Source organism: Heteronotia binoei, chromosome 2 (genome assembly GCF_032191835.1).
Source record: "Heteronotia binoei isolate CCM8104 ecotype False Entrance Well chromosome 2, APGP_CSIRO_Hbin_v1, whole genome shotgun sequence".
Taxonomy (NCBI): domain Eukaryota; kingdom Metazoa; phylum Chordata; class Lepidosauria; order Squamata; family Gekkonidae; genus Heteronotia; species Heteronotia binoei.
In genome coordinates, this window is record NC_083224.1 from 134,939,071 (window position 1) to 135,083,249 (window position 144,179).

Genomic DNA, 144,179 nt, shown 5'->3' on the forward strand with positions numbered 1-144,179 from the left:
CATTGCAATTTTTTTGTGGTAAACTATTTGTAGAGAATTGAAGATTTTATCCTTCAGAAATGCATTCATCCTCCCCTAAATTTCATGATGGATTTTACATGATTTACAAGAACAGCAATATGAATCTTAGCATCCATAAATGGATTTAGAATTCCCATTTTTGTATAGCTAGGTTTGGCTCAAAATACATGTTTTATGTGGATCACGAGATAAATGAAAACATTCTGAACTCTAAGATAACCCTGAAATAGTACATCTGTATTACAATAAACTTTCATGTTTTATCTCATTCTGCTCGGCCCTCTGAAAGACTGCAGAAGTGAAAAGCCTCTAGAAAGAGTGGGAGGAAATGGTTTTCATAGACTATATAAAACCACAGCAGTCAATTATCCCACGCATAAAACTAGAGAGAGACAGATGGAAGCCTTCTGACACCCAGTCTATGGAGCAAATTAAGATGCAATGAAATATAATATTTATTCCTGCACCTGCATCCTTAAAAGAAAAAAAACATACGCTTCTTTGGGAGAGGTGGGCATAAACCAAGGAAACACATGTTCTCTGTAAACAAATATCTTTATATTTTAAACCCAGTACATAAATCCTGCACAGGGAATAGAATAAAGGATTACATCATCCCAGACTTCAGAGGACAAGGGAACATCTTTTGTAGATGCTTAATACAACACATGAGATCATCTTCCTAATGTTTGACATGTGGCATTCTGAGTAGGCGTTACTACATATAGATACTTGCCCCCCCCACACACATTCTGAGGCTTAAAGCAGACTGTATGTGTATGTGATTTTCAGTCTGTAAATTCTCCAGCACCATAACACAATCCATATCACTTCCCACAATAGTTTTAGGGGCCAAGTAATACATCTGAAGTTCCAGTCATGATGTGGGATTACTTGAATTTTGAAAGTATCCTTGACCTGATATGGAGAGGAAAATCCAATGATGCTTGATTGCTTCCTTCTCTGAAAATGTATATTCTGGCATCCAAAAGTTTATTTTTTTACAGCACAATCCTAAGGGGAGGAGGAATGGGCTCAGGGGGCAGAGATTGGTCATCTGACTGTGCGGGTGGGTGGTGGTGCCAAAGTGTGTGGAATGCATTGCCACATGGCAATCTGCCCTCTGTCCTCCCACCCCACCCCAGGAACCTTTCCTCTGTCATTTGCAGCCAATGTGGTGGGCCACCTTTGTGAGCTGAGGCAAACTGCATTCAAGAATCAACTTCAAGATAACAATCCATGATGCAAAAATCCATAAAGTCTTAGTAAGACACTGGATCAGTTGCTTGTAATTCAAGCTCTGACTTTAGATGAAAAGAGCATGATGGCATGTGCCCTAGATATTAAAGTTGCATGTTTCAATAGCTCATTTTCTTCTGGTCACAATTATTTCATGTAGAGCCACTGCTCACACTATCAAATGCAGCACACAGGTTGTCTCAACACTAATGCCTATACTGAGAACTATGCTGCCGGCATTAGTGACAGTATCATCAAGGCTGGATTCTGATGTATATCCCAAATTTTAACCTGGGCAAAATAGTATTAGCTAAAACTATGGTTGGAGGAATGTCCCCTTAATAGAGGCTCAGTGGGATATTTACCAGATGATATTTATATCCAGTCCATTAAAAGTTTCAGCTTCCCATTTTTACACATTAAAATTCAGATTGTTGGTAACCTTGGCCAAATCATAGAATCACAGAAGAATAATAGAATCATAGCGTTGGAAAGGACCTCCAGGGTCATCAATCCCCTGTACAATGCAGGAAATTCACAAGTACCTCCCCCACCCCCAGTGACCTCTGTTCTATGCCCAGAAGATGGCAATAAACCGCCAGGATCCCTGACCAAACTGGCCTGAAGAAAAATTGCTTTCTGACTCCAAAACGGTAATCAGCATTTCCCTGAGTCTGTAAGAAAGGGCCATGAGAACTAAGGACTGATGCAACCTATCCTGCCCTCCTTCTCATGATCAGCCCAAGTCCACAAAATCAGCATTGCTGTTAGATAGCCTTCTAGCCTCTGTTTGAAAACCTCCAAAGGAGAGCCCATCACCTCCTGAGGAAGCCTGTTCCACTGAGGAACCACTCTATCAGGAAGTTCTTCCTAATGTTTAGCAGAAAACTCTTTTGATTTAATTTCAACCTGTTGGTTCCAATCTTCCCTTCTGCGGCCATAGAAAACAACTCTGCACCATCCTCTGTATGACAGCCCTTCAAGAACTTGAAGATGGTTATCGTATCACTTCTCAGACATGGGGGAATGGGTGGAATATTATTATTATTATATAATAGCAGGGATAATTACCTGTACTTCCCAGAAAGGTGAAGGTCATAGTAAGATTGTCAGCCAACTGGAAAAAGATGGTTTTGGGACTTAATGGAAGAGTTAACCCTTAGTCTGGTTTAAAAGAAAGTCCTGGGAATGCTCAGAAGTAAGAAAAGGGGGGAAAAGGCCATTCTGGCCATGCCCACCCTTAGAGATGGTGACCCCACTGGTGGATATCCAGATGGCACCTGTGTTTTGGCCACTGTGTGACACAGAATGTTGGACTGGCCTGATCCAACATGGCTTCTCTTATGTTCTTATGAGAAGGGGAGAGGGCTTACCGCAGTAAGGGAAGGGAGAGCCTGCTCTCTTTCTTTTCATGCAGCTTTTCATGCAGCTTTCTTTTCATGCAGCATCAGTGGCTGTAGGAGTAAAGGTATTTAGTGTTGGTGTCTGCACTGCCACTCACAGAGCAGGAAGATTAAGTGGTCCTTCCAATTTTTTGAGTTGAGACTGTTTGCTGCTTTATAGGTCAATTTGAATTACATCCAATAGCATTCTGAATAACAATGGAAATCTTCCAACTCAACAGCGACATGTTCATTGTGGTGTGTCCCTCTCAAAAAACTTGCCATACTATTTTGAATCAATGGAAGTTTCCAAGAGATCTTAAAGGCATCCCCACATAGAGTGTACTACAGGGAAAAAATTAGTGTGACCAGAACATGAATAATTTTGAAATTTTCATTGCTTTGCATGAAGAGGCATAGGTAGGGAATTAACTGAAAGCAATTTCACAGAAGGCACTTAGGCAATCCAAAATAAGGCTGGATCTAAAAGCATCCCCAAGCTGTGGACCTCAATTCCCCTCCCACACGCTGCTACAATGTTGTTAATACATAGCATTCATTGCACTTCACTGTCAAAGGAAGGTTCGCTTTTTAAATCTAAGCTGTTGCACAACATTTACAGTCTCTTCTAATTAGGTTATACATCTTAAATTATCCAGATGATCTCAAGAAAAAAAAATCTCATCTTATTTACTGCATCAGACTTCTTTTTTCAGTTGAAACAAGCCGTAAACAGTCATTTGGAGGAAAAGGTTCATCTCCCTGTATTTGCCAATAGAACCATATGTTTGATTTGGCAATAAATTTTCACGTAAGGCAAAAACAACAGTGCGACAGGGATGTAAAGAACAGTTTCAAAAAAGTTCCACTGTCAATGACTGGATAGCACTTTTTAAAGGTTTTTATTGCTGAACTCAGGACCTTATATGATCATAAGACATTCCTTTGATCAGGCTTTCTTCAAAGAGATTAAACATTTAAGATAAAGCATAAATATAACTCACATTTATTCAGATTACTGAGGAACCATATAACCTCTACATTCTACTGAGAGTATTACTTAGAACAGATCTGAGTGGAGCCTATATTTATTACTTTTTGGTGCCAAGCTAAAAATCTTTTTTTCCCCCTGCCCTTTTGTGGATAGATATGTACTTCTGCTTTTTATCACAGTTTGGCTGATTTCATCTGGTTTTATTTGCTGTTTCATTTTTTTTTTTGTTTATTGTTTTTAGTCCAATCTGGACTTTCCAGTAAACCACTTTTACACTTTGAAATAAAAAATAATTAATAAACCAGAACTGTCCATCATAAAATGTTATATATGTTTAAAATGATGTATTGACTTTCAAAGGGTGAATATCTGTACATTTTTATGGATGTGGAACTTCCATTAACATTGATAGAGAGCCTGTGATTATATTCTTTGTCTGAATGGCTGAAAATGAAATCTATTCTAATCAATGACATAAAGTCATTTATCAGTTTTTCTTATTTTCTTAATAAAATGTCCTTAAATAACATGAGGTGTAATAAAATATATCTGAGGGTACAAAAGCATTCCACTCTTGCATTCTGTTGCATTAAAAAGCAAATTAAATTTTCCTTTTATTCTTCAGCCATGTTATTATTGATGAAGATTATAATGAAAGGAACTTGTGAGAATTTTAAATGAGAGGGTTATGCACTCCAAAAATCCCATGTAGTGGTTTTTGTGTTTCTCTTAATCTTAAATATTAGTACTTTAACAGGTTTAATTTTTGTGTGTGTGACTCTGTCAATGGGGAAAAACAGGGAGAAGGCAATCTCCGAGATACCATCATCCCAGGCTGTTTAAGATTATAAAACCAGATTTGAAGTGGTCCTGTAAATGGACTGATAACCAGTGAAGATGAAACAAAATACAAATAATCTTTCAGTAGCAGCTTGCCTTTACAACAATCTGGCTGCAGTACTCCAGACTAGCTGTAATTCCAAAACACTTCCAGAATGTTACTATGGTGGTCTAATCTGATGCCAGTGAGGTATGAGTAACCACCACCAGGTGGATGGCTAATGGATCAAACAGAGCCCTCTCTAATTTTCAATGTGCATAGCAGTTTTTCATTCTACTTAATTACCATAAGATCTTTTATGGTAAATCATTAACTATAATGAGGTATATCTGTTAGACAATACACTGAGCTGAGCTAATTTGAAATCATTACAAATAAGATTGATTCCTGACATATGTCCCTAGTTTTTCACACCAGACCTGACATATTCCATGTAATGAACACAAATGTTTATGCCCTTTACTGATATACTATTCTACAGGTACAATTTGGAAATGTTTGTGACATTTTTAGTAGCCTGTAAAAACATGGGAAATTGCCAGAAATTCCATCTATCCATTATAGTGAACTAATTACAACACTTAAATTTATTGTTAATTTTTCATCCACTGGCATGGACTTTTATAAATTTCCAAAAATATACTAATAGCTCATTTGTATTGATTATAGATTCACTTTCAGATAACAGAAAGTTTGGTGTAACCTTGCCATGTTCTGGATTCTGCAATGTCAGATTTTGTAGCAATATACTGGCAGTGCAAGTAGTTTATGCATTAGATGCAAGTGCAGGATCACTGCTTAGGACACCTGCATTGATCAAAGCCCTTATGACTTTCTGGTATCTCAGCGCCATACAGAGATTCTTGTAAATTACTGATTGGCAGGACAGGACAATGTATGGTTCCACTATGACCCTGCATGAAACATGTGTGTCTACCAATAGCCAACTGGCCTATACCTGACAGGGGCTCAGCCACATGCATCTGAAGGGTTTAATAGAATCTGTGGCACTGCCAAAGCTGTTATCTGTACATTTAGGATCTGTCAATCCTTTGTGTTGCATTTAGGAAAGGTGATATCCAGAAAGACGTACTTTTCTCCCTTTCTCACAATACAAGAACTTGTGGGCATTCGATGAAATTGCTGAGCAGACAGGTTAAAACGGATAAAAGGAAATACTTCTTCACCCAAAGGGTGATTAACATGTGGAATTCACTGCCACAGGAGGTGGTGGCGGCCACAAGCATGGCCACCTTCAAGAGGGGGTTAGATAAAAATATGGAGCAGAGGTCCATCAGTGGCTATTAGCCACAGTGTGTGTGTGTGTGTGTGTGTGTGTGTGTGTATATTTTGGCCGCTGTGTGACACAGAATGTTGGACTGGATGGGCCATTGGCCTGATCTAACATGGCTTCTCTTATGTTCTTATGTTATGTTCTTAAAGACACCCCTGTATTGATTCCCAAGCCATGCACCCCTGGAATGTGATATTGCAATGTAACCCTAGAATATTAATATGACACAGCAATGCCCATTTGAATTGGAATGGTCTTTCTTGCACATAAGGGAGAAAAATACAATTTCTTCTTGGCCCCAGGCAGGCTGGAATGATGTCAAGTCTGATTCACAGGCTGGACATGGTGGCCAAGTGCTGAACGGTTGAGAAGCATCCATCTTTCTGCTCCTGGAAATGAAGAATTCCAGGCCCAGAGAGGGACAAATGGTGGGCAGAGCTGTAAAAATTCTTTCACTCTTTTGGCAACCTTTTAAATCCTGTTATCAAAGCATAAAGAAATAAGGGTGACCAGGAACCCTGCAACACAAATAAATGGCTTGTATATATATATACATACATACATACATACATACATACGTTCTGTTATTCTTCAGGGCAAGACAGCAGAAACACAAAGGTTAAAGGTTAAGTGCTCATCTTGTTGTGAATGTGTGGTATAACTGCAAACTGATCTCACATTTCTGACTTTTAACAAAGTTTTTATTTTTCTTTAATCACTGCTAAGGCTATCAAAGTCAACCAGTCTCCTGAACACTTGATGGATGCCTATCCATGTTTGACACTAAGAGAGAAATCTATCACTTTTGGGGAGCTTCAAAGGAATCAGTTTGGGAAAACAGGGCCATAAAAAGTCATTTGGCCAGTGTAATTAAAATTCCTATGTTGGGGTATGGATCTATGACACAATGATCTCTGATTGGATATTCAACATATGACACTCTGATTTTCCATTGGTGTGACACTCTGCCTCCTCATTGGGTAATTGAATCGCTTGATGTGACATAATTTACCCTAGAAAACAGGCAATCCCACTTGTCAGGTTTGGGGTCAAGAGAGAGAAAAGGAGGAGTCGGAAAAGAAAAGGGAATTCTTCCATCCTCTCCTCCCTCCATCCCTTCCTACCCTCACCTCCCCTTCTTCTCAAGATAAATCTCCCTCCAGAGGCCTTGCATTTCCTCTGACTGAGCCTACCCTGCAAGATCTAGGTATTGTATAACCTCCCCCCCCATCCATACCTATTCAGCTAATCTCTGTATTCCTCTTGTATGCTTGAAATTGTTTGATTGGGATGTAACTATTTGAAACCCTATACCTATAATAAAATCCATTATTAACCAAAGGATTTTCAGTGGTCTATCTCCGTAGACATTGGCAAAGATCCCTGCTCACCTCACCTCTCGTAGACTCACCATTTTGAGCTAAGAAATATTAATATTCCCCAATAAAAAGTTAGTTAAGGTGTAACAAAGGCAGCTGATGTTTTATAAATCTTTGGGTGCATTCACACACATGCTTTGCAACTGGGTACTTACTGTGTAAGAAAAGCAAAATCCATCTTCAAACGGTTGCCATGTGAAAGCACCCATAGCATTGCTGCAAATGAATTATTCTACATTAGCCAAACATTTCCATTAAAATGCAACCAACCCCCCCCCCCCCCCCCGCCATGACAATGATTTTCTCAAGGTGAAAACTACAATACTACTTAATATATGTGCCTTCCTTATTTTAACAAATATCTTTTATACCTTGCATTGTAATTCCCAATAAGCACATGTTGGAAATATTGTATATCCTGTTCCTGGTACATACATTTCCTGTTTCATATCTGTGTAGATTAATACACAAAAATTCATTTGATCCTGCCTAACTCTACAGTAAATCAATTCATCAGAATTGTTATTTGGGGCATTGGTTTCTACATTATTTATTCATCCTGATAGTTTTTTTTTTGTCCTGTCCTGTTCTAGTCATAGTACATGCCACTATGAAGAAAGAGATGCTTAGTAAATTGAATAAATCTATTCACTGTTACTTGTAATCAGTTCTTTCTACCTGGTTTTTGGAAAGGGCAGAGGGTAATGGCAATGGAAGGCCGAGTGGAAGTGGCAATGTTCTTGCTTGCCACTTCACACAGCTGTTCTTTCCTGTTAGAATTACAGAACAGAAAGCAGCATACAAATACAACAGATTCACAATGCACTGGGACCCAGTGTGAAATATATAATTTTCAGAGGAAGAATTCAAGTGGTCATTTACAGTTCCTGCTGGTAAAAGAGCATTCATTGTACCACTAATTACAGGTACTTCAATATCAATTACAATTTATTGAACAACAGAAGAATTCATATTAACAGCTTCCGTTCATATTGATAAAAGAGCTTCTATTGAGCAAAAGATTTCACTTTTTAACAATGGGCTTAGTAAAGGGTTTTTTTTTTATTATGATGACTGTATGCATCTAAGAATTCATGCCATATGCACAGAACTTTGTAATTTATTACATATTTCTAGTCCATCTAGGGATACCTCTGAGGTAGGGCTATGCTCTCATCTTAAACATAATTAATCCTCTTTAGAACAAACAGTTATCATAAACAAAGGGAAAGTTAAATCAAACTTGATTGTTTCTTCAAATGCTCTTGATCTCTGCATGATTGTAGATAAAGGTTCACTGAATGGAGACAGCAGTATTTCAAAACAACTCCAGGATATAACATCTATAGCTTGACAGTTTTTAGATCAGCATAAGTCAGATATTTTAAAGCCTCTATATTGTATAATGGAATTATCACAGGATGGGTCTGCTGTAGAAGCCAGGATAACTCCTTTTTCCATTGGAACTATGTGTAATTTTGATACAAGAGACAGGCAATGCAATTATGCTTCATGGCTGTCATTCGTATAATATTGAGGTTACACCCAGCTTGGGCCCTTGTGTAAGCCAAAATGCCCTCAAAATGAGGTTGGGGAATTGTCAGGTGGGCACTTGGCTTAGTCAGGATCTTTTACCTGTGTATACAGGATTCCACGTCCAGAAAGTAATGCTTAAAAATATTAGGGACTCTAATTAAGCAAAACAATTAAAATTTATTAAGAAAAATATAGGCTTCCATACAAGATGAAATACTCATAAAATCATACACACAGTCCTAAGAAAAATAGATAGAGAGATAGGGGAACACAAGGGTAGACGAACAGGGTGATATTTACCGATCGTAGTCTTCAAGGAAGGCTCCAATGGCAATGAGCGAGGAAGTGGGAGAGGGGACCCGAAACTTGGCCTTAGAATCGGGGATGGATCTAGGCAGCGGAAATTGGGATATTGCTAGACGCACACCTGTGGGTAGCTAGTCCACAGGTTATAAGGACTCTCTTGAGCCCTTAGGTGATGGGAGGTACAAGGGAGGAGGAAGGTGGTCAGATGATACATGACCTCCCAAAAAGGGGAGGTTTCGCAGTGACCATAAGGGCTGGACTACTACGACAACCAATAGAAAGTTCATTGGTGGCACCTAATTGGGTGCCCATTCCTGACAAATGGACTTGCTTGGATCCTGGATACCTGAGTGAACTTTCAGGTTGAAATGGACCAGGGGGAGGCTCCAAAATGACAGTTGGAGAGAAGAATAGGAGAGATAACTGGGTGGAGAGATGCTTAAACTTATCTAAAAGGGTGACAATAGAGAGTCAAATAATGGCCTAGGTAACACCCGGTTTACACAAAGGAACTTGGCTCTGGCTGAAGATGGTCTTCCTCTTCTTCTCCTTGGCACCAGTCTTTATCTTGAGTTCTGTTAGACAAAGGCAGTGGCGGTTGAACAATTAGCCGCTCCTGGGGTGGGTAGATTGCTTGCAGGCACAAGTCACATCTGGTGTGTATGTGAGCCATCCACTTCGCTGAAATGGAGTCAGGCCTGGTAGGAAGATGGCTGTGTGTGGTGTTAGCCCTCCACGGTGGATTCCATGGTCAGTGCTTCATAACCGTTCGCCTGGATAGCTCTTGGCGGCGCAGTTTCCTCCACTTTATGGCCGGGGTGGACATCATACAGAATGATGGGAAGCCATCCGTTCTCCTGTTGTACCGGTCTTGAGTGTCTTTGTAGCGTTATGGCTGCTAGTACTGCATGGGTCCCTTTTGCCCCTGGATAGGTTTACTCACACTCTCTGGCCAGACGTGTGTGAGTCACTTCTCCAGGTGCTCTGGCAACCAAGTTTGTGATCACAATGTTCTGTTGGGGGCTTTTCCTCACACTGGGCAGTTAAAAGGAGGCCTGGCCATTTTGGTATCTACCTCTTTAAGAGCAAGATGCACAGTAATGCCTCCATTGAAACAATTGGCAATGGCTGTTCTCCTGCAGCTTGATTGACATGTGGTATTAGCGATCAACATATACCTCCCTCCTCAACAAAGAAAGGTGAACATCAACACAATTTGGACAGACCTGGAAAGTTGTATTGAAGACTTTTTATTGGAATATTTAGCTGACGGTCCTTTGGGGCAGTGATTTTAATGCGAGAATGGGCCCAAATGATCATTTATTTTAAGTCAGATATATAAAGTTCCTGTATTTTTCCAGGAGGAAGAATGGACACACACTATCTGTGTTCCTCTAAGGACCACAGGTCAAATTATGCCAGTTTCTGCCTTGCAAGAATGGCAAATAGGGTAAGCCTCTATATTCTGAATGGCTCTATACTCGAAGACTATCCAGGAGAATTTACATATATGGCGGGGTTAAGGTCTAATACCTTATATGTTAGTCAGTGAGAATTTATTACCCCCTAGTTAAGAACATTCACATATTACTCTATTAGGATAGAGACCATCTACTTCTCTTATTGTAAATGCTTCCACTGGTCCAGAAGATTTATTTTAAGTCTAAACCTGGTATAGATGTTACATCAATGGAGCAAATGGGTTGTCATGCCAAATGGACAGTTTGACTTGAACAAAGGAAAAAGACAATTTTGGTGGATGAGAATTTGCTAACATGTTGATCAGCTATTATGGAAGACACCTGGGGAAGTGATCCCTTGGTCTTCTATGACAACCTAGTTCAGGGACTCTATTCTCTGCATATTACACATATAAAAAATGCTACCAGTAATGCCAGTCTGACAACCCACAATGTTTTCTTGTACAAAAGAAATTTTTACAAACAATTAGTTGTTCATAAAAAGAAAGCTGACATAAAGGCAACATAGGAGTGCCTAATACAGGCAGCCAAAGGGGGCACATTATTCTGGAAGACTTCAAGACACTCATTTAGGGACTTTTCACCTTTGGATTCCCTTATTATGAAGATTTACCTGAATCATCACCTGTATCTGTAAAAGAATTTGTGTCACTGATTAACCAATTAAGAAGAGTGAAAACTCCTGGCATAGACTGCAACCCTCCAAAGCTTCTAAAAAACTATATTGAATGGTGGGCTCCAGTTCTAGCTTTGCTTTTCTCTTACATCAATTCCTCACTGTATTCCAGAGGACTGGGGACAGGTGAATATAGTACCATTCTTCAAGAAAGGGAGGAGGGATGATCCCACAAATTATCGACCAATCAGCTTGCTCAGCATCATCAGTAAACTTTATGCCAAACACCTTTTAGATAAATTCAAATGCTGGATTGAGCAAGAAGATTTAATTGCAGAAGAACGTGCAAAATTTAAGTGGGGGGGAGAGAGCAACTCTAGACCATTGCTTGATCATACAGCACTTAATTGAAAAATTTGCATCCAATAACTCATTCATACTGTGTGCTGCTTTTATAGGCCTGAAAACTGACTTTGATTTCATCAACAGGATGAAATTATGGGAGAAACTAGAAGTGATGTCTATACATCATAGGCTTCTATTTCTAATACGAACTTTATATACTAACACATCCATTAAAGTTGGATGCAATAGGAAAGGGCACCTTGCAAACTCAATCATACCCTCAAAAGAAGTAAAACAAGGATGCATACTGGCCTCATATTAACAACATGGTCAGCTGCTGAAGTAATTCAGATTTTCACCCCCTAAAGTAGCAGATTAAAAGATTTCTGTGTTATTATATGCAAATGACACATTAATCTTTTGAAGAACCTCACTGGACTTAGAAGAGCTTTAAAGGTATTCAGTCATTTTTGTAATGATAAATCAGCTAGGGATAAATTATCAAAAAACTAAAGTCATGACATTTGGCAAGAGGCATAAAATTAGATCATGGAGTATAAACGGCCACAAGATAGAACAGGCAGCAAGTTTTAAGTACTTGGGGGTTGTACTACAAGCTTCTAGGATGAAAAAAGCTCATTATGAGTTTGTGGCTGATGTAGGCCAAAAATCTGCTCATGGAGAAGTTAAATGCCAACATTCTAAGGGAGGACAATACGTACTAGCTGCTCTTCTAGGCCAAAATATTGTCTCAGCTTTTATACGGGACAACACTAAGACCACCATCTCCCTCCTTTGTACCTTTGGAGTGAGTCCAGTTGAAATTTCTAAGACCAGTACTTCAATTGCCTCACTGTGTCTCCAATGCAAGCTTGCAATTGGAGAGTGGTCTGATTAAAGTAGTGGCTAAGGTGTTCTTTGCCTCCACTAACCATTGCCTTAAACTAAACTACAATCCCAAGGCTTAACTTCTTTGATTCTACACAATAGTTACCAGTCTTCCTGGCTAAAGGCAGTGAATAGTAAGCTGATGAGTTTGGGCTTTTCCACATATACTATTTTAAAAATGGTGTTTGATCAGGCAAAGTTAGTTGTAAAGCAAAGGATATTGAATGGCAGCGTGATATTGAAAGAACACCAACTTCCTGACCTCAGAGAATTCCAGGCACATCATTGCCCCAGCCACCTATCTCTTCCAGCTGTGCCAGCTGAGGACATTTTCTCTTGCTAGATGATGAGCAATTCCCTCTACAGTCCTGGAGACATGATATAGAAAGGTGCCTACAGTAAAGAGGCACAGGAGAGGTTGACAACATTAAAACATATTTTACTCTACCGCCCTTTAGATCAAGAAATTCATTTTAAGTTTATTCTTCCCTCACTTAGAACAGGGGTGGCCAACGGTAGCTCTCCAGATGTTTTTTGCCTACAACTCTCATCAGCCCCAGCCATTGGTCATGCTGGCTGGGGCTGATGGGAGTTGTAGGCAAAAAACATCTGGAGAGCTACCGTTGGCCTCCCCTGACTTAGAAGATATCCTGTTTGCTTGGATTTGGAGTCTGTTAAAATGTTACTTATAGGCAAAACCCCACAGGTTACAGCCTTAGTGTGAAATTTCTTGCAACTGCTTGTAAAATTCTGCCATGTAAAATTCATAACATTTTATGTAGTTCAGATGAATCTTAATTTTAACATTTTGCAATAATGTAGTAATTTTGTATTACCTAACTGTATAGCTTGATTAGCTAATTGTCTGGGTTTGGAGTCTGTTAAAATGTTACTTATAGGAGAAAACCTACAGGTTACAATCCTTAGAGTGAAATTTCTTATAGCTGTTTGTAAAACTTGCCAGAAAGTTTTATGTATTTCAGATTAATCTTAACAATTTTAACATTTTAAAATAATTTAGTAATTTTGCATTACCTGACTGTATAATTTGATTGGGAGAGAAGTCACTACAGGAACAACAATATATACACAACACAATCGTTATAGTGACAAATTACTATGTAATAAAGTGCATATACAAAATACAAAAACAATTCATGAACATTCTTCCAAAGAGGAGTCCCGATGTGCAGGCTGCCGACTTTAAAAGTCCTGCTTTGATTGTCACTTGAGTTGCCATTGGGCTTGAGCTGCCATTGAGCATGATGCCGAATTGAAAACTTGTCTGGAGAATTCATATTCCCGTATCATTATATATGTAAAAAATACTTAGCAGTGAGGAACGCATTGGGAAGAGCATCAGTAAGCCTCATTGAACGGGGATGTCTTTGTTGAGATTTAATGGAGCACCCTTTGCGGGAAGAGTGACAATCGAAGCAGGACTTTTAAAGTCGGCAGCCTGGACACCAGGACTCCTCTTTGGAAGAATTTTCATTAATTGTTTTTGTATTTTGTATATGCACTTTTTTACATAGTAATTTGTCACTATAACGATTGCATTGTGTATATATTGTATAATTTGATTAGCTGTTTATTTATTGCATTATTCTTATGATTATGTGATTCAGGTGTTTATTCAGGGACCACTTTGACACATTTACCTACTTATATACAATTGCAGCTACTCAAATGCAAAACTGGCAGATCGCCTGACCACCATGATTAACTTCAAAGCATGTGGGCAAAGACATGTAAAAGCCTCTTACCATTTCAGGCAAATTTAGGAAGGCTATTATAAGCCTTTTCCCTTCCTTTCTAAGGGGGCTGCAGCAATATATTTAAGGTTTTATTTTGATGTTTGTAGACTAGTGGGTCCCTTATTGTGAAGTAAATTTTATTTTTCTTTCAGGACCAGGCCTTTTTTTGTTAGAAAAAGTTAAGCAAGAACTCATTTGCATATTAGGCCATACTCCCTGATTCCAAGTCAGCTGGAATTGCATTCCTGTGCATTCCTCCTCAAAAAAAGCACTATTCAGGACACTGAGATTCTTGAGGCAGAGTTAAAAAATGAACTACAATATATATATATTAAAATTTTTATTTCTCAAATGTCCAAATTGTTACAGGCATGGTAAGCAAGTTACAAAACAAAGTAATGTTACAACCAATGGTTCCTCTGAGCTGCATTAGTGTGAGCTAGCTCACAGGTTTTTTAGCCTCAGGCTCACACATTTTTGTCTTAGCTCAGGAAAATTGGCTCCAAAGCAAACTAATTTATGTAGTAGCTCCCAACTTTAATGCCAGTAACTTGCAAAGTAGAAGTTTTGCTCACAAGACTCCACAGTTTAGAGGGAGCACTGGTTACCTGGACTAGGATAAACATTTTCTTTTATAAATTACAGCATCAGAAAACTTTGTATACATTTAACTCAATAGCTCACAGAATCCTTAAATGATTTTTTTTCACCATTGTATAATATTTATTCAGTCAGGAAATGTTCAGGGATTTCTCCTTAAAACAGTTAACTTCTACCAAATTCCCACAGCCTTGCTAAAAGTTTCCAGTAGTCTCAGTTTTTCTGAAGGATAAACTTGAACCATGTTAGAGTATTTACATGCAGGGTTCTAATCTACCTAGTCTGATCTAAATTTGAGACAGCCTCATCTGCTTTCATAAAGAGTCAGATCCTATGGCCCCTCCTGGGATAGGGAAACAACTTTAATTGTTACACACTAAGTACAGCAGCCTGCAGTCTCCCTCACTCAGGGTCTACCCCAGCCCTTCTGGACTTCTTTCTTCACTACTTTCACTTCTACATCTTCCTGTTTCCTCCATGTTCTGGCCCTCTTTCCCTTTTCTACTACTCCACCACCTAATTGTCTCCTTCCATCTGTCCTTACTAGCCTGGTGCTACTCTGGCATGCAGCCCTGTTCATCCCAGGCTGCTTTTTCATGACCCTTAAAGCCTCTCCAGCATCCCCCTGCCACTACCCCCCAGGATTGTCTTGAGCTGTGGCTTGAGCATGGCAGGAATTTCCCTATCCTGGGATATGATCTGCTTCCTGTGTGCTCCCACTGCTATCAACTGCCTTTCAGCTATACTCTCTGCCAGCAAACTGGCAGGCTGGAGCACAGCTGAATGCTTTCCCTGGCCAGTCTGGTGTATTCTGGGCCCCAGCCCCCAGGTAAGCAGGCCTGTAGCCAGAAAATTTTAGACAGGGGGGTCCAGGGGATAAAATGCTAGGTGGGGGTCTGCGGGGCACAAAATGACATCACAAACTTAAAAAAAACCTGGGCCCTGCCTTGACTGGACACATGCCTCCCACAGACCCACGCTGAACTCGTCCTCCCACCCCCACCTCGGCTGCTAAGGAAAAAGCTTTTCCAAGATCCTTCTCTACTGCACAAAGCCGCATTGTGCCGCTTCAGCCTCACACAAAGGGAAGACCCATCAGAATGCTCCCGTGCATCTGCCTCTGCCCCAACCCAGTCCACTGGCGGGGCTCACCATCTCCCCAGCTGCACAGATAGATCCTAAGCTGGAGGCGGAGTGGGAGGGGGCCACAAAGGAGGTGGCCATTGCTTGGAGGAGCATTGCAGGACCATGCTGCAGGCCAACCAGCAGAGTGAACGGGTGGAAAAAGGTGGCTAGCAGACAAAGAACTGGCGGGTGGGCAAGGAAGGCAGGCAAGAAAGGTGGTTGGTGGGCAAGGAAGTCAGCGGGCAGCCGAAGAAGGCAGGTGAGAAAGGCGGTAGGTAGACGAGGAAGGCAGTGGGTGAGCAGTGGAGGGGCCAAAAAGTAAAGCAGGGAGAAGATTAGTTGGGTCTGGCCCCTCCCGGCCCCCCTAGCTATGGGCCCGCAGGTAAGACTAGTCATTTGTTACTGCCTGGTAGGGCTGCCATAGAAACCAAACTAACATGCCTGCTTACTCCCAGAGACACACCTCCACTACAGTCCCTCTGCTCTACAAGTTGCTCTCTCCAAACCGATAATTGTCAACTTTCCCCACTTCCTTCAAGCTGTTTGAATGTTGCTGTGGTCTTCATATCAGCTCAGCCATTCACACTGTATTGGTTGTTTGATAGCTAGGGGACAGAAAGTCTCATATGCAGCACCTCCATGATTAACTTTTCAAATCATGTGGACAGACAAACTGAAAAGCTTGGAAGCAACCTTATAGTTCTTTGGATGCTGACATGTATTTATATCCTGATCTTTCTACAATGACACAGTAGTGACTTGTGACATTGCTGTGAGATTTATAAAATTAGGTAACAGTGGTTTGGTTCAAACATAACAGCAAACTGTGATTTCCCTCAAGCTAGTAGAGTACTTCCACTTTCTTTGCTTTAATCCTGATTTGGAATCCTGGTTAGCTAGGCTTGTACATATTAGCAAATTATGATGTGCACAAAAAGTGAAAATAACTCATTAGACTGCTATCTGTGAGGGAATGAGAAAGGGAAAAGTGAAGATGGGAATGCATGAATCTGAAATTTCCAAAGTTCATTCATAATGCATTCAAAGCATTCATAATGGGTGTTTTCGCACTCACCTTCAGCCGGCGCCGCGACCCTCTTGACGACGGAGGATCTGTGCTGATTTCCCACACGAAGCGCTGGAGCAACCAGAAGAGCCGCCAATTTCCGGCGCGAAGCCCGCTCAAGCGTTTTCCTGCTTCTTGGCGATTTACGTTTGAGCGGGCTTCGCGCCGGAAATTGGCGGCTCTTCTGGTTGCTCCAGCGCTTCGTGTGGGAAATCAGCACAGATCCTCCGTCGTCAAGAGGGTCGCGGCGCCGGCTGAAGGTGAGTGCGAAAACACCCAATGCAAGTTTGTTGCTTTGTCTGGATTGAGCCAGCTACGTTGCCCAAGATCAGCTAGTGCAGTGCTTTGGGGTACCACTGAATTGCAAGCTGATGATATCAGAGTCATGTGACAAGAAGAGTGACAGCCCACGTTATGGCTTCATTAGTGCCAGGACCATGGGCAGCAGTCCAAAATAACAGTGAATACAAAACATAACTCAGGTACCAGGCAATTAGAAGTATTAGATAAAAGAGAGAACAGCAAGCAACTTAGACAATAAATGACTTTGCTTTTGATTTATTAAGGATGTGTGTTGTTTAGAATGCTCTTTAAATGAACTCCGAAGCTCATTTCTATGATGTATTATTTATTATGCAATACCTCAGCTAATGGCCTAATCCTCTGTTTCAGTGTACTGCTCAGAGAATATATAGTGTTGGATGGAAGCACTTATTTGATAGCTGCTATCAATGGAACTGGTCAATGCTTTTTTCCCCTGTTGTGTAGTGTGCCTGTTCTTCTATAGTACTTGGTTGGGTCTAAAACTGGTTCTAAAGTAGATCAATTACGGTAATTGGGGCACAAAATCTCAAGAATATACATAAATTAAACACAACTATGGGTGGAACTGCAAGAGAAACTGTGTTTGAGGAAAACCCAAATGATTAGGATTTATACTGCAAATAGAAGAGAAACCTGTATCTGTGAGATTCCCTGAGACAACTACAGAGGTTAATACAAACTATTCAAAGTGTAGTTAATATAATAACACAAACATCCAAGTAAAATTGAGCTGGAGACCAGTTATTTCACCCTTTTACAGCCACTTCATCAACTATACTGAATTTTGATGTTGAATCCAAACTGAATGTAACAGTTGCATAATTGGGATTTATTGGTCACCAAATCCAAATAAAGCACATTCTGTTAACAGAATGTCCCTCCCAGGCTGGGTCGGGACTCGGGCGGGCGACTTCCTCCATGGCCGGCAAGCCCCACAGCTCCCCAACCCCGTGCCCAGCCAGCCTGAGGGGAATGGCATCTGGCATGGCAGCAGGGGAGCCCCAGTTCAGGCTGGGGAGCAAAGTGCTGCCACCGCAAGAGCCCACCAGCCCAGATGCCCGTTGAGCAAGGCCCCAGGCCCAAGGGGAATGGTGTGGCCCCACCTCAACAGGAAGGAAGCCCGGCAGAGGAATGGCCCAGAGAAAGGGGCTGTGTTCAGAGCTGTGGTGGCTCATGCCACTGTGCCCAGATCCATCCAGACAGCCAGTGCCACCCCAGAAGCCCCAGGGAGAGGAATGCCCAGGAGATGCCTCTCCACATCTAGGCTTAAGAGGAGGGGCAGAGCTGAAGGGGGTGGGCTCTGCAAGGGAGGGGGAGCAGCCAACACACAATAAAAGGATGTCACACAGGGAGGTCGGGGAGGAATGCAGCTGCTGCTGAGGAGGGGCTGTGAACAGAGAGAGAAAGAGAGAGCCCAAAGCACAGTTGGGAAGAAGAGCCTGTAGGTGGTGTAACCCAGCCTCCTTCCAGTTCTGAGACCTCTGGCCTGAGGGGAGAGGGCAAAAGGCAGCCAGGACCCAGCAGGGGCGACGGCAGTGTCAGGAACCTCAAGGGGGTGCCTAGGAGAATTAACACCTGAATGGAGAAAAAATGGTTTGTGGGGTTTGGGAGAGAAAGGCATGGCTTGGGCTGGGTGGTGATTCCCCCTTCTGCCTTCTATTCTGTATTAATGCAGAAAACAACATAACTGAATTGGGTCCTGCTGTCATCACGACTACCTGTGACCTTACAATCCAATCATATAAAGCAATCCAAACCCAGAATGAACCAAGCTGAGTCATAATATTACAACCCATTTATTTTGACATGCTCATAGTTCATTCAAAAATACAAGGCTGAAGACAACTATAAAATTTATTGAACTGTTGGGGTAGTTTGGAAACTGACTTGATATTCATGTATATCTTTAAGATTTATTCTTTTGCAGATAGAAAATATTGGGGAGGAGAGAGAGCTTCTTGTCCAATTTATTATACTTCCAACCCCCAAACCATGGCCTTACCAGTAATGGTGGAAGAAATTCAGTGCAGGAGAGGAGAACTATGTGAGGAAGGACAAGAGGAAGCAATGTGACTTGACCAGAACTGTAGTTTTTCTCCTCACACATATGATTCAAGTCTCTGCTGCAAAGAGAATGGCAAATTTACCATTTATCTTGAAATGGGGTTGGGGGATATGGGAAGAAAGAAGAAACCCTGGGGGCTTCAGGGAATGAGAAATGTGCTCCAAAAGATTAGGGCTATGTTGTGCCATAATTATATTGCTGATGCCTTATAACTATAATTTATATGTACAGGATAGGGAAGGACTGCTTTTCAGCTATTGCCAGCATCAAGGGATCTCAGTTCCGACCTGTAGGTCAGCGATGCCATTTTAATGAAGAATTTGACCTTTTAAAAATGCCATGAGGACTCCATCCTGACTGGGCAAGGGCACAGCAGGACTAGGCATTCTGCTCTCCCCCTTGTAGCATTTTTAAATCGTCATATTCTTCTTAAAAATGGCATCAGTGGCCATGGGTCTAACTATAAATAGACCATAACATCTAGTTCGGCCCTTTGTGTGATGCCATCATGTGATGTACTACCACTGAAAACTGTTTGTGGCCCTTTAAAATGTTTTGTCTGCCACTCAAATTATGAAGCTTGAAGGAATCTAGTATCAAAATGGTTTTAAGAAATACACTGAGGTTTTTTTTTAAAGACTACCCTTAATTTACTCACAAACATATAGGTGCCTGAAAGCAGATGAGCTGGCAGTCAGAAAATATAGTAGGAGACTGATAAATCATTATGCAGATTTTCTTATTGACACACTTCAAGCAACAATTCATTCCATTCCATTACAAAAAGAGCATTACTGCCTAATCCTCTGGATTTGTTTAAACTGCATTTATGGAAGCAGGAATGTGTGCAACTGTATTTGAAGAACAGAGTTATGTGTGATATCCTAGTTATATAATGCTTAATAGAACTCCTGTACCCCTACCTAGCTGTTAATTAAAAGCAACACAATCTCACATCAGTCTCCATAATTTCTATTGACAAACAAAATGCATGTATTTAGGTGCGTATCTGATTAAGTTCCTGACTTTACTCTGTTCCTGTGGACAACAGTCTTTGCATGTTGCAGATATAGTGAAGATAACTAGAGGCATCAGACAAGGTCTGTAAACATGAGCAGTAAACCTCTTTGCCTACTGCACATAGAGACCAGGGGCAGAATCCACCACATTTGTTTGTGTCTAATGAAGGGAGCTTTATCTTGCAAAAGCTTACACTCGGAACATGTTATTAGTCTCTCAGGTGCTACTGGGCTCAAATCTAACTGCATTCACCAGAGGTACTATACAGCCTTTATTCCAAGTCAGTGGTTTTAATCACTGAAACAAACTGATACTGCTCAGTAGTTGTGCTTGATGATTTGCATGTAAGTAAACCAAGAATTGCTATTGGGGATGTGCAAAAAGAAGAAGTATAATTTAAATTTGGGGGCAAAAATATCCAAGGGGGCTGAATATCCCTGAATATCAGGTTTGGTACCCAGAACTGATTTAGGAGATATTTGACTATTCCTGAATATATGGCTCCATTATTCTATGGGCCATTGAAGTCAATAACAAAATGTAGGGTATAATGTCTGGGGGCTGGAGGAGCTGGGGTTTGAGGCAGAGGCACCCAATTTGCAGTGTAGCTTCAGGAGCATCTTCCCCAAAGAACCCCCAAGTTTCAAAAAGATTGGACCAGGGGGTTTGTTCCCCAGGGCTATTTTTGTAGAAAAAGCCCAGCAGGCACTCATTTGCATATTAGGCCACATACCCCTGATGCAAAGCCAGCTGGAACTGTGTTTCTGTGCGTTTCTGCTCCCAAAAAGCCTGGTTGTTTCCTATGATGGGGGAAAAGAAAATGTCAATTTTTCCACTTAAAAAACCCCCAACTTTAAGAAATCACACAACTGTGCAACCACAACAACACTAGCAACTAGCAAGGAAAGCAAGCAGATCCACAACATAATCCATACTCCAACAGCCACCACCCCCCCCAGCCAACAAGAGGACCAAACACCAAAGGAAACAACAGTCAACTCGTAAGAAATATAAAAAAACAAAAAATCAAAACACTGAACTTTGAAATCACCATCACAGGCTATGAACAAAACTCTTTACACAAAAAAAAAATAATGTGAACAACAACACCCCCATCCCCCAGCAACTAAAAGGAATAACACCAATCCAACAGAAATATTTACAATGCTAGAAAGAAAAACAATCTTTAAAAACTTTTAGAACAACTTTGAGAGAGTAAGCCAATCCCCGCACCCCAACAGAACCCTACCTAGCCCACCCCAAGCAAGCCACTCATCCACCCTAACCAAGATAACTAAAGGGACACTGTTTTAAAAAGTCCTTCTACTCAATCCTGTTTTGAAAAAAACACATCTTCCCTCAAACTTACCTAATGATGTCTTACCTAACCCCCCAAACTTACCTAATGAGTCCAGGAGTACAATCCACTATGGTCCACACAGCCAAGGAGGCCAAGGTACAAAGCAGCAGCAGCTGAAGCCAGGGGCCAGCAGCTACAGAATCCCTCAGCCAAGCAGCCAGTCAGCACTGGAGTCTAGCCACTAGGCAGCAGCACTCCATATGCTGTCTGCCCATGCACAGAATGTTTTCAAAAAAGAATACTATCCTGTAATTGGACAGAGAGCATTGCAACTTGCAATTCTATAGGCAGAATTGCAAGTTTACCCTCCCCCCTCCCAAACAAGGTAGGCATAGCCCAGCAGCAACACAAGCCTTACAAAGCTGCATATGCCTCTTGCAATTTGCAAATACATGGCAGTGATTGGCTGTCAGGGCCTGTGTCTACCTCCACCTCCCACCCTGATTCCAGGGATGCCTAGGAATGGGTGGAAAAAGCCCAAAGAGTGGGAAAGATACTAGTCTGACACTCTAACCCCACGCTATGCTGGGTTTTCTAAATAACGTATGATGATTGCAAAGCACTCAGTTCACTGTAAAGGACACAATCCAGCCAAAACTAAATGCTTTTATTTCAGTATGGTGATTTAAGCATGTGTTAATTGTTCCTTTGAAGTGAAAAGCACAGTGAAGTTCTAAGCAGAATTACATCCTTTTAAGCTTACTGACCTTAGAATAATTTAATTTTGCTCAAGATAGCACCTGTTATACAACTTTAACTGACTTTGTATTTTAGTCAACCTTTGCAAAAGAAATGCACTATCATGCTTTTGAGCATTAGTTTACTTAGTGAAATTGACAAAATTTGGGGTCTAATTTTTTGTATGGTTAATGGATTTGTTGACTCTAGGCCTAAATAAATTAATCAAATTATGAATGTTAGAATTTATGGGCTCATCAAAATAGTCCTGCCAAGTTTACTCCAACTGAATTTTCTCTTTTTTAATGTGATTATCTTGTTAGTTTTTTTCATAGAGCAGGAGTATGCAGTCACCATATGATAGAATAGAGAGGAGTCCCTTTAAACTCTTGCTTTCTGCTCTATCCATGTATGATGTTTCCATATCCTTTCCAACCTCAAACGCAAGATTTATGCTCCATTTCTATTTGCCTTTTTGATTGAGCAGCCCCAGTGGTCAGTTTTTTTCTTTCCTGAAGAACTCTGATTGTTCTATCCTTTCTCAGTATATTTTACTGATGGCTCAGCCCAGGAACCTGAGGGAAGGATCGGAATTGCCCTTTAACATAAACTGCTTGAGACATTTTGAAATTCAAAATTAGCAAAATATTTTATTCAATATGGAGGGGAAAGATCAGGTGAAATCAGAGGTTGAAATTTCTGAGGTAACTCAATATAGATAATTCTGAGTAAAACCAGTACTTGCACATACTTTAGTTCTTATGTTTCAGGCTAATGAGATTTTCTTAAGCTATTCACAGTTATTTAAATCTTTTATGTTGTGAGGCTTTTGTTTCAGTGCTTTACCAAACGCTTCATTACATTTTCTTTGAATATTCTCTAACTCTTTTGGTTTCCAGAAGGCTGGTACACTCTTTCTAGTACCCAACCTCTTTTCTTGAAACACCAGCACTGGTCTTGAGTTTTTAACTGATTCTTAAGGTTTTGACAGGCAGTTTCTAACCAGACCAGAGATCTCTGCACTTTTTGGAGCTACCTTTCTGTTTGACTTTCTAGAACAGCGTTTCCCATTTACAGGGTCATGACCCGGTACCAGGCCATGCAAGCCTCAATACCGGAACACCAGGGGCGGTCCGACAGCCCCTGCCCTCTCCACTCTCTTCGGTGCTGCATGCCGCACTGCACTCCAACCCCTGCCCCCCTACATGGGGCTGCCTTTGTGCTGAACCCGGAAACTGCAGCTGGTGCAGAATGTGGCGGCTAGGCTGTTATTAGGGCTCCTGAAGGGGGAGCACATATGGCCAGGGCTGCGTGAGCTGCGCTGGCTGCCAGTTGTATACCGGGTTCGTTACAAAGTGCTGGCAATTACCTCTAACGCCCTATATGGTTGAGGGCCTGCCTACGTTAGGGACCGTCTCTCCCCATATGTGCCCCAGAGAGTACTGAGATCAGGGGGAAAGAACTGGTTGACAATCCCTGGGCTGAAGGAGGCCAAATTGAAAAGCACACGTGAACGGGCCTTTTCGATCATAGCTCCACACTGGTGGAACCAACTACCGGATGAAGTGCGGGCCCTGCGGAGTCTGGACCAATTCCGTAGGGCCTGCAAGACTACTCTTTTTCAAATGGCCTTTGCTTAAATGTAGACTTAATGTAGACCTGCTGTAGACATAATCTATTATATCCAGCCACCAAACCTACTGAGGAAAATATCTGATAGGTAGCACCGAAAATGTTAATTTTAATTGTAAATGATGGTTTTAATTATGATGGTTTTATTTAACAAATTATGTGCTGTATTGTACTGAGGTTTTTATATTGCAAATTGTAATTTTTATATGTTTTAAGCCGCCCTGAGCCTGCTTCGGCGGGGAGGGCGGGATATAAATAAAATATATTATTATTATCATGGAAGCTTGCTGAGTGACCTTGGGCCAGTCATACACTCTCAACTTAACCTACCTCACAGGATGGTTGTGCGGATAAAAGGGAGGAGAGGAGAACTATGTAAGCTGCTTTGGGTCCCCATTGGGGAGAGAGGTGGGGTGTAAATAAATATTTTGATGGCATATAACTCCATGCAGACTTAAGCATGTTCTTCAAAATAAGTTAGATTCTGGATAAGTTGCAGTCAGATTTATATTTTTGGTGGAGCTGTGAAAAAGTGCAAAGCTCCTCATATCTAGTTTCAGAAGGAATTAACAGTGTGTGGATTAGGATGCCCCAGAAGTCACAGTGACTGGGTACAGACAGGCAGCTTGGGGCGGCAGCTTCCTGGCTCAGAAAAAAGGTGACACAGTCCAAGTTGCCTTGGGGTGGTCAGAGAGCATGCGCCCTGCTGCCAGAAGAGGGATGGGCTGCGTGTGCTGCAGAGGAGCGGTCAGACTGCTCAAGTGCATGGGAGGAGGTTCCCCGGCATTCCCCGGCTATTCAGACAGCTGGGAAAGGTGACAGGGAAGCGCTTTGGAGATTTTCTACCATTTAGTAAGTGGTAGCTTTTTAAGGCAGAAGAGGCATAAGAGGATGACATAAGGATGGGAGTGAGGTGGGACCCATATGCGCATGTTTGAATGCACTGGCTGTGGGGAGTTCCTGTGTTGGTCCAAATAGTCTGTCTATATTCAGCCAGTGTCACTTTTTGTTAGATAAGTTTGACAGAGTTCAATTTCCTATGGGTTTAAGGAATCTTACTATTTGTTAATTGCAGCAGACTATTGTGGCCAGCAATTTGTATAGAGAAACTCATCCGACATAGATTAGTTTAGATTATGTAAATACAAACCAGATGTAATTGTCAGATTTTGGTCAGTTTGTTTTGTAGATCAATGATATTCTCAGTTATAAAGTTCTTAGGTTGATCATAATTCTTTTATTTTTTTCTGTATAAAACCTATTATGATTGTTATTTAATTGACTTTTTGGTGGATTATTTAAGGTAATTTTTTTTATTGGTACATTTTTGTTGTGTGTTTTGTTCTGATTGGTTACTTTAAAATGATGATAACTGGGGGTGGGGTAGTCAGTCAAGGAGAGGAAAGCTAATTAATTCAGGGTTGCAGTGCTAAAAAGAGTGGTTGACTCTGTCTTTTCTGCCTGTCCCCTTAGAAATAGTCACCTCAAACTATTAGCCATCACAGGGGAAAATACAGTTTTCCACACTATTTGAATTTTTCCTCCTTCCATAGCCCTAACCCTAAAACAGACAGCTGTAGCTCTGGGCACAATTTCTATAGGCAGAATTAACCACCTTTCCAGGTGATCCAAATTAGTCCAGGAAGTACAATCTCCAACATAACATGACTTTTTAAACCTGTACTTTGTTCTATGGAGAGATTACTTTGTCATTTCAGAAAGTTTTCAGACTTGAGTCAGACTGGAAATAGAATGCAGATGAATATATTATTTTGTGTATATTATGAAGATCCACAGGATGCAACCTAGGGACTTGTAAATCTAATAACCACCAACACTTACTAAGACTTTGCGAAAATCAGTTATGTTAACTGTAGTTCTAGGCTCTTTATTAAGGGTTGATAAAGTAGCTGTAATTAAGAGTAGACTGGATTTCCAGATTATATCACATGAAACATTACATTACATGAAGCATTTAAATTCCTTGTACTTGGTAATTCCTGGATGGCATTGCTTTATTGTGTTACTATTAGTGGTAGATAAACATAACAGTAGAATGAAAGAAAGTATTAGGGTAGGGATCCCCAACTTTTGGAGTCTGCAGGCACATTTGGAATTCTGACACAGTGGTGGGTACAGCCACAAACTAGCTGCTTCAGGAGGTGGCACCAGCCACAAATGGCTGCTGTATTAGCTTACATTACACACATGGCAACAGCTGCTGCCAAAGCAATTTAAAATATGCACAGCCAATCAAATCTGCAGTGGCCAATCAGAAGTTCAGCAGGGCAAAAGTTCCTTCTGGCTCCTCCCACTTTCTAAAAACATTTAGTGGGTGCCAGGAAAGGTGTAAACAGGTGCCATAGCAGGCACCATCACAGGGATTGTGTTGGGGACTCATATATAAGGATATGGAGGAAAATGCAGGTATTTTGCATGTTGTGAGTCTATAGAAAGATGGCTGATGGTTGAACTTGTTCAGTTGTTCCTGAAAAGATGTCTGGCTAGTAAAAGATACTTTCTCATCCTTGCAGAAATCAAAGATGCACTTGATTTTATAATGTTACTTTGTTATCATATAATACCTATAATTTCTAGAAAATCAATTGTGCTACAGCAAAAACAACTATAGTGTTGTAGTAACACTATATTGGATAATCTTAAAAATATAAATGAAAAATGGTTGTACTTGCCCTCAATCTTTGGTGTCAGGTTGGATTACCAATCTAAAGAACTGTGGTCTTGGTGACAGTTTGTGAGATTTCTCCACCTGATCTAACTAGGCCATTATGGCAATCAAATGAGAGTTCCAACTTATGAAAAATAAGCAAAGGCATTGGGATTATAGTCTAACATACTCCTAAAGGAAGAAATAGGATGTACTGTGTTAGGACTTTGGGTATCTATAAATAATTTGAGGCAGATAAATATGTTTTATAAGATGGTTTGGTCCAATGATGTAAAAAAATGCAGAATCCATCTCATACCATTGACGTATTAGGACCTTTCCAGTTCACAAAAAAAGTTGTATGATCCTTACAAGGCAAATCAACATAGCTAGTTTTAAATTCCCAATTTCTCTTCAAATAACTAAGCTTGTAAATTGATATCTCCACAATTGTTATCTAGTTTAAAATGCATACAATGTTCAAAGGATCATAAATAATCTAGTTCCACTTAATTAAATGCTAATGGAAATCTGAGAATCTGAGCCTAAAGACTTCTAAAGGCTATGTAAATTCTTTCTGCATTCAACATTACTTCTTTCTCCCCTAGAAAATTAACTACCTGTTCTTCTTTCCTTCTAGGAACAATCTAGGTCCACAAGTTCACTTCTACTAGTCTGGTAGTCCTTTATTCTGTGACTCCTTTCAGATAATTGATTACTGATAATTTGTTTCCACTTTCTTGTAATTTTCTTCTTTAGGAGATGAAAAGTTACCTTTGCCTTTGGCTGAATATATTACTTTTTTTTTGTCTGAACTTTATTTTCACCAGCATTCATGAAAAAAAAAAATATCTTGTGTATTGTTAAAAGATTTCCATAGTGCTATTAAAATTATTGACTCTGTCTGATGTTGTCCTCTGTCTGTCTCTGGGTGTCCTTTGTTACCACCTGGCAGGCTTTTGGGCTCCAGGACTCTTGTTCAGTCACCCAGCACCAGATTGTTCCCAATCCCTCAGGTCATCGGGAGGGGAGACAGTTGAGCCACCATTGATCCTTTCCTTTCCTCTTCTATTATTCTATTATTATTATTCTGATCCTCCTCCTCTGTATACACAGTCACTCTTTCGACTAGCAGAAATCTCCTTCACTGTCTCTCTGTGGCAGCACCCTCGTTACTTGCCTACCTGTGATCTTGTGTATCGGCTCCTCCTTGGCCTGTGTTCATAAGCTAAATTTAAACAGTATGCCCCTCTCTGCTCCCACCAGGTGGTCCCTTTCTCCAGTTCACTCAGCTGTAGGGCCTGCCGGTGTACCCAGGTCAAGCTGAGGGCAATGCAGGTGGTTCCTGGCAGCTGCGGTCAGATCTTCAGGAGAGTAGGTGCTCACCTCCCTTTCCCCCATTTTGGGCCAGATCACTTGCAGGGCATTGAGTTTGCTGAGAGATGCCTACATCCCTTTGGGCCCTGGACCAAAGGGGGAGTCTGGGCTGAGGGTCCTGGGATTGTCCTGAAGGTCACTGACATCTGGACAACCTCGAGGTCTGGACCCCCCCTCTCCCACCATTCATGGACTGTGTGTACTCTGGCCTTGATGCCAGATCTACAGGGACTTTTAGTTATTATGGACTTGTGTTACTGAACTCCCAGGCATCCTGCCTTATTGGACATTCAGTCTTGTTGGACTCATAAGTATTGGGCATATGTGCCAGCCCAATATAGACATTTATCCTGTGTGGACCATGCAGCAGTGCTTTCAAGCCAGTCTCCAGACAGTTCCATTGCCTGCCCCTGCTATTGGTGTGACTGTTCGAGCTTTTCATACCAAGAAGGACTCCAGATCATGCTTTCCCAGAGAGCTGCCCAGCCCTGCAGACTGCAACTGTATTCCTGTCATTCGAAGACAGCATCAAACAGCAGTGATGTTCTAAAACAATAACCCTCAGTCCTGCCAAATGCCATGATGGCAAGATGAGAGCCTCACATATGCCAGCCATACTATGGAGATGTAAATGAAGAAGCCAACAGTCAACCAGGGCTGGCTCTATGGGGCATAGCGCCTCAGGCAGCCTTGCTGCCCACTGACCCGCAATGGCACTGCACCACATCTGCTGACCTGCCCCCCGGCAGCATGTCCTCCTCCCTCCCTTTCTCTCTATTTTAATGCCTGGAACCACGGTAAAGCGCCGCGTTCCGGGTCTCTTGAAAGACCTCTCCCCACCCCGCACGATCAACTGATCAGTGAGTAAAACTGTGACAGAGGCTGGCAGCTCCTATGCTGCCCCTCCGGCGCATTCACGATCAGCGTGGGGGCAGCAGCAGCAGGAAGGACGGGCGAGGCTGGGGACAAGCAAGCGAGGCTGTGGAGGCTGAATTTGGCGCACCACCCTGCCAGTGCCCTAGGCAATTGCCTAGTGGGCAAGCCAGTCCTGCAGTCAACAATAGGCTCAATGTCACATCTTCACACCCAACAAAAGACTGTTCCGGCTGACCATCAAGGCAAATGTCCGGCACAATGAAAACACCCAGAAAGGTGATTACCGTCAAGGACTTAATCCAGTCACATAGACCTTTCCCATTGTGTTCGCTCTGGTGTCACAATAGATAGCAATTTGGTGCTAAATTCACCAATAGGTAAAACCATCAACACCCATTAATCCTTTTGTCAATTTCCTTGGGAGCCATCTCCGGGACTGATGTCAGGAGACACCTGATAGCACCCCAGGACACAAATTTGAGTATAAGAAGGCTGGTTTTTGGCCAGTCAGGTATGTCTCTTGTGGTACCCCTACCTTGCTGCTTGAGCCACACCCAAGTACCTGATCAGTTTCGGGCCCTTGTATTTGCAAGATATGCTGGTCATTTCTTGTCCCTCCCCCCCCTCCCTGATCGTCATCGCTATTGATCCGTGCTTCTGGGTTCTTCAAGACTGGTAAAGTATTTGCCCTGTCTTTGTTTCATCCTATGTGTTTCTCTATCCAATTTTCCTGCTATTTTTCTTAGGACTGTGTGTTTGTTAATGATTTATTTTCCTGTATGCTTACCAGCCTACCTCACATGTCTCCTGAGAAACCTATATAAGGGGCAAGAATCAACTGTCAGAACGGGATATGGAGCAACTGATTGGTTTAGAATAGGAAAGGGGGTTCGACAAGGATGTATATTGTCACCCTGCTTATTTAATTTATATTCAGAGTACATCATGCGGAATGGTGGCCTGGATGAAGCACAAGCCAGAATTAAGATTGCTGGGGAAAACATCAACAACCTCAGATATGCAGATGACACCGCTCTAACGGCAGAAAGTGAGAAGGACCTAAAGAACCTCTTGTTGAGGGTGAAAGAGGAGAGCACAAAAGTAGGCTTGAAACTCAATATCAAAAAAACTAAGATCATGGCATCTGGCCCCATCACACCTTGGCAAATAGAAGGGGTAAACATGGAAGTAGTGACAGACTTCACATTCCTGGGATCCAAGGTTACTGCAGATGGTGGTTATTAAAAGACATTTGCTCCTTGGGATGACAGCTATGGCGAATTTTGGCAGTATAATAAAAAGTAGAGACATCACCCTGCCAACAAAAGTCCGTATAGTCAAAGTGATGGCATTCCCAGTAGTAAGGTATGGCTGTGAGAGCTGGACCATAAGGAAGGCCGAGTGCAGAAGAATAGATGCTTTTGAGCTGTGGTGCTGGAGAAGAACCTTGAGAGTCCCTTGCACTGCAAGAAGATCAAATCAGTCAGTCCTAAGGGAAATCAACCCAGACTGTTCCCTGGAAGGTCAGATGCTGAAGCTGAAACTCAAATACTTTGGCCACCAAATGAAAAGGGAGCGCTCCCTGGAGAAGATCCTGATGCTGGGAAAGACAGAAGGCAAAAGAAGAAGGGGACGGCAAAAGATGAGGTGGCTGGACAGCATTACTGATGTAACTAACACGAATCTGAGCAGACTTCAGAGGATGGTAGAAGACAGGAGGGCCTGGTGTGTCCATGGGGTCACAAAGAGTCAGACTTGTCTGTATGAATGAACAACAAAAATGCTTGATCTGTTTTTCTAATAAAAATTATTTTAGTTTACCATCTATCTCCTCATTATTTAAAGGGTGTCCTGGGTAGATTCCTTCCTGTATACATACGTTATTGACCCCACACATTTGCCATCTTTGCCCACCTTATAAATTCCCCCATACTTAATCAGAGGGCAATTTAGTTAACAGTGCTTTTTTTTTTTTTACAGGACAAGAAGAATGAATGTAGATAAAGGAAGCTAAACCACTTCCACTTTCTCTGTCTTTCCTTACTGCTTTCCACTGCTGGAAGGAAAAGGCACTTGAAGCAACTGAGTTCAGCAGGATATAGTGGAGTAGAGAAAAAAAGGAAGATTTTGTTCTCCTCACCAATGCACTCCTTTTAGTGTAGCACAATGGACTATCCCCCACACAATTTATTCATGAGTGAACTTGGCACGTGAACATGGCCTATGGCCATACCACACTGAACACGCCTGATCTCATTTGATCTTGGAAGCTAAGCAGGGTTGGGCCTGGTTAGTACTTGGATGGGAGACTGCCTGAGAACACCGGGTGCTGTAGGCATGTGAGCATGCAGTTGCGCCGTTTGCTGGTGTTAGGGGTCGAACAGTCACAGCTTCAGAGCTTCCTCTGGTCACATGCTTTTGGTGACTCCAGAGGGAATAACAGTTATGATTCTGGTCCTCTCTGCCTAGTAGAAAGCAAATCAAAGGCCTTGGTTTTCCTAGAGTGAGATAACTTGATTTTTTAAAAATTTAACAGGCAAATGCCTCATAGACAGGAGCTCCACTCCCTGTCTCAGTTCTGAGTGTTGAGCAACAAAATGTTCAGAGCTTGCTGAAGTACACTTCCCTTCACTCTGGCTAGTGACAAAGTGATCACAGATAACAGTCTCATAGAAGTGTGCTCCCCTCCCTGATTCAGATGGCTGAGTGTAGTGACAAAGTACTCATATATGAAGACCTTGTGGTGATGCACTCTACCCTCTACTCTAGCCTGGAGGTTATGGCAACAAAGTTCTGATGGATGAAGGCCTTAGGACAGTGTACTTCCCATCCCTGCTTCACTCAGAAATCTAAGCTATGCTTACAAATGAAGCAATGCCACAGGTATTTGCAAAAGTAAACCCTCCTCCCTCTTTGGGCCACGTGGGTTCTGTGAATAAAAACTGTGGGAATGGCTTTGCAGAGGCACACAGGAGCATACTGAGAGGTCAGACTAGCCCTGGGAAGGGCCACTCCCCTGCCACACACACCAGTGTGCCAGTCTAGTCTGAGGGTGCCCTAACCTGGTTGGCCCAGGCTAGCCAGATCTCATCAAATGTTGGCTTCTAAGCAGGGTCAGCACTGCTTAGTACTTGGATGGGAGACCATCAAAGAAGTCCAGGGTTGCCATGCAAAGGGAGGCACAGACAAAGCACATCTGCTCATCTCTTGGTTTTAAAATCCTATGGGGTCACCATAAGTCAGCTATGATTTGACAGTCCCTTTCACCACCAGTCTGCGTACAGACACTAGAGCAGAGTCTTCCACCTAGGCAGCAGGATGCTCTTTCTTATTCTTGACTTTTCCCCATTTCAAGAAGGGTAAAAGACAGCATAAGCTGTTCCAAGTCTTTCACATCTTTTCAGGAATTGTAGGGTTCCATAATCCTCTCCTAGATCATGACTTAGTAGTGTTTGATTGCTTAGAGTCCTTCTCTTGATCAGAAGAAAATGGATGTTCAAAGCGATAGTACTCAAAGGTTCATAGTTCTAAAAGATCAAGATCAGAAAGGGCAGAAGAGCTGGATACTCTACAACCAATAAACTCATGTAGAGTTTTTTTTTTCCTCTTGAAGATTTAACTCTTTGCCTCTCCTTGAGAGCCAGTTTGGTGTAGTGGTTAAGTGTGCGGACTCTTATCTGGGAGAACCGGGTTTGATTCACCACTCTTCCACTTGCACCTGCTGGAATGGCCTTGGATCAGCCATAGCTTTCATAGGAGTTGTCCTTGAAAGTGCAGCTGCTTATGAAGTCCTCTCCAAACTCCATGATCTTAAGCTGTTGCAATAAAAAAGTCCAATCTAAATTATCAAAGGCTTTTTCCGCATCAAGTAGGATTAATGCCAGATGTTTATTACTGTTTACCTCATAGTACTCCAGAGTATCTAAAATAATTCTGATATTCGTTCTCAAATGTCCAAGCCATATATAGTGAACAGAATGTTAAAGTAATTATTAATGGGGATACTACTGGGGAAATAAAGGTTTGCAAGGGAACCAGACAAGGCTGTCCACTTTCCCCATTACTTTTCATTTTATCATTGGAGGTTCTTAATGAATCCATCAGGCGTAATAGCAATATAAGTGGTCTGAAGGTAAAGGGGGAGACATATAAGCTTCTGGCATACGCCGATGATATTGCCCTAATCTTACAAAATCCATTAGAATCAATAGAAGAGGTCTTGAAAGAAATAGATGACTATGGACAAGTAGCCGGTTTGAAGATAAACAAACAGAAATCTAAAATCTTAACTAAGAATATGACAATTCAGGAGATTAACCGTTTGGAAATAAGAGCTGGTTTTAAAAGTGCAAAGAAAGTGAAATACTTAGGAATAAATTTGACAAACAAGTGTAGCAGTATATATGAAAACAATTTTGTGACTGCGCTAAAAGAAATCAAGAATCTACTGAAGAAGTGGGAAGGTCTGCAACTGTCTTTTATGGGAAGAATTGCCCTTATTAAGATGACAATTCTTCCGAAAGTGATGTTTTTATTCCAAACAATTAATTTTGCAATTAAGAAGGATTTTTTCACTAAACTGAATAGACTCGTCAGGACATTTATATGGCAAGGGAAAAAGCCAAGAATTAGATGGAAGATACTAAGTGACCAGAAAGAAAACGGAGGATTAGGCTTACCAGATTGGGAATCCTACTATATTGCAAATGTAACAGTCTGGTTGAAAGACTGGATAAGCCTGGAAAATAAGAGAATTCTTGCTTTAGAAGGTCATGACCTCTTGACAGGTTGGCATGCGAATCTCTCTCTCTCGGCTTGGCTTCGCGAACGAAGATTTAAGAAGGGTGCAATAGTCCACGTTTGCTGCAGGCTCGCTGGTGGCTGACAAGACCAATGTGGGACAGGCAGGTCCGGCCACAGCGGCTGCAGGGAAAAGTCTGATTTAGGGTTGGTCCTGTAGCAGTGCGATTCTTCCTCAATCTCCTTTTGTCCTCAAGACCAGCTATGCGTGCGTTCTCAAAGGAAGAGACAGCCTGGTGGATGATGTGCCTCCATGCTTTGCGATCTGAGGCTAGGTCAGACCACTGGTGATGGTTGATGTGACAGGTGCTAAGGGATTTCTTCAAGGAGTCCTTGTACCTCTTCTTTGGTGCCCCTCTATTTCGATGGCCGGTGGAGAGTTCGCCATACAGGGCAATCTTGGGAAGGCGGTGGTTTTCCATCCTAGAAATATGCCCTGCCCAGCGCAGCTGCGTCTTCAACAGCAGTGCCTCGATGCTGGTAACCTCCGCCCTCTTGAGGACTTCAGTGTTGGTCACAAAGTCACTCCAGTGGATGTTGAGGATGGTGCGAAGGCAGCGCTGATGAAAGCGCTCAAGGAGTCGCAGGTGATGACGGTATAAAACCCATGATTCGGAGCCGTAGATGAGGGTTGTCATCACAACCGCTTTGTAAACATTGATCTTTGTGCCTTTTTTCAGATGCTTGTTGCTCCACACTCTTTTGTGCAGTTGGCCAAAGGCACGGTTTGCCTTTGCCAGCCTGTTGTCAATCTCCTTGTCGATCTTGGCATCTGAGGAGATGATGCACCCCAGGTAGCTGAACTGCTGGACTGTCTTCAGAACTGATTCACCCACAGTGATGCAGGGAGGGTGATAATCTTCCTGGGGTGCAGGCTGGTGGAGAACTTCTGTCTTCTTCAGACTAACTTCTAGGCCGAATAGCTTGGCAGCCTCTGCAAAGCAGGACGTCATATGCTGCAGAGCTGATGCCGAGTGGGAGACAAGTGCAGCATCATCAGCAAACAGTAGCTCTCGGATGAGTTTTTCCATTGTCTTGGAGTGTGCCTTTAGTCGCCTCAGGTTGAACAGGCTGCCATCGGTGCGATAGCGGATGTATACACCATCGTCATCATCTAGATCTACTGCGGCTCTTTGAAGCATCATGCTAAAGAAGATCGTAAAGAGAGTTGGCGCGAGAACGCAGCCTTGCTTTACACCTGTGCCTATTGGGAAGGGCTCCGAGAGGTCGTTGCAGTGTCTGACTTGGCCTCGCTGGTCTTCGTGTAGCTGGATGATCAAGCTGAGGAACCTTGGGGGACATCCTAAACGTTCCAAGATTTGCCACAGGCCTTTCCTGCTAACGGTATCGAAAGCTTTGGTAAGGTCGACAAAAGTCACATACAGAGCCTTGTTCTGTTCCCTGCATTTCTCTTGGAGCTGCCTGAGAACAAATACCATGTCAGTGGTGCTCCTGTTAGCTCTGAAGCCGCACTGGCTCTCTGGGAGGAGTTCTTCTGCAATGGTGGGCACCAGTCTGTTCAGGAGTATTCTGGCAAGGATTTTGCCTGCGATGGAGAGCAGGGTTATCCCCCGGTAGTTGGAGCAGTCTGACTTTTCCCCTTTGTTCTTGTATAGGGTGATGATGATTGCATCGCGAAAGTCCTGTGGTAATTTGCCTTGTTCCCAGCAGGTGACAAGTACTTTGTGGAGTGAGCTATGTAGTACTGTGCCCCCATGCTTCCAGATCTCTGGTGGAATTCCATCAACTCCCGCTGCCTTGCCACTTTTCAGTTGCTTGATGGCTTTAACAGTCTCTTCTAGGGTGGGGATCTCATCCAACTCTGTTTTCACCGGTTGAAGTGGGGTGAGGTGGATTGCTGAATCTTGAACTACGCGGTTGGCACTGAAGAGAACCTGAAAATACTCCGACCACCGGTTCAGTATGGATGCCTTGTCTGTGAGGAGCACTTGGCCGTCTGCACTATGCAAGGGACTCTGAGCCTGATATGATGGACCATATACTGCCTTCAGGGCTTCGTAGAACCCTCTTAAATCACCAGTGTCTGCACACAGCTGGGTTCTCTCTGCAAGCTTGGTCCACCACTCGTTCTGAATGTCTCGAAGCTTGCGCTGGAGGTTGCTACATGCAGCACGAAAGGTTGCTTTTTTCCCAGGACAGGAGGGCTGAGCAAGATGTGCTTGGTAGGCAGATCTCTTTTTTGCCAGTAATTCTTGGATCTCTTGATTGTTCTCATCAAACCAGTCCTTGTTCTTCCTTGTGGAGAACCCGAGGACTTCTTCAGAGATCTGCAGGACGGTAGTTTTTAGGTGTTCCCAGAGTGCTTCTGGAGAAGGGTCTGTGGGGCAACTGGGGTCCTCAATTCTTGACTGGAGTTTTGCCTGGAAGGCAGCTTTAACTTCGGCTGACTGGAGGCTGCCAACCTGAAACTTCCTCCGAGGGATACCTCCTCTCCTGGGTGTGGGTTTAAAGTGAAGACGGAGATTGCAGCGTACAAGACGATGATCCGTATGACATTCTGCGCTGGGCATTACTCGGGTGTGTAAGACATCTCGAAGGTCTCTCTGGCGCACCAGAATGTAGTCGATAAGGTTCCAATGCTTGGACCGTGGGTGCATCCAGGTTGTCTTCAGACTGTTCTTCTGCTGGAAGATAGTGTTGGTGATGGTGAGCTGGTGCTCCGTGCAGAATTCTCTGGTATACAGATAAAGGTAGTAAGCATTTTACTAATCACTTGATCCGGAAGGCAATATTTGATGTTTGATTAAAGATAAAAAACAAGATATATAGTAAGATGCCCAGATGGGTTTCCCCAATAGAAGCATCTACAAAACCTCAACTATGGGAATTCATGAATATTGTAACATATCAGGAGTTGTTGGATGAGGATGATAAATTAAGAAAGAGGGATGATTTAGAACAGAGAGGAATAAAAATAGATTGGTGGCTAAATTTGCAGATTATGGCTAAATTTAATAAAGATAAAGTATGTGGGTTTACTAAAGGGAATTTTGATTTCGATAAAATATTGCTGGCAAAGGAGGATAAAACGATCAGAAAAGTATACAATTATTTAATGCAAATAAAATTAGAAGACGAAAAGGTAAAAGAAGTGATGATTAAATGGTCACAGAATTTGGGGAAGACCATTAACTTAGAACAATGGCTGCAATTGTGGAAAAATAATTATAATATCATCAAGCCAGTTAACTACAGGGAAAACTTTTTCAAAATGTTCCATAGATGGTATATTACGCCAGTCCAGTTATCTAAGATGTCTAATAACTTGTCACCTAACTGTTGGAAATGTGGCACTGAAATAGGTACGTTTTATCATCTATGGTGGACCTGTGCTATTGAGAGAAAATATTGGGTGAAAATATTTTTATTTTTAAAGGAGGTATTATGTTTAGATTTTCAGTTTAAACCAGAGATTATGTTACTATCCATGGTAAACAAAGTTATACCGAAAGAAGATGAACATTTGGTGATCTATATTCTTACAGCTGCTAGAATTTTATTAGCCAAGTATTGGAGGAAAGAGAGATGTCCAAATTTAGAGGAAGTAACTGAAAAAGTACTCCAAGCTGCTGAAGCGGATATACTTTCAACTCTTTTGAAGGGGGAGACAAAATCAGTAGCAAGCAATAAATGGAAGAAGTTATATATATGGTTTGATAGGATGACAAAAGGAAAGGATAACAAGAATTCGGTGTGATGAATAAATGACATAGTACTATGTTTAGTTTTATAAACTAGGTGGTTAAATGTAGATGTTTAAATCCATTTCCACTCTCTGTTTTAGGTATAAGACAATGTAAATTTAGAGGTTTTGGTGCCCGGATGAAATTATAAGAAGAAATCTATGTTCTGTATTTATATACCAAGACTGATATGGCAGAACGATATAGTATTTTGTAAGAGGTTGATGTTTGTGTCAAGAAAACAATAAACTTTGAATTTTTTTTTTTAAAAAAGTGCAGCTGCTGTAAGAGCTCTCTTAGCCCCACCTACCTCACAGGGTGTCTGATGTGTGTGTGTGTGGGGGGGAAGATAAAGGAGATTGTGACCGCTCTGAGACTCTGAGATTCAGAATATAGGGCAGGATATAAATCCAATATCTTCTTTTTCTTGCCTTCTCTGTGCTCTGATGGTGGTTCCCAGCTGCTTGTTAGGTTGAGTCAGATAGTTCTCCAGAGATTCAAAGCTCCCACAGTTGTCTGACTGTTCTCTAGAGTCAACTGCTTTGGGCTACTATTCTCTCTTCTTTAAAATTTAGGTGGTTGTAGCTTCAGAATCTTGTCTAGCTGGCATCCACTGTAAAGACATAAAGCAGAGGAATTGGAAGGAATTCTCTTGTTCCTCTCCCTATGGATTCCTACAATGAACAGTCTATTGTGCCCAAGTCACAAGTGATTCTGTAGTATTCCTAGAAGCTCTAGGAACATTAGAGGCAATATTATTACACTACTTGTATTTCCTTATCCAACAAGAGGGGTTAGAACAAAGTAGGAGTCAAGCTGAACCTTTAAGACTAACAACGTTTTATTCAGAATGTAAGTTTTCATGTGCTAGAAGCACACTTCATCAAACAACAGGATGGAATGGCAAATAGTCCTAAATAAAGAGAAAGTGGGCAGTGAATTAGTATGCAAAATCATGGAAATGTTTGTTAGCAGATGAAAAGAATCACAATTTGGGGTCTGGTGATTGTTAGTTTATGTTAACTGGGCTGCATCAACAAAGGAACAATATATGTAAGAATAGCAGATTGATGTCTATGCCATTAGGTGTGAAGTGCAATAAATAAGAGTCTGTTGTAATGTTAGCTCTGGGTTTAAAACGAGGGCATTAGTTTCTCATAGATTTAATTTAAGCATGTAACACACATATAAACATCATTCTAGTTTGCCATTAGAAAAAAAGAATACATTAAAATATAGTGGAAGATGGGTTAGTATATGTATTGAGATAAACAGCCAATATCCCTTATTTGAGTATGCCAATAAAAAAAACCACGTTATTCTGAAACTATTCTAAAAGAGAAATATATTGGAATACTGTGGATATATAGCTATACTCAGTGAGAGTGGTTTTAGCATACGTAATGAGATTACCACCCCCCTCCCCAACATCCCCGTTCAGCCCTGGGAAGGTGTTTGTTCCAAGTTTCATAATAATTTGCTATTCAGCAATTTCTCTCTCCATTCTGTTCTTGAAGTTCCTTTGCAGTAAAATTTATTTATTTATTTCTTCCCATTTATATCCCGCCCTCTCCGCAAGTGGACTCAGGGCAGCTTACAACATTATAAAAACAATCAATCCAATAAAACATATAAAACCATAATTTACATATATTAACTTTAAAACCATTCTATAGCACTATTTCAGTCCAGTATAGGCGGTATTGACTTCTCGACCAAGATCGCCAGCATTCTGTAGGATGTCCGGTGGCAGCCTTTTTTCAATCAAACCGCAAAAGCCTGTTTGAACAATTCGGTCTTACAGGCCCTATGGAACGCAGACAAATCCCACAGGGCCCTTATAGCTTCTGGGAGGGTGTTCCAAAGTTCTGGTGCCGCCACCGAAAAAGCCCTGGATCTCGTTATACATAGCCTGGCTTCTTTTGGGCCAGGGGCAGACAACAGATTTTTTGTTCCTGATCGCAGTGCTCTCTGGGGGATATATGGGGAAAGGCGGTCCCGTAGATAGGCAGGTCCCTGACCATAGAGGGCTTTAAAGGTTAATACCAACACCTTGAAGCGAACTCAGAACACAACAGGCAACCAGTGCAGCTCTCTCAGCACTGGCTGAATGTGCTCCCGTCACGGCAGCCCCATTAGCAGCTGTGCCGCAGCGTTCTGCACTAGTTGTAGTCTCCGGGTTAGCATCAAGGGTAGCTCCATGTAGAGAGCATTACAGTGATCTATTCTTGAGGTGACCGTAGCATGGATTACCGTAGCATGAGGTAATCCCATAGAAAATTGTCCATGTAGTGTTAGTCTGTGATGATCTATCTGAACTACGGTTGCCAAACCTCAGGTGGGGGCAGGGGATCTCCCAGTTTGGAGGCCATCCCCCCACTTCAGGGTCATCAGAAAGCGGGGGGGGGGGAAGTATCTGCTGGGCACTCCATTATTCCCTATGGAGACCAATTCCCATTGATTATAATGGAGAATTGACCTGCGAGTATCTGGGGCTCTGTGGTGGAGCTGTTTTTTGAGCTACATATAGCAAATTTTCAGCATAGCATCCAATGACTCTTCTCAAAATACCCCCCAAGTTTCAAAAAGATTGGACCAGGGGGTCTAATTCTATGAGCCCAAAAGAAGATGCCCCTATTCTTTATTATTTCCAATGGAGGGGAGGCGTTTAAAAGGTGTGTGATCCCTTTAAATGTGATGGCCAGAACTTCCTTTGGAGTTCAATTATGCATATCATAACCTTGCTCCTGGCTCTACCCCCAAAGTCCCCAGATATTTCTTGAATTGGACTTGGCAACTCTAATCTGGACCTATAAAGAAGGTCCTTCAGTTCCTGAGTCTAGTCATTGCTGAAATACTAACAGCAGAAGTAGGTAATTCATCTGACTCCAGTCTCTTTAACTTTATACAGGGCTTTTTTTTAATAGCACGAACTCCTTTGCATATTAGGCCGCACCCTCCAATGTAGTCAATTTTCCTGGAGCTTACAGTAGGCCATGTAAGAAGAACCCTGTAAGCTCTTGGAGGATTGGCTACATCAGGGGTGTGTGGCCTAATACGCAAAGGAGTTCCTGTTACAAAAAAACCCTGACTTTATATAAGAGGCAAGCCTATTACTTTGCAGAATTATTTAGTCAGACTAATTTATTACAATAAAACAGGCCCATTGATTAGCCTCACCAGGTCCAGGGGGGAGGGGAATGAGGGAACAAAATTTGGGGAGATCCAAGTCAGCTGGAGGCCCCTGAAGCCAGCATCGTGCTGCATCCAACTGAATGCCTTTCCAACTATTTTCCTTTAAATGCAGTTCTACCTGCATCCACTAGGGGTGCAGGGAGGCCTGAGCACAGTAAAAGGCACTCTAACTATTGGCTAGATGCCTGAAGCAAGCTTTACTAACAGATCATGCCGAGTATCAACCAAGCCAACACTGAGAGCAGTGCTCGTAAGGGAGGAGGGGGGAGGGGGTATCTCACCTTGGCACTGGAATTCCCCCAATCATCCTGAAGCAGATGGCCAATTTTGAGCCTCCTAGTGTTATTCTCTGATGAGTTATTCTTGCCATAAATGGACAGATGGACAAACAGGCTAATTCTTTTTTACTATCCAATCGAATCCAATCTAAATACCTTTACTGGCATAGATTCATAGTAATAGCAACTCATTCTTTGTTATGATATTTTCTTTGAATCAGGGTCATACGGGGGGAGATGGAATATTTGTCCAGCATCCATGGTGGCTCTTGGCAGTCCTCACCCTACCAAAACATATGTTAAAAAAACTGTGTGGGAGGGAAGAAAGAAGGATGCTTATCTGTACATATATGTCAAGACAGTGGCCAAGTGGAAAATTGAGGTGGCAGCCTCTTAGATCATAGTTTATTCTCTCAGTCACCATGACATACCAGATGTAGTGTATCCCATGATTCCAGTTACTTCCAAAAGGTAGCCTTTAACAATTGACTCTGGAACACCTGCCAGAAATCTCTGCACAAGGCAAAAAGCCAACCTAAAACTCAGAGTGGAGGCCAAGTCCTCTTTTGTATAATGAAAGATAACTATTTTCCTCCACTGTAGACTGAAGTGAAAACATCAAGCTGTGTCAAACTATAGGTCCATCAGAGGTCTAGCATTATACACCATGACTGACAGCAACTCTCAAAGGCTTAGGTAGAATTCTTTATGTATTCTGTGCACATCTTTCTATTTAAAATAAGACCTGATCTGTATAGCCCAGATTAGCCTAATCTTGTCAAATCTTGGAAGCTAAGAAGGGTCAGTCCTGGCTAGTATTTGGATAGAAGACTCCCAAGGAATACCAGGGTTGTGATTAGGAGGCAGGGCATTCAATAGAGGCATCAGACAAAGTCTGTAAATGTGAACAATAAACAGAAAGGGTGGGGGGAGTGAAGCCTTGTTCTGCTCTCTATTAAGAGAGAGCGCTCTACTGATGCCTGCCAAAGCGGGTAAGCAGAAGGCTGGTGTCGCTCTCCTCTGAGCACGCGGGGGGGGGGGAGGTGGCCTGCCCGCTGCTGCTGCTGAATTAGTCATTTGTCTTGGGTTCCAAGAGGGGAGAAGAGAACCCAATTCAGCGCCCCCAACATCTTAGGAAAATGCCTAATTTGCCTAGAGGGTGAGCTGGCCCTACCTATGCCCCCCCACCTGCACTTGCCCCACACCTGCTCATGGGGAGGGCAGGCATGGCAGTGCAGCAGGGAAGGGCTGGGCAGACTCTGGGCGAGCTGTCTTTAAGGCAAGAGCAGCCAGGCGGGGTGTGTTCTCCTTCAAACCCGGCTTCCCTTGCAAAGGAAGCCAGGCTCAAAAGAGAGCACATGCTGACGCGTTGTCTGCAACCCAGGAAGCTGAGAGCGGGGGGGCGGAGGGGGGTGCCTAGTGGTGCCTCTGCACCCTAAGTGACCCTTCTCCCCCTACTCCCACACACAAACCATGTCTGTAGCACTTCATACAAATAACTTTACTACACACACCAGTTATAGTGCACATGTGGAGTATATCACAAACTGTTAACAAGAGCAAACATTTTAGTTAGAAAATTTGGGACTTTCTTCAGACCCACACCATTGACTCTAGGGATCATGCTAGACTAGATATATTGCAGATTCTTTTCTGTAGTCAAAGCAGGCCTCGGATTCAGTGGGAGCTCACAGGAGCACAGCTCCTGAACCTTTCTGAGAGTTCCGCCTCCTCTTTCTGAGAGTTCCACCTCCTTGTCCATTGAATAGTAGGTGCAGCTGCATAACAATCCTTGGATGAGCTCCACTACCTATCTTTCTACAAAATGACCACTGAGTCAAAGCAATGAAGACAATAATCTTTTAGTGTATCAGCTTCTGGAGAAAAGGAGAAAGTATGTTTTCACTAACAGACATCAGCCTTCTTGTAGAAAGTAGAGAAAGAAGTACTTTTCTCCCTTTCTCACAATACAAGAACTCGTTGGCATTCAATGAAATTGCTGAGCAGTCAGGTTAAAACAGATAAAAGGAAGTACTTCTTCACCCAAAGGGTGATTAACATGTGGAATTCACTGCCACAGGAGGTGGCGGCGGCTACAAGCATAGTCATCTTCAAGAGGGGATTGGATAAAAATATGGAGCTGAGTTCCATCAGTGGCTATTAGCCACAGTATGTGTGTGTGTGTGTACACACACACACACTGTGTGACACAGAGTGTTGGACTGGATGGGCCATTGGCCTGATCCAACATGGCTTCTCTTATGTTCTTATGTCTTCATAAAGGGCTGCTTTTATCAGCCACATCCTCTGAAAGCCCAACAGAGACTTTTGGAGTAATTCAGGTCTCCTGCTTTTTTGTGACCTTTAGGGGAAACCATAATGAAGGAAAAAACTTCTGATAAGGAAAAAAAAACGCAGCGCTTTTTTCTCAGTGGCTTTGACTGCTGTAGCGCAGCCTTGTTTGTACAGTATTTTGAAGCTGTCAGGGGCTAAGTATTTTTATATGAAATCCTCAGGGCAACTGCCAAACCAAAGGAACAATTGGGGTTTAGAGTTTAAGACTGTTTTATAAAGAGTAATCGATGTTATCCAACCGAGAAGCCCCTTCCTTGTTGACTGGGGTGTTCACGGGTATGTTTAATTTCATTTTACTATGATAATCGCACCCCCCCCCTCCCCGCTTTCAGGTGTTCCTTCTGGCCCTTGGCTGAGCTCGAGGGCGGATGCCTGACTGGAAAAGCACCATTAAAAGAATTCTTTCCTCACAGGAGGAGGGCTGTGCAAAGGCGGGGGGGGGGGAGGACAGAGGAGGCAGACAACAAGCGTGACGTTCGCGCCTGCTGAAAGGGGCGGGAATGTGGGCGAGCTTTGGGGTCGGGGCAAGAGAAACAGCAAGCTCTCTCCGCCTAGTGAAATGGGCGGAAGCAACGTGCTGCAGCCTGCCGGTCAGCCCGCCTGCACTGCGGAGCCGGTGGCTGCGATGGACGTGGAGCGGGGTAGAAGAGCGCCCGCTGCCTGGTCTAGAGCAACTGAGGTAAGTTGTCTTCCCGCGCTTTGCGGCTAACTGCGATGCAAACTTTTGTGGAGAAAGAAGCTGCTGGTCGGCTCTGGGGAAGGAAAGGCAGCGACTGTTGAGCTGCTCGGGCGGGAAGGCGCTGGTTGCTACTTTCCCTTATAGGTCTTGTGACAGCGCCTGATTGATTCCTTGCAATGAAGAAGAAGAAAAATTGCAGATTTATACCCCACCCTTCTCTCTGAATCAGAGACTCAGAGCGGCTTACAATCTCCTATATCTTCTCCTCCCCCACAACAGACACCCTGTGAGGTGGGTGGGGCTGAGAGGGCTCTCACAGCAGCTGCCCTTTCAAGGACAACCTTTGCGATAGCTATGGCCAACCCAAGGCCATTCCAGCAGGTGCAAGTGGAGGAGTGGGGAATCAAACCCGGCAGTGAGAAAGAAAGGATGTGTGGATTGGGATGGAAAGGTGGCTGATGCAGACATGGCTCAGGAAACTGGCGCTACTGCTGTTCAGTCTCATATTCCCCTAAACCTGCTCTCCCTTCATTTACTGCCTCCCGGTCTTTATTCACGTCCCGCCTTTTCTTCGCACGTTAGATCCTCATTCTCCCTGCCCTTTCGTCCACTTCTCTTCCTACAAAAACCAGCGGGCTCCATCGCTTTGTTTTCTTCAGCCCTTCTTCACTCTTACCTCATAACTTCCCCGTATTTCTTCCGCATGCAAGAACCGTAGGACATTCTTCAGCAAACTACCCGACCGATCGTCAGTGCATCTCTAAGTCATGCCTCTTTCCCTTTTCTGTATTTAGAGCTTCCTCCTGCTCCTCATATCACAACAACTGCTTTCGGGTACCCAACTCCTGTCTAATAATTAACCCTGTCAACACGTCGCCCTCCATTCCTTCACATTGCCAACACACCCACTGCTGTCTTTCCTTTCGTCTTCCTTTCCTTTCTGCCTCTTTGTCCTATCAGTATTGGTATCCTCACACCTGCTTTTGCTTGTCTCCTCCATCTGTACCTGCTCTTTCCTTTGTGCCTCCAGCCACACTTCTAGTTCCTGCTGTATACAAAAGAACATGAACAGAAATTGTACTGGAGCATGCCACTAAGCAGCATAAGATTTCCTGCTTTAGTTCCTGATCTCACAGCTTTTGGCTAATATTGGAACATATTGGATGGTGAAATACCAGCTTTCGTACTGGGTCTAACTACTTTGCTAGTGTATACTGTTCTAAGCAATTCACTGGAGCCTTTTAAAAAATCCTGTTCCTGCATAAGTCTACATGGCATATGAAACCAAACAAAGGTTGCAAGAGACGTGTAAGGACAGCTGCTAAAATTTGTGAATCTGTAAATCAAATGAAAAATTTCTGTTGACCACAGTTTAGCTTGGATATAAAAATGGATCCATATAGCATTCATGATTTTGAAAGTTTATATACTCTAGAGAACCAAATTTAACCATACTTTTACTATTTCCTTGAAATTACTTTTTTCAGTGGAAGTCTTTAATGCTCTTAAAGCTAATTAAACATTTAGGAGTGAGTTGCTATTGAAGTCAGTGACTTTAAACTGACTTTAAAGCACAGTTTAAGAGATGTTAGGAGACTTCAATTACAGCCATTATTTCTCAAAAGTCCTTAATTTGCTTCTGTGCTCTTCAAATGACCAGTAGTTGCCAGGTTGTCTACTGCTAGAACTTTATAAAGATGTACAAAGATTACATCACATTAAGCAATGCTAGCTTAAAGTTCAAAAAGTTGGAAAATGTTTTTCAAGAGATGAGGCAAAAGCTTTAGTATGTGGGCTGAGGAACAAGGAATGGATGAATGTGCCAATTTAGTACTCCCTGGTGCTTTCTGGATCATTGATTCCCATTTGGGACAATTAGTAGCAATACTGCAGATTCAGTTTATTTTACTAAAGAAAAAATGCATTGCATATAAAAATAAGAGAGAAAAAAAGAATTACAGCTAATGTAAAGTTTAAAATTTTTATTTATTACAAATGTAACAGATTATAGTGCCTCTCGGAAAGAACATTTATAAATAAGTTTAATAAATAATATGAATTTAGCAGCACTCTCTTTGCTGATAGAAATCCAGAGTATAATAGTATATGTATGCACCCTGAAAAAGAGTACATTTTGAAGCACCTGCTCAGTTTCCTGAAGAAATTAAAACAATGCAATCCTATGAAGAGTTATTCCAGTCTAAATCCATTAATCCCAGTGATCTTTGAGTTGAGTATTCTGTTTAGGATTGCATTGCATAACTGTTCAAGTTTGATATATGGTCCTTGCTACCACTATGTTTTCCTAAAATGTTCTTGATTTGTAAGGAGCAGGGATCATAGACATGCTACGCTGGATGGTTGTTGTTCTTGTACAAGCCCTTCTGCTTCTAGAGTTTACTGATCAACTTCTCCCATATCACAGTGTAGAAAGGCACATCCTGCTCTTATCTGTATGAATACTCTTGTAACACTTTGATTTCAATCAACTACAGATGGGAGACTGTCTGATTAAACAAATCCTTTAATATAACTACTGTGTATTATTCATGGCTTTTTGTCATGGAAAAGTGCTGTAACAAATTTCAAGGAATTTGAAGAATTTAAGTTTAGCAAAATGTCTGTTAAAATGTGTGAACCTTTAACTCAGTCTGTTGTGAGCTGTCAATATATAGTTTTCTCATTACTTTTTGTCTCTCTTATGGGCTGAGTTCAGTTATGCACGTTTACTGCGTGTATTAATAATATAATAATAATAATAACTTTATATTTCTATCCCGCCCTCCCCGCCAAGGCAGGCTCAGGGCGGCTCACAGCATAAAATACATTATACATCAAGTTATACTTATAAAATCATGGTTAAAACAATTTACAGATTATATTAAAATTAACATTAACAATATGGTGCTATAAACATTAGATCTTCAATAGAATTCAGTAACTAAAAGCATTTTCAGCGGCACTTCTTAGCTTGTCGTTAGTTGAAAGGCTATTTTGAAGAGGTGGGTCTTACAGGCCCTACGGAATTGATCTAAGCATCGTAGGGCCCGTACCTCCTCTGGGAGTTGATTCCACAGCAGTGGAGCTGCAATAGAGAAGGCCCGATCCCGGGTGGCCTTCAATCTGGCCTCCCTTGGCCCAGGGATATTCAGTTGGTTTTTTCCAGCTGACCTCAGCGCTCTCTGGGGCTCATATGGGGAGAGACGGTCCCTCAGGTAGGTAATACCATATATGATATAATTTGCCCTTCACAGCTGCTGTTTGGTAGATTTCCTTAGCAGCTGGTTTGTATTTACAATATTTCTATACCATCTTTCCTCATTGCTCAAAACAAACATTTAAAAAACCAGAAACCTGACATAGTAAGATACTAATTGCTAAATAGTAAAGCCAAGTCAGGAAAAAGCCTACAAATAAGAGAAGAGGCCCTTATTTCAACTCACAGTCCATTTTATAAAATCTCATCCCTGAGATGACTGAACATACAGCAATACTTGTATGTATCAAAAAACAGAGCACACAGGGCACAATCCTGTGCAAAGTTACTCCAGTCAGTGGGCTTCGATTGGAGTAACTTTGTATTGGAATGCACTGATAAACACTTTAAGCAAATCAGGAACCCTAAACTGATTATAATTTCTGTGAATGCAGCATTTTGCCTCTTTTGATCCTTCTATTAGATCAAAAGCACCCCTGAACCAACCATTCAACTTTGGAGCAACTGAAACGGTTCCGTTACCATTACTTAATCGGCATTTCTATTTTTGAGGCTTGCTTGAGCCAGGATAGTGAACAAGTCCAATTCTACAAACTCTCTATTAAAATCTATACTTTCATATACTGTGCGAAAACTGCAAAATCACCTCCAGGTAGAGAGAAAACAATGTTTATCTGATTCTAGTGTAAGAAGAAGAGTTTGAGTTCCTGGGCAAAATTACGAAGGAAAACTATTTTTAATACTAATTTGGGTTTTTTTTTTAAGTTTCAGATTAATGTACTTTATTTCAGGGCTTTTTTTGTAGCTAGAACTCCTTTACATATTAGGCCAAACACCCCTGATGTAGCCAATCCTCCTGGAGCTTACAGTAGGCCCTGTACTAAGAGCCCTGTAAGCACTTGGAGGATTGGCTACATCAGGGATGTGTGGTCTAATATGCAAAAGAGTTCCTGCTACAAAAAAAGCCCCGCTTTATTTCATAGAAAAATAATGTAAGAGCTCAAAGTCTTCAAACATGATAATATTATTAATCTTTCCTCAGTGTGGTGTACTGGACAGAGTGGTGGGTAAGGACCCTTGGGCAACCCAGGCTTGAATCCCTACTTTTTTGACCTTGGGTTTGTGTTGAACTCAGCCTGGCCTATCTCTCAGGGCTGTCATGAGAAAATGGAGGAGGGGAGAAAAAAGGAAAGGAAAAGTTCCCTGTGCAAGCACCAGTCGTTTCTGACTCTGGGGTGACGTTGCTTTCACAACGTTTTCATGACAGACTTTTAACTTTTTTTACGGGGTGGTTTGCCATTGCCTTCCCCAGTCTTTTACACTTCCGCCCCCAGCAAGCTGGGAACTCATTGTCCTAAAAGCTGCTTTCCATACAAACTGAGAAGTGAAGAAGGATATAATTGAATAAATACATTGTCTAAAAGCACCTCTCTTGTGTAGCATGTTCAGAGGCAACAATGGGTTTAATTTCCTTTGGCTCAGAGTGCTGGAGACTTATGTTCTTTGTAATACTGCTTTTACATATCTACAAACATGGCCTAGTAAAATTAAACAAAGGCAGGCAGCAAAACTACTGATCTTGCATTAAGTTTTCACAACACCAAATTTTTTCAGCAAAATTCACAGCTATGAAATATTCTGCCTGCCTCAGTATGTGCAGGGATGGCTGAAGGAGTTTTGGTGCCTTAGGCAAACTATGAATTTGGTGTTCCCCAACCACACTTAATATGTGAAGAAATGAGTGTGAAGTCTTACCTTTATTTACATGGCATTCAAAACAGACAATATAAAAATAAATGTTGAAATTCACTTCTGTCTAATTTTGCACCCCTGAAAGCTTGGTGCCCTACACAGCTAGTTCACCTATATGGTTAGGCTATTCCAGAGTGTATGTCCAAATTCACATTATTTTAAAAAAATTCTGAAGGATACCTCATGTCATTGTCTGGAGAGCTTCTAGACCATTAAGACCTATACAAACTTTTTGATATACTTTTATGCAAATTTATTAGGCAAGAGCATAAGTCTATTCATTCTAACTGAAATAGCCAAACTCATAACACTGTCTAAGACGTCCATTTTTATTCTTCTGAATCATCCTGGTGTTACTGTTGTTACCTGACTGTTCATGCTAATAGCATTGTGAGCATTTCAGACTTGTTTAGGGTTAATATTTTAAGTGGTAGAAAAAGACTGTACCTGCATAATCAAATTCCATTAGGAAACTGTAAACATTCTGGAAGAATGAGATTATATATTAGGCAGAATATAGCAAAGACAGAATAAAGAAGACAGAAATCAGGCAATTCAATTCAAAAGCATTCAGATGTCACTGCAAAAGAATGGTGCAGAATAGATTTACTGCGTAGGTTTAATTATTTAGCTGAAAGATGACAGCAGTTTCAGATATAGCAGAACATTATTTATGGTGATAAAACAATTTATTATATTTGTATTTCTTGGGTTTGTTTTAAGCATTTCAAATCTTGACATGTATTTAGTCCTAGCAGATACATTATAAAATGGAATTACATGATCTAAAAAGCTTGCTAAATGTGTGCTGGAGTGTGGTATTAACTTTTTACTGTTATACAGAGATGCTTACTGCTGTAAATATTGTGCTACATTGCACTCCAAAATAGCTGTGCAGATTTGATGTCATAAAAACTTTGGTGCTTCAATTACATGTGTTCTAAACAACATTTTTTAAAAAATGTGTTGCAGATGCCTGATAATTTCCTGACTACTGAAGTATTTTGACTGCTGAATTTACCTTTCTGACAATGAACAGTTCAAAATCACCGGTGTTGGCTGGAAATGGTATATTTGCCAACACAACTTGTCGCACAGAAAAGAAGATTTCTGTGTTTTTTTCTGTAATTTTTATGACAGTGGGAATTTTATCCAACACGCTTGCAATAGCAATTCTTATGAAGGCTTATCAGAGGTTTAGACAGAAATCAAAAGCCTCTTTTTTGCTTTTTGCTAGTGGCTTGGTTATCACAGACTTGCTGGGCCATCTCATCACTGGAACCATTGCAGTATTTGTATATATATCGGACAAAGACTGGATCCGATTTAATCAATCAAATGTTCTCTGTAGCATTTTTGGCATCTGTATGGTGTTCTTCGGACTATGTCCCCTTTTTCTGGGCAGTGTAATGGCTGTTGAACGCTGCATAGGAGTCACAAAGCCAATATTTCATTCAACAAAAATGACTTCTAAACATGTAAAAATGATGTTAACTATGGTATGCCTTTTTGCTATTTTCATAGCCTTGCTGCCTATATTTAGGTTGAAAGCCTATCAAATTCAGGCATCAAGGACCTGGTGTTTCTATAAAACAGAACATGTTGAAGACTGGGAAGACAGATTTTACCTCCTGCTTTTTTCATGCTTGGGTTTACTGGCCCTTGGTATTTCATTCTTGTGCAATGCTGTGACGGGAATTACACTTTTGAGGGTCAAATTTAAGAGTCAACATAGACAAGGCAGATCTCATCATTTTGAAATGATCATTCAGCTCTTGGCTATAATGTGTGTCTCTTGCATTTGCTGGAGTCCATTCCTGGTAAGACTTTAATATCTTTGTCAGTTTTAATGCCTTTGTATGCTGTTTTATTTTTCTTTTTTAAAAATTAAAGACATGATGCTTTCTCTATGGCAAATCATTCTTTCAAGAGCACATAGTTCAAATGCACATAGAGCTATAAGGCTATTTTCACTATGGATGTGATCCAGTCAAAGGTGAGCACAGTTGGTTCTACTGAGTTCAATGGGAGAGAACTAGTGGGATGTAAAAATGCTTAATATTGGCTGTATTTGCTTCTTGTGTATAATGCTTTTAAAACTTGGTATTGTATGATGTCTTAAACTCTGAATCTCTCAGTGATGGGATTATTAAGACCTAAGTTTTATTTATTTACATTATTTATAGTCTTCCTTTCTCACAGAGACTCAAGGTGGAGACATAGTGAGTCAGTATAATTAACAGAATTGGGACATACAATAAACAGTGCATTAGGATTGTAGAAGTCTGGAATCAACTAGAAATAACTGAAGATTAGCATAAGTATTAATAGGCATAAGTATTAACAGGCTGCTTATTATTATATCTTACTTATGTCTGGCTGTTGTGATTTACTGGCTAAAAGTGAACAGGTTGAAACTAAGCCCCGAAAAGACAGAGGTAATGCTGGGTAGGATAGGAAGGTGGAAGCTTCGAAGAACATTGTTCTCCCTACTTTTGATGGAATACAACTGGTCCTTGTTGACTCAGTTAAAAGTATTTGGATTATTCTGGATCCAACTTGAAATATAATGGATTTTGGATAATTGAGATGGATGTGAACTAACTGATGCTATGATAGTAGATAAGTAGCCTTTTGGTGCTGCCATCCCCCCTGCTTCATAGGTCTTACAATGAGTTCTATAGCATGATCTGTCAGATTTAGCACAGTTTCTGCACAAACACCATTCTAGATGTTTCTCAGCCCTCTTCAGATTACCCAGCTCTGTGGTAAACCAGGGGGCAGGGTTTCATCTGAAGGATGGGAGAGGTTGATGAGGGGCATCCTTGTCAATAGCTTCAGGGAATTTCACGTTCCTTGCTTTTACTGCGGTCTCAACAGAATACATGTTTGGAATCCTAAAGTCCCCCAGAACTTTCTGGAGTCTAGTAGGATTCATGAGTTTTAATGGGTGGATCATTTTAACTGCATCCTCATGTGGGGTGTTGGAGTCACATTCACCTTGGGTTTAAGTAGGTAGTGGTCAGACCATGTTCCAAGGCGAATCTCCAGCTCCGAATGCAAACCTTCCCTCAAAGGCTCAGTGAAAAATATTAAGCCCAGGATATGACAGCTTTCATTCGTTGGGCTAGTCATGACTTGGGAGAGACCCAAGGTACTCAAAGAAGTTATAAAATCCTGGGCCAGGTCTGACAAGGAGTTCTAGTCATGAATGTTGAAGTCCCCCAGAAAGATCAGTCTAGGAGTCTCCAGCACCATATCTGACAGTACTTCTGCCAGTTCAGACAGAGTGCCCACTAGGGAATTAGGTGGCTGGTAGAAAAGAAGAATGCATAATCTATCCTCAGTCTCTAATGTAAGTACACAGCTCCATAATTCTGTGTATTTCATTCCTTTATTTGTACTTCTGAACCAAAGATATGGTTTCAACTAAGGATTCTAGTTATAGACAATCACCTCATGATTTTTTTGGACCGTGCTGAATGCATTAGGGTTGCTAAGATTTTTCTGATGGTTTGAAAAACCATAGCACCATGTGTAAACTTGAAACTTGAAGATATATTTGCAATTTTGTACTTAAAAGTTACACATTAAAATCTAATTTGAAATCCATGAAATACAGAATTAATCTTTTTCACATTATAATTTGGTTTAAAGAATTATTAAAGAAGACCTACAGTGCAATTCTAAGAATACCTTCCTGGGAGTAAGCCCCAATGTATAGACCAGAGTAGGATTCAGAGTAAACCTCTTTAGGATTATTCTATAAGTCTGTTAATTGAGTAGCATTTAGATTAAGTATATGGTATCAGTGAACTGGTGTAGTCAGGTGTAACTCTAAAACTACAGTTACAAAGAAAGAGGTTTCTATTTTGCTTATTCATCATAGTTCAACACAGAAACTTTTGTTGACTGCAATGCAGTGCACTGATATTGAACAAGAGAATGAATCAGTTTGGGGTAAAAACAATTTTAATTGAATTGTCCACATTTGTTTTTGAGTATTGCAGTTTGAATTAATTGGATTTGCTAAGAATCCTCTCTGTGTTTTTCTTGCCTTTCATGTGAAAACTGTTATTAGAAGGTTCTCTGTATTTTCTCTTAGTTGGGCAAATAGTTGCTTCATGGATATGGATCTGTTTTAGTTTTGGAAAAGCATGGGGAGGCATGGGTTATAGACCCTTCCATGTGCCATAGCCCCAATCCCAAAGGCTACTTCCTTAGGTGGTGGAGATGGCCTTGCTGACTGGTAGCTGCTGCTTCAGAACACCAGTGGTTTCTGGGATTTCCTTGGCCAGATGAGACAGCAGGCTCTGTAACAGCTCTATTATTCTCCCATACGAGGCAGAGTCAGGTAGGGTGGATTAGGGTAGGGATGGGCATAACCATCTGATGAACATAGACTGCAACTCTTCTGGAAGAAGTAGTCAATGTGGGCCGTGTAAATACAACCATTCTGTAATAAAAGCTTATCACACATTCTGAAGTAAGGCAACAATGCTGAATCAATTCCCTTTATGTTATTAGACTATTTAATCATCAAAAATGTCCTTAATTTCTGCTGGATTGGGCATGCTAAACATGCAGCTTGGAATTTCTCCTGCGTAACTGCAACTGGGCTATCAGAGAAGAGCAGGACAACTTCTACAGTCTCTTCTGACAAAATGTCTAATGAGGGTTGTTCAGTCAGTCAGTCAGCTGTCACATTTTCTGTTCCTGTCTTATACTGCATCTCATAAGTAAAAGAAAGGAACTGTTCTGATTATCTAGCAATTTGACCAAATCCTTTTGATGTCAACATTGTCTGGGGACTGTGATCAGTATGTAATTTAAATGCATGGCCCCACAAATAAGTTCTTCACTTTTCTGTGGTCCAAACACACTGTGGTCCAAAAGTGCTTCCTTTTCAACAATAGAATACTTCCTCTCAGCTTGAATAAGTGTTTTGCATACAAATGCAACCATCTTTTTCACCTTACCCTCATGGAGCTGAGTCAACACAGCTCCCAATCCATGTTCAGAAGCATCAGTTGTCACAGTCATAAGCAATTTGGATCGAGCAAAGCCATTGGCATAAAATCTTTTAAAATATCAAAGCTATGTAATAACTCTTTAAGTGGTTCAATTGAAGCATAATTAGGGATAAACTTCATATAACCACAAAGCCAAATCCCAAAAAGAATGTAAATCTTGTAAGTCAATTGGAGCTGGTACCAGTAAAATTGTTTCAGTATAGGAATGCCAGCCTCAAGGTGCTTTCTGGGGATCCTCTGGAATTACAGGTCAGATTACAGAGATCCATTCCCCTGGAGAAAACAAATGCTTTGGAAAGTGGACTGTATGGCAGCATATCCAACTGAGGTTTCTGTCCTTCCCAAGCTTTCCCAACCTTGATCTGGCAATCTTGCCCCCCCCCCCCCCAATTCTCTGCTGGTGGCCAAGGGGGACATTGCAACCCTATTTCAATATGATCTAAATCAGGTTTTAACCGAGCTGAACAGACAGTGGCTGAATTTAGACAACCAATTTGGGCTGACACAGGAATGACTCACATCTGGATATAAATGGCACATTCAAATGTACATATCTGGATCCTGCCTCACTCCTGCCCTTACCTCGTCCTCTGCTGTTGCTCTGCCATTCTGATAAATCATCCTCTCTGACAATATCATTTTGCAGCAGTTTCTTAAGCTTCTCCAGCACAACATCTCTCACTGCAAATGGCAACTGTTGTAACTTCTGATGCACAGGGACTACATTAGACCTCACTTTTACCTTATGGATAAATCTCCTTAGCACAAGCAACTCCTGAATAAAATTATTCCTGCTCACAGCTGAAACTACCCTCTGTGATGATTTGACATCTAATAGGGAAGCCACAGTATGTCCATTCAGCCCCGTCAGTTTTAATGCAGCAAACAATCTTTGCCAAGGATAGAAGTACCATTATGCGGAATATAAAATTCTGTTGGTATATAACATGCACCAAACCTCAGTTCAGCACATAACACAACCAAATCAAGGTGTTTGGTTCATTAAATAACATATCAACTGCAGTTTTGGTTCCACCAATGGCACATTCTTAAAATAATGCAAATAAAGTGCCTCAGATAATACAAAGACTGCTGAACTAATATCTAGCATCAACTCAATATCCTGACCCTTCCCAAATGGGGTAGCGCACGCGCACACACACATACAATTCTTTTCGCAATAGACACAGATCCAATCCCATCCACACTCAAAACATTTACACTGGGGTCTTGAATTGCATGTACTCAGTGCTTACTCTGTTAGTTATGACAAGCCTTAGCAAAATGTTCCATCTTGCAATAGTTACGGTACATTGTGCTCTTTTTGCAGGACACTTAGGATAACTTGCAAGATGCTCTATAGAACCACAACAAAAAACCCTTTTTTGTTTATGTTCTACTTTACTGTCTCCATAACTTTTCAGTATGTTCCTTCAGTTCTTTTGTAGCATCTTGACTCTGTATTGGAGCTTTCTGCAACGTCCACATTTTGTATTCTATCTCTGGTGCCCAAACTTATCATCTTAGTTTCATTCAAACCTGCCTCTGTTTGAATTGTTTTAGTTTTCTCCAAAGAGTGTCCTAGTTATAAAAGCAACCATTCTCTTATGTGAGGAATATTTGTCTTTCCAACCAGCTGGTCTCTATTCATCTCAGGGGCCAATTAAATCTCTCAAAACAGCAATATATTGCAAAGTTGACTCCCCCAGCTTCTGTTCATCCCAATGAAAGTTATGACCATTACCTCATTAACTCTGGGCACAAGTCCTTCAGTGCAATAAGAGCAGTCTCATATATTCATCATCATCCAGAGGAAATGTGTAACATCAACCACAGGAAATATGTAAAAAATATATTGTCCTTCCAAGGAGTGAATAAGTAGCACACGTTTTCTTTCTTCAAACACATCAATCCCACTACAAGCAGTTAATTATAAATACAAAACCATGAAGTAAAAGCAATTGGAGGCTCCCCTGGACTTTGCAAAAAAGGTGCCAGTGGATTTAAAGGCAAAAAAGTTATCCCACTTTTGTTACCAATTTGTTATGTCTGTTCAAAAATACCTCCAAGTCAGATTACAAAATCTGTTTATTACGTAGCCAAATAGCAGTTAAAACACATTTCTACAGCTGCATTCACTCCCACTCCCTATATCCAATTTATATACACCTCTTCCCATAACAGTAGTATGCTTAAAGAAACATGCACCTACACCATAGATGATTGAACAACAAAATATTAAGTGAATTATTTATAATCAAAAGATATGCCTGCAGAATGTTAGAATTACTAGATAGGGAGAGTTTATTATTAAAGTACAAACAAGGTGCATGTGCTCTGCAAGTGAATTCAAGAAATTAGATGTTTCTTTTAGCCCTCTCATTTTAATAAACAGGGCAGACTGAGAATGAATGGAAATAATTGCTTATCCTGTTAAAAAAATAATTGTAACAGCAGCGTCTAACATATTTGTCTACCTAAAACATGTGCTGCAAGAAATAATTTTGATGTTATTAATACATTTAACCTAGCCTTTTATTGTTTGAAGAATCAGACAGCTTTGCAACCATGCTGCTTATTTTCACTTTTACTTTATTTGTCGTAATGGCCTTTGTGCTTACTTCTTTTCTTCAAAAGAAATGTAGCTTTTTCTTGAGTATATGGAAATACTTATATATAACAGCTAATGATGGCCCAGTAGTAATGTATGGTTGTGAGAGCTGGACCATAAGGAAGGCTGAGCGCAGAATAGATGCTTTTGAGATGTGGTGCTGGAGAAGACTCTTGAGAGTCCCTTGGACTGCAAGATCAAATCAGTCAGTCCTAAGGGAAATCAATCCAGACTGTTCCCTGGAAGGTCAGATGCTGAAGCTGAAGCTCAAATACTTTGGCCACCAAATGAGAAGGGAGCACTCCTTGGAGATGCTAGGAAAGACAGAAGGCAAAAGAAGAAGGGGACGCAGGAGATGAGATGACTGGACAGTGTTACTGATGTAACAAACATGAATTTGAGCAGACTTCGGAGGATGGTAGAAGACAGGAGGGCCTGGCGTGACTTTGTCCATGGGGTCGCAAAGAGTCAGACTCGACTGCGACTGAACAACAAAAATGATGGTCCATATTTAAAACAACAACAACACAAAATGAGGCAGCTGTGACTATAGTTTGGGGATCTACAAACACAGGAACAAAATGGAGGGGACCCTTGTCCACCCCAAAAACAGTTCCAGTGATGTCAATGTGTGCACAGATATTACGAGAGAGAGAGAGAGGAGTTTAGAGTCAATACTGGATTGCCGTAGCAACATAAAATAAAAGACAACAATTAAGAGCAGGGTAAGATGGGGAGAGAGCTAGAACTTACTGCACCTTGCTTTTCCCACCCACCTGCTTATGTCTGATCTTCACAGCACTTCTGAGAGTGGAAAGAAGATCAGATCAGCAGCAGGGAAGAGGGAGGACTGGGGTAGTGGACAAAGTGGTGCAAAGGCAGGAATATGGGTCAGATGGGTGGGCAGTTGCCTGCTCTAGCTTAGGAAATACCTGGGAGTGAAGCCTGAAGAGGTCAGGGTTTGCGGAGAAGGGGAGGAACTTCAGTGGGCTATAATGCCATAGAGTCCACTTTCCACAGCAGCCATTTTTTCCCATATGAACTGATTTCTGTCACCTGGAAATCAGTTGTAATAGTAGGAGATCGGCAGCCACCACCTGGAGATTAGCAACCAAGAAAAGAATACACAGATGAAATGACAAAATTATGTAACCAAATGGTTCTGTGATAATCCAGCCTCAAAACAACTCAAAACACAATTTAACAACAACAACTGATTCTTAATTAAGGATGTTTAAAACAGCTTATAAAAAGTTAGGAATAAATATTGTAAATAAGCAGGTATATAAATGATGAGTCAAAACCCATTTCATAGGAAGAAGTCCAAAATGCGTCTTCTATTTTCACAGTGCCAATAATCAAAACAAGTCCTCAAGTTGTGGAGCAAGCACAAATTCTTAGTGTGCAGCTGTGCACAAATAAATCCTTAGTGCGACGAGGCAGTACTCCAGTTTCCTCGTTTCACAAGAGCTTTTTCTAGCTGCATAAGAGAATTACAAAATATTTACAAACACACCTACAGATATGAGTCTACCCATAAACCAAATAACATATTAAGATATCCTACCTTCAAATTCACACAATTAAGACATGACAAGAATGCTTCAAAGCAGAAACATTTGTTATTCTTATTAATTGTGTTTGAGTTGTTATGAGGTTGGATTATCACAGAACCGTTAGGTTATATAACTTTACCACCTGGAGATTGGCAACCACAGAAAAAGCTGGGGACAGGCAGGCAAAGAGAAATGAAAGACAGAGCAAGAATAAGTGAAATTAGGGTTGCCAAGTCTAATTCAAGAAATATCTGGGGACTTTGGGGGCGGAGTCAGGAGACTTTGGGGGTGGAGCCAGGAGACATTGGGGGCAGAGCCAGGAGCAAGGGTGTGACAAGCATAATTGAACTACAAGGGAGTTCTGGCCATCACATAAGAACATAAGAGAAGCCATGTTGGATCAGGCCAATGGCCCATCCAGTCCAACACTCTGTGTCACACAGTGGCAAAAAAATTTATATATACACACACACTGTGGCTAATAGCCACTGATGGACCTCTGTTCCATATTTTTATCTAAATCCCTCTTGAAGGTGGCTATGCTTGTGGCCGCCACCACCTCCTGTGGCAGTGAATTCCACATGTTAATCACCCTTTGGGTGAAGAAGTACTTCCTTTTATCCGTTTTAACCTGTCTGCTCAGCAATTTCATCGAATGCCCACGAGTTCTTGTATTGTGAGAAAGGGAGAAAAGTACTTCTTTCTCTACTTTTTCCATTCCATGCATTATCTTGTAAACCTCTATCATGTCACCCCGCAGTCGACGTTTCTCCAAGCTAAAGAGTCCCAAGCGTTTCAACCTTTCTTCACAGGGAAAGTGTTCCAGCCCTTTAATCATTCTAGTTGCCCTTTTATGGACTTTCTCCAATGCTATAATATCCTTTTTGAGGTGCAGCAACCAAAACTGCACACAGTACTCCAAATGAGACCGCACCATCGATTATACAGGGGCATTATGATACTGGCTTTTCAATTCCCTTCCTAATAATTCCCAGCATGGCGTTGGCCTTTTTTATTGCAAACGCACACTGTCTTGACATTTTCAGTGAGTTATCTACCACGACTCCAAGATCTCTTTCTTGGTCAGTCTCTGCCAGTTCACACCCCATCAACTTGTATTTGTAGCTGGGATTCTTGGCCCCAATGTGCATTACTTTGCACTTGGCCACATTGAACTGCATTTGTCACGTTGGCGCCCACTCACCCAGCCTCAACAGATCCCTTTGGAGTGCCTCACAATCCTCTCTGGTTCTCACCACCCTGAACAATTTAGTGTCATCCGCAAACTTGGCCACTTCACTGCTCACTCCCAACTCTAAATCATTTATGAACAAGTTAAAGAGTATGGGACCCAGTACCGAGCCCTGCGGCACCCCACTGCTTACCGTCCTCCACTGCGAAGACTGCCCATTTATACTCACTCTCTGCTTCGTATTACTCAGCCAGTTTTTGATCCACAAGAGGACCTGTCCTTTTACTCCATGACTCTCAAGCTTTCTAAGGAGCCTTTGATGAGGAACTTTATCAAAAGCTTTCTGGAAGTCAAGGTAAACAACATCTATCGGGTCTCCTTTGTCCACATGTTTGTTCACCCCCTCAAAGAAATTGCTCTGAAACAAAAGCAAAACAAACCGAGGGATTTTGTTACTGACCCTTCCCATGAAGTACTTCCTGTTCAGCTTTAAAGGCACACACACACATACATTTTGAAATGGACCTGTTTGCAAGTTTCTGGACCTGCTCAAGATCTAGAGCTGCATGGTGGCTGTGGGGGTGGGCTTCCCCCGCGGCCAGCTGGCTGGGAGTGGGGGGAAGCCTGTAAAACCGGGGGATCCCCCATTGGGACCTTGGGATTGGGAAGCCTAAGTGAAATAGAGTGAAGCTACTAATCAAGAAGGGGGAAATGAACCTAGAGTCAGAGCTGCATCCCTAACCTCATAAAGGTAATAAACAGTGCTGCTATTGAGACAGAGAAAAACATTTTGCTTAGACCAAAGGCATCTCTGCAGAAGGGATACACTGTAATCAGTAACATGCAGTCAGACAAATTTAGGGATAAACCAGATGAGACTAGAGAGATCCATGATGAGGATGTGAGTCTTCTCAGTGCCTTTAATTTTCATAAAACTGCCTGAGGGAGGCTTGATTTGGATGACGGCTGCAGTGCTGGGTTGGGTGCATTATTCAAACTATTTCCTAGCTCAGCTATTACTCGCCCTCATAAAAAAGGCAGGAAACAATTTTTAGTCACTTAAATGAAGTGCTAGATTAGAAGTGGCTTGGGGGTTCTCATGCATGAGTCCTCTTTTTCAGGTCTTTATTGTAAAATCATAGGGGTCTACTTTTAAACAAAAAATGACCATTTCCTAAATACATCCCTATGCTTGAAGTATTTTTCTTCCACCCTGGCTCCAATTCCAAAAGTGACACTGATTGGTAGAAAAGTGCTGAAAGTGCACAATGAGTTGTCGCACAGGAGTAGAGTTTCCATTTTTGTAACTAGGAAGAATGTATAAAGATAAGTTGTAAAATGGCGCATTTACTTTTCACATGTCTTCTAACAATATTAATGAAAAGAGAATCTATGGAAGAAACAGCTATATACAGCTATTGTTGATATGTATATTGATTAAGGAGTTAATTTCAGAAAGCAGTACCTTACCAAGTTGTAACCCTTTGCATTATTTCTTTTCTGGAAGTAAACCCTATTGAATAAAGTGAGACTTATTTATGAGTAAACATACCTAGGATTCCAGTGCAAGTAACTCAACATCTTATAACCTCCCTTTGGCTGAGCTATGTGTTGTTCAAAGAACAACCCCACTCTCTAGCCCCAGGACAGATGAGGATTGGGCTACTTTGAAAGCTGCTAGGCCATGACTGCTGCTAGGCACCCAAGCTTGGTTCTGTCAGTAAAAGGCAACCAGCCTTAGTTCTGTCAGTAAAAGGTGTGGGGGAGGAGATCCTTTCCAGGGATATTTTGGCCTTTGAGGGAGAACTCATGGGACCAGTCCTGGCTAGGGTTGCCAGCTCCAGGTTGATGGGAAATTCCTGCAGATTTTGTGGTAGAGTTTTAAGGAAGCCAAAGTTTGGGGAAGGGAGAGGCCTCTGCTGAATATAATTCCATAGAGTCCACCCTCCAAAGCAGACATTTTCTTCAGGGGGAAAATACTGAAAGCACAATCACAGATGATTCCTATGAGAAGAAAAAATGGAAAAAGCCTAAAGAAGCTGACGTGGCTCCATAAACAGCTCTCTAAAGACTTGAGAAATAAAAAAGACTCCTTTAGGAATTGGAAGGAGGGCCTTATAACCAAGGATGAATATAAACAAATCACCATGCTTGTAGAGAAAAAGGAAAGCTAAAGCTCAGTATTAGCTTAGGCTGGCCAAAGAAGCTAAAAACAACAAAAAGGGTTCTTATATTCAGAGTAAGAAAAAGAGCAAGGACATGGTAGGCCCATTGCGAGGGCAAGAAAGTGAAATTGTAACAGGTAATGAAGAGAGGGCGGAACTGCTCAATTTCTACTTTTCCTCAGTCTTCTCTTCTGAGGGGAACGGTGCTCAACATGGCAAAAACAGAACATGTGCCGCCCTGAGTCCGCTTGCGGAGAGGGCGGGATATAAATGTAAAGTAATAAATAAATAAATAAATAAATAAATAAATAAATAAATAAACAAACATATAAGGAGGGTATGAAGTTCCAAACTAGGATCAGCATAGGGGTAGTACATAAACACCTAATTTCTTTAAATGAAACTAAGTCCTCAGGGCCAGATGAATTGCATCCAAGGGTTCTAAAAGAGCTTGTGGATGTAATTTCTGAGCCTCTGGCTATTATTTTTGAAAATTCTTGGAGAACAGGAGAGGTGCTGGAAGATTGGAGGTGGGTGAATGTTGTCCCCATCTTCAAGAAGGGGAAAAAAGAGGATCCGGATAACTACCGACCCATCAGCTTGACGTCTATACCTGGAAAAGTTTTAGAACAAATCATCAAACAGTCGGTCCGGGAACATTTAGAAAGAATGGATGTGATTACTAAGAGCCAGCATGGTTTTCGCAAGAACAAGTCATTTCAGACTAACCTGATCTCTTTTTTTGAGAAAGTGACTACCTTGCTGGATTTGGATCCTGTTACCGTTAGGTGGATCTGTAACTGGTTGACAGATTGCACCCAAAGAGTGCTTGTGAATGGTTCCTCGTCTTGGAGAGGAGTGACAAGAGAAGTGCCTCAGGGATCTGTCCTTGGACCTGTTTTGTTCAACATCTTTATCAATGATTTCGATGAAGGAATAGAGGGAATGCTTATTAAATTTGCAGATGATACTAAATTGGGAGGGATTGCAAACACAGAAGAAGACACAAACAGGATACAGGATGACCTTGACAGGCTGGAAAACTGGGCTAAAACCAATAAAATGAATTTTAACAGGGATAAATGTAAAGTTCTGTATTTTCCATATGAACATATGAAGCTGCCTTATACTGAATCTCAGACTGGCAGCGGCTCTTCAGGGTCTCAAGCTGAGGTTTTTGACACCTATTTGCCTGGACCCTTTTTTTGGAGATGCCGGGGATTGAACCTGGGACCTTCTGCTTCCCAAGCAGATGCTCTACCACTGAGCCACCGTCCCTCCACAAGGTAGGAAAAATCCAATGCATGGTTATAGAATGGGGGAGACTTGTCTTAGCAGTCGTATGTGCGAAAAGGATCTAGGGGTCTTAGTAGATCATATGCTGAACATGAGTCAATCGTGTGATGTGGTGGCTAAAAAGGCAAAGGCAATTTTGGGCTGTATCAAAAGAAGTATAGTGTCCAGATCACGTGATGTGATGGTATTGCTTTACTCTGCTCTGGTAAGTCCTCACCTAGAGTATTGTGTTCAGTTTTGGGCACCACATTTTAAGAAGGATATAGACAAGCTGGAACGGGTCCAGAGGAGGGCGACGAAGATGGTGAGGGGTCTGGAGACCAAGTCCTATGAGGAAAGGTTGAAGGAGCTGGGGATGTTTAGCCTGGAGAGGAGGTGGCTAAGAGGTGATATGATCATCTTCAAGTACTTGAAGGGCTGTCATATAGAGGATGGTGTGGAATTGTTTTCTGTGGCCCTGGAAGGTAGGACCAGAACCAATGGGTTGAAATTAAATCAAAAGAGTTTCCGGCTAAATGTTAGGAAGAACTTCCTGACCGTTAGAACGATTCCTCAGTGGAACAGGATTTCTTGGGAGGTGGTGGGTTCTCCTTCCTTGGAGGTTTTTACACAAAGGCTAGATAGCCATCTGACAGCACTGAAGATCCTGTCAATTAAGGGGGAGGTGTTTGTGAGTTTCCTGCATTGTGCAGGGGGTTGGACTAGATGACCCTAGAGGTCCCTTCCAACTCTATGATTCTATGAAATATGTTGTCTGGAGTTCAGTTGTGATACCAGGTGATCTTCAGGCTTCACCTGAAGGTTGGCTACCCTAAGCCTGTCAGCACCCTCTGGGTGACTTGACGCCACCTGACTGGCATGACTTAACTAGGCCTGGCTGCTAAGGGGGGATTATAGGCTGCGAGGGGAGAGGAGATGGAAAGCTGAAGTCATAGTGGCAGATAACAGTAGGTTGAAGGTTGGCTGGGAAGGAGATAGGGTTGCCAACTCCAGGTTGGAAAATTCCTGGATATTTGAGGGGTGGAACCTTGAGAGGGTGGGGTTTGCGGAAAGGTGGGACCTCAGACAGGTACAGTGCCATAGACTCCACCCTTCAAATCAGCCATTTCTTCCTGGGAAACCATTGCTATCAATCTCCAGGTGAGGGCTGAAGATCACTCAGAATTACAACTGCTCTCCAGATGGCAGAGATCACTTCCCTTGGAGAAAATGGTTGCTTTGCAGGGTGGACTCTGTGTCATTATATCCTGCTGAGGTCACTTCCTTCCTGCTTTGGTCCCCACTGCAGAGAAAGACTACTTTTCTTAGGTAGAGGCTTCAGGGAGGGGCCAGGAGATGGAAAGCTGAAGTCAGTTCAGTTCCTCTGCAGAAAACTGCCACCTTGTGATGTATTTTCTATATGGTATAGCATAACATGGCCATGCTAGGCAAAAAAACCCTCTAAACAGTTCACGCCACAAGCACACATTGATGCTAAATGCTGCAAGGTTGAATATGACAGGAAAAGGTGACAATAATGCACTGCAGACAAAAGGAATGCTGAACTTCAGTATCTGTATGATGGCACCACAGCCAATTGATGTTGAATTCCCAAGGCCAGGGCACTGACCCAGAGCCTCTTTCTAGAGCCCATTGTATTTATACTCACAATGGGCCTTATTCCTAGATGTAACTCCAACTAATGTGTTATTTATAAGCCCTTGATTTAAGATAGTTGAGTACATGAGCAAAATGTAATTTTATAATTAAAGTGCCCATATTGTAGCTCAGGGTCCCCCAACTGGTAACCATGGGCACCATGACGCCCTTCAATACCACAAACACCAAATGTTTTTAGAAAGTGGACAGGGCCAGGTGGGCCATTGGCAAGCTGATTGACTGTGCAGATTTTTTAAAAAAATGTTGCCTTGGGAGTATCTGCCACTGCAGCACAATTGTGTAACTGAAGTAAACTATGTGTATGTAAGAAAATATTTTAAAACAGTCTGTTCATTTTAAAAGTCATCCTGTTAAACAGTGTTAAAGTTATTGTTAGAATTATGAATCATCTCACTTCCTGACATTGTGTGGATGGCTCTGCCTGCTGTAGTGGCCATTTTGGAATTATACAAACTTATTGCCCTTTGTCAGTATTCTAATGGTGCCTACACACCTGTTATAGCTCTAATTCGAAACAGAACATGTATATTATTGCTATGATTGCCGGGTGCTGCTTGGCAACTAGTGGGGGGCATGGGGGGACTTACCAGGAACAACAGGGGGTGACGCGCTTGTATATGAGGAAAAGCTCTTTGGTAAATTTGACTTCTATCATTTTGCCCTAATGGTAGAATCCAAATTTATTATAGAGTTTTTGCCCTAATATGTTGCCCTAATGCGTTGCCCTGATGCCCTGGACCAGATGCTGTCACTTCTGGGTCATGTGGGCAGTGTTATAGACATGTTGCTGTACACCAGATTTATTTCATTTAGTTAATTTATATTCCGCCCTTTCCGGGGAGCAGGTTCAGGACGGATAACAACATGGATAAAACAACAGTTAAAACTTACAATTAAAATCAAACAAATATGAAGCAATACAATAAAGCTATAAGCAAATTACATAGATGGCGGTTTCAATTGGGCACATTCTACAATTAAGTGTTCTGATGGTCTAAAGATACAATGAGTGATAGTATAGCAGTAAAGATGGTATCACATCAAAGAAGACCAGCCGATGGATCTCCCTCTTTTTCAGAATAAGTTCCTCCCTGACAGCCAGCGTTCTGGTAGCAGAGTGGTCAGATCTGGCAGCAGGGGACTCCTGCCTCTACTGGGCAGTCTGGTAACCCTAATTATTGCTGTGCTAGACCATGGATTTGTTTCAGTTTGTCCTTTTAACCTTTTATTCTAACATACGGATTCTTATTTCATAAACACAGCCTTTTTTTCTGCCCTTGAAGATATGTAGCATGGCATCAAGGGATATGTAGCATGGCACTAAGCCTTAAGCACTGTGAGGAAAAGCCTCCTTATTGAACATTGTAGTTACCAGCTTGGTTGCCAGAGCACCTGGAGAAGTGACGCGCACACATCTGGCCAGAGAGTGTGGGTAAACCTATCCAGGGGCAAAAGGGACTTATGCAGTACATGCAGCCATAACGCTACAAAGGCACTCTAGACCGGTACAAGAGTGCCCACCAGGAGAACGGAAGGCTTCCCATCGTTCCATATGACATCCATCCCAGCATTGGCGTGAAGGAAACTGCGCCGCCAGGAGCTATCCAGGCGAACGGTTATGAAGTTCTGACCATGGAATCCACCGTGGAGGGCTAACACCACGCAGCCATCTTCCTACCAGGCTCGACTCCATTCCAGCGAAGCAGACGGCTCACGTACACACCAGATGTCACCTTTGGCCTACAAGCAACCTACCCACCCCAGGAATGGTTAATCGTCCAACCGCCACTTTCTTTGTTTAACGAAACTCTAGACAAAGACTGGTGCCCAGGAGAAGACAGAAGAAGAGGAAGACCCTCTTCAGCCAGAGCCAAGTTCCTTTGTACGAACTGGGTGTTACCTAGGCCATGATTTGACTCTCTATTGTCACCCTTTTAGATAAGTCTATTTAGTCTTAAGTATTCCCCACCCAGTAATCACTTCTATTATTCTCCCCAACTGTCACTTTGGAACCTCCCCCTGGTCCATTTCAACCTGAAAGCTCTCTCAGGTATCCAGGATCCAGGCAAGTCCATTGGTGAAGAGTGGTCACTCAATTAGGTGCCACCAATGACCTTTCTATTGGTTGTCGCAGTAGTCCAGCCTTTATGGTCACTGCGAAACTTCCCCTTTTCGTTAGGTCACGCATCAGCTGATCACCTTTCTCCTCCCTCGTACCTCCCATCCCCTAAGGGCTCAAGAGAGTCCTTATAACCTGTGAACTAGCTACCCACAGGTGTGCTTCTAGCAGTATCCCAACTTCCGCTGCATAGATCCATCCCCGATTCCTGATCAGTTTCGGGTCCTTCTCCCACTTCCTTGCTTGTCGTCATTGGAGCCTTCCTTGAAGACTACGATAGGTCAATATCACCCTGTTTGTCTACCCATGTGTTCCTCTATCTATATTTTCCTCTATCTATATTATCTAGGACTGAATGTGTGATTTTATGAGTATTTTATCTTGTATGGAAGCCTATATTTTTCTTAATAAATTTTAACTGATTTTACTTAATTAGAGTCCCAATATTCTTACACATTACTTTTCTGGAGGTTAATCTTGTATACACAGGTAAAAGATCCTGAGTGAGCCAGGTGTCCACCTGACTAATTCCCCAACCTCGTTTTGAGGGCATTTTGGCTTACAGCGACTTGCTTGGTCATATTGTTATGAAAGCAGACAGTGGATCAAATCACTCTGTTATATAATAAATTACTGTGAAGAGCTGACTTGCTAAAACCTTAAAGAAATTATGTAAACCTGGTTTAACAACATTAGACAAGCAAGGTGGGACAGTGTAGTTCATTTTGTTCTCTTAATGTAGATAGAACTGTTAATCAACTTTTGAGCTTTCAGTGTAAATTCAGTGTAAAACCAGTTACTCTGTGGGTTCAACACAAGTTGGATAATTAATATTGTGTATCTAGCAGGAGTTTCGGAGTCTACAGGTTGCTTAGGATTTATGCCGCAGTGATGTTTTCAGTACCTTCTGCTAACCACAGGGTGCTGGACATTCACTATGATTTTCAAATGAATGCTGAGGTTCCAACAACTGCAAACAGATGTCTTCTGGCTAAGTGAAAAAATGTCCTGTGAACCACTTATGGTCTGCTTCCCTCAAATCTTTCTTCCTGGTTTTAAACAAAGCAGAAATAATTTACAAATGGTGTACCACTTATGACCTGGCATCTGTGTGTTCTTATTTAAACATATAAAATATGTTAATATTACTTTTGTTATGATTAAATACTATATTCTATATACTCAGTTTGATAAGTGGAATAACTGGAGAAGAGATTACTTCTTAATACACATGCGTGTAGGATTTAAGAAAATGAGGCTCTAGATTTAGAATTCATTTAAGGCTATCATAGGCTTATTTGGATGCAAGCTCTATCGGAATGTGTGCAACTTTTGGCTAAATGTATTTCAGATTGAGATGTAAGTACTGAGTCATGATACATATTCTAATTTTGGGTTCATGACATTTGTGTAAGATTCTGTGCCCTGATACTATATAATTTCAATGTCAAAATGTTTTGATCTTCTTCGTGGTCTCTGTGCTTCACAATCATGGGATAGAGTGCCTGCGCCGATCCCCCAATCAGTATCTGAAAAGCCCGGGATTTTTCCGCGCTCGGCGCCAATGGGCATGCGCAGGCGTCCCAGTACGCATGCTCACCGGCGCCAGCGCGGGGATCCCACCAGTTCCTTTCTGACCGCTGCGCGGAGAGGTTTGCCTTTCGTGTCCCCAGTCGGTGAGATATCGGGTTTTTTTGCCTTTATCGTTATATATAGCCCGTTTGTTGTTTTCTTAGAGTAGATAGTTAGGTAGTTAGTAAAAAATAAAAAAAAGTTTGTGTGTGTATTTGTTGGACTGCCCTTCGGGGCCCTTCCCCCCATTTGTTTTCCCCAAAAAAACTTTTTTTCCCCTCAGAGGACTCTGAGTGGGTTTTTTGGCGACTGGCATCTATGGAAAGACGTTGGGGTTTTTTCAAACGCTGCCGCTCTTGTGGGAAGAAGATTGCCCCCCCAGACGGCCATTCTCTGTGTCTTCTCTGCTTGGGTGAAGCGCACCGCGTGGAGTCCTGCCCACACTGTCTCCGCTTCTCCAAGCAAACGAGGAAGAACCAGGCGGCGCGGCTTTCGGCTGCCTTAACCAAGTCGGCACTCTGCCCTCAGAAATCGGCATAGGGCCCTTTGGCATCGACCATGCAGACACTCTGGCCCCAACAGTCACATCAGCCGATGTGACCCCGATCGTGACCGAAATGCCGATCGAGCGAGGCTCCTCCACAAAACGATCCCATGAAGGATCAGTGGACACGCCCGCCAAGAAGCGTCGGGATGACTCAGGGACCCGAGCATCCACTCCGAAGAAGGCCAAGTCCAAAGAGAAGCGGAAGAGGTCCCGCACTCCATCGCCTTCTTTCGACGTTTCGGCACCGATGACTTCTGCCCCGCCGAGGAAGATCCTGGCGTCCCCGTGCAACAGCCCATTGGCATCGAGAGGCAGTACTCAGCAGCCCCGTCTCTCGATGTCTGAGGAGGAGATCGACCTCACTCTGATCCTCATTATCTGGGTCACGGCGAGGTAGTGGGAGTGGTTTGATCTCAAAAATCGAGGCATCGGCGCCGATGGACCTGTCTACCCCGATGGAACCTAGAGGCAGACAGGAGCTAGAACCCTCCATGGCACCACGCCGTTTCCCACCGCTACCACCGTGGGAGCAGCGTCAGTGGCCGCCCACTTATCCGTATGCTTACCCTCCATATCAGTGGTTTCCACCGAGGGAGTTTGTGGAGTGGGATCAACAGTCGGAGGCATCCTGCATGTCGAGGCTTTCACACCATTCTCGAAGACCAGCGGCATTGGTATCGATCCCTCCGGAGAGGTGCACCGCCCCAGCGGCTGAGACTCGTTGGCGGCCATCGACATCGACCCGTTCGCCATCCGGAAATCGACGCTGATCCTCTCCGAACACTCTGTACACCGGGAGTCTTCCTCGTCGGACTCTGAGAGCGGTACCGACACCCAGGAAAGTGCTTTGGAGCCTTCGCCAGGGTCCCATACGGCCGAGGATCTTCCTATCTCGCCATTGGAGGATCTGAAGTCCTATGGCGACCTGGTGAAGAGGATGGCAACCTCCCTCTCCCTGCCTGTGACGCAACTACAACCCGTCGCCATAGGACTTCAGATCCTCCAGCACGTCGTGTAGGGGAGCTCTCGGCGATGCGTTGTGATTATCCCTACCTTGTTTTTCGCGAGGCTGGTGTTTCTTTAACTCTGGACATTACTTTTCTTCCTAAGGTGGTCTCCCAGTTCCACCTCAACTTAGAGGTTTGGTTGCCCACCTTTTTCCCTACACCTTCCTCAGATGAGGAACGTAGGTTGCATGCTTTGGATGTAAAGCGTGCTCTGCTGTTTTATTTGAATCGTTCAGAGTTTTCATAAGGACAAGCAGCCTTTTGTTTCACATGCTGCTCCTAAGTTAGGTTCCAGGATTTCGTCTCAGAGACTCTCAAAATGGCTTACTGAGACTATTAAACTTTGTTATTTGTTGGCAAAGAAGCCATTACCTGGGCCTATTCGTGGACACTCCACAAGAGTGATGGCTACGTCAGTGGCGTTCCTGAAAGGCATGTCCCTGGCTGATGTCTGCGAGGCTGCCACCTGGTCTTCTCAGCATGCCTTCATGAAGCACTACGCGCTGGACGTGCATGCTCAGCAGAGGACTCAGTTGGGAACTGCGGCGCTACAAGCTGTTTCTTCCGGTTGACCGTCTTCCTGCCTCCAGGTATGTCTTGCTAAGTGTGAAGCACAGAGACCACGAAGAAGATAGACAGGTTGCTTACCTGTAACTATGGATCTTCGAGTGGTCATCTGTGCATTCACACTACCCGCCCTCCTTCCCCACTGCTGACGGTCTCCCTCCAGTAGGAGCTTCCAGCGGTCAGGAAGGAACTGGCGGGATCCCCACGCTGGCGCCGGTGAGCATGCGTACTGGGACGCCTGCGCATGCCCATTAGCGCCGAGCGCGGAAAAATCCCGGGCTTTTCAGATACCGATTCGGGGATCGGCGCAGGCGCTCTATCCCATGAATGTGAATGCACAGATGACCACTCGAAGATCTACAGTTACAGGTAAGCAACCTGTCTTTTTTAGCACTTGCTTATGAACTTCACTTTCCATATTGCCAGTGAACATTGGTGTAGTTATCTGTTTGTCTCTTTTTGATAACTGATAACTGAACAGTCAGACCCAATCTACATGTTAGGCCAGGGGTGTTAAAACATGTGGCCCGTGGGCTGGATCAGGCCCCCAAAGGGCTACTATCAGGCCTGCGAGCAACTCACTGTCATCTGCTTCCTTCTTCTTCCCCTGCTTCCTTCTGTGTCATAGCTTGCTTTGCCAGGCTGGCTCAGTCTCATGAAGCAACTTGTGTACAAAAGTTCGCAATGCCCAGCCATTTCATGTTTTTCTCTGGGTCTTAGGCTCACAGCATTGACCATGATATTTCTCTAATGAATGTTAATAAATCAAAAAGTAGGTTTGCAATTTAAAGATACATCTCTGAACAACACCTGAACAGCATACCTGAGATTGTTACAGCTCAGACATTGTCTCCAGATTTTGATGCAATAATTCCAAGCAAGAGGCATCAGTTATCAGAGACTGTTAAACAAACAAAATATTGGAAAAGTGCTAATAATTATTCTTTAATTGTGCTTGTCTGTGTCCTTTATAAAGTTTTTATCTCCACTACCTGGCATTACATTTTATGACACACATGGCCAAGCCCAACAAAGTCACATTTACATCAGATCTGGCCCTCATAACAAATGAGTTTGACACCCCTTATTTATTTATTTATTTATTTGGGATTTATATCCCGCCCTTCCCACGGATGGCTCAGGGCGGCTTCCAACAGTTAATCAAACTTAAAAGTAAACAATTTCAAATGTAAAACAATTAAATAATTTAAGCAGTTAAAACATTAAAACAAAGTAATGTAAAGTAAAGTAACCCCTGTGTTAGACCAACCAATTGGAAGCAAACTGAAACAGCTTCCATATAAATGGTACCTTGATATCACCTGGCTTACAAAAATAACATTATTAATGGAGTTTGTTATTGTGTCTTTATTTGGATTTTAGAGACTTTCTACAGAATAGTGAAATCTGTGTAACAAACTGTTCCATACATTATGTATAAAGTAGTAATTGGCTGCCATTGGGGAAAAAATTGCTTGAGACTACAATGGGTTTTGAGTTGAGAATTTCAGCTTTACCGAGATAAAAGCAATTGGGACTATCACATATGGCAACTAGACAAATCCTGTCCCCCCTCTGTTTATGTAGCTAGCCACTGTGAACAGTGAAAGTGCCAAATGTTATTAAGATTGGATGGCTTTATTTATTTACTTATTATATTTTATCCCACTTTTCAGCCAAATATTGGCCCTGAAAAAGCTCTCACTAATTAGAAGTAATGCTAGAAAAATATATTTTGAAGAAGGGATTATCATTTGGCTGCTGCTTCTGCTTCATATGATTGTTTGGATAATGATAACTGAAAACCTGTAAGGGTAGACCTTTGCTAGAGTTCAGACCAGGAATGATGATAAAATTAAGAACCCACAAGTTGGCTCCAAGTTCCTTTACTTGCCGCCTTCTCAGCCATTCAGCAACCTATCTTTTATTTTCCTCCCAACTTCAGCTATAGTTATTATGTATTTACTTCATTTATAACTCACCTTTCTCCACAGAGGGGACTAAACCTATATACATTATTATCTTCTCCTTTATATCCACACAACAACCCAATGGGGTGGGTTAGTCTAAAAGTATGTGACTGGTCCAAATTCACTGAGTGAGCTTCCACAGAAAGATGGTGTTTTGAACCTGGGTCTCCCAAACCCTACTCTGAAGTTCTTAACTTCTATACCATGCTGATTTTCCTAGAGTAAACAATACAAACAAGCTTTGGTGTAAATACAGAAACAGACCATGCACCAAAAGATAGACTTTCATAGAGTGGCTGCTGTTGAACAGTAGCAAATAGCCAAGCTTAGTTGAGCAATGCAGGTTGGGTGGTATGAAGTCAGTCAGTGGTTGCAGTGGCTGCCAATCTCCAGGTGGGACCTGGATTCTCCCAGAATTACAGCTGAACTCCTGATGGCAGAGATTTGTCCCCCTGTTTCATTGACTAGTTGGCTTGCCACAATTTGTGGTTATAATAAGAACACAATAATAACATACCTTATATGTTGGTTTGATAATGAAATGACAGACTGTAACTGTAACAGCAGGTTTTTTGGGTTGTCTGCAAAATAACAGAGTTTAAACCTGAAAAAGTGGGAGAACGGCTGGTTTGAAAAATGGACTCTATATCATTCTTCCCTTCCCAGACCATGCCCTCCTCAGACTCCCACAAATCTCCAGGAATTTCCCAATTTGGAGCTGGCAACTCTAGGCCTGGTCCTAATTGATCCTCCTTCAAAGGGCAAATAGGCCTGGAAAGGCCCCATTTCCCTGGGTTTTGCTCAGAGAAACTCAGCTTGGATAATGTGGTTGCCTGTCAACAGCCACTGAGGGAATATGTTGCTAAAAGGTACAGGTACTCCTTTTAATGTTTTTGGCATTTTTAAAGTCCTCAGTTTGTTTTTGGTTTGTTTGTTTTTTAAGATTTCACATTTTTCTGCAAATCTGGAGCCCTTTTCAGGTTTGTCGGAAGATTTGTCTTGCCCATTCACAGCTTCAGTTGCTGGATTTAAGTAGCCAAAGATTGGCCAACTTTGCTGTTAGAATATAAAATATTTTAATTAGTTTTAAATAATCCATATATAATCCCATCATTTTTGCAATCACACAGATTATTTTACAGACACATGTCTTCTTTTACTTCTCTTACTGGCTTATTAAAGTATTTATTTCACAGTCTGTTTCACCTCACCACCTACTTGTTATTTGGCAAGTGAGACGTCCATTTGATAAGATCAGAAACCTTTTGAATATGTTAAGATTTTATTTAAAGTTGATCTAGTTGGCTTTCTGTGAGGCATTCTCATCACAGAATTAAGAAAAAAGAAATGTCCTAATATCACAAAATCTTGTTAATTTTTGAAGAATCTTGAGTAGAAAATATAATCAGTAGAAAAAATAACTGCTTTATTGCAGCCTTTTGTTAGTTTCAAGATCTCTTGCACTGGCAGTTTTTTAGTCTGGATTTTAGGGAAAACGGCAGAAAAATGGAATAATAAAAATAATTCATTTGAAGAAAGCTCTTAATGTAAAATGATTTTTTAAAAAATTAATTCAGCATTAAAGATCCCCTTCCAAGTAATTACAATTCTTTTTCTACTATATGAATTTTTGTTTCATTTCTATATGCAACACAGTATTGTAAGGAATATTCCTTACAAATAATGTGTTACACATAGAAAGGAAACAATTTTTTTAAAGAAGGGGACCAGTATGCTGTAGAATCTGAAAGTATTTGCTATTTTGGAAGATCACTGACACCTGTATATCCTTTCCATTTGTTCACATCCTTTTGCTTCCTAAATTAACGGAAAGAAAAAGTGGAAGGAAGAACAAAAAAAACAAATAATATGTTTTCAACATTATAATGTTGGACAGGTTGGAAAATATATTGTTGAGAAAATTCCTTTACAGTTCTTGCTAGTGATTATGTTTATATTCCCTTTAGAACACTGATAGGTTTTTTGAATGGTCTAGGTATGTTAGTAGCTATTCATTGGATGAAGTGTGTATGCGCCTGCAGCCTTTACCTAGGAAAATAACAGTCTTTCTCCACAGTGGGGACCAAAGAAGGAAGCAACATCAGCAGGGTATAATGACACAGAGTCCACACTGCAAAGCAGCCATTTTCTCCAGGGGAGCTGATTTCTGCCAAGTGGAGAACAGTTGTAATTCAGAGTAATCTCCAGCCCTTATCTGGAGACTGGCAACAATGGTTTCCCAGGAGGAAATGGCTGGTCTGGAGGGTGGAATCTGTGGCGTTGTACCTGTCTAAGGTTCCACCTCTCCTCAAACCCATCCTCTCTAGGCTCCACCACTCAAATCCCCAGGAATTTCCCAACCAGGAGTTGGCAACTGTCAAGAGCCAACTGAACAGATGCCTATTTGAAAGTAACATGGAGACATTTTGTCCCATGGGAATCTTGTAAAAATCTTTTTTGTCTTCATTGATTTATGAGATTTCTGTTAATCCCATGCCTGACGAAACAACTGAAATAGGAAGTAAAAGTTAATGGTCCTGTTGCAGCTATTTATGGAATAAAAAAGAGAATGGACTTTGTACTCTGAATTTTGGAATGGACTACCTACCATGAATTTGTGAAAATGGACTATGCATTTCTACAGAATTATTTTATCAATTAGAGTGGTTGAGTACTATTGGAATGATTCAATGTATATTGCTTTTCATATATCTTATGTATAATTATAATTCCATTGTATGCCTGTTTCTAACAGTTTACAAATATTTTTATTCACAGTAATTTTGGGTCACAGTAGCCTTTTTAGGGTTGATTTGGTTGCAAACTTCAGTGACCTCTATCTGAGTGTTTGCTGAACAGTAACAGTCAGCCAGGCCTGGCTAAATCATGCCAGTCAAGTGGCATCAAGTCACCCAGAGGGTCCTTCCAGGCCTAAGGCAACCAACCTCCAGGTGGAGCCTGAAGATCTCTTGGTATCACAACTGAGCTCCAGACAACAGATCTCCCCCCCACACACTTTGTAGTGTGGACTCTATGGCACTGTATTCAGCTGAGGGCTCTCCCTTTACCGCCTAGCAACAGCCTCTGGCTAGCAGCTTCCCCAGTGGCCCAATCCTTGTTTGTCCTGGGGTGAGACTGAGGGGAGGAGGGAGAGAGGGAGTGACAGGAAAGAGGTGGCCGCCATTGTGAGGCTGCAATAGCTCTTTCTGAGTCCAGTTGATAAAGAGGACATAGGGAAGCATCAGAGAAGTGACTTTCTCTGGGGTAAGACTGTTTTGGTGGTTTATTCAGTGTTCCTGGACCTGTAGTAGGTTGGGGGACAGGGGAGTCAACCAATGGGAATCCAGAGGTGGGCCAATGGTTGAGCAAAGGCATCAACCTATGGGAGAGCTCCATTTGGCCAAAACAACTACAGTTTTATTATAGTGGATAAGTATCTTATCTTTATTAGACACTTAAAAAAACAGATGAATACATATGTTCATTATATTATTTTAAGCTGGGAGCTCATATTCTTAAACTTTTTAATACAGCTATGTGGAAGGTTATTGGATAAAGCATACAATGAAAGAAAAATGAACAAAATACATGGTGGTCCCTTGGAAGGAAGATTATAAAGTAAAATAAAATAACTGACATGATTGTTACATAATTACTGCCATATGTAAATTATTCCAGATAAATGATTACTTTAGAATACCAGACTCTGTTGTTAAAGAGATTAGATTTATTGTTAGTTCTTTTACCACACCTTTCTCTTACAAGGCAGGATCCAAGGTGACTTACAATAAATGTGTCACTGAACAAATATAAATTTAATAAAAGGGCACCAAAAATCCCTTAGGCCATGACTCAAGTGAAACAGGTCACAATCCTTTCCCCCAAGCCTTGGAGACTGCCTCAGGGAGGGGAGGGCAGTTTGTCTCCCTTAGCCTTGGCTGGAACTCTCTCCTCTGACAACAACAAATAGGTATGCTGGTTGGATAGTGTCTATTCTGGTTGGATAGTGTCTTGTTATCACGGTGTAGTGAATGCATATCCAGATCACAGTCAACCTGTGGTTCAATGTTTAGACTTCCAAAAACAAAAGTTTGATTCTACCTGTTCTTTCACTTGCCTATATTGCTTTTTCATTTTTGAAGGAGGGGATATCTACTGATTCCTCTTCCCATTCTAAAATGCCTATGTTGGATCCTACAGTCTCCAAGGGTTTGTTGATCCCTAGCAACTGCACTTTGAAGATGGGGAAAAAGAACTCAGCAGAAAGTGGAAAGTTCTATTCCAGTCATCCCGCTGTGTTTCTGCTACCTAGGACCAAACACTTTTCTCTGAATATATTTATTGGACTGTTTTAAGTGATGGAATAATGCAGTCAACACAGCTTGAAAAAGTCAGTTTGAAAGATGTTTGCTTCTTAATTAAGAAGGTGGGGTTTTTTTTGGGGGGGGGGGTAAGTGAGCAAAGCAAGTTTCACTGCAGGCCACACTGGGTTGGTTGGATTCTATGAACTACAACCATAAGATGCTTGTGATAATGAACATTCCCTGCGTTCCACTTCTCATAGCAGCACCTGTTATCCCAGGGAGAATATTGAGGAGTCCCTCATGGACAACAAAGAAAATTTGATGTGAGGCCGCAATGAGGAGGGTAAAAGGGCTAACTCAGTCACAGGTTTTTCACATGGATTGTACATATGTTTTTCAAAGACTTGTAAACTAGGTGAGAGGGAGATTTTCTGGCTGTTGCTTCTACTGCCATTTTTGAGAATTTTGCCGCTCTCAGGAATAACAAAGGGTGTACAGAGAACTGTAGTAGAGCTGGGGAGCTGGCAAATGCTTCATCTATGAAGTTGCTCCATTTGTGGTTCTGTAGGATCCAAAGCAATGTATGTTTTCCTAAATTGGTTTCCTCTTTAATATGTTTCATACTATATCTTTACATGCTTCCATGAAAGATTACCATGCATAAAGGTAGTCTTCATAAATCCTTCCGTCTAGCCACATTTATTTGCATAGTATTTTATATTCTAATAGTAAAGTGTGGCCTAATCTGTGGATACATGTGGATGGCAGCAGTGGAGGAGCACAGCAGAAACTGCTCTGGCCTGGCCATGGAGGACGCAGGGTTCAATAGCAGGTAGTGGGGCCTGGGTTCATCTTATGAGTTTCCTAGCCCCCCTGAGGCAGAAGAGGAGAATTGGCAGCAACGGTGGGAGGGATTGTCCCCCTTGAGTATCATGGATCCCCCGAAGACAGCCAGATCTGAGGATACTGAAATCCAGTTAGTGGAGCTGTGAACAGATGACAGATCTTTCTGAGAAAGGTCTCAAGTCTGCAGAAAAATGTGAAACCTAAAGAAGGAGGTCTGAAAAATGCCAATATTATAAAAGGAATACCTGTGGCTTTGAGAAACAGATTCCTTCATTGACAGTTGCTAGACAACCAGAGCATTCTAGGCATAGTGTCTGTGATTAGAAGGGAGGGGGCAGGGTCCTTTCCAAGCCTGTTGTGGCCTTTCAGGGAGGACTCATTGATGCCAAGTCTGTCAACAACCACTGGATGACTTAATATCATCTGACTTGCATGACTCACCTAGTACTGTTCAACAGCTGCCACCCTATGAAAGCCAATGAAGTTCAGCAGCTAGCCGTTCAAGAGTAGGGTCTGGAGGAGCCATGCTGAAATCCCCATCTTGCTGTGGAAGCTCACTGAGTGATTTTGGACCCGTCACATATTTATAGCCTAACCTACCTCACAGGATTGTTGTGAGGACGAAAAGGGGGAAAGTGGAATAATGTAAGATGCTTTGGTCCTCAGTTTGGAGAAAAGCCAGGTATAAATGAAGTCAATAAATAATAAATATAGCTGCAGATGAAAGGCAGAAAAAAGGTAGGTTAGTGAATGGCTAAGTAAAATAGAGAAGGAGGCAGGGAAAAGAGAGATGATATGGGAGTTTTCCAGAACAAGGAAAAAGGAAATAATGCAGGCAGAGGGATTCAGGTGAAAGTGATGTGTCCCCCACAAGTAATTGAGGGTTCTTTTGCCATACAAGTAGGCCTGGCCCAGTGGCTGGCACCACACAATTGGGTCATAGTTTTCCTCAGCAGGCACTGCTAGTGGGGGAGAGGGAATGCTGAAGGGGCAGATAAAGGTAGGTTGGCTGTTAGATGGAAGAGAGAGAAGGAAGGAAGGAAAGAAAGAAAGAAAGAAAGAAAGAAAGAAAGAAAGAAAGAAAGAAAGAAAGGGGAAAGGCGCTTTGTGAGCTTTCAGAGAAGAGAAAGAAATATTGTGTCTGTTGGGGGGGGGGATATTCCTCCTACAAGTCCTTGTGGGTTCCTACTTGTCTATTCTAATAACCAAGTTGGTCATATCTGAGGATACGTACATCCAGTGACTGGAGTTGTGAACAGGCAAAGTAGAACTTTCTACAAACCTAAAAAACACCCCAGGTTTGCGGGAATCCTCTGCAAAATCTAACCCCCCCCATCCCCCTCCCCCATTTTTTTTGGGAGGGTAAAAAACCAAAATAATTAGAGTAGCATCTGTAGCTTTAAAGAAACAGAAACCCACAGCTTTCCAGGCTTCCTTTCTTTGAGTAAAAGGCAAGGGGAGGGGCAAGCTTATTTTGGCCTTTGAGGGAGGATGTATCAGAGCCAGGCTTGGTAGCAACCACTGGGTGCTTTGAAACTGTCTGACTTACATGACTCAGTGAGGCCCAGCTACTTGTTACTGTACATGGAGCCTTCCTATGAAAGCCAGTATGGTGTAGTGGTTAAAGTTTATTAACTGATGTTGGGCCAGTCATGTATTTTCAGAATAATCAATCTCACAGGGTTATCGTGAAGATGAAAAGGAGGAGAGGAGAATAATGTAAGCTGCTATAGTCTCCATTGTGAAGAATGGTAGGGTATAAATGAACTAAATAATTAATAGAGATTTTCTGATGACCAAGTGTAGAAGTGACAAACTTGGGATCTGACAACCTGTATACTGTATCATTTAAGTACAGGTTGAAAAGGAGGGGGGCAAGGACACATCCCTGCTTTTGTTGTTGTTCAGTCGCACGGTCGAGTCCGACTCTTTGCAACCCCCTGGACAAAGTCACGGCAGGCCCTCCTGTCTTCCACCATCCTCCGAAGTCTGCTCAAATTCGTGTTTGTTGCATCAGTAACGCTGTCCAGCCATCTCATCTTTTGCCGTCCCCTTCTTTTGCCTTCTGTCTTTCCCAGCATCAGGATCTTCTCCAGTGAGCGCTCCCTTTTCATTTGGTGGCCAAAGTATTTGAGCTTCAGTTTCAGCATCTGACCTTCCAGGGAACAGTCTGGGTTGATTTCCCTTAGGACTGACTGATTTGATCTTCTTGCAGTCCAAGGGACTCTCAAGATTCTTCTCCAGCACCACAGCTCAAAAACATCCATTCTTCTTCGCTCAGCCTTCCTTATGGTCCAGCTCTCACAGCCATACCTTACTACTGTGAATACCATCGCTTCGACTATATGGACTTTTGTTGGCAGAGTGATGTCTCTACTTTTTATTATTCTGCCCAGGTCCTCCCAAGGATTTCATGGCTACAGTCACCATCTGCAGTGATCTTGGATCCCAGAAATGTGAAGTCTGTCACTACTTCCATGTCTTCCCCTGCTTTACACCCCCTAAGTATTGGAATTTCATTTGTTAGGGAACCTGAAGTGCCCACCCTAATTTTAGCAAAGATGGCTACATGTAGTTCTTGAAGAAGGAACAACAAACTTTTATCTATGTTTGTGCTAAATAAGTTCTGCCAAAGACAGTTTCTATCTATAGAATCAAATGCAGAAGCAAGATCTACAAATGCTACAAAAAGGGCTTTAGTTGGGCTGTTAATGCCCGAGAGGACTAGTTGATAAAGATTTTTACATTGATCTACTGTGCTTTGGCACTTTCTAAAGCCAGCTTGGTTAGGGAGTATCACATGATTAGAGGTTTCCCAATCCTCCAATTTATGCAAGAGATATTTACTGTAAGGTTTTGCAGTGATGTTCAACAGACTTACTGGGCGATAATTTTTTGGGTCTGTTATGTCACTCTTCTTGTGAATAGGCACAACAATACTCAATTTCCACCCAGAGGGAAATCCGCCGGTTTCATTAATCTGGGTAAAAACCTTAGCAACTATTGGTGACCAGTCAGGAAAAGATTTAAATAATTCTGGATAATAAATATAGCTAAAGATGGAAGGCAGATAAAAGTTAGTTTGGTGAATGGCTTATAAGGAAAGAATGAGATGGGGAAAGGGGAGAGGGCACAGAGGTTGCCACAAGGAGGGAAACAATGTGGGGAGGGGGATGCATGGGAAAGTGATTCCCCCCCACCAAGTCCTTGAGGATTCCCTACAAGGACAGTAGGCCTGGCCAGCGGTTGACTCTGCACTACTGGGCCATAGTTTTTCTAAGCAGAGGCTGCTGGGGTAAGCTGAAGATAGAGGGACAGATAAAGGTGGGTTAATGAATGGCTGAGAAAGACAGAGTGAGGCAAGACATGGGGAGAAGCTATGGGGGAGTTCAGGGAAGGGAAGAGGAAATTGTTAGGGAGGGAGTAATGAGATGCTCTCCATGTCCTTGTGGGCTCCCACTTCTCACCTCCCTAAAATCAAAAGCCATGTTGGTGCATGTTTAAACAATACTTCTTCCTCTTTCATCAATGGTGGGTGGTGGGGGCTGGGAGCTGCAGTGGGTCCAACAATGATGTTGGTGGATGGCTGCAGCTGGCTTCATAGTATAGCTGTTGGTGGAGGGGGGGAGCTGTAGAAGGCCTGACACATCACTGATGATGAGTTGTGGCTGGGAGCTGCAGCAAGCCTGGCAGCATCACCAATTGAGGCGGGGGAGAAAGTCACAACAGGCTCAGCAGCAGCAGCAAAGGGATGGGAAGAAAACTAAGAAGGGGAAGCTTTTTACCCATAATTCTAAAACAGGCTTATTAATTAGTACTTTCATTCTGTAAGAATTGGTCCAAGCATTCTGGCAGAAAGGCTTTTGTAAACTAGAACAGATTTTGTTTATTTTTTTTCTTTAATGTTGGCAGTGTGCCATGGATACTAACTCAGATATGTGTGAGCAGCTAACTAGCAACATTTTTGGACTTATTTGCTTGGTTGCCTTACCGGATAAAAGGGGGTAAAATTCAGAGTAAGGTGTTATACAAATCATGTTTCAAGCTGCTATATGGAAGGACAGCATAAACAATTTATTTAGCAATTCCAGTTGATTAGCAGTTGTTTAAACACAAGATGGAAGGCAAGGAAGTTTCAGTGCATCACCTGTTACATTCATAAAAAAGTTTATGAAGTTGCAGAATGAAAGAAAATTCAAATCACATTTAATGAAAATAGATTTTTCCATCTTACTTTCAGAACATATGATGGAATATTTTCATAGCTAAGTAGTTCAGGATTTATGGTCAGATTAATTTACTTTTTAGCAATTAAAATGGAAATGATTTATATACTCCAACTGGGTTCTGTAATAGTGATTCACTAACCCGCTGGTTCATTTATTGCACAGCTCACTTCAAACATTAGTTTAAAATGTTAGTGGTTTTATGAATCAGCAATTTAAGCATTTTTAATACAACACTAAAATAGCAATTTTCTTTGAGCCAAGAATTAATTTGCAGACAATGCAGGCCTAAAGAAACAACATCATTGTGTTAGATTATGTGAAAATGTTGCGTTCAGCAAGAGTTTTCTCTTTTATAACAAAACAAGGTAAAGGCTTGAAGATCTCTGCTTGTCAAATGGGAGATCTTTTTATCTGTTCCAGAACTTTCTCATCAATGATGGACAGTACCAAGCAGTTATAATACACAAACACCTTGACAAAATGTTTATTTCCATAAAAGTATTGGTAGAAGATGTGAGTGTAATTGAGCTATAGAAAGACCACATATATGCTGGGAAATGAGAACTGAAAGGAAATTAACAGTTCATTCTTGTACTGAGTTCCTCCAGTCTAAGTCCTTTGATTTCTTTGGGCTTAGGTTCAGGTAACTATTTAGGGTTGTACAGCAAATATCACTGTTTGGTGAAAATTCAATTAGGATAAAACTGGAGGAATTTCCACTTATAATTCTTTTTGTAGTTTGATATAGCATAACTGAAGTACTTAATTTCTGGCATGATGTGAAAAGTTGAATGATCTGTGTGCTTATGGCATTGTAAAAAGGACAAAAAAAAAAGTGAAAGAGAAAACCAAGAAGTATGAGTTAAGAACATAGAAGGTTCAATGAATCCAAATTTGAAAGGGCCTAGTATTAAAATAGCTGAATATAGGCTAGAAATATATATAAAATATACAATAATACATTTATTTATTACAAAATAGTTTTAGAAAACAATTATAGCTCCAAATATATTCTCAGTTCAGATTAAAATCATACAGTAATCTCAAACATAGACTTTATATAATCCTGACCAAATGCATTTCAGCCTTATGGCCTTCTTCAGTGGTCAAACATTTATTGCACATTAGCTCTAGACAATGCAATAATATTACTATAATTAGTCAATATAGGACCAAGTTGGGATTATGCTAAAAAAAAGACAAGGAAAAAGAAAAAAATGTACAATACTTATAATATTATAATTATGACATGAAAATATGTTTTTTTATTTTAAAAAATATTCAAGATGACTTAGTTCTAATAAAGGTCTATGACTCAAGGCAGAGATGTACTTCAGAGATCTTATTTGAAATCATCTTCTGCCTTAGTCAGGTACATGTATCCTGAGTGGTGATTTAATTATGTACCTGAAAAAAAATCCTAATAACATTTTTATTTAAAAAATTGAAAAAAAGAACCAAAACCACATAAATTGAATGATATATAGTAATATTGAATTAACATAAATCACCTTCCTGTACTGATCCAAAGAAAATCAATTCTAAGTGTAGTATGGAGCCAGTGTAATGCAGTAGTGTATACTAGGATGTGTGCAAAAAATATTTTTTCTTTTTTTTTTTTACAGATTCAGGTCAATTGGAAATATCAATATTCCCAAATACCAGTTTTGGTATTGTATTCATATTTGGATAAATATTCGGAAAACCCAAATTTATTTGATTTCGTTATACCCTATTGGGACCTTCCCCAGAGGTATAATAGAGAGTTTCACTTGCTGTGTTGTGCCTGTGGAGATGCAACTTGGTGAGTGAACTGGAAGTATTTAGAGTTTAAATGCTTTCAGTTCACTGGCCAAGTCATGCTACCTTGGCGGTCCAACTCGGCAAGCGAACTAAGGTGGTTAGACTTTAAATGCCTTCAGTTCTCTTGCTGAGTAACGCTGCTGCCATGGCCTGATTCAGCAAGTGAACTAAAGGCATTTAAACTTTAAATTCAGTTAACATTCTGAGTTGTGCCACCACGGCAGTATGACTCAGCAAGCAAACTTGAAAACATTTAGCTGTGCTCAATAAAAGCCAAATTATACCAGTTTTTATTTTGGGCATAGCTATTTTGGTAGCCGAATATAAATCTCTGATCTGTATTCTGCTGAATAAATACTTGAAAAATAGTGATAAGGTGTACTGGTTCGGTATATACCGAGTTTACACCCCTAGTGTATAGTGCAAAGTGTCAAGTATTACATTCCTTATATGTCAGGCTGGAGAATGATGCAGTCAGAATAGGGCAGAAAGCACATACATTGCAAATATACTAATCCACAGTTATAGGAGAAATAGGGGGAAGGGAGAGAATTCCAATGTGTTAATGAATATCAATGATACCTAATAAAATAAGTACATACTAAAAGGACAACATAATAACAAACACATAACAAACCCACTTCCTCATTCAGGCTGTATGCATATAGAGCAGGGGTCATTTTGTAGAAAAATAGGTGGTGGAGCTTATCCAGGGATTGTTATGCAGCTGCACATACTATTCAATTTACAAGGAGGTGGAACTCTCAGAAAGGTTCAGAAGCTGAGCTCCTGTGAGCTCCCACTGAATTGAAGGCCTGATATAGAGTGTTCAAAGTGTAACTCCGATAGGTCTCTCTTGCTCTCAGATGTTGCAGAAGTTGTACTCTAGGAGCTTGGATCTTTTCCAGCACTCATAAATGCAGCTGTTTATCTGTGTATCCCAAGGTCTTGAATTGCTGGACAAAAGGAGCATTTTTTTTTCTTTGTAATCTCATGCAGCTTTTGTGCTCACAGATTCGTTTCTTTAAAGCTTTGGTAGTAAAGCCTTTCATACATTAGATCACAAGGACATTGGATTACATAAATCACAAACTTGGAGTTATAATTGACAAATGATTTTATAGAATGTCAACTCTGGATGAATTATTTAAAAAAGTGGTATGAAGGCAAAGACAACAGACAGCAGTTTCCTAAAGAATAATTGCCAACTGGCTTAGCTTTGCCATCAATTCCTGTCTTATCCCTGGAGGAAAATTTCAGTCTGTGTCTGACCAACATGTCCAGGTTTTTAGATCTCCTGTAAGTGAAGAATGGGGTAGAATGGCATCTCAGAATATTGGACAAAAGGAGCCAATGTTGTATATCTGTCATCAAAACAATGAAATAATCATTCTGTCTGTATTGCCCTGCCTAATTCTAGGTGTTAATAGTGAAGATCTAGTAGTATTTGGGACACATAGTTAAACAGCTGCACTTCTGGGTGTTGGTACCATAAAACCAACCATAAAACAAACTTAGCAAATGAAATAAACAACACTGTCAAAGATAACCAGCCGTCTCACCAACTCTTTTATGTCTTCTTGTACACAGCAGTTATAATCCTGTGTCCACTTTATTCTTGTGCCATTTCCTCCCATTAGTCTTGTTCAGGGCTTTTTTTTGGTAGCAACTCCTTTGCATATTAGGCCACACCCTCCTGATGTAGCCAGTCCTCCAAGAGCTTACAGGGCTCTTAGTACAGGGTCTACTGTAAGCTCCAGGAGGATTGGCTACATCGAGGTGTGTGGCCTAATATGCAAAGGAGTTCCTGCTACAAAAAACCAAACAAACCTGGTTTTGTTACTAGGTGTAAGATCAGGAAAGTACTTATACATCTGGCCTGGGTTTCTGCCTTACGTATTCTATATATTCCATGGGGGGGGGGGCGGGGGTTGGTAGAAAAGTTTTCAGTACATTCTCAAGCACTTCCTGTTCAAGTACCAATGAAATGTGGATCAGTAACTTTATAAAACAGCCACTATTCCACTTTCTTCATTGTCTTTCAAATTAAACAAGCAAGTAAATGAACAACTTATTAAGTGCTTATTAAATTTTATTAAATGCTTATTAAATTTGCAGAGGATACTGAATTGGGAGGGGTAGCAAATACAGCAGAAGACGTCAGGATATAGAATGCTCTTGACAGGCTGGAAAACTGGGTTAAAACACAATTAAATTTAACAGGGATAAATATGAAGTTCTGCATTTAGGTAGGAAAAATCAAATGCATAATTGTGGGATGGGGGAGACTTGTCTCTGTAGTAGTATATGCAGAAAAGATCTAGGGGTCTTAGTAGACCATTCACTGAACATGAGTCAGCGGTGTGCTGTGGTAGCTAAAAAGGCCAATGTGATTTTGGCCTGTATCAACATAAGTATCACAAGAAATAATATCACTTTACTCTGCTCTGGTTAGACCTCACCTACAGTATTGTGTTCAATTTTGGGCACCACAATTTAAGATGGATATAGACAAGCTGGAACATGTCCAAAGGAGGGCAATGAAGATGGAGACCAAGTCCTATGAGGAAAGGTTGAAGGAGCTTGGTATGTTTAGTCTGAAGAGGAGACAACTGAGAGGTGACATGTAAGCCAAAATGCCCTCAAAACGAGGATGGGGAATTGTCAGGTGGGCACCTGGCTCACTCAGGATCTTTTTACCTGTGTATACAGAATTCCACGTCCAGAAAAGTAATGCTTAAAATATTAGGGACTCTAATTAAGTAAAACAATTATAATTTATTAAGAAAAATATAGGCTTCCATTAGGGTGGCCAGATCGTCCCGGTTGCCCGGGAAAGTCCCGATTCTGGCCGCAAATTCCCGCCTCCCGGGCTGGCTATAACGGGACCATTAGAGATCCCGGTTTAGCCAGCCAGAGAGCCGGCGGGCCGTGCGCGCGGGTGGGGAAAGCGGCGAGTGAGGGAGGGAGCGTCTCTGCGCGTGCGCACGGCGATTGGCGGCGGTGTGGCGGGCTCTGCGCATGCGCGGGGACGCTCCCTCCCTCACTCGCCGCCTTCCCCGCCCGCGCGCGCGGCCCAGCAGGTAGGTAGGTAGGTAATTTTATTTATATCCCGCCCTCCCCGCCGGAGCAGGCTCAGGGCGACTAACAACATCATTCAGTTTCCCTTATACAAAAGACAAGGTTACATTAACATTAAACATTAAAAATTCTGATAAGCGGTGGCGGAGGCCGGGGAGGCGGCGGAGAGGCCGGCGCTGGTCGCTGGAGGCCCGTGCACGCGGCCCGGCAGCGGTGGCGGAGGCCGGGGAGGTGGCGGAGAGGCCGGCGCTGGTCGCTGGAGGCCCGCGGGGGGAGGCGGCGGCCGGAGCGGGAGGCGGGCCAGTGGCGCCTGCGGTGGCGGCGGCAGCGTGGCAGGAGGCCCCGGGTTGGTGGGCTCGGCCGCCTCCTCCTCAGCCGCTGCCAGCCCCACCAGCAGCGCCGCCAGCAGCATCAGCCGCCGCTGCGCCTCCTGGCCAGCCCGCCCGCCCGGAGGGGAGGCCGCCACCCGCCCTGGAAGAAGGTAAGCAGGCAGGCAGGGAGGGAGGGGGTCGAAAGCGGGTGGGGGCGGCTGGCGGGAGGGGGTGGCCGGCCTTCCTTCCCTCCCTCCCTCCTTCCTTCCTTCCTCCCTTCCTTCCTTCCCTCCCTCCCTCCTTCCTCCCTCCCTCCTTCCTTCCTTCCTTCCCTCCCTCCTCCCTTCCTTCCCTCCCTCCCTCTTCCCTCCTTCCTCCCTCCTTCCTTCCTTCCTTCCTTCCTTCCTTCCTTCCTTCCTTCCTTCCTTCCCTCCTTCCTTCCCTCCCTCCCTCCCTCCTCCCTCCCTTCCTTCCTCCTTCCTTCCTTCCTTCCTTCCCTCCCTCCCTCCTCCCTTCCTTCCCTCCCTCCCTCCTTCCTCCCTCCTTCCTTTTTCCTTCCTTCCTTCCTTCCTTCCTTCCTTCCTTCCTTCCCTCCTTCCTTCCCTCCTTCCCTCCCTCCCTCCTTCCTTCCTTCCCTCCTTCCTCCCTCCCTCCCTCCTCCCTTCCCTCCCTCCCTCCTTCCTTCCTTCCTTCCTTCCTTCCTTCCTTCCTTCCTTCCTTCCTTCCTTCCTTCCTTCCTTCCTTCCTTCCTTCCTTCCTTCCTCCCTCCCTCCCTCCCTCCCTCCCTCCCTCCTTCCTTCCTTCCTTCCTTCCTTCCTTCCTTCCTTCCTTCCTTCCTTCCTTCCTTCCTTCCTTCCTTCCTTCCTTCCTTCCTTCCTTCCGTGGCTCTCAAATATCCGATGTTCATGTCTTACGGCTCTCAAACATCTGACCTTTATTCTGTGTTGCTCTTTTGTTAAGCAACTCTGGCCACCCCTGGAGTAGACAATACTGACTTTGGTGGACCCAAGCACTGATTCAGTGTAAGGGAGCTTTGTGTTTGTGTTTTCTGGTGCAATTTTGTTCTCAAATCCTGTATTTACTTCATCAGTATATGGGATAATGCACTTTCTCAACTGTGCTGCATAATGCAGCCTATTTATTTTGTCCTGTTTGCTCTGTTGGCTCTATCTGCGCCACCTTCATCACTTTCGGGGTGTGGATCCCCCAGTGGGGTGGTCTTTCATTTGATATGTGTCCCGTGCGGGTGCCACCCTCCCGCCGGGAGATGCCGCAAAATGAGCCCCCTTGAGGCTTATGGTGGCAGGGCTCGGGGGAAGCGAGCTAGACTGCTGTTCTTTTGAGGGGTTATAGAGTGTTTCGAGCCCGTCCCTGTGGCATCGGTCCCATCGTTGTGCAGCCTGTCGGTCACTTCCGGGTTCCTGTCCTGCATCTCGACCTGTGTTATTAGTGATAGATAGATAGATAGATAGATAGATAGATAGATAGATAGATAGATAGATAGATAGATAGATAGATAGATAGATAGATAGATAGATAGATAGATGATGCATGGATGGATGGATGGGTAGACAAACAGGGCGATATTTACCTATCGTAGTCTTCGAGGAAGGCTCCAATGGTGACAAGCGAGGAAGTGGGAGAAGGGACCCGAAACTGATCAAGAATCGGGGATGGATTTATGCAGCGGAAGTTGGGATACTGATAGAAGCACACCTGTGGGTAGCTAGTCCACAGATTATAAGGACTCTCTTGAGCCCTTAGGGGATGGGAGGTACAAGGGAGGAGAAAGGTGGTCAGCTGGTGCATGACCTCACGAAAAGGGGAGGTTTTGCAGTGACCATAAGGGCTGGACTACTGCGACAGCCAATAGAAAGTTAATTGGTGACACCTAATTGGGTGCTTGCTCTTGACCAATGGACTTGCCTGGATTCTGGATACCTGAGTGAACTTTCAGGTTGAAATGGACCAGGGGGAGGCTCCAAGATGACAGTTGGAAAGAAGAATAGAGAGATTACTTCGGTGGGAGATACTTAGGACTATTAGACTTATCTAAAAGGGTGACAATAGAGAGTCAAGTCATGGCCTAGGTAACATCCAGTTTGTACAAAGGAACTTGGCTCTGGCTGAAGATGATCTTCTGTCTTCTCCTTGGCACTAGTCTTTGTCTTGAGTTCCATCAAACAAAGTAAGTGGCGGTTGGACGATTAACCACTCCTGGAGTGGGTAGGTTGCTTGCAGGCACAGGTGACATCTGCTGTGTACGTGAGCCGTCCACTTCGCTGGAATGGAGTCAAGCCTGATAGGAAGATGGCTGCGTGTGGTGTTAGCCCTCCATGGTGGATTCCATGGTCAGTGCTTCAAAACCATTTGCCTGGGTAGCTCCTGGCAGCGCAGTCTCTTCCACTCCATGGCTGAGATGGATGTCATATGGAACGACGGGAAACCATGCGTTCTCCTGGTAGGCACTCTTGTTCCAGTTCAGAGTGACTTTGAAGAGTTATGGCTGCTTGTACTGCGTAAGTCCCTTTTGCCCCTGGATAGGTTTGCCCACACTCTCTGGCCAGACGTGTGTGTCACTTCTCCAGGTGCTCTGGCAACCAAGCTGGTAATCACGATGTTCTGTAAGGGACAGATGTTCTCACAGACATAATAACCATCTTCAAGTACTTGAAGGGCTGTCGTATAGAGATGTGGCGGTATGGAGTTGTTTTTTGTTGCCCCAGAAGGTTGGATCACAACCAATGGGTTGAAATTAAGAGTTTCCAGTTAAACATTAGGAAGTACTTCCTGACAGAATGGTTCCTCAATGGAACAGGCTTCCTTGGGAGGTGGTGGGCTCTCCTTCCTTGGAGGTTTCTAAGCAGAGACTAGATGGCCATCTGACAGCAATGGTGATTTTGTGAACTTAGGCAGTTCATAAGAAGGAGGGCAGGAAGGGTTGCATCAGTCCTTAGTTTAGGGTTGCCAAGTCCAATTAAAGAAAAATCTGGGGGCTTTGGGGGCGGAGCCAGGAGACTTTGGAGGTGGAGCCAGGAGACATTGGGGGTGGAGCCAGGAACAAGGATATGACAAGCATAATTGAACTCCAAGGGAGTTCTGGCCATCACATTTAAAGGGACAGCACGCCTTTTTAAATGCCTTTCTTCCATAGGAAATAATTAAGGATAGGGGCACCACTGGACCCTCTGGTCCAATATTTTTGAAACTGGGGGGGGGTATTTTGGGGAGAGGCACTAGCTGCTATACTAAAAATCTGGTGCCTCTACCTCAAAAAATAGCCCCCCCCCCAGAGCCCCCAATACCCATGGATCAATTCCCTATTATTCTCTATGGGAATTGTTCTCCATAGGGAATAATAGAGTGCCTAGTAGACATTTCCCTCTCCCCCACATGCTTTCTAAAGGGGGGGGGGCTCCATACCAGGGAATCCCCCCTCCCTGCCCCCTCCCTCTCTCTCTCTCTCACACACACAAATACTTACCTTACTTGGTCTTCTTCCAGCAGAATTTGCTCGCTGTGAAAACAAAAGCAAGGCTGCACAGGAAAAGAAAAGGAGGGGCCGTTCCTGTTTCCTGTGTAGCCTTAAAGGGACACATTTTTTAAAAAGGTATGTTCTCTCTCCCCCCGCCCCAGATTTTTTAAGAGCGGGGGAGGAGGCTGAAAATTCGGGGGTCCCCCGCCAGGGCGGGAGGGTTGGGAAGCCTAGCTTAGTTCTTGTAGTCCTTTCTTACATGCTCAGGGAAATACTGATTACTACTTTGGGGCTAGGAAGCAATACCCCCACCCCCGGCCAGTTTAGCCAGGGATCCTGGAGGCTTTTTACCATCTTCTAGGTATGGAACAGGGGGTCACTTAGTGTGTGTTAGGGTGAGATATTTGTGAATTTTGCATTGTGCAGAGGTTTGGATTAGATAGTGGTGGCCAAACTTGGCTAACGTAAGAGTCACATAAAATAAATGTTAGATATTTGAGAGCTGCAAGACATGAACATCAGATACTTGAGAATTGCAAGGAAGGAAGGAAAGCAAATAGATGGAGAGAGAGAGGTGAAAAGAAAGCAACTTCAATTTTAAATGCATTTTCCAAGCCGTCAGCTGGCTTGGCTTGGAGAAGTGATTTAAAACAAGAAATGCCTTCTCCAAGTTGGCTGATGGGGTGGTGAGGGCTTTGAGAGCCACATAATGTTATAATATATAATGTATTTTATTGTTCTTTTGTTTTAATATTGTGTTAGTTTTAAATTGTAGGTTTTAGCTGTTATTCAATTTATGTTGTAATCTGCCCTGAGCCCTTTTATGGGAAAGGGCAGAATATAAATCCACAAAATAAATAAATAAAATATGTGTGAAAGAGCCACATGTGGCTCCTGATTTGCAGTTTGGCCACCCCAAATTTGATGACCCTGGAGGTCCCTTCCAACTCTGTGATTCTATGATTCTAACTCCCCATATTATATTCTTTAACTGTTAGGACTCTTTTTTTCCTTTAAATATGGGCACAGCTTCTTCTCCTTCAGTATAATTTCTTCTTGACCAGAAAAATATCCTCTGTTTTGTATTTTAAAATAAGTATCAAAAGCTATTGAGGTTAAAAAAAATAAGAAAGGTTTACTCTGAATGCAAAAAAGTAGTGGACATATAAGCAGTTATGTCTTTGTTATGTAATCCCTTAAAAAGACTGCCTTCTGACATAAAATAGACAAAGAAATCAAAGAAAATACATAATTACAGATTCTGCTTCTGCTGCAAGAATAACTTACATCTTCCTTTTACATATTCCGACATTTTATTGCAATGTGATAGGTACGCTGCTGCCAGCAGTTTTATGACAGTCAGTTTTCATCAACTATAAAATTGAAGATAAAAAATGGGCATATTCTTGCTTTAAAAATGTGTAGGTAAAACACTACAGTATTATGTTACCCAAAGAGTTAATCTCCTATATAATTGGAGGATTAGCTTGAAGGAGACAAAGCAAGAGGAGGTAACTGGGATTATCCACCTATGTTTATGGGGATCTTTCCCTTAAAGAACTCTCAAAATAAACCAGTCAGCTGTTCAGCTGGAAAGAGTTTTTATTGAAATAGGAATAAAAGGGCAAAACACACAGAAAACACTCAAGATAAGAGGAAATCAGGGAGGAGATGGGAGAAAGTAGTTTTGGGGAAGGCTATAGTTACCAGTCTTGAAGAGTGAGGTCAGTGGAGACAGCAGTGAAATGACCAATGTTTCATAGAAGAGAGGAGAAGGCCCATATGCAAATAGAAGTGTGATGTATGATATCAAGAACACACAGTACTTCCTGACAAGAGAGCCAGTTTGGTGTAGTGGTTAAGTGTGCAAACTTTTATCTGGGAGAACCGGGTTTGATTTCCCACTCCCTTCACTTGCAGCTGCTGGAATGGCCTTGGGTCAGCCATAGATCTTGCAAGACTTGTCCTTGAAAGGGCAGCTTCTGTGAGAGCTCTCTCAGCCCCACCCACCTCACAGGGTGTGTGTTGTGGGGGAAGAAGATAAAGGAGATTGTAAACCACTCTGAGACTCTGATTCAGAGAGAAGGGCGGGGTATAAATCTACGGTCTTCTTCGTCTTCTTCACATACACTCCTATGGAGCAGAGTGCGACAATTATAGGGAAAATGCTGATGTGTTTGCTCCCAAAACAGTAACTGGATGGGGTTTTTTGGAGGTGAACAATGATTTGAGAGTAGCTTCATGAGATTACCTGAGGCATACTAAGGTTGCTAATGGTGCTTGATGACTCTTGGAGTACTGAATGCGAACAATATAAGGTTTTGTGAGTAATGTTAAATGTTGCTTAATTAGTGTAAATTGGTAAAGGGAAAGGAGGCTGGGTGGGGTGTGGATGAGGTTAATCCAAGATGAGGACATAAGTTTTCTTGGGAGATCCATTGTCCTAAATTATGCATCTCTTTAGGGTGGGAAGCAGGTTGTTAGCTGGCCAGCCACTCTTTCCCACACTTCTAAAACTATATGTCCAGACTTGTCCCTGGCTGGCATCCATTTTGTGTCCTTTTAGGCCAGGCAGTGCAATGCAGTGTATGATGTTTGAGCTGATATGTATGTATTAGGTTTTCTGTCTATAAATTGCTTCTCAGCTAGAGGAGGGGGTCTAACTGTTATCAATTACATCTTCTAGAAGGCATGAACTAGTTGAATATTGCAAGTTCATACGCAAACATGGTAATTAATAAATTAGGTCAGTGTTAAAGAAGCCCAGAAAAGCAGAATATTTTAGATAATATTTGTTAACTAAGAGCATCTACAGTAAAAATTGTTTCCATAGATTTCAGATAATTTGATAAATTATATTTACATCAAGATTACTTCATTTTCAAAGGCCTGTTTCTCTTTGGCGACATTATTCCCAGAAAATTAAAGATAATGGAAGTGGGGACAACTGGGGGATTGGAAACAGGCAGGAACAGTGTTGCACAATGCTGTAACATAATTCCTGGCTAAAACTCCAGTGATGTAACCACAGTGCTCTAGGATTCCCTCCCATCTTCATTATGGTTGTCCAGTATGAGCCTGTGCAATGGAGTTTACTACTTATATAATCACTAATGAATGAAGCAGAAGTGTCATGGTAAGGACTGATTTCATACTATTGGGAATCAGTGTTCAGAGTGTGCATACTGTTTGCACAGGAAGACTGAGAAAGCTTGCAGACAAGTTCATTCAGATATTTCCAGAGTAGTTAGGAGCTCTTAGAGATATACCCAAGACTTTCAAAAATGAATTCTGCAGTTACACCAATCTCTTTGAAGACCTGAAGATCCTTTGCATTGATCCCAAAGATTGTTGGAGAGCTAGATTACACAAATAATCTTTGAGCTACTTGTGCTAACAGGCTGGCCCATATTTATAGCTCCTGTCCTGAAATGGCAGTGTTTGCAGCTGTGGCAATTACAAGTGTACTATTAATAAGGCACTTTAAAAAAAAAATCCAGAAATTTCTAGTTGTTTATGGAAACAATGCTACTAAGAATCTCAGGGATGTCTCCCTATTTTGATAATGTAAGAATCATGGCTCTTTCTTAATAGCAACTCACACAGCAACTTAAAGAAGTGATACAAAGATATGACCAATCAGGTATCAGAGAAAAGAAAGAGAAAAGCAAACTTGGAGCATTCCTTTTCTGAGATAGTGACTGATCTGTTTGCATCTACTGAACTCCTAGGTGAGTCCTTGGTGAGGATAGTGCCACTTCACTAAAATATGGACAAGATCTATAAGCCTTCTCAGGATTACTGAATTTTTATTGAAAACTGCTACCACAGGAGAAAATTTTATTGATTAATGGATAAAAGAAGCTCATTGGAAGTGGACGAATTGTCATGTCAAAGCTTTTCAAAAGCATTAAAATGCTACTGACTTCTCATTCTGTTCTTTTTTCACTATGATGAACAGAGGTCATAATCCATTACGTGGGATGCCTCACTGTTAGGTGTTGGAGTGTCCTTTCAGTATACATCGATTGATGGTAGTGATGCATCTGTTGCATTTGCAAAGACAGTGACCTCAGTGAAATTCAGTGCTGGAGAATCATGCTTAATGATTGTCACTATATGTACAAACCAGGGGAAACAATTGCTTGCATTAATTAATTGTTCTCTGTTTCACTTGCATATACCCAATTGTGCTGTTTCTTTATCAGCAGAAGTCCTCATGTTGATTTTGTGCGAGAACCATTTCTACTTGCTAAACAGATAGGAATGCTAACCTAGCATGTATAGCATATATGGGGAGGCCATATGATAAATTGTTAGAATAATTCAGACCATTTTTGTGTCAGCAGGACACTATTCTCATAAGCAATTTCTCCTAGAGCTGGGTTTGCCAAACTTGCTTTAATGTAAGAACCACAGAGAATAAATGTCAGATGTTTGAGAGCCATAAGATAGAAACATCAGATGTTTGAGAGCAGGAAGGAAGGAAGGAAGTAGACGAGGAAGGGAGGAGGGGTGGAAAGAAAGCAACTTTAATTACTTCAAATGCATTTTCCAAGCCACTGGCTAACTTGAATTGGAGAAGTGATTTAAAGAAACAAATGCCTTCTGCAAGCCAGCCAACAGGGCAATGGTGGGGGGGGGGGCTTCAAGAGCCACACAATATGTGTGAAAGAGCCGTATGTGGCTTCCAAGCCACAGTTTGGCTACCCCTGTCCTAGAGGGTAAGTTGTGTAGTAATTTCAGAAGCAAGATGCCATTTGTCTGGGCTAGAATCCCACTGTCATTGCACCCGCTTTAACTAACAAAGCGGGGTTTTCCTGCTACAGAGGCACAGAATTTTGATACTATCACTGAGATACATTTCTGATTTAAGTTGTATCTAAGGATGTATAACAAAATTATAGTTGGGACTCACTTCTCCATAGCCACACAGCAGCAGAAGAAAATTGCTCAAGCACTACAGGACCCACTTTGGATTGGGTCCATAGTGCCAAGTGAGGAGGGGCATCATTCTCTCCCCAACACCATTTCCCAAGCTGAAACAACCTAAGTGGGACATCCTGTTGTGTAGCTGCACATATTCTCCTGTTGGTTCTTACTCCTTCACCATTACCCTCCTGCTCTTTCCATTAACTTTCAGACACATTTAGCTGCTTCATAGAATATTCTACATTAAAAATAATAAAATGATTTCTCTGATCCTTACTTTTTAAATATACTTTGTTGGTTTGAGCACCAGATGGTAACTGCCTTGCCCTTATACTATTTAATTACTTGGTTTCTAAATATTCAGTAGATTCTCTTATCATGGATATAAATTCTTATGAGGTCTTTAGGATGATACATTTCTAAAAGAGCAACCCTAAACATGTCTCCTCAGAATCCCACTCAGATCTATTTAATGGAACTTACTCCTAGGATCTTTTTTTAAAAAAGGATTGCACTGTTCATCCCATATCAAGGATAATTTTCCAAATAATCATTACAGTGTTTAAGACACCATGTTGTGATTTTATATTTGATGCATAATGAAACTTGTTTCATTTTGTAGGTGACCATGGCCAGTATTGGAATAAATGAAAATCATTCTCGGGAATCCTGTGAAACAGTACTTTTTGCTCTCCGAATGGCAACATGGAATCAAATTTTAGATCCATGGGTATATATTCTTCTAAGAAAAGCTGTTCTTAAAAAACTCTTCAAGATTGCTAGAAGATGTTGTGGTGTGCACCTCATTAACTTTCATATGTGGGAACTCAGTTCCATTAAAAATTCTTTAAGAATTGCAGCAATTTCTGATTCACCAGTTACTTCCAAGCAAATGAATCAGCAGCCACTCAGTTCAACAGGGCAATAAAATGTATTTCAGAAAATGGTGAAAATGGGGTAATGATCATGAAGCACCCCAGTATTTGAAAGCATGTAAGTGAGCTGGTATTTTCTGGGGGGTTTTAAAACAAGAATTTGGTTTCTTTTCTCAATGTTTACCACTCTGGAGTTGTTATTACAAGATAGTCACCTTCCAAATTTGCTTTTTAAAAGGAGGCTGTTTATGTAATCCTTTCTTTCAAGTTGTGATGCCAAAGTCTCGGGACTACATTACAGAATGGGAAAGCATCTATTAAAAAATTACTGTATATGAGACAATTAAAAGTTCTGTTAAAATCAGAATATTAAAATATATAGGGTGATAGCAACAGCTTTTGAAACACTTCTGAAAATAATAGCATTTAGGTTTCTAAAAAAGAATATAAACACAAACCGGCCAAGCTAAGCCCTTTGAACTTCCATATACTTCAGTGGAAGTGATCCACATTTCTCACATTGAAATAAAACATGCTTGACTTTGGCTAATTCAAACTGATAGAACACATATATATTGGGGTGGTTGTTCAGTTATAGATATAACTCCTCAGAAGGAAGAGGTTACTACAGATTTAAAAGGTAGCAAGGAGATCATATCATGCAAATCATGTAACACCCAAACTTGTGAGGTGTGAGTAGCAAAAGTTACAAACCATAAGTTAACTATAAATGTGAGAATCCATTATTATATCTCTTAATATCTTTAGTTCTATTTCAGAGAAGCTTCAGGAGGGGATGGGGTGGTTTAAATTACACCAGTAATTCTTAGCTAGGAGTATCTAACTCTTTCCTTCATGTTGTTTCCTGGATTGAAATCTCCTTCCTGTGACCATTTGCTTCATTAGGCAATAATGATGCCTATATTTCTCTCTACTATGGCTAAGAATTGGTTTTTGGGGGGAGGAGTTAATTTCTGTGGCCAAGTGCCATGTCCCTCCATTCAAATCACATACTCTGCCCAATTTAAATCAATGTTATTAGGAAATCTGATGATTTCTCTTTTGCCTTGTGTCTATTTGGCTGCAATCACACATGCTAAGTAATGCATTTTCAGTGCAATTTCCAACTGGATTTTACTGTGTGAACTGGCAAAATTCAGTTTGAAAGTGGATTGAAACTGCATTATTTAGCATGTATGATTGCAGCCTTTGAGTCCTTAATATATAGTCCTTAACCCTGTAAGTTAGATTTAGTATTCTTTTTAAGAAATTTACTTGTGCTGGAAACAAGATGGAGGGGGGGGGACCTATAAGAGTCACTCAGTGTTCAACACACTTTATTGTGACAGAAATTCTGCTACACTACATTAATTGTGGGTCATTCATTGGCTGTTGCAGTACCATGATTTTATTTTCATTATAGTAACATGGATATAAAGTTGTGTCAATTGTTATGAAACTTTAGAAGTGCAGCAAATTACTATCTATGTATCATGTAAACAGTTCTACTTATTGTGAAGTATCATGTGCCAAATGTTAGCTTTGATCGCTCAAATTCATTGTTAATTCAATTTGTGTTTGTGTGGAGATTCATCTGTTTTTTTTTAAATCACAAACATGAAAAACAAAACATACATGGATTTTATTGAGCTCAGAATTAAGCATGTAGCAATCTTTTATAAATATGTATATTTGATAAATATATATATTTGATATTCATGTGAGAATTTCCAGGCACATGGCATCTGAATAACAAATAACAGGTTCAGTCTTTTAGTCTTTAACTCTAAAGAGGTTGCCTGAAATAGACAATTCAGCTTCTTAGTGATATTTTACATCACAAGTTTTGTTCTGATCAATGACTGTAATAATAAACTGAACTAAACTGAACATCACAATTTAAACACATGGTGGTATAGTCAAACTGAGTTTGAAGTATCTATTCTCCTCTGTTTCAGTAAGTTGAAGAAACAGAAACTGGATTGGTTGAAGAGGAACTATTTTTATTCTCTAAGCCATGGAACTCAACAAATGTATTAATATGTCAGCTTAATATGATCAGTAGCCTTAAATGTTGGAGAGCCAGTACCACATTTTTTAGGTACCAGCCACGTGAAGTTCTGAATTAATATTGCCAATCACATAGCACTTGTAATATCTCAGACATCCAAGTGCCTAGGATTTTTCCTGCCATGTATATGCTTGTTAAGCTTTTTAAATTATAATTTATTTATTAAATTAGGCTTTTATACTTCTCTCCCCACAAGCAGACGCATTAAGAACATTGGTGATGTTAAACAAAAGTGTTAATTTGTTTACAAGGAAACTCATAGCAGTAAAAAATTGTACTTGAAAGTCCCAAGCCTGGCCTTGAATTGTTTTATTTTTTGACAAGTGAAATCTATTTTTATTTTATTTTTTTACAAGTAAAATCCTACCAACTTTTGTCGCTGCTATTACTACTGCTGTTACTACAAAACCTGTCATTGTTTTTCTTACCAGCAATGCTTTGTGTATCTACAGAACACAAAAGCAATATCATCCAAAAGGTGTATAGTCTGTGTTACATAAACAGGGCAGGAACAGGGTTTTGATAAAATATCATCACAGAAAAAGCCTGCACAATATGATCCACCATGAGTGTTTCCACACAGCGATCTTTTGCTGGTTCAGCAATTTTAGTTGTGTTCCTTTTTCCCCCCTCCACATGACGTCATCCTCCATTCCTGGTAAAATGTCCACTTTATTAATCCTGGGGGAAAAATGCTTTCCAGCTTTGCATTGTTGGGATGATTGTTTTTCATGTGTCCAGATGGGGAGGTACAGTTTTTCTCTGAGTGAAAGAAATAATCTTTGCTCCCTTCTTCTGTGGGCTTTTCCACATGAATTTCCCCCCTTGGTTCTGGCCCCATACTGCTTCAGTTTACGCCCCAATTTCCAGATGTATATTGTGTGTTTAGTTTTCACTTCAGATTTTGTTGTTGTTATTCCCTGGAATTTTATGTTGGCTTTTTAAATCACTTTTACCCAATCTTTCTGGAAGCAAATTTTAAGTCAGATTTTCCTTGTGCATGTTTGTCTTGGTTATCTTTGCCCCACCCACTCCCACCTACCTGTAGCCTAATTTGCAATGGTTGGATTGTCATTGTCAAATCAATCCCTCTTCTCTCCCCCCCCCCCCCCGCCAAAGACAAGTGGTTTCAGTTTTTTTAAAAAAGCCTTAAAACATTGATATATTGATGTAATGTAATAATAGTTTAAGGAGGAGGAGGCCTGCCCTGTGAAGAAGATGATATTGGATTTATATCCTGCCTTCCACTCCGAAGAGTGTCAGAGTGGCTCACAATCTCCTTTACCTTCCTCCTCCACAACAGACACCCTGTGAGGTGGGTGGGGCTGGAGAGGGCTCTCACAGCAGATGCCCTTTCAAGGACAACCTCTGCCAGAGCTATGGCTGACCTAAGGCCATGCTAGCAGGTGCAAGTGGAGGAGTGGGGAATCAAACCCAGTTCTCCCAGATAAGAGTCCGCACACTTAATCACTACACCAAACTGGCACAAACAGTGATTACAACAATAGTATAGTAATTTATGAGTTGTGCTCAGTGTCCCTATTGCACCAATCTGAGGAACTGAGCCTCTTAGCAGCCCAGACTCAGTTGCTAAAAAGTTGCAGGAAATCTATAAAAAGCTAGATGTGATAATAACTTACATCTCAAGCAGAAGTAAGATATATTAATAATGAGTCTGGTCAGTAATCAAGAGCTTTTGAGAACCCATGAGAACCCATGAGGGCTCCAGACCTAAGCCTACAATACAAAGGGACATCTGTAACTGACAAGTAAGAGATCAAAGGAGACTGTCTCAATTTAAGAGCTTGTGTATTCTCTTACTGAGGTAGACTCATCAACTGGTTCACCAAGCAATGGGCCAGTAGACACTTGGCCTTTCTTCTAAAAACTGGACCCTTCTCTGTTGATCTCATCAAGATGGAATGAATTCCTGGACCCCTATATTTTGAACAGTTGCATCTACTATTTTGCTCCAAATGAATACCAATTTATGTGTTTGCACATTGCTCGTACTATGCTGACTTTGGTATTAGGTTTCAAAAGTAGGAATTCTCGAGTCCAGAAATTAGTACATGTGAGCCCCCAACCAACAAATTCAAATCTGCAAAATTGAAACCAAACAGGAAAGAGGGAGAGTGGAAGATGCATTTGACTCTGAGGTTGACTGAATTGTTTGGCTCCCCACATTCATCCTTTCTTGTGAAGGCCAAGTTTTCACACAATTGCAGAACTGCAGATTCCAGTGATAGCCATCTTAGCCTGGAAATTCCAGTGCAACAGTTGAATTTTGAAAGTGATGTCACAATAGGGCAGGCAAGCAGCTTAGAGACCAGGGAATCAACACAGATTCTGAAGGAGAGTAACTGCTCAATCCCAAAAGCACTGCCATAACAGCATGAAAGCAACTCAGAGGCCAAAGACTTGGCAGAAACTGTGAAAGAGATTTTTATGGAGTTTTTTGTATTATGAAGAAAAAGTTGGATGTACTGAAATAATACATCTATCGAAACATCACAGGAATTAGAACCTGAGGAGGAGTGCCAAGATGAATTCATTAATGACCAAACATCAGAAGAAGGAACCTTGAAAATGGTTTAGTAGAATATTTGGCTACTGTCTTACGGGTAGGATGGTCCATTATGGTAATTAGAAGTCCCCTTCATAGTTGTCATGGATTGAGACAAAATTGGGAATGTGAATGTAGAGATTTCCACCTCTCATCAATCTTCTGAGAGGGAATCAGCTTAGAAAGTAATTTTATATGTGGCTGGCCTGTTAGATTCCAGCAACACTTGAAGTGAGCATTTGGGACCAGTTAGAATGTATGTCAGGGGTGAAGGTCAATCAAACCACTGATATGGCTATGGCTTCAGGGGAGGGGACGACCGTGCTCATATTTTTCTTGATGACCTCTGGAATGGCAATCATTGTTCCTGTTTGCTGGATGTCCATGCAGATGAAGGGGACAGGATATCTTGAATTCTGCATAAACCCCATGCCATAAAGAGAGCTTTGTGATTAGAGAGGTAGAGGGTCAGTTATTTCCACATGAACTTTGGAACTGTCATAATGCATCTTTAGTGTCAGTCCATTTCATACTAGAGACTTTCCTGTCGCCCGCCTGTTTTCTTCCCCCCCTCCCTTCTCTGACTTGCCTGGCTTTCTAAATGTAATATCAAATAATAACTTGAGATTTTTGTATGGCTCTTGGCCTGTTTGATTTTCTTTTTTCCAGTTGTTTCTAACTTAATCTAGTGCGTTCCTTGTTGTAATTGTCATTGTTATTTCATTAATTTTATTGTTCACTGTTTTTCTAGACCTTTTTTGAAACCATGTACTAAACTATACGAAAATAAAATTTAAAAAAATAGTTCAAGCAGGTTCTCTGAATTCTCAGCTTTCATTTTGTAAAAAGTAGCTCTTTTCCTTCCAGAGAGATATCTTCCCTATATGTCTCTGAGGGAAGAGGTTAGAGCAAGGGTGTCAAACATACAGGGACCAAATCGGCCAACCCAGGGCTTTAATCCAGTCCACAGATTTCTTCTCTCCCCCACCTCCCTGCCCCCACCTATGCCTCTACCTGTCCTTGTCCTTCCAAGCTGCCCGGGAGTGCAAAGGGCAGGACTGCCAAATTTCTCTTGTTTTCGCTGGCTTCTCCTGTGCCCACATGAATCTGCTAGTTATTTGCTGAAGTTTGCTGACTGAGGAGGGGGGAGGCTTGCTTGCAATTGTTGTGCTTCCTAGTAGACACTTTTCTCTTCCTTATATTGAGCTAAGGATCTAGGTGTGAGTGCTAGAAATATCTGCTGAGGTTTTCTGGCTGAGGGGGAGGGGGCTTGCTTGCAAATGTTGTGCTTCCTGATGGAGGCTTTTCTCTTCTGTACACTGGGCTAAGGAGCTAGGTGAGTCTGCAAGAGTTATTTGCTGAAGTTTGCTAGTTGAGGGGATGAGGCTTGCTTGCAGACATTGTGCTTCTCCGTGGGAGCTTTTCTTTTGTGTTGATAGAGCTAAAGGAAGGAGCCAGGTGGGTCTGGTAGAGTTCTGAGTTATCAATAATCCCTGTCTCTCCATTTTTGTTGGAGCAGTTTTTGTTTAATAAGCATTGCATTTTTGCCTGGGCTGTCTAGATCATGGCTCAGTTGAAGAGCCTCTGCTTGGCATGCAGAGAGTCCAGACTTCTATCCCTGGCACTTCCAGTTAAAAGGACAGGGCTGTGGCTGATTATTAGGAAGACTTCAACCTGATTTCCTGGAGAACCACAGCCGCTCTGAGTAGACCTTGGGGAGGGGGGGAAGCTTGCAATGCCCAGCCATTTCATGTTTTCCCCTAAATCCTTTCCCCAGCCTGATCTCATGGTCAAATCTCTGTACCAACCTAGAATTGACCATGAGAGCAGGCTGGGGAAAGGATTTGCTCCCCACTCCAGGCAGTACGGGGCTGGGGGGGGGCATCAGCCTAGTGCTGCACTGCATCTTTAATTGTGTTTGTCTGTGTCCTTTTATCTCTGCTACCTGACGTTACATTTTATAACAAACATGGCCTAGCCTGGCATTTATGTAAAATCCAGCCCTTATAACAAATAAGTTCAACATCCCTGGGCCTAGAGTGTTACTTTTCTTAAAAAAAAGATGAAAGTTGGGAATTCAGAGAACCTGCTTAAATTATCACTATAACATTACATCAATATATCAATATTTTAGAGCTTTCTTTTAAAAAAAGAGGGGGGTGTTCTGTGACACCACCAATGACATGATAGCAGCACCCTCTCTTGAAAATCCTCATTATTGAAGGCGTATGCACTGTGAAAATGCACAGGGAGGACAGATGTATGGAAGAAATGTGCCCAGACCAATTCCAGTTCTTGTGGATTGGCTGCTAAAAAAAGAAAGAAAAAAAAAAGAATAGTAAGTCAAGCATGCTGCAAAGTATGTGCTGAAACCAACAAAACTGAGATCTGGCAACACAACTGGCAGTTGTTTTTCCTTGCTCTCCTGGCTATAATTTGAATAGTTCCTGAACTGTTCTCTTTCCCCTTCCCACAAGCAGTTGTGGGCTAATTATTCTTTTTTTTCAATGTAGATTACCATGATTGGGCATCCAGTACCTTTCAATGATTAGCATTCCCAAAGGATTCAAGTATTGCTCATTGTTATGGAGGAGTATTATGCAACTACATGTTTTGTTTTAACAGGTGTAGCATTGTGTTATTCTTGAGTAGTACATGCATGCACAATTTTTTTTTTTTTAAAAAGTTGGGCAGCTTCCATAACAATGGGTTGGGGGAGCAATGCAGTTTGCATCCAGTGTGAAAGACAAACAGTAAACAACAAAGGGTGCTTTTACATGGTGACTATTTGTCGGTTATGCTATTCCTACACAGTAAAAATCCAGTTGTGAAACATTTAGTGTGTGTGAATGCATCCAAAATGTCCTATGTTGTGTGGAATCTCTGTTACAAGCTCAAATTGAACAATCATCACAGTAGCAACATGACCGCCATGAGGGGGAACCCTCTTGTCTGGAATCAGCTCATATCAAATGCAGTCCAACAGCTATCTGTTGTGGCCTTTCAGATATTTCCCAGCTTTTGCAGTCCAAGTCAAACAGCTGTGACTATAGGTTCTGCTCCTGGTGGGTCATTTTATATATAGCTGGTCAGTTGTATTTGCATTGGTAGGACAGAGTTTTTGTAGGTTGACAAAGATATATTGACAGAGTAGGGGAAAACAGGTTAAAACAAAGTAGCCGTTAGTAACAGATTTCTATATGTGAGCTGGGCAGCAGAGAGGAGGGCAGAAGAACTTGAGCAGCTTACTATTTGCCATCGTATGCTATTAAACCAAATTCATGTCTTAAATATGTCCCTGGAAAGTGCCAGACTTGCATTATGGAGGACGAGAGAGCTCTCCATACCAAATCAGTTCTATCATTGCACAGCACCACTGAGATGACTTGGGAAGCCAGTGCTTAAATATGTCTCAATGGTACAAAATGAAATGTCATTGGATCTAATGTTCTGCATTTTAAAAATCTTTCTGGGTGAGAAGTTTGTTTCTGAGACTGCAGACTGATGTTCAGCCATACAATTGTAGATACACTTGACTAGTGAAAATGCATGTGATTTTTTTTTCATTTTGTCATTTGAATAAATATTGATGTGTATATTTTTCATTCCAGCTGAATTGTTAACAAATTATGTAAATTTGTTTTGTATTCATCAATGTATTGATACAGATTGAATGTAAAATGCAGTGCCTCATTAAACTTATTACAGTGTACTTCCAGAGTAATGATATTTTTATAATGGCAAGGGGGAAATTTTAAATCCTGAGAAATGTTTGCTATGCTATGAAAGGTAAAGAGATATCATATATATTAGAAATATTTTTGAAACCACATGATTTGGAGATTTAAGATTTACTCCTTGCTTGCTTTGTGCCTGCAAATAATGCTATTTAAGGACTGTTCCTTTTGCAGCTTTGGAAAATGTAGAAGAAATATGACATCATTATCATCTTATGAATGTTCTGGTATACTTGGGTAGAGCCTCTGTTGACTTGTTACAGAATTCAGTTGTGTATGTTCCAAATGCAACTGGATTTTTTTCTTTAAGTGAAAAGAATCTGTGACCAGATGGAACATTGCTGGACATTAACAAATATGACACCATTTCTTGCTGTCTGAATATAGCACAAATGTTTTTCACATTTTTTAAAAAAATATCTGATTTGCTGTTACAACAATCATGCTTTGATGCTCCAACAACTGTTTTATACTTCAGATATCATTAATATTTATTGGTCCTGATGTGGCTGGCCTAAGCTAGCCTGGTCTCATCAGATCTTGGAAACTAAACAGGGTTGGCTCTTGTTATTACTTGGATGGGATACCACAAAAGAAGTCCAGGATTGATATGCAATGACAAAGGCAATCCACCTCTGTTTGTCTCTTGCTTTGAAAACCCTATGGGATTGCCATAAGTTGCCTGCAGCTCAACAGTTTACTACCACCAGTGTTTCTTCAGTTATCATTTATTATGCCTTTTCTCATTCCCAGTAATTCAGTATCTTGTCATCAAATAATGGGGATATATATCAATATCTGGCTTTTAATGCATCCAGTGAAATAAGTTTTTCCCCCTGAAAACTTGATTAGGTGACTTTTTAAAATATGTTGCCTAAGAAATAACTAAGGATGGGCAGACTGTCCATGGGTATATAGGTTCGTGTCCATGGGTTCATAGATATAAGGCAGTCTCACTGCCTGGGGCTACATCCAATCCCTCCTCCCCAAGTAGGACTACATAGGGCGGCATTTAGATCAATCTTTTTTCCTATGAGAGAATCTCTTAAAATGTAAAGTTGTCACAGAAAAAACTTCTTTAAGGTCAAACAAATGTGGATGCATGTTACAGAGTATGAACTCTGTTTATTACCTATGCCTGTGAGGACATAGCACATCCTTTTTGTATTAGTATTTTTATAAGAACATGATGCTGGCTTAATTAATTTCATCCTTGGTTAGATTTTTTGATCACCTATAAAATCATCGAGTATTGGTGAGAAAGTTGGATCTATTACTGGAGCAAATAAATGTATGTATGTATGTAAGTAAAACATCTTTATGTTGCCCCTCCACTAAGTTGGGGTGCTGAAGGCAGCAAACATAAAAACACTTAATATCTGCCCTTTATCAGATAGATTTGAATACCTGTTCTCTTTCAAAGAGACAAAGCTAGCAATATTTTCTCACGACAGCAATGTCAGCATTCCACGTTGGCATATGTAGTCCTACAGTACTTTCTGCACCTCAGTCTAAGAGGTTTTGAAAGGTCTCCTTAACTTATACCTGCTAGTTACACCTCCAGTTGTGCAATGGATCTTGTCATTAGTGTTGACTAAACTTATGCATAAACCATTTGAGTCCATGGCAAAGTGTGACTTGTCTGTTTTATCATATAAAACTACATTATTGAGGCAACTACCTCAGCATGCAGAATGCATGCTCTGTGTTGTGACCACTAAATTTCATAGATATAAGGCAGTCTGTCCCAACACTGACTTTTTACTGAAAGTCCCATTTTCAATTAGCACAAGACACATTACCGGCAGTGTTCCCTCTAAGTTGAGTTGCTGTGAGCTAGCTCACAGTTTTTTAGTCTCCAGTTCACACATTTTTGTCTTAGCTCAGGAAAAATGTCGCCAGAGCAAACTGATTCCTGCAATAGCTCACAACTTCAATGCCAGTATCCCACAAAGTAGAATTTTTGCTCACAAGACCCCACAGCTTAGAGGGAACATTGATTACCAGAATTTTTCCCAGCTCCTGCTTCTATAGTTGAACAACCACGCACACTAGATGTTAGGAGGGCTCTCCTTTTTTATTTGCAAACAACAAAAAGTTTTGGGAAGGACCAGAATTTATTGCTTGTTTTGATGCCCTGAATAAAGGGAAAGCACTGTTGTCTCAGACTTCGTGAAAGTGGCTTATTCAAGGACAGATATGCAGTACCCATTACCATTCAAAAGTCACTCCACCAGGGCTAAGGCTTCTTCAGCCCCCTTTCTCTGCAAGGTCTTTCTAAATAACAACTGGAAGATTGCTACCTGGTCCATTCAATCCACATTGATTAGGTACTGTGCCATTGATGTGAACATCAGAATGAGGCAGCTGTAGGGAGAGCAGTGCTTCAGTCACTTTTTTGCTTAACAGTCCACATCCACCACCTTGGTAAGTAAGTTTGCTGCTCTCCCATGTGGGATTGCACAGAAGCTATGATGATGAAAACAGGACTGCAACTTACCTGCAACTGTTGTTCATCATGTGGTCTGTGCAGGCACATTTCATTTTTCATTTTATTTCACTTTATTTCATTTTATTTCACTTTCCTTTTCCTGCTGTGGACTGCTTGCTCTGAGGCCAAAGTGAAGACCACTCTCCTCACTTCTATCATGTGCCCATTTGGACAGAAAAAAGGAAGGGGAGGAGTGCTCCAAATATATGAAATCTTCTAGAAAGCTTTAGAATCCTTTCCTTTGCAGCTGGCTTGTGCCTACACAGTCCCCATGTCTACCTACACAGAAGACCACTTAATGAACAACAGTTGCAGGTAAGTGCAGCTCTAATTTACCCTGTAAAATTGTAAAATTTCACATCGGTATTGCTGCGAAACCCTTGTATAAGGAAAATCTTAAGTTAGAAAACTGTATTCATATAACGCGTTCTTAATAGAGGTGAGGTAATAATTTAAATAAATATTGTCCAGACCACATGACCCACATAAGAACTTAATGGAAGAATAAACAGCCTAAGCCCTAAGTAAAATCTTGATCTATGAAGTTGAATAGGCTCTTTCAAAAAGGGAGGAGGTTAACCATTTGTAAGTCAACAGGTTTGGCTTGGATAATAAACTAGAATCCTTGATAGGCTGTTGAAAGCAAAATCATAAAACATTGAAGAAACATCTAATTTGATTAAGACGTACTAATAGAACTTTTCCCCCTGACAAGGGATAAACACATTTTCAAAAAACTGATGTAGATAGTAGATGGAAGTTGAGGGGAAAGTAAAGGGATATATTCTTTCGGAATGTAAAAGGCATTTTGGATTATTTCAGTACTGGAGTATACAAAACTTACCCAGCTTTTTCTTGGAAACACTGACAATATTATCCAAATTAGGACCAAATCAGGTTAATATGGATGATGACAATGATCACTGCTAAGGCTAATCATGAAATTTGGCTAGAATACAGGGGTTTTGTAATTCTGACTTTAATTGGAATTACTAATCAGTTTTCTTCGTTCCCTTGGATGGTTCTGCATTTTGTCATGTTTCTAATGAAGAGAGACCAAGGGGATGATTGTGCTCAGTGCTTTTTAGTACAAAGAAATCTTGTTGTACATGACCACTGAGCTCAATAGTTTTGTCGGATTGATTTCAATGAGACTAAGTGATGTGTTTTTTGCACTGAGGCAATAAATATATACCTCTGTACCAGATCTTGATCAGCTGTCATCACATTTTGTAGTATTCCTCTTCAGTTAACTGGATTGTTTAGTACTTCAGAGAATACGTTCCAAGCAATCTAACATACGTAGTAACTCCCAGTGACCTATTTGTGGTTTTGAGTAAGGGATGCCCAAGGATTTGGATTTAACATCAGAAAATTTGGTCGATTACCAGGACTGCTCCAGTGATTCTCAGTTTTAAAAATTAAGTGGAATCAAAACCTTTATAAAAAAGGAGTAATATAAGCTCTATCTGGTATTTCCACTAGGAAGCTGTGGAATGATAAAGTATAGTCAGATCTCAGAAGCTAAATAGGTCAGTACTTGGATGGAAGACCACCAAGGGAGACCTTACTGAGGAAGGCACTGTCAAACCACCTTTGCTTAATTAAGTGCCTTGAAAACCTATGGAGTTGCCATAAGTTTGCTGCAACTTGATGACACTACATACACATTTCCATCGTGACAGGATTATTTTTTCTTTCTTTTAGAAGAAAATACAAGTAGATATGGTTCCTTTGGTAATTTGGATAGTTGAAAGAAGACTAAGCTTAGTTAGACAGCTCTATGTTTTCCACCTATTGCCCAGTCCTTGTTGTAGTCTACCCTCCCACTCTCCTCGTCCATAAGTATCCAAGGGACAGTGAGGATCCATGATGCCATACAAATGTATCTGCCCACGTCGCTCCGCCAGGACCTGCCCATCACCTTAGATACAGCACATGAGCCCGAGGCCCCTTGCCTGTCTTCTGATTTAACTCTGGATCATTTCGACCCGCTCAGCCTGGAGGAAGTTGACGGAATTCTCTCCTCTGCGCGCCCCACGACTTGTGATTTGGACCCATGCCCCTCCTGGCTAATTAAATCCTGCCTGAGGGAGCTTGAATGTCCTCTACGGGACATCATAAATAGATCCCTCTCGGAGGGGCGCTTTCCATCATCCCTGAAAGAGGCTTTGGTCCGACCCCTCTTGAAAAAAAGTACAGCAGACCCGGCCGAATTGGCAAACTACCGACCGGTCTCTAATTTACCGTTTTTAGGTAAAATGATAGAGAGGGCAGTGGCGTCGCAGTTGCAGAGCTTTCTGGATGACGCTTCCATCCTAGACCCTTGCCAGTCCGGCTTTCGCCCGGGTCATGGGACGGAGACAGTACTGGTCGCCCTGGTAGATGATCTCCAACGGCATCTGGATCGGGGCGGTGTGGCGGTGCTGATGCTGTTAGATCTGTCGGCCGCGTTCGACACGGTCGACCATCGGCTACTGACCCGCCGCCTCGCCGACATAGGGGTGAGGGGGTCTGCCTTACAATGGCTCTCCTCCTTCCTCGAGGATCGGGGACAAAGGGTGGCAATTGGTGGCGAGCGGTCCCGGAGGCGCACACTGGATTGTGGAGTGCCTCAAGGGGCAGTCCTCTCACCAATGTTATTCAATATCTATATGCGCCCTCTTGCCCAGATTGCCAGGAGATATGGACTTGGGTGCCACCAATATGCAGATGACACCCAACTCTATCTGCTGATGGACGGCCGGCCTGGCTGCGTCCCTGAAAATTTAGACCGGGCCTTGCAGGATATGGCAATGTGGTTGAGGGGGAGTGGGCTGAAATTGAATCCAGCGAAGACAGAAGTCCTTTGTCTGGGTCGGGGCGCCCGGGAAGGGGAAATACCTCTCCCGGTCTTCGACGGGGCGCCGCTGAAAGCGGCGCACCGGGTTAGGAGTCTGGGAGTTTTACTGGAGCCTTCTTTATCAATGGAGGCCCAGATTGCAGCCACTTCCAAGTCAGCCTTTTTTCACCTGAGGCGGACAAGGCAGTTGGCTCCCTTCCTAGAGCGCCAAGACCTGGCAACGGTACTTCACGCAACGGTCACCTCGAGACTGGATTACTGTAATGCCCTCTACATGGGGCTGCCTCTGTACCGAACCCGGAAGCTGCAGCTGGTGCAGAACGCAGCGGCCAGACTGTTGTTGGGGCTCCCTAAATGGGAGCACATACAGCCTGGGCTGCGCGAGCTGCACTGGCTGCCAGTAACATACCGGATTCGTTACAAAGTGCTGGTCATTACCTTTAAAGCCCTATATGGTCGAGGACCTGTCTACGTTAGGGACCGTCTCTCCCCATACGAACCCCAGAGAGCACTGAGGTCAGCTGGAAAAAACTTGTTGACCACCCCCGGACCGAAAGAGGTGAAGCTGCAATGCACCCGTAACCGGGCCTTCTCCTCTGTAGCCCCGAACCTATGGAACCAACTTCCAGAGGAAATGCGGGCCCTGCGGGACCTTGAACAATTCCGCAGGGCCTGCAAGACCTTCCTCTTCCGACTGGCTTTCGCTGACGAAGAAAGAAATTGCTAATGATTACCGCCATTATAAAAGCGCAACTAGCATTAGCACTTTTATCAATTTAATTAAGTGATTTTAAACTTATCAGAATTTTTAATGTTTAATGTTAATGTAACCTTGTCTTTTGTATAAGGGAAATTGAATGATGTTGTTAGCCGCCCTGAGCCTGCTCCGGCGGGGAGGGCGGGATATAAATAAAATTATCTATCTATCTATCTATCTATCCTTGTTGGCAGTGGTTTGAGGTGCTTATGTATGCATCCTGGAACATAAGCTATTGGCCTTTGGTGAGGCATGGTGACTTCTAGTGGTCTGTGTGACCCACAAGGATGCCACTGTCATTTAAAAGACATTGTAAAATGCTTTGAGGCCTTGATCCTGATCATGCCCACAGCATGGTGCTCTTGCTCCAAAAATAGTCATAGGGAGTAGAACAAGACAGTTCCAGCATTTGAAAAGTGTGTGCGACAAGACAAGACTGCCATCTGTGGACCTAATTAGGATCTGGCTTCCACAGTATTTTAAAGTATCTTTAAAATACCAGTGGTAACCTTTGTGATAACCACTAAGACACCGTCATGTTTAGCTTGTCTCTTATTTAGAACTGATGAATCAGTTGAGCATAGATATATACATCACATGCAAACTCTTAAACAGGAAGATATAATATTTATTCAGGTAGATTGCAACATTTGCATTACTGGAACTAAGAATGTACAACATCAATGTGCTGCTATATAACAAACACTGACAGTGAACATGTAATCAAAATGATTGTTTAATCATATGCAGATGACATTCAGCTCTTGGTAATTTTTTAGCATGATTAAAGCTTTAGAAACATATTTTAACCACTTTATTGAACTTTGTTATAATTGTTATAAAAAGAACTATTATATATCATACTGCAAGAATGATAATTTTTTGAGAATCACCATTCTACCACATGATAAAAAGCCACCCAATTTCTAGCAAAGTCCCTTTGCAGTATTCTTGTGTCCAGGTCAGTTGGCATTGCCATGCATTTTTTAAAGACACACAGAGAAGAAACCAGAAAGATTAGAAGAAAGACCCCATGACTGAGCAGCTAAAAGTGCAGCAAGTATTTAATCTAGCCATTCTATAAATTGATTGTCAATTAAATGATAGCTCTTGATGTTATAAAATCTTAGTAATCTGCCTTGAACAACATATCCTAAGTGTTGTTTAACTGGCCCAGAGATCCACAGCAAGGGGCATCTTGAAATGTTTTATAAGATGATGCTAGAAATTACTCCCTTGTCTGAGATAAACAGTTTTCTTTGTTAGCAACAAACTCATTAAAATAATGTTGATGAGAAGAAATATTGTTATAATAATTATTTTATGTTGAAGTGTTTCATCTCCATTCGTAGCAGATTTTACAGATTATATATGCTAAGCATTGTGCTTGTTATACTGTGCATTTTTGTAAATACCCATTCAGCACACACATTTATCTAAAATATTATTTTAGCTGTCATATTCAAAAGTGTACTGAATGACTATTCTTGCTGTTTAAATATATCAATACAATTAAAATAAACATGCATTACTGTAAAAAGGGCTCATTTAATGTTATAAAAGCTGAAATACTGCTAAAAATACACTCACCATTTGCCACTGAAGATAGCTTCTTCCCATATTTTCTGAATAGTTTTGCTATGTAACAAACATTTCATTGTGATATGTCCTCTGAAATGTCCTCTGATATATGATTTAGCCTCTGAAATTCACCCTGAACATGTCCGGGAAGCAGTGCAAAATGCTTTTCTTAGGGCTGGCTTTTAATAGTTGAATAGTTATGGAAGAATGTTAATTCAACATATTGCATGATTAGTTGATAATTTTGGCTCAGTTTTCTCACAGTAGACCTGAAATGTTCAGTTTTCAGAGTGTTCTAGTAACCAAGGCTCCTGAGATACTTCTGTATCAAATTTCAGCAATGTGGTATCAAAGTTTGCTCTCTGTTGGTGTGCTGGCTACTAAAGTGAGCCACACATCATGTTATAGGTCTGAAATGAAAAACAAAAAAGATCAAGTTTCCATATTTTTATAGGAACTATGGTGTATTCCAAAATGTAACTTCCTCTGTTGCGGAAGGGTTTTACACAACAATCTGTTTTAACTATTTATTGATAACATATGATTACAAACCTTAATTATAAATTTTCTGTACTAACCCATATGGTATTTCAATCCCCCCTCCCTCCAATGTTGACTTACCTGAAGTTATAGATTTAAGTTCAATACTAAAGGTACTACTAACAGATCAAAGTTCAATATTTTTTTTCTCAATACTAAAAAATTGTCCAATGTCTTTTTACATTCCACTCTTTCTTCATATATCCTTTAAATTTCTTCCACTCCTTTTTGAATATATCTAAATCATAGTCTCTTAGAGTTCTAGTTAGTTTGTCCATCTCACTCCACGATAAAACTTTCATAATCCAGTTCCATTTCTCTGGTATTTTTTCTTGTTTCCACAGCTGCGCATACAATGTCCTAGCAGCTGAGAGCAAGTACCAAATTAAAGTCCTGTCTTCCTTTGGAAATTTTTCTAATTGTAATCCAAGCAAAAAAGTCTCTGCAGTTTTCTTGAAGTCGTAACCCAAAATTTTGGAGATTTCTTGTTGTATCATCTTCCAGTACTCTTTCGCTTTTTCACAAGTCCACCACATATGAAAGAAAGAACCTTCATGTTTTTTACATTTCCAACATCTATCCGACATCTTCTTACTCATCTTAGCCAACTTTTTCGGAGTCATATACCACCTATACATAATCTTAAAACAGTTCTCTTTGATACTCTGACAAGTTGAGATCTTCATCGAGTTCTTCCAAAGGTGCTCCCACATAACCATTTGTATTTCTCTATTCACATTGATTGCCCATTTGACCATTTGAGGCTTTACTACTTCTTCTTCTGTAGACCATTTCAATAATAATTTGTATACTTTCGATATCAATTTTTCATTATCTCCAAGCAGGACCCTTTCCAGTTCTGAAGCAAGCCAACTCAAAATCTACTCAGGTCTATTCATTGGGCTTTATTTTCAGGATAGTGCGAATAGTGTTCCTAGAATAATAATAATAATAATTTTTATTTTATATCCCGCCCTCCCCCACCAAAGCAGGCTCAGGGTGGCTCACAAGGCATGGTATATACCATGATTACAATAAAATACAGTTACTACAATAAAAGACAGTTAAAATATAATTAAATTACATTCATAAATTAAGTTAAGTAAATCAGTTAAAATCATTATAGATTAAGGTGCTACAGTTCGATACATGTATAAGGATGGCTAGATGTCATTTTATTACCCGGGTTCCATCTTAAAAGCAAGTTGAAAGAGGACGGTTTTACAAGCCCTGCGAAACTAATTAAGGTCTCGCAGGGTTCGCACCTCCTCTGGTAGCTGATTCCACCATTGGGGAGCCATTGTTGAGAAGGCCTGCTCCCTCGTTGTTTTCAGTCTGGCCTTCCTTGGTCCAGGAATTTTTAAAAGATTTTGAGAACTAGATCTCAGTGCTCTCTGAGGAACATATGGAGAGAGGCGGTCCCTAAGGTAGGCAGGTCCTTGGCAATATAGGGCTTTAAAGGTAATAACCAGCACCTTGTAACGAACTTGGTACACAATTGGCAGCCAGTGCAGCTCCCGCAGCCTAGGCTGTACATGTTCCCACTGAGGTAGTCCCACTAACAGCCTGGCTGCTGCATTCTGCACTAGCTGCAGTTTCCGCGTTCGGTATAAGGGCAGCCCCATGTAGAGGGCATTACAGTAGTCCAACCTCGAGTTGACCGTTGCATGGATTACAGTACTGTTATAACACTATCCAAAGCAATCACACCCTATTAAGCCCACTGACTTTGCCAGGCTCAATCACCCTGCAGAGCTACTGAGCCAAGCCTCTTTCTTTAAGTGGTTGAAGCTCTTCCCTCTCCTTGTCCCTTGGGGAAGGAAGGAAAGAGCCTTTGCCCAGTCCCCACCAACAGGAGAGATACAAAGAAAGCACTTTTAAGGCTAGCAACGTTTTATTGAAGGGATGAGCTTTTTGCCTTGCTACAGAGAGAGAAAGAGAGAGAGAGTTTTGTTGGGCTTGTTATGGATACAACTAGGTTCCCCTCACTTTTTTCACTGTATTCATGCCCCCCAGTCTTTCTCAATAGGAAAGCATATGAACTATTTACAAAAGCAATAACAAGCCAGCATTAGGCTGAGAGTGTGTGTGGAGCCCAGGTTTACTCAGCAAATTTCTCTAGATTTTTCTTTCACATTTTCCTTTGATTGGTGATTTTGAATTTAGACTTGCCAGATAGTAAGTAGACTGATACTGAGCACTGTACATGGCTGTCTCTCTGTCCTTGCACTGCCGCATAGGAGTTATAGTTACTTTTCTGGGAAAGTTCTATAGACAAGCACATAGCCCTCAGTCTGTGCCATGGTGCCTTCACATGTTCTTGACTAGCACATGAAGCAACTTCTGTACAAAAGCTCACAATGCCCAGCTGCTTCATGTTTTCCTCTGAGTCTTAGGCTCAAAGCATTGAACATGAGATCTCGGTAATGAATGTTAATAAAACAAAAGTAGGTTTGCAGCTTACAGATGTGCACACCTGAACAACACCTGAACAACACCTGAACAGCATATTCAAGATTGGTACAGCACAGACGTTGTCTACAGTTTTTGACGCAAGAGGTGACATTTATCAGAGACCGTAAAACAAAATATTGCAAACATGCTAATGTTTTAAGCATGTTTTATTTTAAGTTTAAAAAGCCCTTTAATTGTGTTTGTGCCCTTTATAAAGTTTATATGTCTGCTACCTGGCATTACATTTTATCACACACATGGCCTGGCCTGACAATGTCTCATTTATGTCAAATCCATCCCTCATAACAAATGAGTTTGACACCCAAGCCTTTCCCAGTCTTTTACCTTCATAATAAGTTTTGATTCATTTGGAGCTAGAACAAATGTCTTTGGTTTAAAAAGAAGCAACAAATCATTTTTAAGTGGAGCATAGAATGTCAGCCAGGGATATTGCAAGACTGAACTCTGGTCCGCTACAAAATTTTCATACTAGATGAAACTGCCGGTTTCTGATTCACTAAGTTTCAAAAGAAACATCCTAACTTCCCCGAAGTGCTCTTAATTTCTGGAGTTCCTTGCAAATCAAACTGCCTTGAAGCAATAGTTTGGAATGCCATTTTTGCTACTGCGTTCAAGAAGTAGTGGAAGACTTATAAATATACTAGCAAACATTCCTTTCTTTCTCCATATATAGTATTTGTTTGTACATTTTAGTCAGTGGTTTCAGATCCCTGTTATTTTTAACATTGGCTCTCTCAATTTGTGTATGTTGTGTACATACATTTCTTGGGGAAGATGGGAAGTTGATACAGCAGGGATGAGAAATTCAAACTAATTCTTAGGTGATAAAATACATGCTAATTAGTTAATGTGCTGTACAACATAATTGAAAGAACCCTTCTATAGCTTTTTTATGTTTGTCACAGCAAAGGAATTGTAAATATTCCAGGTACAGAATCTGTATCTATATAGATTTTTTGGTGTGTGAATAATTAAAAATATTTAGCTATAATTTTTTTCTACTGAAAAGCTATTTAGGGAGCCTCACCTTTTCTGCATCCTGGGACTCAAACCATAGCTACTGAGGGGGCTGAAGCTGCAGTCATCATCCTCTCCTTCCTGAAAAAAAAGTTTACCTAATACACCACATCAGCATTAGATAAATTCAACAAAACCATCCAATCCATTATTCTCCATACCATCACTTGTAGATAGAGATGATAGGTGGTGGCCTGGCATCCCCAGGAACAGGGCAAGGGGTGGAAATTATGTTAGGCTGCATGCTGATGTGACATTTAGGCAAAAACCCAGATGTGAAATCAGGGTATCAACTGTGTATCAATAGAATTTCTAGAACATCAGCTGATGTCTGACATCACATCCAGGTTTTTCCCCTTCCGTGACATAACTCAATATCATTTCTGCCCTCCACTGTTTCTTCAACCAGCCTGATAGGCAAGGGGGGGGGGGTTCCTTGTCAAGCCTACTTGTGGATCATATTTTTGAGGATTTTATCTTACTGTGGGTGGGCTGATTTTTTAAAAAACACCAACAACACTTTGACTGTATTTATTTTATTATACAAATCTCTGTTCTGCTATATAAGTCTTTTTAAATAGATCCATATCTCAGTAATTAAGATAAAGTGGTTGAGTGGCAGCCAAATCTATTTTGCTCTTTTTTTAAACATTACTCAGCCTGAGTTTAAATTCCAGGAGTCACTGTTTTCCTGCCGCCTTCTTATTATTTTATCTGCAGTTTAATCCAGAGTTACACAGCTCAGATGATTTTGAGGACTATTTTTATATTTTGCTTGAATCAAGAATGCCAAGTAGGGATGGGCACAGACTGGGAAAACGCTCTTCATAACAGTTAATGGTTCATGGCATGCCTCACTGTCACCTCTGCTGAATCCTCTGCCATCGCATGCCTGACATCCCTACTGCTGCTGACCTCCCAGTTCACCACTGACAACCTGGTTGGGCTCTCTGAGGCAGAGATGCTGGGCTGGGGCTCCTCCTCTTCCTCTCCAGCCTCTTCCACCTGCAGTTCCTTCTGGTTCTCTCTGGTCATGTCTGCTGGTCTGTAGTCTCTGCACTTTGCAGAATTCACATTTCCACTGTATGAGCTCTGCATTCTGGAGAGCAATGCTACCTTTTATTTGGGGGTCACAGAAAAAGACCAACTTGTACTTCCCTTCATTGTAGAGAGGATGCAACCTCATAGTGATACCCACCTGCAACCTCTCTGCCAAGGCCCTGGCCCATAGGAGAACAGACATTCCCTCAGGGCCCAGCTACAGTGCAGAGGCCACCACCCAGTCCAGCCCTCAAATCTGGAAGATGACTTGCTCCAGACTGGCCTTATGGGCATGGACCTTGTGCAGGAGGTTGGACTAAATGATCCTGGAGGTCCCTTTCAACTCTGATTCTGAGAGCATGTCAGTGGTGTTCTGGAAGAGTTTGAGAACGCACCATTTGGGAGAGGGTCAGCCGGTCATTGGAACTGATGCTGAGCTCCTTTTCTCCATGCAGGATGGTCCTAGAGGAGATGACATTCTGCACCATACTCTTCTGCTCCACCAAACATGCAATCATTTTCTAGGCAAAGTTCCAGTGGGTGAATAAGTCCAGAATGATCCAGTTTTCAGGCTCCTTTCCCTGCCTCTCATGCAGTAGATGGGTAGACTTGATGCTGCACAAGAAGTGAGTGGCCAGGCACCAGCAGCTCTCCATCATGGGCCCCAGAGTATGTATGCCAGGCATGTGATGCCCTTGAGGCACACAGTCTTCATTGCTGCCAGCTTGTTGGTGCTGGTGTCCATGATGATGTAGCCACAGATGAAGCTGCTGCCTCTCCACTTCCTCAGGCTACTCAGTATCTCAGCAGTGATGCTTTGCACCATGTGGTCTGCATCCATTCCCTGTGCATGGAGAGAAACCACTTTGTAGCCTGGTGGCAGGGCTGTCCCCTCCTGTGTCCTGGGCTGTGCCCTGGAAGTCTGGACAGGGAGGTCCTCTGCTACCAATGGGCAATGAGGACCCTTTGATGAGGAACTTTATCAAAAGCTTTCTGGAAGCCAAGGTAAAAGAAGTCCCACACACACAATGAACTTTTGTGTTTCTCAAACCCATCCCTTCATATTTCTGCATAACAAGTTCTTTTAGAAACTGAGTAAACTTTCTATTGATGTTTTGCAATACGATCATGAGTCCCGCAGGTTTGTTGTCAGATTAGTGCTTTATTATTTTCACTCTAAATCTGATCCATGTTTGCAGCAGACCATTTGAAAACTATAGTAGTACACAGTAGAACACTTATGAAGATGGATCCAAGCCATCAGCTGGTCTAAAGATGACCATCCTAGATTAAATAATGGTGAACAGTACAATGGTGAACAGTACCTTTAAAAATAGGATTCAAGAAGAAATTCAGCCACAAGAGATTTTCATACTCCTACATGACGATGTGCACCTCTCAAAATCCATTTCACATAAAGGTAGATGTTATCTCTCTCTCTCTCTCTCTCTCTCTCTCTCTCTCTCTCTCTCTCTCTCTCTCTCTCTCCAGCCAGCCAATGTCCATCCATCCATCTTTTATTCTGCTCTTCCTCCAGGCCATTCACAAAGCATTGTGTCCCCCCGCCTTTTCTGAGTTCTTTGCATTTTAAAAAGGCATACTACCTTTTAAAACAAATTTAAATGGGAGACATGACTGAAGGAAGCATATTTTTGAATACTTTTTATATGACAAAGAAATTTAACTTTCTGCTTTGTTTTTACATGCATATTTATTCTTGCCTAGCCTTCTTCTACACCCATATGAAGTCTTGTTTGCTGCTGGAATCTGAAACCCTTAGCAACTGAAACTGGTAATGACATGGCTTCACTAAAGATGACAATATTTAGCAAAAGTAACATCTGAAAAAGATGGAGATTTGACTTTTGCTCTCAGTTATAGTTGTGCATCTCTATTAATGTCAAGTCTTAAGCTGTTTTACAGCATCTAAAAATAATCAAAGGGCTACACAGATGCTTTCAGTTTACTAATGTTCATTTTGTGATTCAAGTTCTGCCAGAGTGGTATTTTTATTCCTTTCAGCTGAATTTTTGTATGGTGTGGTTTTTTTTTTTTTTAAAAATCCCCAGACCTAACTCCCTTTTCCTGTGGTCACACAGGTGTTGGGGAGGAAAGGCAGGGGTCCTTTCTTTCCCTATGCCATTTTCCTAAGCCAAATTGGGCTTTTGCAGGTTTTAAAAGTAATGCTTCTCATTGTCACTCTGTGACTATGGGAAAAGTATTTATAAAACCTCAACTCATTAAAATAAATATATTGTTTGCTCCTAAGTAGAAGAATAAGAATAAGAAAAATTGCAGATTTATACCCCGCCCTTCTCTCTGAATCAGAGACTCAGAGCGGCTTACAATTTCCTATATCTTCTCCCCCCACAACAGACACCCTGTGGGTGGGGCTGAGAGGGCTCTCGCAGCAGCTGCCCTTTCAAGGACAACCTCTGCGATAGCTATGGCTAACCCAAGGCCATTCCAGCAGCTGCAAGTGGAGGAGTGGGGAATCAAACCTGGTTCTCCCAGATAAGAGTCCACACACTTAACCACTACACCAAACTGGCTCTCATAGGAATGTAAGATTGAAGGTGTAGGCCTGAAGTGGGCTGGTGGGTTCATAAACCTCAGAGTGCGGAGTTGCAGAATACAAGGTGGGGTTGCAGAATACAAGGTGCAGGTAGTTTATTGTATTTACTTATCACCCTTTGACTAGATGTATTCAAGCAGTTTATAGAAAGAAAAATAATATACGTATAAAATAACAATACCATAAACCAGTCACAGCAAAAACTATAAAACAAATAAAACCAAAACAGCAGATTGATTCAATGCACTGCCTGGGCATTGAAATGGTGGGGATGGGAGGGAGGTGGAGGCTGGGGAGTGCAGCTTTCAGCCAGATGCAGGGGGGAGGATTGGGGGGGAGCTTGAGTGCCCCCTCAAAAATCCCAAGGCCCCCTGTATCCCCAAATCCTGCCTACGGCCCTGCTGGCTTCTGAGGCACACCCCCTGCCTTGAGGATGGGATGGGGCCACCTCTCGCTAGAATGTGTGGAGGCTTCGGGACAGCTCTTTTTGAACTGGCTCAATTCCGGATGCCTCCCATCTGCCCCAAACTGCCCGTCTGTTATTTAGTTTAGTTTAGTTTATTTATGATTTGTATCCCGCCCTTCCCACCCAGGTGGCTCAGGGCGGCTGTTATCTGCTGAGTGCGTGCTGCCGGAAACAGGAAGTGATGTCACTTCCGGTGACGTCATGCCACCGCCGGAAGCAGGAAGTGACATCACTTCCCCCAAATGACATCATTTCCCCCAAATGCCACTGCCGGAAACAGGAAGTGACTTCACAGCACTTCCTGTGACGTCCCCAAAAATCCCCCAAATATCACCGCCGGAAACACCAAGATTATTTATAGAGAGGGAAAGGGGGAAATAAAGTTAAATAAAACTCTTTTTTTTACTTTTTTCAAAGTGAGAAGACTAGAGAGAACGGGTTCCACGCTGAGAAGCCAGTCAGATTCCAGTGAGATTCCAGGGGAAGTTCTCCAAGAGAGTTATGCCTACACTATTAGTACAGTGTAGTGAAGCAGAATTACAGAAAACCTGACTGTCATTTGGAATAAAAAGAGAGCTGTTCCTCAAGGACAGAGTCAAGCATGCTTTGCTGTTATGTATGAATGCAGCTAAGGGACCATTTGCAAAGGTGGTATTGATGTAAAAATTCCCCCATTTACTGACTATTCCATAAGATGTCCCTTAATCTTTAAACCTATATTAGAAGCATCTCTGCTTTAGATGGTGGGAAAGTGGTACACTGTAGGAGGGCACTAGAGCAGAGACACTGTACACATCTTGTAGAGAAAGAAGTACTTTCTCAATGGACACTCAATTAAATTGCTGAGCAACGGATAAACAGAAGTTCTTCTTCACTCAAAAGGTGATTAACACATGGAATTCACTGCCACAGGAGGTGGTAGCAGCAACAAGCACAGACAGCTTCAAGACGGGATTGGATAAACATATGGCGCAGAGGTCCATCAGTGGCTATTAGCCACAAGGTATAGATGGAACTCTCTGTCTGGGGCAAGTGATGCTCTGTATTTTTGGTGCTTGGTGGGGGGCAACAGTGGGAGGGCTTCTAGTGTCCTGGCCCCACTACTGGACCTCCTGATAGCCCCTAGTTTTTGGGCCACTGTGTTTTTGCGCCACCTTCATCACTTTCAGGGTGTGGATCCCCCAGTGGGGTGGGCTCCCGACTCCCTCCGCTGGCTGTTTCTGATAGCCCTGCACCCCCTCTTTCATTTGATATGTGTCCCGTGCGGGTGCCACCCTCCCGCCGGGAGATGCCGCAAAATGAGCCCCCTTGAGGCTTATGGCGGCAGGGCTCGGGGGAAGCGAGCTAGACTGCTGTTCTTTTGAGGGGTTATAGAGTGTTTCGAGCCCGTCCCTGTGGCATCGGTCCCATCATTGTGGGACCCAGGGTGCCGGCGCGGCGGCCCGCTGAAGCAGCCTGTCGGTCACTTCCGGGTTCCTGTCCTGCATCTCGACCTGTGTTATTAGTGACAGGCTGCTTCGGCGGGCCGCTGCACCGCCCCCCTGGGTCCCACGCCGAGAGAAAATCCTCCCCGTCCCCGGGAGCGCCTCGACTGACTCCAGCGCGAACAGGTTGCGGCTCGCCTCCCCCCGCCCGGCCTCGCCTCGCCTCGCCTCCCCTCCCCCATGGAGAGACCCCCTGCCCGCCCACCTCCTATTGCCGCTCCGGCTCCATCCCACTGGCGTGCTCTTCCATGGCGCTCAGTGCCAGCCAGGCACTCCGGCCCTGCGCAGTGCGGCCCAGGCAGCCCTGCCCAGCCTCTAGTGCCGCTGGGACTGCGCAGCCCCAACAGGAAGCCACGGCTCAGTTCAGCAGCGCCAGCGCCGCCACCGCCTCCTTCTCCGAGGCCGGCCCAGCATGCCCCTTGCCGCCCGTGCAGCAGAGGGGCCAGGCGGAGAAGCGAAGCAGGCTGGGCGGAGAAGTGAAGCAGGCCCACGCAGGCCACCTTTGCCCCTGCAGAGAGTGGAGGGGGCGGCGCAAGTCCGGCCTGCTCCTGCTCCTCCAGCGTTGCTGCTCAGGGTCCTAGAAGGACCCAGATTCGGGGCTTGCCACGCTTCTCCGCAGCTGCTCCTCCGAGATGGGCTCAGGCTGAGCCCATCTCGGAGGAGCATCTACAGAGAAGAGGCAGCAGCAGCAGCGCAGCCTCCCCCCGCTTCCGCCGGCTCCTCTCACTGGCTAAACCGGGATTTTTAATGGTCCCGGGATAGCCAGCCCGGGAGGCGGGAATTTGGGGGCCTTAGCGGGACTTTCCCGGGTGGTCGGGACGATCTGGCCACTCTAAATCCCTCCCTTCCCATCACTGTCACTGCTGGGCTGGCACATCTCCCCACACTCCCCAGCATCAATCAACCTACAGCTCCCTCATTGCCAGCTGGGGGTAGTGGAGAGAACTGCTACACCTCCCCACCTGACTCCTTGGTTGCCAGCTAGGGGGGCAGCAAAACTCTTCCATCCCTACTAATTTCTTTGATTGCTGGTTCAGCAGTCTGGTGGGGGGCTTGCTGGTTTGGTGGAGGGGACAGTGAGGACTTGCACATCTCACATCCGATTCCCCTCCTTATGGCTCAGTGGATGGACAGGCTCGGTGGGGAACACTGAGGACATCTATGCCCCACCGATCCTTCATTGCCAGCTCAATGGGGGTCGGGAGCAAAGACCCTTCATCCCCCACCTGACTCCTCCTTACTGGCTCAGTGAGGGGCCATGAGAGTCCTTTGGGGGATCCCAATCACCTAAACTGGCATATTGGCAGAGGCCCTGGTACCAACACCTGGTAAAAAACACCATTGAACCCAGCTGCTGGTGGCCTCTGCCACCATGCCTGGGCCCACTGCAGAGTCCTAACCCTCCCCATACTTTGCTGCTACCACAGCTGGTGATCCTGGGCCCAGTGAGGCTTCCAGCCTCTGCTGCCAAGACCACTGCAGCTTCATCTCCCACCCCCAATATCACTGCCGCTTCTGCTGCTCACTGTTGCTTCCTTCCTCCCCCACCACCCATTGCTGCCAATGCTGCTTTTGATTCCAGGCCTGATGGGGCTTCCAGCTGTGGCTTCCCCCTCAGTACTGCTGCTTCTGCTGATCCTGGGCCTTGCCAGGCTTCCATGTGCCACTACTGAAGAGGTCGTAAGTTTTTATATTGTCTGCACATGCACAGGCAACACTTTTGTTGGATGTGGGATTTACATATTCCAAATGCAGTTTTTAAAAAGGACTTCACATTTGCAGAAATATTTGTCTTTTTCTGTGTAGCTCTGCCCCATGGATTTAGAAATCCACAGAAATCTGGACTCTGGAAAAAGTATATCGATACATATGATACATATATATGGTATACATAGCATAAATCCTCACTGTTTTCTTCTCCAAAGGTGACCAACCCAAGCAAGCTCACCGCTTGGAGATGTGGGTAGGTGTAAGAGCTTATTCTTATACAGTTCAAAGTATGCCTGTGTTACATGCAGGAGCTTTTAGCAGCAACAGCTAAAAGCTCCTAATTATTATTATTTATTTGTTCATGTCAGCTTAGTTCCCAGATATAATAATAAATACAACTGGAAGCAGTGTGAAGATAAACAATATCAGATAATCACCAGAAGCAATGAAACTTTCACACAAAGCGTGTAAATATGCATATTTAGTGGGATTAAACAAAAACAAAACTAAGGAACACTGAACATTCCTGAAATTTTTCCCAGAAAGTCTCTCAACAGTCACAAAGAATGAAAGCCTCTTCAAATAGGACTTAGTGAAGACGTGGGTGGAGTCTAATTTCTTAGTGTTCCACTCGTGATGTTGTGGAGAGAATAAGGAACCACTTTTAAAAGGACTCACAGTTTCAATAGGTGTAAGAGCTTATTCTTATACAGTTAAAACTACACCTGTGTTACAAGAAGAAGCTTTTAGCAGCAACAGCTAAAAGCCATGTAACATCAGGAGAAAGAGGCTGAGGAAGAACTAACTATTGAAACCATGAGGAGTCCTTTAAAAAGCGGTTCCAGGCAACCCCTTCCTGAGAATGCACAGTTGTGAGGACTGAGGGCAAGAGCAATGGCTCCTGTCATCAGTTCCACCTCAAAAAAAGCCCTGGTGTAATCAAGTCATGTGGGAGCGGGGGCATCTGATTTGATGATCCCTGAGGGTTGGCGCCCTAAGCAATTGCCTGTTTTACCTGGGAGTATGGCCAGCCCTGCTTGGAGGTGGAGCCATTCAGCAGCATGCCCAGCTCAGGGGCTTCCCGCAGGAGGTCTGAGGAAACATGATATATCAGGCAGTGGGAAGGTCATCTGGTACAGGATCTGTCCCCATGCTGAGCCAATGCTCCTGAGGTTGTATTCAATAAAAGCTGTGCGGTATTTCCCTCCTCAAATCTGGTTGTGTCATTGTCTTTCCTCCTTACCTCTACTTCCTCCTTTACCCCTGGATCCACAAATTGATGTATACTGATGACTGCAGTTTCCCTGATGGGGCATATAGCAGCTCGCTGGACTGTTTTTCAGGTCAGGAAAATGGTATATATATAGGAGGGGAAGGCTTATGCTGTTTCTGTCAATATGTTATGGTCCCTATCTGTGCACATGAGAACTCCAGGTGCACATCTGTGCCAAAGTCTTTGTAGCAGTTATATATCCACTACAAGGATTTCATAATATGTGGATTCGTCCCAAGCTGTCTGAGAGTATGGGAGCAATACTAAGCAGCCTATTCAAATATAAATCTCATGTTACTGAATTGGGCCTTGTCCCAGAAAAGTGCCCATAGGATGCAGCCCATGTCTCCTGGATGATTTGCAAACTTCCACTTGTAATGTGCACTGGTAGTCAGGGGGTGAAGTTTTTCCAAACAAACAGAGGGACTGAAAGCAACATGGCTCTGTCTGCTCACCCTGCCGCTTTCCTTCCAAGATTTAAAGGCACACACACATTCAGAAACAAACAATTGCAAGCCTCTTCTAAACCTACTGAGGTTTGAAGGCACATGGTGGCTGTTGGGAAGAGCCTGAAAAACTGAGGAATCCCCTGCCCAGATCTGGGGACCAGGGCTGGCCCTGCTACTAGGAAACTAGGTGATTATCTAGGGCACCAGCCTTCTGGGGCTGCCAAACTGGGTGCACCATATGACATGGTGACATTATAAGTGCAGGGGGAAGTGCCAGAAGTTAGCCTTGCCTAGGGTTCCAGACATTCTAGGGCTGGCCCTGCTGGGGACTGGCAAGCTTTCAGACACCCCCAAGTATGTTACAGCAGCCTATCCTTATGCTTTTGTCATAGAGTGCATCTCAAATATATCAGATCAGGAGGGTCATATTTGGTTAGCATCACACTGGATTCTGTGCACCATCATAGCTAACTCTCTCTCTCTCTCTCTCTCTCTCTCTCTCTCTCTCTCTCTCTCTCTCTCTCTATATATATATATATATATATATATATATATATATATATATATATTAGATCAGGAAATAATTCAAGTAGCTATCAAAGCAGCAATGGTTAATAGTTTGAAGGTGTGATCCAAGAGCAATGTCTACTCTCAAGAAAATCAGTAAATGTGGAAAATCTTCCAATAACTATTCCACATATGAAAATATATTGATAACTATCTTCATAAGGAGACTCTATTAAAAAAAAAGGAATATTGGACAGCTAAGCAATCTCCCAGAATTAGAATGAAAACTACAAATTAGAATTATGCACAGGCTGCTGGTATCAAGAACTGACTAGTAAATAAATTAAGTTTTACTGCAGTAAATTGTGGTCTTTTAAGAACCACGTGGCAGGGATAAATTTGGCTGTTGAGGCTTCTTCTCTCACTGCAATGCTGGAAAGAGAGAGTGTTTATTAGTTTTTGGTGCCACTTATCAGGAGAAAAAATAACAACCTGTAAGCTATTTAGGACATTTCAAGAGATCATCAACAATAAATCAGCTGTCCCAGTGTAATAGCTTGATTAACATATCCAAAAAATTTCATGCAAAATGTAATCTGTAATGAAGTACTAAGCCAGGATATAAGGATAATAAAAGAAAATATTATAACCATTCTCTAAAACAGTGTTTCCTATTTGCAGGGTCGTGACCCAGTACCGGGCCACGGAAGCCTCACTACCGGGTCACAAGAAAAGCCAAAGCTAGCCCTGCCCCCAGCAAAGCTAGCCCCCGCCCCCAGCAAAACTCTCAATTCTGAAACACAGTTTTCTAGATATATAATAGGAAATGACTGATTTAAAGCAAGTTATCTAGTCCAATTTCTTCCAAGATTCATTGGACAAGATTCAGCCAACTTTTCCCCTCAGCCTTGCCCAGTTCTCATCCCATATAGCTTTTGTCTAGGCATGTCCCATTATTCCCAACATAGCCTTCATAAGGTGGTCAAAGGAGACCTTGCCTCCTTTTTTCACCGGAGGGGGTGGGACCCTAGTTGGGTCCAATCCATTCAACTGCCATTTTCCACGGCATATGCTGGAGAAGCAACAGCTATAATATAGAACTATTTTGGGTAGCATTCAGGGCTTGAATTCAGCAGGAGCTCACAGGAGCAAAGCTCCTGAACCTCCAAGCCAGGGTCTGTATGAAGTGGGGGATAGATAATAAAAAAAACTTTTAAAACTGTTTTGGTAGTAAAGTTTTAAAGCATGTTGGGATCCCCCTACCCCCTTCCCCAATTCAAAATTAATTCAATCTAATGTTGACTGCCTTAGATAAATGAGCACCACAGAAGTGCTTGCCATTTGGCTCAAGGCTATCTTTTCCTTTGCAGTGTAGTTTTGTACCAGTTGGAATGGTGTTCTGGAATGATCTTTGCAGACTTTATGTGGTTAGAAAATATATCCTCAGACATTTGGTAAATACAGTGTTTGTATAAGAATTTCCATTAGCATTGCCTATGTTTTTTGCAACTTCTTTCAATCCTGTTTGGAGATTTTACTGAAATAAAAAACCCTCATGATTTAGAACCCTGCTGAACTGCCTTCTTTACAGGAAAACTAGTGCATTACCTTTTGCATTTACTGATGGCCTGTCTCCATACTTGGGGTAAGCAATTCAGCTTGTGCTTGAGAATATTAAGCTTGCATTATAGTTTCTGTGCTGACCTTATAGCACAAGAGGTCTAGTCTATTAAAATACCTCTTGCTAAACCTGCTATGTGACTTGCTTTAATGAGTCAAACTTTAGGGTAAAACAATGTTTATTTTAAATCAAGGAGTTTGGAAATAGCAAAAAAAATCAATATGATCATGTTTTAAACAATAATACAGTTATTTTTAGTTGTTTACAGAGCCAAAGATCACAGACAAATCCATGAAATGCTATACCGTCTCCAGTTGGCCTCTAATTGACCTTGTGGTTGACAGTTACCCCATCATACAAGTCTTTAGTAGTTAGAATGGGGACTGGTGGCTCACTATAAGTCACATTGCCCCAATATGGCTTTATGAACATAACTGTGCTTCTTACTCTGCATTTAACACATGAAGCTGCCGTAAAGTCTTGGTACATCAAGGTCAGAATTGTTTATGTAGACTGGCAGCAGCTTTCCAGGGTCCAGCAGAGGTCCTTCGCATCACCTGTTACCTGATCTTTTTCACTGAAGATGCTGGGGATTGAAGCTGGGACCTCCTGCATGTAAAGCAGATGCTCTACCACTGAGCCACAGCCCCTTCCCTACTCTACTTCCCTACTCTTATGTCCCCTCCCCCCATACCAGTCTCAGGCTGGGCCTACTCATTGGGAGGAGAGGAGAAGGGTGGAGCTCTCGCATTGGGTGTGTGCAGCCCAGGCCCTTCTTCTGCTATGGGACACTGCTTTCAGAAGCGTCTCTTTGAAGCAGCCCGGATGGGAAGGGGCTGGTTGCTAAGGGTTCAGAACCCCCCCCCCCCAGCAGTTTGTGTGCCGCTGGGCAGGGCAGGGCTGTCTCTCACTCTCTTTCCCTCACTCTCTCTCTCTCTTGCTCTCCCCCTCGCTGTCACTCTCTCACTCTTTCCCTCGCTCTCTCCCCCTCATTGTCACTCTCTTCTGCTCTCTCTCTTGTGCGCTCTCTCTCCCCTTCCTTTCCCTTGGGTCCTGGAGGCCTTCCAATGGAGGGACCCTACAGAGAGAAGGGTTTTCTTCAATAGAGCAGCCTCCCCCCCCCCCATAGCTATGGGCCTGGTTATGCTACAGCACTGGTTTGTGAATCTGATTATTGGGTTGAATCCAGAATTAATTAATTCAAAATTTAATAAAAGACAAATTGAAATGCATTAATATTGCATTTGTTCTTATTAACATAAATTTCCATTGGTAGTTACATAGAATTATGTTCATCTTCTGTACATATAGTATAATTTAAGCTTAAGAAAACTTGCACCAATGGGTTGGATCTAACCAGATCCTCCAATTATATGTAAAAACCCATTGGTGCAAGTTTTCTTAAGCTTAAATTATACTATATGTACAGAAGATGAACATAATTCTATGTAACTACCAATGGAAATTTATGTTAATAAGAACAAATGCAATATTAATGCATTTCAATTTGTCTTTTATTAAATTTTGAATTAATTATTAGATTTAATTCCTGGTTTTTAAATTTAGTGGCTGTACTAAAACATTTCAAGGATCCTCTCTCTTTGATTTTGTTAATTCTTTTTTGCTTTGGCTTTAGTGGTTTTGAGTCACGTGGATTGGTCTGCCCTTCACTAATCCATTAATGTTCATAATGGGTCTTTGCCTTTGTTGTATTGCTTCATCATTATCACATTATGTCTTTACCTTTAAACCCTACTTTTGCCAGGGAGAGAAAGATGCATTTTGGATGCATATTGATTATGACATATTTTTAGACCCATTTATTGTGGTTATGTCTTGACTTCCACGTCCAATTCAAGTTAAATTAAGGATAAATATCTAAATGGGCCAGAGTTAATAGCTTTGGAAAACAAAATGTACATAGTGCCTAAAGTTTATCTTCTATTTTTGCTATTGTTCCTTATTCTGTGTTAGCATGAGGATGACTTGAATTTGTTTCACACCAGGAATAAGATGGAACCTTCATAAAATTAATTATACTTTGGGGAAATTTTTAGAAGACCAATATTCTTACTATGTTATATTTAAAAAATATTTTAGGGTTAGTGCAAATAACACCCTACCATATTTTTACTTTCTCCTGTAAGTCCCTCAGGAGAAAAAGCCCACAGCTGAACAGCTGTAGAGAGTTACTGCATTCCAGACATTCATGCAGTCACTCATTACAACATCTGTTCAGTGTTGAGCTTGCAGTATTATGATTATGCTATAATCCTAGACACATATACCCTGTCTAAACGAACTGAAATAAATGGGCCTAGACTGGAGTAACTCTGCACAGGATTGTACTGATAGTCCAAACCCTATGATGAATTACATGAGGGAAATTTAATTTGTATGGGCATCAAAATTAACCTACTGAGTTAGGATTATTTTAGAGAGCATGTCATTGGACTGATTGAACAAATCTAAAGAATGCTATGTTTCAGGGGTGTCTGGCTCCCCTTGCAGTAATACCCATCCCACTCATCAGCACTGCACATGTCTGAGGACAATCACTATCTATAGATTAGGTCATGAGATGGTGTGTTGTAAGGAAGGAAAACCCTGTCAACAGTGAACATAAGAACATAAGAGAAGCCATGGATCAGGCCAATGGCCCACCCAGTCCAACACTCTGTGTCACACAGTGGCAAAAAAAAAAAAAAATTATACACACACACACACACACTGTGGCTAATAGCCACTGATGGACCTCTGCTCCATATTTTTATCCAATCCCCTCTTGTAGCCGCCACTACCTCCTGTGGCAGTGAATTCCACATGTTAATCACCCTTTGGGTGAAGAAGTACTTCCTTTTATCTGTTTTAACCTGACTGCTCAGCAATTTCATCGAATGCCCACGAGTTCTTGTATTGTGAGAAAGGGAGAAAAGTACTTCTTTCTCTACTTTCTCCATCCCATGCACTATCTTGTAAACCTCCATCATGTCACCCAGCAGGCGACGTTTCTCCAAGTTAAAGAGCCCCAAGCATTTCAACTTTTCTTCATAGGGAAAGTGTTCCAATCCTTTAATCATTCTAGTTGCCCTTTTATGGACTTTCTCCAATGCTATAATATCCTTTTTGAGGTGAGGCGACCAGAACTGCACACAGTACTCCAAATGAGACCACATCATCGATTTATACAGGGGCATTATGATACTGGCTGATTTGTTATCAATTCCCTTCCTAATAATTCCCAGCATGGCGTTGGCCTTCTTTATTGCAATCACACACTGTCTTGACATTTTCAGTGAGTTATCTACCACGACCCCAAGATCTCTCTCTTGGTCAGTCTCTGCCAGCTCACATCCCATCAACTTGTATTTGTAGCTGGGATTCTTGGCCCTAATGTGCATTACTTTGCACTTGGCCACATTGAACCTCATCTGCCACATTGACGCCCACTCACCCAGCCTCAACAGATCCCTTTGGAGTGCCTCACAATCCTCTCTGGTTCTCACCACCCTGAACAATTTAGTGTCATCTGCAAACTTGGCCACTTCACTGCTCACTCCCAACTCCAAATCATTTATGAACAAGTTAAAAAGCATGGGACCCAGTACTGAGCCCTGCGGCAACCCACTGCTTACCGTCCTCCACTGCGAAGGCTGCCTATTTATACTCACTCTCTGCTTCCTATTAATCAGCCAGTTTTTGATCCACAAGAGGACCTGTCCTTTTACTCCATGATTCTCGAGCTTTCTAAGGAGCCTTTGATGAGGAACTTTATCAAAAGCTTTCTGGAAGTCAAGGTAAAAAACATCTATTGGGTCTCCTTTGTCCACATGTTTGTTCACCCCCTCAAAGAAATGTAACAGGTTAGTGAGGCAAGATCTTCCCTTACAGAATCCATGCTGAGTCTTCCTCAATAACCCGTGTTCATCAATGTGCCTACTCATTCTGTCCTTGATAATGGTTTCTACCAACTTTCCCGGTATTGAAGTCAGACTGACTGGCCTGTAATTTCCCGGATCTCCTCTGGAACCCTTTTTAAAAATGGGGGTGACATTTGCTACTTTCCAGTCCTCAGGAACAGAGGCAGATTTCAATGAAAAATTACATATTTTTGTCAGAAGATCCACAAGTTCAACTTTGAGTTCTTTCAGAACTCTTGGATGTATGCCATCCGGACCTGGTGACTTATTAGTTTTTAATTTGTCTAGTTGTAGGACCTCCTCTTGTCACCTCAATCTGACTCAGGTCGTTCAACACCCCTCCCAAAATTAGTGGTTCTGGAGCAGGCAAACACTTCTCATCTTCCACAATGAAGACGGAGGCAAAAAATGCATTCAGCTTCTCCGCCATTTCCCTATCCTCCTTCAGTAATCCTTTGATCCCTTGGTCATCCAAGGGCCCCACTGCCTCCCTGGCTGGTTTCCTGCTTTTAATATATTTGAAGAAATTTTTATTGTTGGTCTTTATGTTTTTTGCAATATGTTCCTCATAGTCCCTTTTTGTCTGCCTGATCACAGTCTTGCATTTGATTTGCCACAGCCTGTGTTCCCTTTTATTAATCTCACTTGGACTGGTTTTCCACCGCTTAAAGGAATCCTTCTTACCTTTTACAGCTTCCATTACTTTGTTTGTTAACCATGCAGGCCTTTTCTTATACCTGTTTGTGCCTTTCCTAACTTGTGGTATATATTTTAACTGAGGTTCTAGGATTGTAGTTTTAAATAGCCTCCAAGCTTCCCCAAGGGTTTTGACCTTTCCTTTCAGTTTCCTCTTCACATGCCTCTTCATCTCAGAGAATTTACCCCTTTTAAAGTTAAACGTCTTTTGGGGCAATTCCCTATATATACAAATGGTGAAATCAATAACGTTATGGTCACTGCTCCCAAGCGTTGCGATCACTTTTACATCTCTCATCAAGTCTTGGGCATTACTTAGGACCAAATCCAGGATTGCCCCACCCCTGGTAGGTTCTGAGACCATCTGCTCCATAGCACAGTTATTGAGAGCATCAAGAAACTCAATCTCTTTCTCTCGACCTGAACACATATTGACCCAATCAATCTGCGGGTAGTTAAAATCACCTATTACGACACAGTTTTTATGTTTAGCCACTATCTTTAATCCTTCCATCATATTATAATCGTCCTCTATCTTTTGATTTGGTGGGCGATAACAAACTCCCATAGTTAAATTTCCTTTTGGGCCCTCTATTTCAACCCAAAGCATTTCTAGAAGGGAATCTAATTCTCTGACCTCAGTCTTACTGGACCGTAAATTCTCCCTGAGTGCCTGAGTGATCACTGATGTTGTTTTAGTCTCCCCAACATCTAAACCAGGTAGCCCCTTGACAAATCACTGGGGCTGCACTGACCTTATGGAAATACCAGTGCCTAGCAGAATCAGTTAAAAACTATAGGCAGTTATACTTTGTATTGAAACTAACAAAGAGCTTGTTTGTCACACGGATGCTTAAACCTCTGCTGGTTTGGCTCATGTCCTGTTTTGTTTTTGCCATCCAGTCACAGCTGACTTGTGGAGACCCCATGGAGTTTTCAAGACAAGAGACATTCAGCAGTGGTTTCCCATTACCTGCCTCCATGTCACAACCCTGGTATTCCTTGGAGGTTTCTTTTCCTAATACTAGTCAGAGCCAACGCTGCTTAGCTTCTGAGATCTGATGAGATCAGGCTAGCCTGAGCTATCCAGGTCAGAGCTATGTCCTAGATCCATGTGCTAGTAATTGAGACTCTGCTGTTACTTTGTTAGTAACTGCAGTCTCAGTTACACTTAACAATTAAGAAAGATAGTTTTACACATCAGTCTCCAACTTTGACATATTTATTGCACCACTGTTTTCCCCATAATTAAATCCAAACATATTGTGATGCATAACCTTGTTATTGCTACTTAGTCTCTGCATATGTCAAAACATCTTCATAAGTTGCATGCTAATTTGCTGTTCACCTCTCTCTCTCTCTCTCTCTCTGTGTATGTGTATATATATATATATATATATATATATATATATATATATATATATATATCTATATATCTGCCTATATGTATAAAACATTAGATTCCATTTCTATGTGTAGAAGAAGTGTGCATGTACACAAAAGCCCATACCTTGAATAAACTTTTGTTGGTCTTGAAGGTGCCACTGGACTCACAATTTGTTCTAGAGCCATGTCCATTGTAAAAATGGATTTTTGATGGACTCTTCATGTCTTCACTGACACATTCATGGCTGTTCAGCAGGTTGCTTCAACAGCTTCTTCCTAGCTGTATAGTACAACACAGCTTTTCATGGGTACACATTCTCACACATTCAGTTGGAATTCTACTCCTTGTTGCACCATTGTTCTGCTTGGCAGAAAAGTATTTAAACACTCTTAAATCAGTCAGAAATTATATAAAGCAGTCATAAAGATACTCTGTGTTCTAACAAAAGATATCTTACAGTTCAGTGTTCATTTAAGGTATCCTTAGCACCACTAATAGTTGTTGATCTGTTTTGACTGGGAGTTCTTTCACACACATACATACACACGCACGTACGTACGCACACGCACGCACACACACACACTTATTACTGGAAATTACTTATTACTGGAAATCCTAAATACAAAACTGCATCTGATTAAGGGAAAGAGGGGCAGTTCTTAGGTCAACATGTCTGGGCTAGCAGTATTACCTTCTCCAGTTTCTAAGTGAATGCTGGTAATGTATTTTACTGCAAAATTGAAAGGTCAGAACCAGAACAGATACAACAAAGGTCATATCTTTTGTCCTTTTTGTCCTTAAAAAGACACTTATAGAGGCTCTTGGCATCAATTCAGATTCTGGCCATGCAGGGTGAGAGAGGGGGTGTAACCCTTTAATCTCTATGTGGAGTTGGGTCTCAGAATCTTCTAAAGGGATTGTCAGTAAACCTTATTTGCTATTCTCACGATGTAGTGGCTTATAAAGTCAGGTGATAGCAAGAAATCTTATAAATTTAATTTAATCAGTGTCTGTCATAAAATCTCTTTTTAAAAAATCATGATACCTAATGCTGTACATTGTTCATTTAAACTTCTGTGTAGTTGCTACTATTTGATATGGGAAAGTGTAGCAAAAATGGCTTGAATTCAGCAAGTAGCAAAATATATCAGACCTTTCTTTTGTTACTCTTCTATGATCTTCACTGCTTCTTTCTCTCACTTTCTTATCTTCCTTTGAAACCAACTCACTAAAATTTAATTCCATCAATTTACATATGGACCTTTTATAACAAATGATAATCTGTGTTGCCAAGATTTTTTTTAATTGTCTCATCTTTTCTCAATTACTGTAAACTTGAAGATGAGTCCAGTGAGTGTGACACACAAGCAAGTCATCATGCTGGTATGTAACCTCTTCCCAACTGTGTTTTGAAATGAAAGCCACACACACTGAAAAGTTAGGTCCACCCTACTCTTTACAGACCAAGAACTTTTAACAGATTGACTTCTAGTTGACATTGTGCCACAAACTAAAAGCATTAGGATCTAAAAGGCACTTGGAACATTTACTCATTTCCTACATGAGATGCTTTATTAAAAATTATGCAGAACAGAACTAGACTCATATGATGTATCATAGTATTCAGGTAGTCAGTGTGATTGTGCCATTGGACAACTGACACATAAATTTCTAGATCTCTTTTTAACATGGAGGGCTCAACTTGGAGCCATTTCTATGTAGGAATATGTAACACTGGAAACAGCAATTCGTTATGTGAACAGGGCAAGCCATACATTTCCCTATTTTAAACACATATCAGACACAAGGAAGTGAGACATGCTACCCATTATGCAGATATAAAGCAAATTGACATTTAAGTTAAGACATTAAAACTTCCCAGAGCTTTTAACAATGAATTTGTTTTTCTCCTTCTGCTTTATTTTGACCTAATATCTCTTGCTGTTTATTGAGTAATTTTATCATTATTTTGCTTAAAAACCAATTGATTTGTAAAGTGGGATTAAACAAAATAAATAAATGTTGATGCTGAACATGTGGACCTAATGAGATGGTGAATTTTAGTCACTTGCCTAAATATGGATCCAAAATCCACTACTCCATAAACATGGTGATCACTCAGACCAAGTAGGAAGAAAATCTTACATGCCTAGTCACCCAAGATAAAGTTCTTGGGCAGGATGAAGCTTTATTTATTTATTTTTTTAAGTTATTATTTATCTTTTGATTTATATCCCATCCTCCCTGCAAGTGGGCTCAGGGTGGGTCACAGCAATGAAAGGATAATAATAAATAAAATTAATAACAAACTTAGATTTAAAAACAACACACAACCATCTTCCTAGCAATGTTTTCCTTTGGTGCAGGACCATAACAACTAACAGCAGAGCCCATTCAACAGATGCCAGGATGGTTCTAGTTCACCCAGGTATGGCTCACCCAGGCAGTATGGGCAGGGAAGGCCAAGATCTTCAAGTGTCTGCTGCCTCATCAAAATCCTGGTGGAACAGCTCCATCTTACAGGCCTTGTGGAATTGCATTATATACTGCAGGGCCCTGATCTCAAATAGGAATGAATTTCACCAGCCTAGGGCCTAGGACAGAAAATGCCCTGGCCCTGGTTGAGACTAAGGGGACATCTTTCTGCCAGCAAATGTTGCTCAGCAGAACACAAAGCTCTTTGAGGCGCATAGGGGAAGAGGCAGTCCCACAGATATGTTGGTCTTAGGACGCATAGGGCTTTGAAGGTCAATACCATCACCTTGAACTGGATCTGGTACTTAATAGGCTGCCAGTAAAATTGGCACAGCACCAATTGGATACATGCCAACATAGGTCACAGTCAATAAGCATGTTGTCGTATTTTGTGCTAGCTGCAGTTTCTGGATCAGGCCTAAGGGCAGCCCTAAATAAGAGTGTGTTACAGTAATCCAGCCTGGAGGTGACCATTGCATGGATTACTGTAACCATGTCCTGGGAGGAGAGATAAGGAAGCAGCTGCCTGAACAGCCAAAAATGGTAAAAGACTGATCTGGCAGCTGTGGTGACCTGGGTCTCCACTGAAAGTTAGGCATCCAGGGCCACCCCCAGGCTCTTCACCCCCAGGCTCTTCACCCAGCACTCCACCATGAGTTGACAACCTGTTTCCCAATCCCACCCCCCGCCATGGCTCAGATACAGGACCCCCATCTTCACTGGATTTAAACTCAGCTAACTCTGTTTTAGCCACCCAGCCACAGTTCCCAAGATCCTGTCCAAAGTTTCTGGGACAGAGTCCAGCCAGCTGTCCATCAATGGATAGAGCTGGGTGTCATCAGCATACTGGAGACAACCCAGCCCAACCCCAAGGACCAACTGGGTGAGAACGAGCCTATAGATGTTAAATAGCATTGGAGAAAGCGTAACACATTCCTGTGAGTGCCATAGGGAGATCCCCTCCCCTAGCGCCACCCTCTGTCCCTGACCATGAAGGAAGGAGGAAAGCCATTGCAAGGCAGTCCCCCGTATGCCTATGTCAGTGAGATGGTGGGTCAAGAGGTCATAATCAACCATGTTGAATGCCACCATTAAATTAAAAAACAACAGCAGCACTGACCCACCCTGATCCACATGCCTCTAGAGGTCATCTGTGAGGGTGACCAGCGCAGTCTCTGTGCCATGGCCAGGGCAGAATCTGGAATGGAATGGATCCAGGATGGAGGCATCATCCAAGAAAGCCTGAAGCTGCTTGGCCACCAACATCCTATGTGCAAATGTGTCTAAGTTGACTGGCTATGCTGCATGGATGTTATTTTGGTTCTTTCTCACACTATTAGTGCTATATACATACAGTATGTTGTTAATTTAGAACAGAACATGGAAGAATAAATATCTATTGTTGCTAATATAGGTTTTACATATATGTTGTAGATTATTTTAAGGCAATGCAGCTATACTGATAATGGTAGTGCCAGTGGAAAGAAAACAATGCTGGTTTGAAGTCTTGGTGTCATCTACAGTTCGAATACAAATGAATTGGCCATGGTCTTGGGTCTTCTTTCTGTCATGGCCCTGTGCTACCTCCACTGTTGTGGGTGACTTCAGGACTTGGGAGAGTAGGGGAGTTAGCTGTACCTTGCAATCATCTTAACAGCTGAGGATCTATGTCAGCTTCAGGGACTACCTCCTTTTGCAGTACCTCTGCCACAAGTTGTGGGTTTGGGTCAGGTCTGCTGACTACCTCCTCCTCAGAGGAGTTCTCTTCATGTTGTTGCTCACTGGACTTTACATCTTTCTCATGTAAAGCCAGTATCCTACAATTTAACAATATCTTGACATTTTTATTATTTTTAGGACTCATATACAGGCTGCTTAACCCAAAAGAGTTATATTGTATATCTACATTTTTATGTGTGTGTGTGTGTGAGTACAATATCTAACAATGAAGAAGGCCCTCTGGGCTGAAACACATTTGGTTCTGTGGCTATTATATTTGTGTAACCATTACTGATATTTTTCAGTTACAGTATGTGCAACCCAAATTGTTGCTGTGTACTAAGTTCTGAGCTTTTATTTGTATTCTACGCATGTGGTTTTTAATCCTATATTTTTGTGCACTGTGCAATAAATACTTGTATTTTATTTCATGTTTTAGGCAATCAACTTTTAAGGTTCCTAGCCTAGGCTAGCCCAGTCTCGTCAAATCTCAGAAGGTAAGCAGGGTTAGCCTTGTTCAGTATTTGGATGGAAGATTACCAAGGAATACTAGGCTTTCTATGTAGAGGCAGGCAATGGCAAATCACTTCTGAATATCTCTTGCATTGATAACCTTCTGGGGCTGCCATAAGTGGGGTCAACTTGACAACAGAAAAGTCACCTTTCTTCCAAGTATTGCTCATGTAATATTTGCTGACTGATATTCAGCATTTGCATTAAGATTAGGAGATTCTTCATTTCTACATTATATTATGGTTTCCACCCCCTCATGCCATGTAGGGAAAAATTTTGTTTTGGATTAGTTGAAAAAAATGTATTAGTGTGACATTAAGAACAGCATTGAGACATGCTATGAAAAACAAAACATGATCCTTGTTTTCAAGACCTTCAGGTGAAATACCTTCAGTTTGAAAAGAACTCCCTTTCTCACAATACGAGAACGTGTGGACATTCAATGAAATTGCTGAGCAGTTGAGTTAGAACTGAAGAAGTACTTCTTCACCCAAAGGTGATTAACACATGGAATTCACTGCCACAGGAGTGGCGGCTACAAGCATAGACAGCTTCAAGAGGGGATTGGATAAACATATGGAGCAGAGGTCCATCTGTGACTATTAGCCACAGTGTATTGTTGGAACTCTCTGTCTGGTGCAGCGATGCTCTGTATTCTTGGTGCTTGGGGGGCACAGTGGGAGGGCTTCTAGTAGTCCTGGCCCCACTGGTGGACCTCCTGATGATTCTTGGTTTTTTTGGCCACTGTGTGACACAGAGTGTTGGACTGGATGGGCCACTAGCCTGATCCAACATGGCTTCTCTTATGTTCTTAACTGGTTTAAAAGCAACTTCAAACAAACAAAAATCAAAAGAAAACAGTTTTAACACTTCCACTTGTACAAGGATAGTTTCACATGTTGAAATCTTCCATGAGATTCAACTCCAGATTTGTTATTCCACTTCTGCCCTCGAAGGTTTTTTTGTTGGGTGGGGAACATATGTGTGTGAGAGAAAATGCAGGTGTATGGATGTGAGAACAGAATTTTCTCAAAGGTCCTTTCTTTTGATTGGATAAAACATTAGACAGATTAAAATGGCTAGAATTACATTTAGAAGATCTAGATAAGTTTTTTAAAAGAGTGAACCCTGTGTATTGTTGAGAAACTCACTGTAGCCATTCTCCCCACCACCAAGGTCACAAATATTGTGGAGAAATTACACTGAAAATCTCCATACATTGTACTTAGGGCAAGTTTTATAAAATTAATTCTTCAACTGAGGAAAAATAATGTCTGTGGATCACCGTTTTTTGTATGAGGGACTGAAAAAGGCTATCACCTGTCTATTCTGCGGCAGATTTAATTGCCTCTTTTACAGACCAGTGGCTTAAATACTGTGTTTATTCTATCATATAAAAAACTCACATGTCTATTAGTTTCAAAACTTATTAGTTTTTTCAAAGAGAGAAAGATTTATTACTGCAAATGATTGTAGGAGACAGCTTAGCTATTGCTATAGGTAGTGCAACTTTCTTTCCTGTACTAATAGTATACACTGTAATTTCTGTTAGAAGCTGAAATTAGCTGGAGCAAAAGATAAAATTGTTTCTGACAAGGAAGACACAGAGGACAGAAAAACAATTCATTTTTGTTAATTCCTCTCTTGTAGCAAAGACAGTTTAAGAAAGGTTGGGCAGGGGAACTTGCATACAGCTTCCTTTTGCTTCGAATCATTTGGTTGCTTCTGTACAGCAGCTATGTTTGCTGGTTAGTATGAAATATATAAAAATAAACACACCACTACCCTGAAAGTATACTGCTATTTTAAACATGTGATCTTGTCTATCTCCAAGACAAGGACTTTGAACTGCTGCTATGACTCTTAGGGTGAAGCGTCATCTAATGTGCTATCCTAAGCAGGTCTATTCAGAATGCTACTCAGGTCTATTCAATGGGCCTTTCTTCCAGATTGCAATGTAATTCTTTTTTCTCTTTTCCAAAGAACATCTTAGGAGGTGAAGCAAAAGCAGGGCTTTTTTGAGCAGAAATGCAGTTCCCGCCGGCTTGGTGTCAGGTGTGTGGCCTAATATGTAAATGAGTTCCTGCTGGGCTTTTTCCACACACAAAAAAAGCCCTGAGCAAAAGATTTGGGCTACAAGGCTGTGATTGCAAGATTCTTATTTTTACCTAAATTTTCCCTTCAATCTAGGAAAACTTCAGCTATGTGTCTGTGATTGCCAGATTCCTTTTACGCTTCCATTTTCTGGAGCCCCATCTAAACTTTTCTGTTAATCCAGGAACAAAATCCCAAGACCCAACTGATTCACTAACAAAGCATAGCATTTAATAAGTGTTTCAGCGTGAGTGGTCACTATAGCTAAAGGTAATTATGGAGATGCCTGAGTTACTTGATGCAGTTACCTAGTGGATCTGGGGAGGGCAGTACCTGTTTCTAAGATGATTTGTACTTTCTCTCTCCCCCCTTGGAACCACACAAATACTTTAAGAAAGCACAGTAAGTTTATTGTCTCTGTCTCCCTGAAGTACACTAACCTGCCTAGCACAGGTTACCTATTCCTTTCTCTATCCCTGGTGAAGCCCTATCTGAAGAGTGGACCACCTTTCTCTTTCTCTTAACTCCTCCACCCTCTCACAGAGGATTCACCAGCTCTCATTGGTTAGAGTCTTTCAGAATTTGCATATACACCCTGTGATCCAGGATTGTTGCTGATACTCAGAGGGTGGAATTGGAAGGCATTATAAAGAACACACTTTTTAAAAAACAAACAAACATAGTAAAACAGTTAACTTAGAACTATGAAGCTGTAATAATTAGGGCCACTTTATGCAGCATGAACATTTCCACATATATTAGGGTTGGTTTTTTTTTTTTTAGCAATTTTCACATAACCTATGTGATACTTGTCACTGAACACAGCCCACCTGATCCACTGCCATCCATTCATGGATGGAAGAACTTCCAGTTTTATTTATATAAAGCACTTTAACCCACTTTTCTCCAACAAAGGACTGAAAGAAACCTGCAATGATATTTAAACAATTATAGCAAAACCATTGACAACAATCAATATGAACTGCAGAAAAAAATTCCAAAATTCTGTAAATTAACTGCAAAACCTCTTCTAAACAATCATGCTGGATAAAATTTATCAGCTCTTAAGAGTGGAAGCCTTTCTGATGTATTCAGAAAAGCCGTTCTACAATTTGGAAGCCATCACAGAGAAAATGGTAATATAACCATGGTGATACATGCTCTGCTCACATCAATTTTATTTTACTGTAATATGCTGTACATTGGACTGCATTTGAAAACCATCTGGAAACTTTAGCTGGCCCAAAGTGCAGAATCTATGGTACTGTCGGGGGCTGGATACAAGGATTGAATCAGTCCTGTGTTAAAGGATCTGGTCTAGTAGCTGCCAATCTGTTTCTGGGCAGAATTCAACATGCTAGATCTCACTTTTAAAGCCTACCTACTTTTAGGGTACTTGAAGAACCACTTTCTCCTGTACTATCCAATCTGTCCTAAATTAGTGACCTTTCCATTGGCAGTATGTTACCCATGGAATGCCCACTCCCTTAAGGTTCATATGGTCTTTAATCTACTTTAAGTGTCGTACCAACTTTATAAAAAAGGAAAAAAAATTCAGATTTTTAACTAGGAATCTGATCTTTTAATTTCTTTATACACTGTGCTTCTAGCCTGGAAATTGTTATAAGGATCATTCAGGCTGCTAAATGTTGTTTATCCCAGGGGCTCTTGGTTTGCTCTGACTAATGCTGGAAACACACATAGCCTATGGAGGGCGCAGAAAGGATTGCATCAGAGATCTGTACAGGCTGCAAAGCACATGTGCTGTCTCTGTGTAGCCCACAGCTATTGAGAAATGGCTTCTTTTTAAAAATAGAAAATGTGTATTTTGCCACTGCATCAAGAGATAAACTTAAATCTCCGTGATAATATATATCTATATTTTGTCCTACATGTTGTAACTATGTTCTGCATCTGGAAACTAGCTATATTTTACAACTTTTTTTTCCTACTCAACATCCTAATCCAGTTCTTTGATTTTAGCTTAACGTGGAACTTATTGATATTCACTTGGCAAAATTGCCTAATGCTGGGACATTAGGCCTTTTCTTTCCAGCTGTAGTGACAGATAGAAAATCACAGTAGGTTTTGTCCAAATGATTCTCATCACTGGCTGCTGTTTCTCTTACTCAAACCTTTATAAAAGATCTATCTTAAACATTATTTTTCTAGTTGTAGTCTTAAAAGTAGAATATAAAATGCTAGGAGAGATAATATAATCTTTTAAAAATCATATTGATTTTTGTGCTGTTAAAACACAAAATTCTAAGACTAATGTAAGAACATCTGTAAGAAGATGCCTGCTGCATCAGGTCAAGGGTCCATATAGTTCAACATCATGTTTCCAACACTGTTCAGCCAACTTTTCAGGGAAGCAGTCCCCAGGCAGGGCATGAAGGCAACAGCTTTCCCATGTTGTTTATTACTAAGTGATTCGAATTCAAATGCATTCTGAAAACAGATTTTCAGTTTTCATAATTAATAACCAATGGCAGATCTATGCTATATGTATTTGGTTAATGTTCTTTCTGTGTCCTAAGACAGTAGCTATCAACACATTTTACAGACCAAGATGGTTAGCTGTGTTAGTCTGTCTGTAGCAGGAGACAAGATATCTGAAGAAATGAGCAGTGATTTATAAAAGCTCATACCCTGCCACAAAATTTGTTAGTCTTTAAGGTGCTACTGGACTCATGCTCTTTTCTACTAACACATTTTATGGCAGTAATATAAACAAAGATAAGAGGGAAGTGAAAAGATACTGCCAGCACTGGCACATGCCAACAACATAAGTAGTAAATAGATCACTTCCGTCCTCCATTTGACGCAGTTTCCCGTCATGTGACTCTGGGGTCATGACCTGGGTGACGACATTGGGGTCATGACCCTGATGACACCGTTTCCGGTGACGTCACCGGATGTGCTGTCACTGGCCATGCCCCCTTCATTAATATGCATGGGGTTGACACAGTTTCCGGTGACATCACTGGAAGTGCCATCACTGGCCACATCCCCTTCATTAATAATGCGTGGGGGGCCTATTTACTACTAACATATCTGAATGATTCTTTTGAAAAGACTTGGGTGAAAAAAAGAAAATCGGTTGCCTGACCTAGAAAAAAGGTGTGTGCAGGCTGGTTGATGCATTACACTAGGCCACAAGGGTGGCCAACAGTAACTCTCCAGATGTTTTTTGCCTACAACTTCCATCAGCCTCAGCCAGCATGGCCAATGGCTGGGGCTGATGGGAGTTGTAGGCAAAAACATCTGGAGAGCTACCGTTGGTCACCTCTGAGGTACTAGGCTATAGTGAAGACATTTTTATTTAAACTGGGGATCCTTACAGCTCAATCTGACCGGGCAGTACTGGGAATTAAGAAAAACTAATGAGGAGACAAGTGCTTCCACGCCTTTGCATAATGAGGATAAGACACCTGGAGGTTATCACTAGGCTTGTACTGTGTCTTGCCACCTTCCCCTTTGGGCAATGAGCTACAGCCAATTGGAACACACATACTAGATTAGTAGAAAACTCAATAAAGAATTAGTTAATATCTACCTGCATTTTTGCAATCTATTTCCAGGTCCAAGTATATGAGAAAAATCTGTTGTAGCCTTTTTTTGTATCTTTTATTATTTCATTAAAATTATGAGTGCTATCCGGAAGAATACCCCCCCTTTAGAGGCCTATATTATCTGAACATCTTTTCTGAGGTTTCCATAATTATATAAATCAATTCCAGGATTTTTTTTAAAAAAAACTTTTAAAGACAAGGGTCCTCAGCTTGGCAGATGCCATGGTACCCACTAGAAATGACAACCAAGACCTAATAACCATGGCTGTTTAGCACTTCACACTAATAAAGATGTTTCTGTAAAACAGTCTGTCCCATTTAATTATTTGTATAATTTCACAATATGCTCTTCAGAAAAAGCATTAACACACGTTACATATCACTGGAGAATCTGAACATACAGATATGTAGAATAATATAACATATTTTTTATGTTATTGATTTTTTTACAAAATATCGAGTGTATATCACTTTAAATACCCACTTAGTGCAAATAGGGATGGACACAAACAGGGAAAATAGTGGTTTGTGGTGGTTCATGACACACCACAAACCAAAGTTCACAAACCTCCACAAACTTTTTGGTTTGCTGAACAA

At 41.8% G+C, this 144,179-nt stretch overlaps 1 protein-coding gene and 1 non-coding gene across 2 annotated transcripts; both read left to right on the forward strand.

Annotated features, from left to right (window-relative positions):
* The first annotated feature begins 31,089 nt into the window (after window positions 1-31,089).
* On the forward strand, window positions 31,090-31,208 carry LOC132567833 (5S ribosomal RNA). The gene has a single exon (XR_009555118.1). It is a non-coding gene; the product is annotated as a 5S ribosomal RNA (ribosomal RNA).
* Window positions 31,209-43,745: 12,537 nt separating this feature from the next.
* PTGFR (prostaglandin F receptor) lies at window positions 43,746-96,317 on the forward strand. Its single transcript, XM_060232079.1, has 3 exons — window positions 43,746-43,881; window positions 49,823-50,670; window positions 95,748-96,317. The coding sequence occupies exons 2-3, from the start codon at window positions 49,882-49,884 to the stop codon at window positions 96,051-96,053; spliced, it is 1,095 nt and encodes a 364-aa protein (XP_060088062.1). The 5' UTR covers window positions 43,746-43,881; window positions 49,823-49,881; the 3' UTR covers window positions 96,054-96,317.
* Window positions 96,318-144,179: the final 47,862 nt, after the last annotated feature.

Bases quoted from the DNA above. Each gene is read 5' to 3' on its own strand.
- PTGFR (XM_060232079.1), top strand. From the start codon at position 49,882: ATGAACAGTTCAAAATCACCGGTGTTGGCTGGAAATGGTATATTTGCC. The intron at 50,671-95,747 runs GTAAGACTTTAA...TTCATTTTGTAG, and splicing joins TTTGCTGGAGTCCATTCCTG to GTGACCATGGCCAGTATTGG.